The sequence below is a fragment of the Taudactylus pleione genome, unplaced genomic scaffold, assembly GCF_031769625.1.
Source record: "Taudactylus pleione unplaced genomic scaffold, aTauple2 ptg001452l, whole genome shotgun sequence".
Lineage (NCBI taxonomy): Eukaryota > Metazoa > Chordata > Amphibia > Anura > Myobatrachidae > Taudactylus > Taudactylus pleione.
Window position 1 is genome coordinate 185,286 of NW_028285850.1, and position 144,179 is coordinate 329,464.

A 144,179-nucleotide genomic window follows, 5' to 3' on the forward strand; every position below is an offset into this window, starting at 1 on the left:
CATTACTTTTGGCCCCTTAAAAAGTGGGAGGCACATATAGAAACCGTTGTAATTCCTACACCGTTCACCTGATTGGATGTAATTACCCTCAAATTAAATCTGAAAGTCTGCAGGTAAATCACATCTTGTTTGTTTCATTTCAAAGCCATTGTGGTGGTGACTAGAGGCCAAAATATGACAATTCTGTCACTGTCCCAATATTTATGGACCTGACTGTGTAATATATATATATAACACAGACACCATTACCTGTAACATATGCTGCATATAAATCTCTTTTCTTCTCCAATACTGTATGCGGAGCCCCCCCCCAGCCATGGTAACCCAACATAATACCCCACACGTCACCCATCATCTTTCTGCCTCACCTGGCAAGGCGTCACCTCTACTCAACGAATAGAGGGTGAAAGCAGCAGAACATCTCACCCTGCAAAGCGCCTCAATTACACGCAGCAGAGCATCTCACCCTGATGGGCACCACAGTTCCACGCAGCAGAGCACCTCACCCTGATAACCTAAGCGCCTCAACTACACGCAGCAGAGTACCTCACCCTGATAACCTAAGCGCCTCAACTACACGCAGCAGAGCACCTCACCCTGATAACCTAAGCGCCTCAACTACACGCAGCAGAGCACCTCACCCTGATAACCTAAGCGCCTCAACTACACGCAGCAGAGCACCTCACCCTGATAACCTAAGAGCCTCAACTACACGCAGCAGAGCATCTCACCCTGTAAGACACCTATGCCATCAGGAAATGGACGCTGCAACGTGGGATGAAGATGGTCACTTTGTACCATGTGAGGGGATGATTGTCTGATCCCTGCCAGGAATATGCCACCACACACTGCGGGACCACTGGACCCCCCACCTCAATGCTACAGGGCTCTGCAGGTTTGTGCCGCAGTCATCTGCTGCTGGAGAACATGGTGATGGATGTGACGGTGTGATGAGGTGTTCTGCATCCCAACTATGGCCTACTGCTCTGTATATACTTAGCTGAGGCATGAGGCACACCTGCATGGGAACTGCTGCTTTCAGGTGTGTCCATTACCTGAACAATACAGCAGCGCCCCCTAGTGGCTCTCCTCATACTTGCACTGAAGACTGACGTTATTCCAGGGCTTCCCCTTTGCTCAATGTGTAAGAGATACTTGGAGAGGAGACCCCCAGTGCCAGGGACGCATCTCCTGTGACCCGCGGGCCTGGCGACAATAACAGGAAGCCTGTGTTTGTGCAGGAGAGTGAGACAGGAAGCAGCTGGGCTTCCTGACTGGGCGTACTGGGATAATAGGTCCGTGGGATCCTACAATAGTATAGTACTTTATTCCAGACTCTGTGACCCCCTCCCACAACAAGTCTGTATTCCAGGTACAGGTAACGGTGTGGTGCACTAGGAAGAGATTCTGCCCCCAATGACACACACATGTATTAGGACGGGCTCAGTGACACGTGTGTTTTATTAGTGTCCGATATAAATGTCCCCTCTGCCCCATATGTGTCCTACGTCCATTACTGTCCCCTCTGCTCCATATGTGTCCTATGTCCATTACCGTCCCCTCTGCTCCATACGTGTCCTACGTCCATTACTGTCCTCTCTGCTCCATATGTGTCCTACGTCCATTACCGTCCCCTCTGCTTCATATGTGTCCTACGTCCATTACAGTCCTCTCTGCTCCATATGTGTCCTACGTCCATTACCGTCCTCTCTGCTCCATATGTGTCCTAGGTCCATTACCGTCCTATCTGCTCCATATGTGTCCTACGTCCATTACCGTCCTCTCTGCCCCATATGTGTCCTACGTCCATTACCGTCCTCTCTGCTCCATATGTGTCCTACGTCCATTACCGTCCTCTCTGCTCAATATGTGTCCTACGTCCATTACCGTCCTCTCTGCTCCATATGTGTCCTACGTCCATTACTGTCCCCTCTGCTCCATATGTGTCCTACGTCCATTACTGTCCCCTCTGCTCCATATGTGTCCCACGTCTATTACCGTCCCCTCTGCTCCATACGTGTCCTACGTCCATTACCGTCCTCTCTGCTCCATACGTGTCCTACGTCCATTACCGTCCTCTCTGCTCCATATGTGTCCTACGTCCATTACCGTCCCCTCTGCTCCATATGTGTCCTACGTCCATTACCGTCCTCTCTGCTCCATACGTGTCCTACGTCCATTACCGTCCTCTCTGCTCCATATGTGTCCTACGTCCATTACCGTCCCCTCTGCTCCATATGTGTCCTACGTCCATTACCGTCCTCTCTGCTCCATACGTGTCCTACGTCCATTACTGTCCCCTCTGCTCCATATGTGTCCTACGTCTATTACTGTCCCCTCTGCTCCATATGTGTCCTACGTCCATTACTGTCCTCTCTGCCCCATATGTGTCCTACGTCCATTACTGTCTCCTCTGCTCCATATGTGTCCTACGTCCATTACCGTCCTCTCTGCTCCATATGTGTCCTACGTCCATTACCGTTCTCTCTGCCCCATATGTGTCCTACGTCCATTACCGTCCTCTCTGCTCCATATGTGTCCTACGTCCATTACCGTCCTCTCTGCTCCATATGTGTCCTACGTCCTTTACTGTCCTCTCTGCCCCATATGTGTCCTACGTCCTTTACTGTCCTCTCTGCCCCATATGTGTCCTACGTCCATTACTGTCCTCTCTGCTTCATATGTGACCTACGTCCATTACCGTCCTCTCTGCTCCATATGTGTCCTACGTCCATTACTGTCCTCTCTGCTCCATATGTGTCCTACGTCTATTACTGTCCTCTCTGCTCCATATGTGTCCTACGTCCATTACTGTCCCCTCTGCTCCATATGTGTCCTACGTCCATTACTGTCCTCTCTGCTCCATATGTGTCCTACGTCCATTACTGCCCTCTCTGCTCCATATGTGTCCTATGTCCATTACTGTCCTCTCTGCCCCATATGTGTCCTACGTCCATTACTGTCCTCTCTGCCCCATATGTGTCCTACGTCCATTACTGTCCTCTCTGCCCCATATGTGTCCTACGTCCATTACTGTCCTCTCTGCCCCATATGTGTCCTACGTCTATTACTGTCCTCTCTGCTCCATATGTGTCCTACGTCCATTACTGTCCCCTCTGCTCCATATGTGTCCTACGTCCATTACTGTCCCCTCTTCCCCATATGTGTCCTACGTCCATTACTGTTCTCTCTGCTCCATATGTGTCCTACGTCCATTACTGTCCCCTCTGCTCCATATGTGTCCTACGTCCATTACCGTCCTCTCTGCTCCATATGTCCTACGTCGATTACCGTCCCCTCTGCTCCATATGTGTCCTACGTCCATTACTGTCCCCTCTGCCCCATATGTGTGCTACGTCCATTACTGTCCCCTCTGCCCCATGTGTGTCCTACGTCCATTACTGTCCTCTCTGCTCCATGTGTGTCCTACGTCCATTACCGTCCCCTCTGCTCCATATGTGTCCTACGTCCATTACTGTCCTCTCTGCTCCATATGTGTCCTACGTCCATTACTGTCCCCTCTGCTCCATATGTGTCCTACGTCCATTACTGTCCCCTCTGCTCCATATGTGTCCCACGTCCATTACTGTCCTCTCTGCTCCATATGTGTCCCACGTCCATTACTGTCCCCTCTGCTCCATATGTGTCCCACGTCCATTACTGTCCTCTCTGCTCCATATGTGTCCTACGTCCATTACTGTCCCATCTGCTCCATATGTGTCCTACGTCCATTACTGTCCCCTCTGCTTCATATGTGTCCTACGTCCATTAACGTCCCCTGTACTGTGTGTGCCACCTCCATTACTGTTCCCTGTTCTCTGTGTGCACCACCTCCATTACAATTCTCTGTACTCTGTGTGCACCACCTCCATTACAATTCCCTGTACTTTGTGTGCACCACCTCCATTACTGTACCCTGTACTCTGTGTGCACCACCTCCATTACTGTACCCTGTACTCTGTGTGCGCCACCTCCATTACTGTACCCTGTACTCTGTGTGCGCCACCTCCATTACTGTACCCTGTACTCTGTGTGCGCCACCTCCATTACTGTACCCTGTACTCTGTGTGCGCCACCTCCATTACTGTACCCTGTACTCTGTGTGCGCCACCTCCATTACTGTTCACTGTACTCTGTGTGCGCCACCTCCATTACTGTACCCTGTACTCTGTGTGCGCCACCTCCATTACTGTTCACTGTACTCTGTGTGCACCACCTCCATTACTGTACCCTGTACTCTGTGTGCAGAGCCGCCACATGTGACTAGTGCTGCTGTGAGGGGAGAGGAGCACCACCTAGACATGGCCTGTACCTGTATGTGTGAGGGGAGAGGAGCACCACCTAGACATGGCCTGTACCTGTATGGCTGCGCAGAGCCGCCACACGTGACTATGGGTAACATAGAGTGTAATCTCCACTGATGTGAATGGCGAAATACTCTCTGTACAGCGCTGCGGAATATGTGTGCGCTATATACATAGCTGGTAATACATACTGTATGCATTAGAAGTCCTGGCAATGTGAGTGTGACATGTAGTGCACACTCGGTGGGACACCCCTATATACCAGCCCCCCGGCAGCCGGAGGACAGGACAATGCAGCAATAACAGGCTGGCAGGAGAGCAGCTCAGACTGAGGGGAAATGAAACACTTTCCCACTGAGCCGCTGCCAAACACTCACTATTCCCACGCAGGAGGAGTCCTCCAACATCAGGACTGAGTATTACAGGAAGTCAACAACCTGTGAGCACAATGTACTGCATGGGAGAGTGTCTGGTGATAACAGCCAGTGACGGCCTGTGTCCTGTTATCCTCACGCACAGTCTTAACCTCCTCCTCACAGTGTCTGGCCTCCAGAGCTGACAATCAACTGGGCATGCAACAGCAGGACGATCACAGACTAACCCCTTCTGTCCTGTCACCACACTAATGGTCACACACCATCCTTCTGTCCTCACACCACAACACCACACTAATGGTCACACACCGTCCTTCTGTCCTCACACCACACTAATGGTCACACACCGTCCTTCTGTCCTGTCACCACACTAATGGTCACACACCGTCCTTCTGTCCTCACACCACACTAATGGTCACACACCGTCCTTCTGTCCTGTCACCACACTAATGGTCACACACCGTCCTTCTGTCCTCACACCACACTAATGGTGACACACCGTCCTTCTGTCCTCACACCACACTAATGGTCACACACCGTCCTTTTGTCCTCACACCACACTAATGGTCACACACCGTCCTTCTGTCCTCACACCACACTAATGGTCACACACCGTCCTTCTGTCCTCACACCACACTAATGGTCACACACCGTCCTTCTGTCCTGTCACCACACTAATGGTCACACACCGTCCTTCTGTCCTGTCACCACACTAATGGTCACACACCGTCCTTCTGTCCTGTCACCACACTAATGGTCACACACCGTCCTTCTGTCCTGTCACCACACTAATGGTCACACACCATCCTGCTGTCCTGTCACCACACTAATGGTCACACACCGTCCTTCTGTCCTCACACCACACTAATGGTCACACACCGCCCTTCTGTCCTCACACCACACTACTGGTCACACGCCGTCCATCTGTCCTCACACCACACTAATGGTCACACGCCGTCCTTCTGTCCTCACACCACACTAATGGTCACACGCCGTCCTTCTGTCCTCACACTAATGGTCACACGCCGTCCTTCTGTCCTCACACCACACTAATGGTCACACACCGTCCTTCTGTCCTGTCACCACACTAATGGTCACACACCGTCCTTCTGTCCTCACACCACACTAACGGTCACACACCGTCCGCCTGTCCTCACGCCCGTGGCCACAGATTGTCCGCCTGTCCTCACGCCCGTGGCCACAGATTGTCCGCCTGTCCTCACGCCCGTGGCCACAGATTGTCCGCCTGTCCACACCCCCGTGGCCACAGATTGTCCGCCTGTCCACACCCCCGTGGCCACAGATTGTCCGCCTGTCCACACCCCCGTGGCCACAGATTGTCCGCCTTTCCTCACCCCCGTGGCCACAGATTGTCCGCCTGTCCTCATCCCTGTGGCCACAGAGTGTCCTCACCCCCGTGGTCACAGATTGTCCGCCTGTCCTCACGTCCGTGGTCACAGATTGTCCTTTTGTCGTGTCACCACTCTAATGGTCACACACCGTCCTTCTGTCCTCACCCCCGTGGCCACATATTGTCCGCCTGTCCTCACCCCTTTGGGCCACAGATTGTCAGTCTGTCCTCACGCCCGTGGCCAGATTGTCCGCCTGTCCTCACGCCCGTGGTCACAGATTGTCCATCTGTCCTGACATTAGTGGTCACAGATTTTCCATCTGTCCTGGCCCCGGTGGTCACTGATTACCCGTGTGTCCTGGCACTGGTCAGTCATGGATAGCCTGTAGCCAGACAGCTCCCGATCACAGGACAGGAACAGTGAATACCCTGTATCTCCTACGAGGTCTGTCTGCCAGGTGCTCTGTGGGTACGAGTCTAGACAGATGTGAGACACAGGACGATGACTCGCTATCATCCTTACCGGCCTGTCACATTACTGCTGACTCCTCCAACACCTGGGAGCTCGCAGGATAGCGGGGAGGGGGAGATAGAACTCTAATTCCACTCTCCTGGTGTACAGGGTCCTGGTATTTGGGGCCGTCAGTGATTAGCGCTGGAGTAGGAGGCAGTGGGGGCGTTGGGTGCGAGCTGAGTCACGTGATCCATTGTCTCCGCTTTTCTACGTGAACGGTGGATATCAGACACCGGAGGTGGGCGCCTCGGTGTACAAGGTATGAGCTTAGTCATTACCATATTTTCACTAGTCCGCTACGTACGGAATCACAGCCATGAATCAGGCCCTCCGAGATCGCCCCAATATGGCTGCCGTGCAGAGCCGGAAATGCCCCCACGCTCCATGGTCATAAATAACACGGGGAAGGGGGGTAGCGTTACCTTAAGCGTCAGCAGGGTTGGTGTAGTGGTTAGCATTACTGCCTCACAACTCTGAGGTCATGAGCTTTAGTCCTAGCCAAATAATTCTCTGTGTAAAGTTTGTATGTTTTCCCCATTCTAAGGTAGTTTCCTCCCACACTTCAATAACATACTGGTATATTAGTTGGATTCTAATAAAATAAATGAACCCTAGTTTGTATGTATGTGTGTACATGTGAGTGACATACGCTGTACAGCGCCGTGGTATATGCGTGCGCTATATAAGTAGCTGTTAATCAGTGAAGTAGATGAAATGGTAAATGGCGCCTCTGAGATGGGGGTCACAGCCAGTGTTATATGAGGAGGGGGCTGCATGGTACTGTATACTGTGAGACAACGCACAATCTATATACAAATGCACGTGTTCCAATAATCCCTCTAAGGGGGCTGGACTGAGCTCCTTATCCCAGCGGATTAACTAGGAAATCCCCCCTATCTCATGGGGTCTGGACTGAGCTCCTTATCCCAGCGGATTAATTAGGAAATCCCCCCTATCTCATGGGGTCTGGACTGAGCTCCTTATCCAGCGGATTAACTAGGAAATCCCCCCTATCTCATGGGGGCTGGACTGAGCTCCTTATCCCAGCGGATTAATTAGGAAATCCCCCCTATCTCATGGGGTCTGGACTGAGCTCCTTATCCCAGCGGATTAATTAGGAAATCCCCCCTATCTCATGGGGGCTGGACTGAGCTCCTTATCCAGCGGATTAACTAGGAAATCCCCCCTATCTCATGGGGGCTGGACTGAGCTCCTTATCCCAGCGGATTAACTAGGAAATCCCCCCTATCTCATGGGGTCTGGACTGAGCTCCTTATCCCAGCGGATTAACTAGGAAATCCCCCCTATCTCATGGGGGCTGGACTGAGCTCCTTATCCCAGCGGATTAACTAGGAAATCCCCCCTATCTCATGGGGGCTGGACTGAGCTCCTTATCCCAGCGGATTAACTAGGAAATCCCCCCTATCTCATGGGGGCTGGACTGAGCTCCTTATCCCAGCGGATTAACTAGGAAATCCCCCCTATCTCATGGGGGCTGGACTGAGCTCCTTATCCCAGCGGATTAATTAGGAAATCCCCCCTATCTCATGGGGTCTGGACTGAGCTCCTTATCCCAGCGGATTAATTAGGAAATCCCCCCTATCTCATGGGGTCTGGACTGAGCTCCTTATCCCAGCGGATTAATTAGGAAATCCCCCCTATCTCATGGGGGCTGGACTGAGCTCCTTATCCCAGCGGATTAATTAGGAAATCCCCCCTATCTCATGGGGGCTGGACTGAGCTCCTTATCCCAGCGGATTAATTAGGAAATCCCCCCTTACTCATGGGGGCTGGACTGAGCTCCTTATCCCAGCGGATTAATTAGGAAATCCCCCCTATCTCATGGGGGCTGGACTGAGCTCCTTATCCAGCGGATTAACTAGGAAATCCCCCCTATCTCATGGGGGCTGGACTGAGCTCCTTATCCCAGCGGATTAACTAGGAAATCCCCCCTATCTCATGGGGGCTGGACTGAGCTCCTTATCCCAGCGGATTAATTAGGAAATCCCCCCTATCTCATGGGGTCTGGACTGAGCTCCTTATCCCAGCGGATTAATTAGGAAATCCCCCCTATCTCATGGGGTCTGGACTGAGCTCCTTATCCAGCGGATTAACTAGGAAATCCCCCCTATCTCATGGGGGCTGGACTGAGCTCCTTATCCCAGCGGATTAACTAGGAAATCCCCCCTATCTCATGGGGGCTGGACTGAGCTCCTTATCCCAGCGGATTAATTAGGAAATCCCCCCTATCTCATGGGGTCTGGACTGAGCTCCTTATCCCAGCGGATTAATTAGGAAATCCCCCCTATCTCATGGGGTCTGGACTGAGCTCCTTATCCAGCGGATTAACTAGGAAATCCCCCCTATCTCATGGGGGCTGGACTGAGCTCCTTATCCCAGCGGATTAACTAGGAAATCCCCCCTATCTCATGGGGGCTGGACTGAGCTCCTTATCCCAGCGGATTAATTAGGAAATCCCCCCTATCTCATGGGGTCTGGACTGAGCTCCTTATCCCAGCGGATTAATTAGGAAATCCCCCCTATCTCATGGGGGCTGGACTGAGCTCCTTATCCCAGCGGATTAATTAGGAAATCCCCCCTATCTCATGGGGTCTGGACTGAGCTCCTTATCCCAGCGGATTAACTAGGAAATCCCCCCTATCTCATGGGGGCTGGACTGAGCTCCTTATCCCAGCGGATTAATTAGGAAATCCCCCCTATCTCATGGGGGCTGGACTGAGCTCCTTATCCCAGCGGATTAATTAGGAAATCCCCCCTATCTCATGGGGGCTGGACTGAGCTCCTTATCCCAGCGGATTAACTAGGAAATCCCCCCTATCTCATGGGGGCTGGACTGAGCTCCTTATCCCAGCGGATTAATTAGGAAATCCCCCCTATCTCATGGGGGCTGGACTGAGCTCCTTATCCCAGCGGATTAACTAGGAAATCCCCCCTATCTCATGGGGGCTGGACTGAGCTCCTTATCCCAGCGGATTAACTAGGAAATCCCCCCTATCTCATGGGGGCTGGACTGAGCTCCTTATCCCAGCGGATTAACTAGGAAATCCCCCCTATCTCATGGGGGCTGGACTGAGCTCCTTATCCCAGCGGATTAATTAGGAAATCCCCCCTATCTCATGGGGGCTGGACTGAGCTCCTTATCCCAGCGGATTAATTAGGAAATCCCCCCTATCTCATGGGGGCTGGACTGAGCTCCTTATCCCAGCGGATTAACTAGGAAATCCCCCCTATCTCATGGGGTCTGGACTGAGCTCCTTATCCCAGCGGATTAATTAGGAAATCCCCCCTATCTCATGGGGGCTGGACTGAGCTCCTTATCCCAGCGGATTAACTAGGAAATCCCCCCTATCTCATGGGGGCTGGACTGAGCTCCTTATCCCAGCGGATTAACTAGGAAATCCCCCCTATCTCATGGGGTCTGGACTGAGCTCCTTATCCCAGCGGATTAATTAGGAAATCCCCCCTATCTCATGGGGGCTGGACTGAGCTCCTTATCCCAGCGGATTAATTAGGAAATCCCCCCTATCTCATGGGGGCTGGACTGAGCTCCTTATCCCAGCGGATTAATTAGGAAATCCCCCCTATCTCATGGGGGCTGGACTGAGCTCCTTATCCCAGCGGATTAACTAGGAAATCCCCCCTATCTCATGGGGTCTGGACTGAGCTCCTTATCCCAGCGGATTAACTAGGAAATCCCCCCTATCTCATGGGGTCTGGACTGAGCTCCTTATCCCAGCGGATTAATTAGGAAATCCCCCCTATCTCATGGGGGCTGGACTGAGCTCCTTATCCCAGCGGATTAATTAGGAAATCCCCCTATCTCATGGGGGCTGGATTACTCCTCAGGAATTCTGCTAATTGCCTAAGGAAAATAAATGTATGTCCCCGAGTAATGGGGAATCGGTGACCCTTGTTAGTCGGGTGAGAGGTTTAGTGATTTCTCACATTCCTTAAAGTCATGTATACAATTAGAGTGTCAGCTCTGTGCGCCTGGGATACCCTAATGAGATCATGTGTTCCCCCCCTATCCCAGAGATGTATAAGCCCCATAGTGATTGTCAGTGTCACATGGAAGCCATTAGTCCTGGAGGTCAGACTTGTACAAACAGGCCAGGAACCATCCTTACTCCAAACCACAATCCCACCCATGAATGGTCTATGGGACTCTTTATACAAGGCTGCCCTCATGTGGTCATACAGGACAATACACTTTAATGCAGGAGAGTTGGTTGGAGAGAGCATGCAGAGGGGCTCTGCACAGTATGGAAGATTAAGGACATAAGCTAGGTACACACTGTGCAATGATTGGGCTGATTCGCCTATAATCAGGTGATCGGGCTGATATATCGCATAGTGGGTATGCACGAGCGTTTCAGCGCACAATGCATCTCAGTGACTATGTGAGGGGTCAGCCCTGGCAGGAGATAGTGTCTACTCTACACCATCACGATATCGTGCAGTCTGCCCATATCGCCTACCATTTCCCTGATTGCCTCATCGTCCTTGTGGTCGTACATATGCAAATTCACCGTGTTATTCGCCATTGTATAGAGTGTAGCACAGGTACCAGGACCGGGATTTAGCCGAAAACTTGTCCTGATTTATCAGTTTGATGAAAACATGGCATAGTGTGTACCCGACTTTATAGGCCACAATCGGCTGTGATACTGACTGATCATCTTCTGATATGTTCATTATATTATCACCTATCAGCTGCCATCACTGATCTTCAGGTGATGTCCATGATAGTGGCCCCTTCCTATCACAGCGGTCCCTGCCCCTCGCAGTCCCTGCTCCCCTGTTCTCCTGTCAGGGATAACGTTAGACTGCAGCACCTAAATATGGGTCCTGACCATAGGACTTCTAACCCTCTGATCCCCTGCATAATATTACTTCATAGGTCAGGATCCTCCACCTGGACAACTGGCTTCCAGCTCCCTACAGGAACCCCTGATCCCTGTCATCACCGCAGCCCCCCAAATCTCCAGCCTGTCCCAGCACCTCCTCCATAGGCTCTGGGAATGGCTTCCCGGTGTCTACAACACTCTGCCGGCTTCTACATCCATTCCTTTACCCCAGTGCAATATGTTCTAGCTTCATAAATACAACACTAGGGCTACTGCAATAGCCAAAGGTATAACACTCCTGGCCTTCATACAGGACCCCATGGTAACAGCTACAGGCTTATCCAATATTATCTCTTGTATGACCTCCAGGAGTCCAGTGGTGTGGCGTGTATGGGAGCAGAAATACACAATGTTCTATGGTCAGCGACACCCGGGTATAACAGAAGCATGTTCTATGGTCGGTGGTACCCGGGTCTAACAGAAGCATGTTCTATGGTCAGTGGTACCCGGGTCTAACAGAAGCATGTTCTATGGTCAGTGGTACCCGGGTCTAACAGAAGCATGTTCTATGGTCAGTGGTACCCGGGTCTAACAGAAGCATGTTCTATGGTCAGCGGTACCCGGGTCTAACAGAAGCATGTTCTATGGTCAGCGGTACCCGGGTCTAACAGAAGCATGTTCTATGGTCAGCGGTACCCGGGTCTAACAGAAGCATGTTCTATGGTCAGCGGTACCCGGGTCTAACAGAAGCATGTTCTATGGTCAGCGGTACCCGGGTCTAACAGAAGCATGTTCTATGGTCAGCGGTACCCGGGTATAACAGAAGAATGTTTTATGGTCAGCGGTACCCGGGTCTAACAGAAGAATGTTTTATGGTCAGCGGTACCCGGGTCTAACAGAAGAATGTTTTATGGTCAGCGGTAACCGGGTCTAACAGAAGCATGTTCTATGGTCAGCGGTACCCGGGTCTAACAGAAGCATGTTCTATGGTCAGCGGTACCCGGGTATAACAGAAGAATGTTTTATGGTCAGCGGTACCCGGGTATAACAGAAGAATGTTTTATGGTCAGCGGTACCCGGGTCTAACAGAAGAATGTTTTATGGTCAGCGGTACCCGGGTCTAACAGAAGAATGTTTTATGGTCAGCGGTAACCGGGTCTAACAGAAGAATGTTTTATGGTCAGCGGTACCCGGGTCTAACAGAAGAATGTTTTATGGTCAGCGGTAACCGGGTCTAACAGAAGAATGTTTTATGGTCAGTGGTAACCGGGTCTAACAGAAGAATGTTTTATGGTCAGTGGTACCCGGGTCTAACAGAAGAATGTTTTATGGTCAGTGGTACCCGGATATAAAAGTATGCCCTATGGTCAGCGGTACCCGGGTCTAACAGAAGCATGTTCTATGGTCAGCGGTACCCGGGTCTAACAGAAGCATGTTCTATGGTCAGTGGTACCCGGGTCTAACAGAAGCATGTTCTATGGACAGCGGTACCCGGGTCTAACAGAAGCATGTTCTATGGTCAGCGGTACCCGGGTCTAACAGAAGCATGTTCTATGGTCAGCGGTACCCGGGTCTAACAGAAGCATGTTCTATGGTCAGCGGTACCCGGGTCTAACAGAAGCATGTTCTACGGTCAGCGGTACCCGGGTCTAACAGAAGCATGTTCTATGGTCAGCGGTACCCGGGTCTAACAGAAGCATGTTCTATGGTCAGCGGTACCCGGGTATAACAGAAGAATGTTTTATGGTCAGCGGTACCCGGGTATAACAGAAGAATGTTTTATGGTCAGCGGTACCCGGGTCTAACAGAAGAATGTTTTATGGTCAGCGGTACCCGGGTCTAACAGAAGAATGTTTTATGGTCAGCGGTAACCGGGTCTAACAGAAGAATGTTTTATGGTCAGCGGTACCCGGGTCTAACAGAAGAATGTTTTATGGTCAGCGGTAACCGGGTCTAACAGAAGAATGTTTTATGGTCAGTGGTAACCGGGTCTAACAGAAGAATGTTTTATGGTCAGTGGTACCCGGGTCTAACAGAAGAATGTTTTATGGTCAGTGGTACCCGGATATAAAAGTATGCCCTATGGTCAGCGGTACCCGGGTCTAACAGAAGCATGTTCTATGGTCAGCGGTACCCGGGTCTAACAGAAGCATGTTCTATGGTCAGTGGTACCCGGGTCTAACAGAAGCATGTTCTATGGACAGTGGTACCCGGGTCTAACAGAAGCATGTTCTATGGTCAGTGGTACCCGGGTCTAACAGAAGCATGTTCTATGGTCAGCGGTACCCGGGTCTAACAGAAGCATGTTCTATGGTCAGCGGTACCCGGGTCTAACAGAAGCATGTTCTATGGTCAGCGGTACCCGGGTCTAACAGAAGCATGTTCTATGGTCAGCGGTACCCGGGTCTAACAGAAGCATGTTCTATGGTCAGCGGTACCCGGGTCTAACAGAAGCATGTTCTATGGTCAGCGGTACCCGGGTCTAACAGAAGCATGTTCTATGGTCAGCGGTACCCGGGTATAACAGAAGAATGTTTTATGGTCAGCGGTACCCGGGTCTAACAGAAGAATGTTTTATGGTCAGCGGTACCCGGGTCTAACAGAAGAATGTTTTATGGTCAGCGGTAACCGGGTCTAACAGAAGCATGTTCTATGGTCAGCGGTACCCGGGTCTAACAGAAGCATGTTCTATGGTCAGCGGTACCCGGGTATAACAGAAGAATGTTTTATGGTCAGCGGTACCCGGGTATAACAGAAGAATGTTTTATGGTCAGCGGTACCCGGGTCTAACAGAAGAATGTTTTATGGTCAGCGGTACCCGGGTCTAACAGAAGAATGTTTTATGGTCAGCGGTAACCGGGTCTAACAGAAGAATGTTTTATGGTCAGCGGTACCCGGGTCTAACAGAAGAATGTTTTATGGTCAGCGGTAACCGGGTCTAACAGAAGAATGTTTTATGGTCAGTGGTAACCGGGTCTAACAGAAGAATGTTTTATGGTCAGTGGTACCCGGGTCTAACAGAAGAATGTTTTATGGTCAGTGGTACCCGGATATAAAAGTATGCCCTATGGTCAGCGGTACCCGGGTCTAACAGAAGCATGTTCTATGGTCAGCGGTACCCGGGTCTAACAGAAGCATGTTCTATGGTCAGTGGTACCCGGGTCTAACAGAAGCATGTTCTATGGACAGCGGTACCCGGGTCTAACAGAAGCATGTTCTATGGTCAGCGGTACCCGGGTCTAACAGAAGCATGTTCTATGGTCAGCGGTACCCGGGTCTAACAGAAGCATGTTCTATGGTCAGCGGTACCCGGGTCTAACAGAAGCATGTTCTACGGTCAGCGGTACCCGGGTCTAACAGAAGCATGTTCTATGGTCAGCGGTACCCGGGTCTAACAGAAGCATGTTCTATGGTCAGCGGTACCCGGGTATAACAGAAGAATGTTTTATGGTCAGCGGTACCCGGGTCTAACAGAAGAATGTTTTATGGTCAGCGGTACCCGGGTCTAACAGAAGAATGTTTTATGGTCAGCGGTAACCGGGTCTAACAGAAGCATGTTCTATGGTCAGCGGTACCCGGGTCTAACAGAAGCATGTTCTATGGTCAGCGGTACCCGGGTCTAACAGAAGAATGTTTTATGGTCAGCGGTACCCGGGTATAACAGAAGAATGTTTTATGGTCAGCGGTACCCGGGTCTAACAGAAGAATGTTTTATGGTCAGCGGTACCCGGGTCTAACAGAAGAATGTTTTATGGTCAGCGGTAACCGGGTCTAACAGAAGCATGTTTTATGGTCAGCGGTAACCGGGTCTAACAGAAGAATGTTTTATGGTCAGCGGTAACCGGGTCTAACAGAAGAATGTTTTATGGTCAGCGGTAACCGGGTCTAACAGAAGAATGTTCTATGGTCAGTGGTAACCGGGTCTAACAGAAGAATGTTTTATGGTCAGTGGTACCCGGGTCTAACAGAAGAATGTTCTATGGTCAGTGGTAACCGGGTCTAACAGAAGAATGTTTTATGGTCAGTGGTAACCGGGTCTAACAGAAGAATGTTTTATGGTCAGTGGTACCCGGATATAAAAGTATGCCCTATGGTCAGCGGTACCCGGGTCTAACAGAAGCATGTTCTATGGTCAGCGGTACCCGGGTCTAACAGAAGCATGTTCTATGGTCAGCGGTACCCGGGTCTAACAGAAGCATGTTCTATGGTCAGCGGTACCCGGGTCTAACAGAAGCAAGTCCTATGGTCAGTGGTACCCGGGTCTAACAGAAGCATGTTCTATGGTCAGTGACACCCAGGGGGTTACAGAAGACTAGAAGGTGGTTTTGTTGACACTAAGAAACACCTCCATACGCTCTCAGCAGGGGCTGCATCAGCCACTCATAGGAGCCCATCGGCAGGTGTGTCTCAGCGAGCTCCGTGGTGCACTATCCTGGTGTTGGGGGCTTCCTTTAGTACCCGATTTTCTAGCTCCAGGATGTTTGATCCTGATGACTTCCTCATAACAGAAGGCCCCATAGGCGAAAGCTGCACTGGAAGTGATGGATGCAAACCTCTGTCAGTAGCTTGTGATGTAGCTGCAGGCTGGTTTATGAAATGGGCACACTGAGAATAGCCTGCTCTCAGTCAGAGATGTAGGCATGACCCTCACATGCCCTCAGCTGGCATACATATAGTGCCTTGTTATGACGCACCAGACTGGTTTTTATTAATGATTCTGCAAAACACCTGACTCAGAATGATGTGCTACAGAGCGGCTCCGCTGGCAGCGATGGGTGAGGCCCCGGGGCACAGCCTAGCCGTCTCATCTGTGTTTGCACAAGGCTGGTTTAGGTTATTGGTGACGGCGAGAAATGGTCTGGTAGCCGGGACAGCCAGTGAGACCCCTCAGATTGGCTCAATAAGTACTTGATGCCGTGAGCTGCCTCATTGGCCTTGGCAGTAAGCGTGGAGGTCCATGCCCTTTATACCCGGTGCTGGATTATAGCCGTATCTCCTATAGAGGGGCTCCGCATTGTGGTCCTGTATGGGATCAGTAGCCTTGGCAGTAAGCGTGGAGGTCTGTGCTGGATTGGCAGTAAGCGTGGAGGTCTGTGTTGGATTATAGCCGTATCTCCTAAAGAGGGGCTCCGCATTGTGGGCCTGTATGGGATCGGTAGCCTTGGCAGTAAGCGTGGAGGTCTGTGCTGGATTATAGCCGTATCTCCTATAGAGGGGCTCCGCATTGTGGGCCTGTATGGGATCAGTAGCCTTGGCAGTAAGCGTGGAGGTCTGTGCTGGATTATAGCCGTATCTCCTATAGAGGGGGCTCCGCATTGTGGGCCTGTATGGGATCAGTAGCCTTGGCAGTAAGCGTGGAGGTCTGTGCTGGATTATAGCCGTATCTCCTATAGAGGGGTCCGCATTGTGGGCCTGTATGGGATCAGTAGCCTTGGCAGTAAGCGTGGAGGTCTGTGCTGGATTATAGCCGTATCTCCTATAGAGGGGTCCGCATTGTGGGCCTGTATGGGATCAGTAGCCTTGGCAGTAAGCGTGGAGGTCTGTGCTGGATTATAGCCGTATCTCCTATAGAGGGGCTCCGCATTGTGGGCCTGTATGGGATCAGTAGCCTTGGCAGTAAGCGTGGAGGTCTGTGCTGGATTATAGCCGTATCTCCTATAGAGGGGGCTCCGCATTGTGGGCCTGTATGGGATCAGTAGCCTTGGCAGTAAGCGTGGAGGTCTGTGCTGGATTATAGCCGTATCTCCTATAGAGGGGCTCCGCATTGTGGGCCTGTATGGGATCAGTAGCCTTGGCAGTAAGCGTGGAGGTCTGTGCTGGATTATAGCCGTATCTCCTATAGAGGGGGCTCCGCATTGTGGGTCTGTATGGGATCAGTAGCCTTGGCAGTAAGCGTGGAGGTCTGTGCTGGATTATAGCCGTATCTCCTATAGAGGGGGCTCTGCATTGTGGGCCTGTATGGGATCAGTAGCCTTGGCAGTAAGCGTGGAGGTCCATGCCCTTTATACCCGGTGCTGGATTATAGCCGTATCTCCTATAGAGGGGGCTCCGCATTGTGGGCCTGTATGGGATCAGTAGTCTTGGCAGTTAGCGTGGAGGTCCATGCCCTTTATACCCGGTGCTGGATTATAGCCGTATCTCCTATAGATGGGCTCCGCATTGTGGGCCTGTATGGGATCAGTAGCCTTGGCAGTAAGCGTGGAGGTCCATGCCCTTTATACCCGGTGCTGGATTATAGCCGTATCTCCTATAGAGGGGGCTCCGCATTGTGGGCCTGTATGGGATCAGTAGTCTTGGCAGTAAGCGTGGAGGTCTGTGCTGGATTATAGCCGTATCTCCTATAGAGGGGGCTCCGCATTGTGGGCCTGTATGGGATCAGTAGCCTTGGCAGTAAGCGTGGAGGTCTGTGCTGGATTATAGCCGTATCTCCTATAGAGGGGCTCCGCATTGTGGGCCTGTATGGGATCAGTAGCCTTGGCAGTAAGCGTGGAGGTCTGTGCTGGATTATAGCCTTATCTCCTATAGAGCGGAATCCGCATTGTGGGCCTGTATGGGATCAGTAGCCTTGGCAGTAAGCGTGGAGGTCTGTGCTGGATTAGAGCCGTATCTCCTATAGAGGGGGCTCCGCATTGTGGGCCTGTATGGGATCAGTAGCCTTGGCAGTAAGCGTGGAGGTCTGTGCTGGATTATAGCCGTATCTTCTATAGAGGGGGCTCCGCATTGTGGGCCTGTATGGGATCAGTAGCCTTGGCAGTAAGCGTGGAGGTCTGTGCTGGATTATAGCCGTATCTCCTATAGAGGGGCTCCGCATTGTGGGCCTGTATGGGATCAGTAGCCTTGGCAGTAAGCGTGGAGGTCTGTGCTGGATTATAGCCGTATCTCCTATAGAGAGGGCTCCGCATTGTGGGCCTGTATGGGATCAGTAGCCTTGGCAGTAAACGTGGAGGTCTGTGCTGGATTATAGCCGTATCTCCTATAGAGGGGCTCCGCATTGTGGGCCTGTATGGGATCAGTAGCCTTGGCAGTAAGCGTGGAGGTCTGTTCTGGATTATAGCCGTATCTCCTATAGAGGGGGCTCCGCATTGTGGGCCTGTATGGGATCAGTAGCCTTGGCAGTAAGCGTGGAGGTCTGTTCTGGATTATAGCCGTATCTCCTATAGAGGGGGCTCCGCATTGTGGGCCTGTATGGGATCAGTAGCCTTGGCAGTAAGCGTGGAGGTCTGTGCTGGATTATAGCCGTATCTCCTATAGAGGGGCTCCGCATTGTGGGCCTGTATGGGATCAGTAGCCTTGGCAGTAAGCGTGGAGGTCTGTGCTGGATTATAACCGTATCTCCTATAGAGGGGGCTCCGCATTGTGGGCCTGTATGGGATCAGTAGCCTTGGCAGTAAGCGTGGAGGTCTGTGCTGGATTATAGCCGTATCTCCTATAGAGGGGCTCCGCATTGTGGGCCTGTATGGGATCAGTAGCCTTGGCAGTAAGCGTGGAGGTCTGTGCTGGATTATAGCCGTATCTCCTATAGAGGGGCTCCGCATTGTGGGCCTGTATGGGATCAGTAGCCTTGGCAGTAAGCGTGGAGGTCTGTGCTGGATTATAGCCGTATCTCCTATAGAGGGGCTCCGCATTGTGGGCCTGTATGGGATCAGTAGCCTTGGCAGTAAGCGTGGAGGTCTGTGCTGGATTATAGCCGTATCTCCTATAGAGGGGCTCCGCATTGTGGGCCTGTATGGGATCAGTAGCCTTGGCAGTAAGCGTGGAGGTCTGTGCTGGATTATAGCCGTATCTCCTATAGAGGGGCTCCGCATTGTGGGTCTGTATGGGATCAGTAGCCTTGGCAGTAAGCGTGGAGGTCTGTGCTGGATTATAGCCGTATCTCCTATAGAGGGGCTCCGCATTGTGGGTCTGTATGGGATCAGTAGCCTTGGCAGTAAGCGTGGAGGTCTGTGCTGGATTATAGCCGTATCTCCTATAGAGGGGGCTCCGCATTGTGGGCCTGTATGGGATCAGTAGCCTTGGCAGTAAGCGTGGAGGTCTGTGCTGGATTATAGCCGTATCTCCTATAGAGGGGCTCCGCATTGTGGGCCTGTATGGGATCAGTAGCCTTGGCAGTAAGCGTGGAGGTCTGTGCTGGATTATAGCCGTATCTAATATAGAGGGGCTCCGCATTGTGGGCCTGTATGGGATCAGTAGCCTTGGCAGTAAGCGTGGAGGTCTGTGCTGGATTATAGCCGTATCCCCTATAGAGGGGGCGCCGCATTGTGGGCCTGTATGGGATCAGTAGCCTTGGCAGTAAGCGTGGAGGTCTGTGCTGGATTATAGCCATATCTCCTATAGAGGGGGCTCCGCATTGTGGGCCTGTATGGAATCAGTAGCCTTGGCAGTAAGCGTGGAGGTCTGTGCTGGATTATTGCCATATCTCCTATAGAGGGGCTCCGCATTGTGGGCCTGTATGGGATCAGTAGCCTTGGCAGTAAGCGTGGAGGTCTGTGCTGGATTATAGCCATATCTCCTATAGCGGGGCTCCGCATTGTGCGCCTGTATGGGATCAGTAGCCTTGGCAGTAAGCGTGGAGGTCTGTGCTGGATTATAGCCGTATCTCCTATAGAGGGGCTCCGCATTGTGGGCCTGTATGGGATCAGTAGCCTTGGCAGTAAGCGTGGAGGTCTGTGCTGGATTATAGCCGTATCTCCTATAGAGGGGGCTCCGCATTGTGTGCCTGTATGGGATCAGTAGCCTTGGCAGTAAGCGTGGAGGTCTGTGCTGGATTGGCAGTAAGCGTGGAGGTCTGTGCTGGATTATAGCCGTATCTCCTATAGAGGGGGCTCCGCATTGTGGGCCTGTATGGGATCAGTAGCCTTGGCAGTAAGCGTGGAGGTCTGTGCTGGATTATAGCCGTATCTCCTATAGAGGGGGCTCCGCATTGTGGGCCTGTATGGGATCGGTAGCCTTGGCAGTAAGCGTGGAGGTCTGTGCTGGATTATAGCCGTATCTCCTATAGAGGGGCTCCGCATTGTGGGCCTGTATGGGATCAGTAGCCTTGGCAGTAAGCGTGGAGGTCTGTGCTGGATTATAGCCGTATCTCATATAGAGGGGCTCCGCATTGTGGGCCTGTATGGGATTAGTAGCCTTGGCAGTAAGCGTGGAGGTCTGTGCTGGATTATAGCCGTATCTCCTATAGAGGGGCTCCGCATTGTGGGCCTGTATGGGATCAGTAGCCTTGGCAGTAAGCGTGGAGGTCTGTGCTGGATTATAGCCGTATCTCCTATAGAGGGGGCTCCGCATTGTGGGCCTGTATGGGATCAGTAGCCTTGGCAGTAAGCGTGGAGGTCTGTGCTGGATTATAGCCGTATCTCCTATAGAGGGGCTCCGCATTGTGGGCCTGTATGGGATCGGTAGCCTTGGCAGTAAGCGTGGAGGTCTGTGCTGGATTATAGCCGTATCTCCTATAGAGGGGCTCCGCATTGTGGGCCTGTATGGGATCAGTAGCCTTGGCAGTAAGCGTGGAGGTCTGTGCTGGATTATAGCCGTATCTCCTATAGAGGGGGCTCCGCATTGTGTGCCTGTATGGGATCAGTAGCCTTGGCAGTAAGCGTGGAGGTCTGTGCTGGATTGGCAGTAAGCGTGGAGGTCTGTGCTGGATTATAGCCGTATCTCCTATAGAGGGGGCTCCGCATTGTGGTCCTGTATGGGATCAGTAGCCTTGGCTGTAAGCGTGGAGGTCTGTGCTGGATTATAGCCGTATCTCCAATAGAGGGGGCTCCGCATTGTGGGCCTGTATGGGATCAGTAGCCTTGGCAGTAAGCGTGGAGGTCTGTGCTGGATTATAGCCGTATCTCCTATAGAGGGGGCTCCGCATTGTGGGCCTGTATGGGTTCGGTAGCCTTGGCAGTAAGCGTGGAGGTCTGTGCTGGATTATAGCCGTATCTCCTATAGAGGGGCTCCACATTGTGGGCCTGTATGGGATCAGTAGCCTTGGCAGTAAGCGTGGAGGTCTGTGCTGGATTATAGCCGTATCTCATATAGAGGGGCTCCGCATTGTGGGCCTGTATGGGATCAGTAGCCTTGGCAGTAAGCGTGGAGGTCTGTGCTGGATTATAGCCGTATCTCCTATAGAGGGGCTCCGCATTGTGGGCCTGTATGGGATCAGTAGCCTTGGCAGTAAGCGTGGAGGTCTGTGCTGGATTATAGCAGTATCTCCTATAGAGGGGGCTCCGCATTGTGAGCCTGTATGGGATCAGTAGCCTTGGCAGTAAGCGTGGAGGTCTGTGCTGGATTATAGCCGTATCTCCTATAGAGGGGCTCCGCATTGTGGGCCTGTATGGGATCGGTAGCCTTGGCAGTAAGCGTGGAGGTCTGTGCTGGATTATAGCCGTATCTCCTATAGAGGGGCTCCGCATTGTGGGCCTGTATGGGATCAGTAGCCTTGGCAGTAAACGTGGAGGTCTGTGCTGGATTATAGCCGTATCTCCTATAGAGGGGGCTCCGCATTGTGTGCCTGTATGGGATCAGTAGCCTTGGCAGTAAGCGTGGAGGTCTGTGCTGGATTGGCAGTAAGCGTGGAGGTCTGTGCTGGATTATAGCCGTATCTCCTATAGAGGGGGCTCCGCATTGTGGGCCTGTATGGGATCAGTAGCCTTGGCTGTAAGCGTGGAGGTCTGTGCTGGATTATAGCCGTATCTCCTATAGAGGGGCTCCGCATTGTGGTCCTGTATGGGATCAGTAGCCTTGGCAGTAAGCGTGGAGGTCTGTGCTGGATTATAGCCGTATCTCCTATAGAGGGGCTCCGCATTGTGGGCCTGTATGGGATCAGTAGCCTTGGCAGTAAGCATGGAGGTCTGTGCTGGATTATAGCCATATCTCCTATAGAGGGGCTCCGCATTGTGGGCCTGTATGGGATCAGTAGTCTTGGCAGTAAGCGTGGAGGTCTGTGCTGGATTATAGCCGTATCTCCTATAGACGGGCTCCGCATTGTGGGCCTGTATGGGATCGGTAGCCTTGGCAGTAAGCGTGGAGGTCTGTGCTGGATTATAGCCGTATCTCCTATAGAGGGGGCTCCGCATTGTGGGCCTGTATGGGATCAGTAGCCTTGGCAGTAAGCGTGGAGGTCTGTGCTGGATTATAGCCGTATCTCCTATAGAGGGGCTCCGCATTGTGGGCCTGTATGGGATCAGTAGCCTTGGCAGTAAGCGTGGAGGTCTGTGCTGGATTATAGCCGTATCTCATATAGAGGGGCTCCGCATTGTGGGCCTGTATGGGATCAGTAGCCTTGGCAGTAAGCGTGGAGGTCTGTGCTGGATTATAGCCGTATCTCCTATAGAGGGGCTCCGCATTGTGGGCCTGTATGGGATCAGTAGCCTTGGCAGTAAGCGTGGAGGTCTGTGCTGGATTATAGCCGTATCTCCTATAGAGGGGGCTCCGCATTGTGGGCCTGTATGGGATCAGTAGCCTTGGCAGTAAGCGTGGAGGTCTGTGCTGGATTATAGCCGTATCTCCTATAGAGGGGCTCCGCATTGTGGGCCTGTATGGGATCGGTAGCCTTGGCAGTAAGCGTGGAGGTCTGTGCTGGATTATAGCCGTATCTCCTATAGAGGGGCTCTGCATTGTGGGCCTGTATGGGATCAGTAGCCTTGGCAGTAAGCGTGGAGGTCTGTGCTGGATTATAGCCGTATCTCCTATAGAGGGGGCTCCGCATTGTGGGCCTGTATGGGATCAGTAGCCTTGGCAGTAAGCGTGGAGGTCTGTGCTGGATTATAGCCATATCTCCTATAGCGGGGCTCCGCATTGTGCGCCTGTATGGGATCAGTAGCCTTGGCAGTAAGCGTGGAGGTCTGTGCTGGATTATAGCCGTATCTCCTATAGAGGGGCTCCGCATTGTGGGCCTGTATGGGATCAGTAGCCTTGGCAGTAAGCGTGGAGGTCTGTGCTGGATTATAGCCGTATCTCCTATAGAGGGGGCTCCGCATTGTGGGCCTGTATGGGATCAGTAGCCTTGGCAGTAAGCGTGGAGGTCTGTGCTGGATTATAGCCGTATCTCCTATAGAGGGGGCTCCGCATTGTGTGCCTGTATGGGATCAGTAGCCTTGGCAGTAAGCGTGGAGGTCTGTGCTGGATTGGCAGTAAGCGTGGAGGTCTGTGCTGGATTATAGCCGTATCTCCTATAGAGGGGGCTCCGCATTGTGGGCCTGTATGGGATCAGTAGCCTTGGCTGTAAGCGTGGAGGTCTGTGCTGGATTATAGCCGTATCTCCAATAGAGGGGGCTGCGCATTGTGGGCCTGTATGGGATCAGTAGCCTTGGCAGTAAGCGTGGAGGTCTGTGCTGGATTATAGCCGTATCTCCTATAGAGGGGCTCCGCATTGTGGGCCTGTATGGGATCAGTAGCCTTGGCAGTAAGCGTGGAGGTCTGTTCTGGATTATAGCCGTATCTCCTATAGAGGGGGCTCCGCATTGTGGGCCTGTATGGGATCAGTAGCCTTGGCAGTAAGCGTGGAGGTCTGTTCTGGATTATAGCCGTATCTCCTATAGAGGGGCTCCGCATTGTGGGCCTGTATGGGATCGGTAGCCTTGGCAGTAAGCGTGGAGGTCTGTGCTGGATTATAGCCGTATCTCCTATAGAGGGGGCTCCGCATTGTGGGCCTGTATGGGATCAGTAGCCTTGGCAGTAAGCGTGGAGGTCTGTGCTGGATTATAGCCGTATCTCCTATAGAGGGGCTCCGCATTGTGGGCCTGTATGGGATCAGTAGCCTTGGCAGTAAGCGTGGAGGTCTGTGCTGGATTATAGCCGTATCTCATATAGAGGGGCTCCGCATTGTGGGCCTGTATGGGATCAGTAGCCTTGGCAGTAAGCGTGGAGGTCTGTGCTGGATTATAGCCGTATCTCCTATAGAGGGGCTCCGCATTGTGGGCCTGTATGGGATCAGTAGCCTTGGCAGTAAGCGTGGAGGTCTGTGCTGGATTATAGCCGTATCTCCTATAGAGGGGGCTCCGCATTGTGGGCCTGTATGGGATCAGTAGCCTTGGCAGTAAGCGTGGAGGTCTGTGCTGGATTATAGCCGTATCTCCTATAGAGGGGCTCCGCATTGTGGGCCTGTATGGGATCGGTAGCCTTGGCAGTAAGCGTGGAGGTCTGTGCTGGATTATAGCCGTATCTCCTATAGAGGGGCTCTGCATTGTGGGCCTGTATGGGATCAGTAGCCTTGGCAGTAAGCGTGGAGGTCTGTGCTGGATTATAGCCGTATCTCCTATAGAGGGGGCTCCGCATTGTGGGCCTGTATGGGATCAGTAGCCTTGGCAGTAAGCGTGGAGGTCTGTGCTGGATTATAGCCATATCTCCTATAGCGGGGCTCCGCATTGTGCGCCTGTATGGGATCAGTAGCCTTGGCAGTAAGCGTGGAGGTCTGTGCTGGATTATAGCCGTATCTCCTATAGAGGGGCTCCGCATTGTGGGCCTGTATGGGATCAGTAGCCTTGGCAGTAAGCGTGGAGGTCTGTGCTGGATTATAGCCGTATCTCCTATAGAGGGGGCTCCGCATTGTGGGCCTGTATGGGATCAGTAGCCTTGGCAGTAAGCGTGGAGGTCTGTGCTGGATTATAGCCGTATCTCCTATAGAGGGGGCTCCGCATTGTGTGCCTGTATGGGATCAGTAGCCTTGGCAGTAAGCGTGGAGGTCTGTGCTGGATTGGCAGTAAGCGTGGAGGTCTGTGCTGGATTATAGCCGTATCTCCTATAGAGGGGGCTCCGCATTGTGGGCCTGTATGGGATCAGTAGCCTTGGCTGTAAGCGTGGAGGTCTGTGCTGGATTATAGCCGTATCTCCAATAGAGGGGGCTGCGCATTGTGGGCCTGTATGGGATCAGTAGCCTTGGCAGTAAGCGTGGAGGTCTGTGCTGGATTATAGCCGTATCTCCTATAGAGGGGCTCCGCATTGTGGGCCTGTATGGGATCAGTAGCCTTGGCAGTAAGCGTGGAGGTCTGTTCTGGATTATAGCCGTATCTCCTATAGAGGGGGCTCCGCATTGTGGGCCTGTATGGGATCAGTAGCCTTGGCAGTAAGCGTGGAGGTCTGTTCTGGATTATAGCCGTATCTCCTATAGAGGGGGCTCCGCATTGTGGGCCTGTATGGGATCAGTAGCCTTGGCAGTAAGCGTGGAGGTCTGTGCTGGATTATAGCCGTATCTCCTATAGAGGGGCTCCGCATTGTGGGCCTGTATGGGATCAGTAGCCTTGGCAGTAAGCGTGGAGGTCTGTGCTGGATTATAACCGTATCTCCTATAGAGGGGGCTCCGCATTGTGGGCCTGTATGGGATCAGTAGCCTTGGCAGTAAGCGTGGAGGTCTGTGCTGGATTATAGCCGTATCTCCTATAGAGGGGCTCCGCATTGTGGGCCTGTATGGGATCAGTAGCCTTGGCAGTAAGCGTGGAGGTCTGTGCTGGATTATAGCCGTATCTCCTATAGAGGGGCTCCGCATTGTGGGCCTGTATGGGATCAGTAGCCTTGGCAGTAAGCGTGGAGGTCTGTGCTGGATTATAGCCGTATCTCCTATAGAGGGGCTCCGCATTGTGGGCCTGTATGGGATCAGTAGCCTTGGCAGTAAGCGTGGAGGTCTGTGCTGGATTATAGCCGTATCTCCTATAGAGGGGCTCCGCATTGTGGGCCTGTATGGGATCAGTAGCCTTGGCAGTAAGCGTGGAGGTCTGTGCTGGATTATAGCCGTATCTCCTATAGAGGGGCTCCGCATTGTGGGTCTGTATGGGATCAGTAGCCTTGGCAGTAAGCGTGGAGGTCTGTGCTGGATTATAGCCGTATCTCCTATAGAGGGGCTCCGCATTGTGGGTCTGTATGGGATCAGTAGCCTTGGCAGTAAGCGTGGAGGTCTGTGCTGGATTATAGCCGTATCTCCTATAGAGGGGGCTCCGCATTGTGGGCCTGTATGGGATCAGTAGCCTTGGCAGTAAGCGTGGAGGTCTGTGCTGGATTATAGCCGTATCTCCTATAGAGGGGCTCCGCATTGTGGGCCTGTATGGGATCAGTAGCCTTGGCAGTAAGCGTGGAGGTCTGTGCTGGATTATAGCCGTATCTAATATAGAGGGGCTCCGCATTGTGGGCCTGTATGGGATCAGTAGCCTTGGCAGTAAGCGTGGAGGTCTGTGCTGGATTATAGCCGTATCCCCTATAGAGGGGGCGCCGCATTGTGGGCCTGTATGGGATCAGTAGCCTTGGCAGTAAGCGTGGAGGTCTGTGCTGGATTATAGCCATATCTCCTATAGAGGGGGCTCCGCATTGTGGGCCTGTATGGGATCAGTAGCCTTGGCAGTAAGCGTGGAGGTCTGTGCTGGATTATTGCCATATCTCCTATAGAGGGGCTCCGCATTGTGGGCCTGTATGGGATCAGTAGCCTTGGCAGTAAGCGTGGAGGTCTGTGCTGGATTATAGCCATATCTCCTATAGCGGGGCTCCGCATTGTGCGCCTGTATGGGATCAGTAGCCTTGGCAGTAAGCGTGGAGGTCTGTGCTGGATTATAGCCGTATCTCCTATAGAGGGGCTCCGCATTGTGGGCCTGTATGGGATCAGTAGCCTTGGCAGTAAGCGTGGAGGTCTGTGCTGGATTATAGCCGTATCTCCTATAGAGGGGGCTCCGCATTGTGTGCCTGTATGGGATCAGTAGCCTTGGCAGTAAGCGTGGAGGTCTGTGCTGGATTGGCAGTAAGCGTGGAGGTCTGTGCTGGATTATAGCCGTATCTCCTATAGAGGGGGCTCCGCATTGTGGGCCTGTATGGGATCAGTAGCCTTGGCAGTAAGCGTGGAGGTCTGTGCTGGATTATAGCCGTATCTCCTATAGAGGGGGCTCCGCATTGTGGGCCTGTATGGGATCGGTAGCCTTGGCAGTAAGCGTGGAGGTCTGTGCTGGATTATAGCCGTATCTCCTATAGAGGGGCTCCGCATTGTGGGCCTGTATGGGATCAGTAGCCTTGGCAGTAAGCGTGGAGGTCTGTGCTGGATTATAGCCGTATCTCATATAGAGGGGCTCCGCATTGTGGGCCTGTATGGGATTAGTAGCCTTGGCAGTAAGCGTGGAGGTCTGTGCTGGATTATAGCCGTATCTCCTATAGAGGGGCTCCGCATTGTGGGCCTGTATGGGATCAGTAGCCTTGGCAGTAAGCGTGGAGGTCTGTGCTGGATTATAGCCGTATCTCCTATAGAGGGGGCTCCGCATTGTGGGCCTGTATGGGATCAGTAGCCTTGGCAGTAAGCGTGGAGGTCTGTGCTGGATTATAGCCGTATCTCCTATAGAGGGGCTCCGCATTGTGGGCCTGTATGGGATCGGTAGCCTTGGCAGTAAGCGTGGAGGTCTGTGCTGGATTATAGCCGTATCTCCTATAGAGGGGCTCCGCATTGTGGGCCTGTATGGGATCAGTAGCCTTGGCAGTAAGCGTGGAGGTCTGTGCTGGATTATAGCCGTATCTCCTATAGAGGGGGCTCCGCATTGTGTGCCTGTATGGGATCAGTAGCCTTGGCAGTAAGCGTGGAGGTCTGTGCTGGATTGGCAGTAAGCGTGGAGGTCTGTGCTGGATTATAGCCGTATCTCCTATAGAGGGGGCTCCGCATTGTGGTCCTGTATGGGATCAGTAGCCTTGGCTGTAAGCGTGGAGGTCTGTGCTGGATTATAGCCGTATCTCCAATAGAGGGGGCTCCGCATTGTGGGCCTGTATGGGATCAGTAGCCTTGGCAGTAAGCGTGGAGGTCTGTGCTGGATTATAGCCGTATCTCCTATAGAGGGGGCTCCGCATTGTGGGCCTGTATGGGTTCGGTAGCCTTGGCAGTAAGCGTGGAGGTCTGTGCTGGATTATAGCCGTATCTCCTATAGAGGGGCTCCACATTGTGGGCCTGTATGGGATCAGTAGCCTTGGCAGTAAGCGTGGAGGTCTGTGCTGGATTATAGCCGTATCTCATATAGAGGGGCTCCGCATTGTGGGCCTGTATGGGATCAGTAGCCTTGGCAGTAAGCGTGGAGGTCTGTGCTGGATTATAGCCGTATCTCCTATAGAGGGGCTCCGCATTGTGGGCCTGTATGGGATCAGTAGCCTTGGCAGTAAGCGTGGAGGTCTGTGCTGGATTATAGCAGTATCTCCTATAGAGGGGGCTCCGCATTGTGAGCCTGTATGGGATCAGTAGCCTTGGCAGTAAGCGTGGAGGTCTGTGCTGGATTATAGCCGTATCTCCTATAGAGGGGCTCCGCATTGTGGGCCTGTATGGGATCGGTAGCCTTGGCAGTAAGCGTGGAGGTCTGTGCTGGATTATAGCCGTATCTCCTATAGAGGGGCTCCGCATTGTGGGCCTGTATGGGATCAGTAGCCTTGGCAGTAAACGTGGAGGTCTGTGCTGGATTATAGCCGTATCTCCTATAGAGGGGGCTCCGCATTGTGTGCCTGTATGGGATCAGTAGCCTTGGCAGTAAGCGTGGAGGTCTGTGCTGGATTGGCAGTAAGCGTGGAGGTCTGTGCTGGATTATAGCCGTATCTCCTATAGAGGGGGCTCCGCATTGTGGGCCTGTATGGGATCAGTAGCCTTGGCTGTAAGCGTGGAGGTCTGTGCTGGATTATAGCCGTATCTCCTATAGAGGGGCTCCGCATTGTGGTCCTGTATGGGATCAGTAGCCTTGGCAGTAAGCGTGGAGGTCTGTGCTGGATTATAGCCGTATCTCCTATAGAGGGGCTCCGCATTGTGGGCCTGTATGGGATCAGTAGCCTTGGCAGTAAGCATGGAGGTCTGTGCTGGATTATAGCCATATCTCCTATAGAGGGGCTCCGCATTGTGGGCCTGTATGGGATCAGTAGTCTTGGCAGTAAGCGTGGAGGTCTGTGCTGGATTATAGCCGTATCTCCTATAGACGGGCTCCGCATTGTGGGCCTGTATGGGATCGGTAGCCTTGGCAGTAAGCGTGGAGGTCTGTGCTGGATTATAGCCGTATCTCCTATAGAGGGGGCTCCGCATTGTGGGCCTGTATGGGATCAGTAGCCTTGGCAGTAAGCGTGGAGGTCTGTGCTGGATTATAGCCGTATCTCCTATAGAGGGGCTCCGCATTGTGGGCCTGTATGGGATCAGTAGCCTTGGCAGTAAGCGTGGAGGTCTGTGCTGGATTATAGCCGTATCTCATATAGAGGGGCTCCGCATTGTGGGCCTGTATGGGATCAGTAGCCTTGGCAGTAAGCGTGGAGGTCTGTGCTGGATTATAGCCGTATCTCCTATAGAGGGGCTCCGCCTTGTGGGCCTGTATGGGATCAGTAGCCTTGGCAGTAAGCGTGGAGGTCTGTGCTGGATTATAGCCGTATCTCCTATAGAGGGGGCTCCGCATTGTGGGCCTGTATGGGATCAGTAGCCTTGGCAGTAAGCGTGGAGGTCTGTGCTGGATTATAGCCGTATCTCCTATAGAGGGGCTCCGCATTGTGGGCCTGTATGGGATCGGTAGCCTTGGCAGTAAGCGTGGAGGTCTGTGCTGGATTATAGCCGTATCTCCTATAGAGGGGCTCTGCATTGTGGGCCTGTATGGGATCAGTAGCCTTGGCAGTAAGCGTGGAGGTCTGTGCTGGATTATAGCCGTATCTCCTATAGAGGGGGCTCCGCATTGTGGGCCTGTATGGGATCAGTAGCCTTGGCAGTAAGCGTGGAGGTCTGTGCTGGATTATAGCCATATCTCCTATAGCGGGGCTCCGCATTGTGCGCCTGTATGGGATCAGTAGCCTTGGCAGTAAGCGTGGAGGTCTGTGCTGGATTATAGCCGTATCTCCTATAGAGGGGCTCCGCATTGTGGGCCTGTATGGGATCAGTAGCCTTGGCAGTAAGCGTGGAGGTCTGTGCTGGATTATAGCCGTATCTCCTATAGAGGGGGCTCCGCATTGTGGGCCTGTATGGGATCAGTAGCCTTGGCAGTAAGCGTGGAGGTCTGTGCTGGATTATAGCCGTATCTCCTATAGAGGGGGCTCCGCATTGTGTGCCTGTATGGGATCAGTAGCCTTGGCAGTAAGCGTGGAGGTCTGTGCTGGATTGGCAGTAAGCGTGGAGGTCTGTGCTGGATCATAGCCGTATCTCCTATAGAGGGGGCTCCGCATTGTGGGCCTGTATGGGATCAGTAGCCTTGGCTGTAAGCGTGGAGGTCTGTGCTGGATTATAGCCGTATCTCCAATAGAGGGGGCTGCGCATTGTGGGCCTGTATGGGATCAGTAGCCTTGGCAGTAAGCGTGGAGGTCTGTGCTGGATTATAGCCGTATCTCCTATAGAGGGGCTCCGCATTGTGGGCCTGTATGGGATCAGTAGCCTTGGCAGTAAGCGTGGAGGTCTGTGCTGGATTATAGCCGTATCTCCTATAGAGGGGGCTCCGCATTGTGGGCCTGTATGGGATCAGTAGCCTTGGCAGTAAGCGTGGAGGTCTGTGCTGGATTATAGCCGTATCTCCTATAGAGGGGGCTCCGCATTGTGGGCCTGTATGGGATCGGTAGCCTTGGCAGTAAGCGTGGAGGTCTGTGCTGGATTATAGCCGTATCTCCTATAGAGGGGCTCCGCATTGTGGGCCTGTATGGGATCAGTAGCCTTGGCAGTAAGCGTGGAGGTCTGTGCTGGATTATAGCCGTATCTCATATAGAGGGGCTCCGCATTGTGGGCCTGTATGGGATCAGTAGCCTTGGCAGTAAGCGTGGAGGTCTGTGCTGGATTATAGCCGTATCTCCTATAGAGGGGCTCCGCATTGTGGGCCTGTATGGGATCAGTAGCCTTGGCAGTAAGCGTGGAGGTCTGTGCTGGATTATAGCCGTATCTCCTATAGAGGGGGCTCCGCATTGTGGGCCTGTATGGGATCAGTAGCCTTGGCAGTAAGCGTGGTGGTCTGTGCTGGATTATAGCCGTATCTCCTATAGAGGGGCTCCGCATTGTGGGCCTGTATGGGATCGGTAGCCTTGGCAGTAAGCGTGGAGGTCTGTGCTGGATTATAGCCGTATCTCCTATAGAGGGGCTCCGCATTGTGGGCCTGTATGGGATCAGTAGCCTTGGCAGTAAGCGTGGAGGTCTGTGCTGGATTATAGCCGTATCTCCTATAGAGGGGGCTCCGCATTGTGTGCCTGTATGGGATCAGTAGCCTTGGCAGTAAGCGTGGAGGTCTGTGCTGGATTGGCAGTAAGCGTGGAGGTCTGTGCTGGATTATAGCCGTATCTCCAATAGAGGGGGCTCCGCATTGTGGGCCTGTATGGGATCAGTAGCCTTGGCAGTAAGCGTGGAGGTCCATGCCCTTTATACCCGGTGCTGGATTATAGCCGTATCTCCTATAGAGGGGGCTCCGCATTGTGGGCCTGTATGGGATCAGTAGTCTTGGCAGTAAGCGTGGAGGTCCATGCCCTTTATACCCGGTGCTGGATTATACCCGTATCTCCTTTAGAGGGGCTCCGCCTTGTGGGCCTGTATGGGATCAGTAGCCTTGGCAGTAAGCGTGGAGGTCTGTGCTGGATTATAGCCGTATCTCCTATAGAGGGGGCTCCGCATTGTGGGCCTGTATGGGATCAGTAGCCTTGGCAGTAAGCGTGGAGGTCTGTGCTGGATTATAGCCGTATCTCCTATAGAGGGGCTCCGCATTGTGGGCCTGTATGGATCAGTAGCCTTGGCCGTAAGCGTGGAGGTCTGTGCTGGATTATAGCCGTATCTCCTATAGAGGGGGCTCCGCATTGTGGGCCTGTATGGGATCAGTAGCCTTGGCAGTAAGCGTGGAGGTCTGTGCTGGATTATAGCCGTATCTCCTATAGAGGGGCTCCGCATTGTGGGCCTGTATGGGATCAGTAGCCTTGGCAGTAAGCGTGGAGGTCTGTGCTGGATTATAGCCGTATCTCCTATAGAGGGGGCTCCGCATTGTGTACCTGTATGGGATCAGTAGCCTTGGCAGTAAACGTGGAGGTCTGTACTGGATTATAGCCAAATCTCCTATAGAGGGGCTCCGCATTGTGGGCCTGTATGGGATCAGTAGCCTTGGCAGTAAGCGTGGAGGTCTGTGCTGGATTATAGCCGTATCTCCTATAGAGGGGCTCCGCATTGTGGGCCTGTATGGGATCAGTAGCCTTGGCAGTAAGCGTGGAGGTCTGTGCTGGATTATAGCTGTATCTCCTATAGAGGGGCTCTGCATTGTGGGCCTGTATGGGATCAGTAGCCTTGGCAGTAAGCATGGAGGTCCATGCCCTTTATATCCAGTGCTGGATTATAGCCGTATCTCCTATAGAAGGGGCTCCGCATTGTGGGCCTGTATGGGATCAGTAGTCTTGGCAGTAAGCGTGGAGGTCCATGCCCTTTATACCCGGTGCTGGATTATAGCCGTATCTCCTATAGAGGGGGCTCCGCATTGTGGGCCTGTATGGGATCAGTAGTCTTGGCAGTAAGCGTGGAGGTCCATGCCCTTTATACCCGGTGCTGGATTATAGCCGTATCTCCTATAGAGGGGCTCCGCATTGTGGTCCTGTATGGGATCAGTAGCCTTGGCAGTAAGCGTGGAGGTCTGTGCTGGATTGGCAGTAAGCGTGGAGGTCTGTGTTGGATTATAGCCGTATCTCCTAAAGAGGGGCTCCGCATTGTGGGCCTGTATGGGATCGGTAGCCTTGGCAGTAAGCGTGGAGGTCTGTGCTGGATTATAGCCGTATCTCCTATAGAGGGGCTCCGCATTGTGGGCCTGTATGGGATCAGTAGCCTTGGCAGTAAGCGTGGAGGTCTGTGCTGGATTATAGCCGTATCTCCTATAGAGGGGGCTCCGCATTGTGGGCCTGTATGGGATCAGTAGCTTTGGCAATAAGCGTGGAGGTCTGTGCTGGATTATAGCCGTATCTCCTATAGAGGGGGCTCCGCATTGTGGGCCTGTGTGGGATCAGTAACTGACGGAGCCCCCTCCCGCTGTGAGAAGTAAATGAGCTATGGGTGTGGACCCCCCCCCCCAGGAGACACAAAAGAAAAACTGCCCCCACGCAAAGCTTTACAAAGAGACGGCACTTTATTTCCAAATGAACGGGGTGGAATGTAGATGGGGGAGGGGGGAATAGGGAACTGGGATCAGCTTCGTTTCTTGCCCTTCCCGACCACCTTCCCGGGGGGCAGAGCGGAGGTGACCGTCTGGTACAGGCCGGAGGAGATCTTGTTGACGTAGTACAGGTCCACCAGGGAGAAGATGAAGCTGAGGGGACAAGGAGTGGAATCAGCGACTGATATAATAACCGTCCCCTCTATCAGCGATAATTACACTCACCATGTGGTGACGCAGACTCTATGTACCAACCCCGAGGCGAAGAGAGCAAGGGACAGGCACAGGAGGACTGCAACACAGAGAGGTCACACGTGAGGCGGAGATCACTGTCCCCAATTATCCAGAGTAACGCGTCTCCCTAACCCCGCCCCCATAATGCACAGTAACGCGTCTCCCTAACCCCGCCCCCCGTAACACACAGTAACACGTCTCCCTAACCCCGCCCCCCGTAACGCACAGTAACACGTCTCCCTAACCCCGCCCCCCGTAACGCACAGTAACACGTCTCCCTAACCCCGCCCCCCATAACGCACAACACGTCTCCCTAACCCCGCCTTCCATCATGCAGCGTAACGCGTCTCCCTAACCCCGCCCCCCATCATGCAGAGTAACGCGTCTCCCTAACCCCGCCCCCATCATGCAGAGTAACGCGGCTCCCTAACCCCACCCCCCATCATGCAGCGGAACGCGTCTCCCTAACCTCGCCCCCATAACAGTCACCTGTCTCCCTAACCCCGCCCCCCATAACGCACAGTAACACGTCTCCCTGCCCCCACCACGCACAGTAACGCGTCTCCCTGTCCCCACGGCGCACAGTAACGCGCCTCCCTGTCCCCATGGCGCACAGTAACGCGCCTCCCTGCCCCCATGGCGCACAGTAACGCGCCTCCCTGCCCCCATGGCGCACAGTAACGCGCCTCCCTGCCCCCATGGCGCACAGTAACGTGCCTCCCTGTCCCCATCGCGCACAGTAACGCGCCTCGGTTATACTCACCCTCTGGGAACACCTTAGCCTGGAAGCCTTTACCAAACACAATGTTCTCCAGGTTGTTCATGGCCTGAGGTCACAGCTAAGGAACATGAATGTGATTGGTGACACACATAACACATGTACTGAGAGGCCACATTGCCAATTGTGTCACCTCCATTCTGTGTATTACTATATGGGATCAGTAGAGGACACGGAATGCTGGTCCTTGTAGTGCCTGCTTGAGGCTCAGGGAACCCCCTGGAGGGTGTAATACATATCAGACAGTATGTTTTATAGATCAGCGGTAGGAGGGCTTACCATATACCTGCATTTATCTTCCAGCTCCTGCTACCTATAACGGACGGACGTCACCCAATATAAAGGATACAGTGACAGAGAATAAGAAGATGCCGGACCCCAGGAGACCCCCCAGGATGGTCAGCCACTCAGAAGAAGCCAGGTGCCTGCTGTACATCTGCATCCCGGCAAAGAGCAGGAGACACACCAGGGAGGAGAGCGCCAGGGAGATCTTAGTGCTGACCGCTGCAGACAGGACACAGTGCCAATCACTGCCAGGGTAACATATATACTACACCTATCTCTATCCAGGTACTTACATGCATTACACTATACACTATCTAGATATATACATACATACCCTATGCGTAATAGTACCCGGATAGATACATACACTATACGTATCAGCGCCCGGGTACATACATACACTATACGTATCAGCGCCCGGGTACATACATACACTATACGTACCAGTGCCTGGGTACATACATACACTATACGTACCAGCGCCCGGGTACATACATACACTATACGTATCAGCGCCCGGGTACATACATACACTATACGTACCAGCGCCCGGGTACATACATACACTATACGTACCAGCGCCCGAGTACATACATACACCATACGTACCAGCGCCCGGGTAAATACACTATACGTACCAGCGCCCGGGTACATACATACACTATACGTACCAGCGCCCGGGTACATACATACACTATACGTACCAGCGCCCGGGTACATACATACACTATACGTACCAGCGCCCGGGTACATACATACACTATACGTACCAGCGCCCGGGTACATACATACACTATACGTATCAGCGCCCGGGTACATACATACACTATACGTATCAGCGCCCGGGTACATACATACACCATACGTACCAGCGCCCGGGTACATACATACACCATACGTACCAGCGCCCGGGTAAATACACTATACGTACCAGCGCCCGGGTACATACATACACTATACGTACCAGTGCCCGGGTACATACATACACTATACGTATCAGTGCCCGGGTACATACATACCTACACTATACGTATCAGTCCCAGGTACATACATACCTACACTATACGTATCAGCGCCCGGGTACATACATACCTACACTATACGTATCAGTCCCGGGTACATACATACCTACACTATACGTATCAGCGCCCGGGTACATACATACCTACACTATACGTATCAGCGCCCGGGTACATACATACACTATACGCACCAGCGCCCGGGTACATACATACACTATACGTATCAGCGCCCGGGTACATACATACACTATACGTATCAGCGCCCGGGTACATACATACCTACACTATACGTACCAGCGCCCGGGTACATACATACCTACACTATACGTACCAGCGCCCGGGTACATACATACCTACACTATACGTACCAGCGCCCGGGTACATACATACCTACACTATACGTACCAGCGCCCGGTTACATACGTACACTATACGTACCAGCGCCCGGGTACATACGTACACTATACGTACCAGCGCCCGGGTACATACGTACACTATACGTACCAGCGCCCGGGTACATACGTACACTATACGTACCAGCGCCCGGGTACATACGTACACTATACGTACCAGCGCCCGGGTACATACGTACACTATACGTACCAGCGCCCGGGTACATACGTACACTATACGTACCAGCGCCCGGGTACATACGTACACTATACGTACCAGCGCCCGGGTACATACGTACACTATACGTACCAGCGCCCGGGTACATACGTACACTATACGTACCAGCGCCCGGGTACATACGTACACTATACGTACCAGCGCCCGGTTACATACGTACACTATACGTACCAGCGCCCGGTTACATACGTACACTATACGTACCAGCGCCCGGGTACATACGTACACTATACGTACCAGCGCCCGGGTACATACGTACACTATACGTACCAGCGCCCGGGTACATACGTACACTATACGTACCAGCGCCCGGGTACATACGTACACTATACGTAGCAGCGCCCGGGTACATACGTACACTATACGTATATATGTAATACTATATAGTGACCATATTTTATATATAAATAAAATAAGTATAGTGACCCTGTGTGTGTGTGTGTGTATATTATACATACTAATAGTGACCATATTGTGTGTGTGTGTGTGTATATATATATATATATATATATATATATAGTATAGAGTGACCCTGTGTGTGTATATGTGATAAATACTATACAGTGACCATATTATATATATATATATATATATAGTATAGAGTGACCCTGTGTGTGTATATGTGATAAATACTATACAGTGACCATATTATATATATATATAGTATAGAGTGACCCTGTGTGTGTATATGTGATAAATACTATACAGTGACCATATTATATATATATATAACGAGATATGGTAAGAACTTACCTTTGTTATCTCTGTTTCTACGAAGTCCATAGGGTCCACAGGGTTGACCTTGGGGTATAGGTTGGGAACCAAATCCGGGCACCACGCAGTTAAAGCTTTTAGCTCCCAGGATGCACTGGGTCCACTCTCCCTATAACCCCACCCCCAAGCCAGAGGCACCTCAGTTTGTAAGTAGCCAAAGGCCGGAGGAGGAGAGAAAAAGAGAGAGAAAACTGGAACACTCAATAACCATACTCACCGAAATGGGAGACGGAAAACCGGTGACCAGCCACACAGCCCATATGAAGCCAGGTGCGTCAGGGCGGGCGCCCTGTGGACCCTATGGACTTCGTAGAAACAGAGATAACAAAGGTAAGTTCTTACCATATCTCTTGTTTTCTACTTCAGGGTCCATAGGGGGTCCACAGGGTTGACCTTGGGGATGTCCCAAAGCAGTTCAACCAAGGGTGGGGACGCTCCTGTGCTGAGAGGAGAATCCGTCGCCAAAAAGGAAGCATCCTGAGAGGCAAAGGAAACCAATGCCTAGAACCTTAAAAAGGTGTGGACAGAAGACCACGTGGCCACCTAGTAAGGTAAAACAGCCGAGGCGCCACAGCGAGCCGCACACATGGCCCGAGAAAAAACAAGCATCAACAACAGGAAGGCCTACCCATGGGTAGGCCCCTGAGGAAGACCTACGAGGCCATCCAGCCAACATTTGGTTATAGGCCGGCCATCCTTTCCTGTGAAAACCAGAAATCTCAGACCACCAATAAGGAGTCCGATTTCCGTAAGGAACCTGAACGGATCACAAAAATCCAAAGAGGCCAGACCACAGTCAATGAGGCCACACCAGCCGAGAGGACTGGGGACAGAATGGCCGTACCATAAGTTCCAGAATAATATGGAACCTGAAAACCACTAAGAAGCAACACAGGGCGAGAGCAACTCCCACCCTGACATGATGCCCTCCAGAAGAGGGAGCCACATGAGAACGCTCCCAATTCAGACACTCTCCTGGTTGATATAAACACCCTGAGAGAAAGAGAGAGCCTAAGCAATAGACCATGTAATGGCTATCACAACCAGCGGTTCCATTGACTGTCCCCGGAGGTAACGAAGAACCACTACTTACTCCCCAGGAGTCCCTAGGGAGGACAAATGGAGGCATAATCAAGAAAACACTCCAAAGGATGAACTGGATACCAGAGTGGAGCAATTCCATATCTTAACCATACTGACAGTGTAGAGATCCGCACTGTCAGGAAGACCAGGCCAAGTGTGAAACCCAAGCCAGCCGGAAGGAATGCCAGAATATCTGGAAATCCTGGACACCGGAGGATTGTATCGACAGGTACAATACCATAAGATTTATGGCTGCCACAGTTTGTGGTAGGTCCCAGCAAAAGCTGATCCATGTGCTCTAATCATTCCAACGATGACAAAGCCAGGGAAGCCGTAAGACCACTGTAAGGACACAGTCAAAGACAAACGACCCAGGTCCAAGGCAAAACCAAAGACCCTGAGACAACAGGTCCGGGCAGTGAAGCATCAGGGATGGAGTATCGATGTAGAGACTCCGAAGATCCAAGTACCCCTGACATCTGGGGCAATCAGGAGCCACCAGCAGGAAAGCATCTCCGTCTCGATTGAAAACACTTCCAAAGACCTTGAGGAAGAAGGGAGACCGGAGAACACAGGTACACAAAGTGGAAGGACCACTTCACCGACAAAGAGTCGCTGAAGGTTGCTTCAGAATCCCCAAAGCTGAACTGTAACACCATAGTGTGATAAAGTCAGAAGGCCATGAGGGTCACCTCAGGGGGGCCCCCCCTGCTCACCAGGAGATGAAACCTCTCTTGGGGAAGAGACTAGTCCCCGGGATGCACGTCGTGACGGCTGAGGACTCCCGCTTCCCAATGGAGAGCTCCTGAAATGAACGCTGCCGAGATGGTCGGGAGGAGACCCTCGGACTATGTCCGAATATGTGACATACCTGTCATTGCCACCCAACGAACAGTGTTGCTAAAAAGGAAGCCACTGTCCTGACCCTGTCGGACTGAACCTTTTCAGGTTCACCGGGAAACAAGAGTTATGCCAGAGTAAGTTAATTGACAGGGTGGAATCGACAGACGTCCAACTGCACTGAAAAGGATTCGATCCAGACACTGTCCATAGCAAAGAAAACCCTGGACGAGATGGCCATAGCCACCCGGACAGGGACCGACTTGCCTCCGGAGAGAGCATCATCGTTTGAACAGTTATCCGACAGAAAAAACTCATTCCATCTGGAGATGAGCCAATTATGGAAAGGCCTGGAATGGAACTGAGCCCATTCCACCATGCATCCCAGAGTGTAAAGACATCTGTCGACTGCGCAGACAACCATGTACTCCTAATGGAAGAGAGGAGATTCCGTCTTACGCCAGAAGAATTCTCAGATTCTGAGAATCCAGCAGGGATCCTAGATGAAGAATACCCAGAGAGGGATGCAGGGAGGACTTTTTCCCCGTTGATTAAACGTCTGCACCCTGAAGAAGCCACAGTCATCCTGACCTGGCCGTAAAGTACCCCGGTGATCCCGCTAAGAGCAGGAGGCCGTCCAGGTACAGGAGCATTGGGATATACTGAACAGAAGAACTGTCAGAAAATCCAAAACGCTGGTAAACCCCTGTGGGGCTGAGGACAGTCCCAACAGGCAGAGCCCGAAAAATTGTAAGTGTTGCTGTGATACAGCAAACCTCAGCCCATGCTGAGGAAAGGTCTCTGTAAGTACCCGTAGGCACGCGTCCTGTATATCCAGTGGTACCATAAAGTCCCCAGGTTCCAAACATCGTATGATGGAGCATAGGGATTTCCTCCTGAGCCCAGGTAGCTTTAGGAACTGGTTCAGGGAATTGAGACAGAGAATAGGCCAAAGAGGACCATTCAGCCACCGCACCAGAAAGAAAGCAGAACAACCAGTCCCTCACTGAGATAGTGGGGATGGCCTAATTAGCTCCGCTTACCGCAACAACTGCATAGCTTTCTGGATCTGTAAGGCCCTTGTAAAGAGGGCGTACCCTCCTACCCACGTAGCCGCGGCAACTTGACACTAATACCGGGCGAACTGAGAAAATCGGTATCTCCCAGTTGTAGGCCTGTCCCGTCAGGCTGAAGAGATATCCGTAGGTTCAGAAGCAGGATCGGCTGGCAGTCCAGGCCTGCTCGGTACTGGATATGTCGGCCCTTGTAGATGCCGACAGTCTACGAAGAAACAGACCTTTAGGCTGACCCAGAGGACAAAAAAGACTTAACAGACTTAGTCTGAGGCCTTGTAGTGGGCATAGCTGAAAGCGGTAAACTTGTCGTTAGTAATACTGCCAATGTTACTACAATCTTGTCAAGGTCAGGACCAAACAATATCAACCCTAAAGATGGTATCTGCACCTCTGCATTCCCAGAGCGCAGCCATAGGGTATTACGGAGGATACAGTCGCAGCCGGAACTCTGAAAGTTAGGAGACTGGTATCCAATATAGGCATTTCCACCTATGACAACAGCATATATTACGTGAGCGACCAAATACATTTGAACCCCCGACGTGTTGGAGGGGAAAAAACGTTACAAATGCATCAACCCAATATGCAATAGTATTAACCAACCATGCTATAGCCATGGTAGGATGGGTAACAACTCCTGAAAGCAAGTATACTGATTTCAGGCAGAGTTACCACCTACGGATCCGAAGAATCCGACCACGCAGGAATGGGAGGCGTAGTAACGTCTGTAATCAGACGAGTAACACGCCCATCCCCCCCAGGAGGGGCTCGTGATGACCCTCAGGGAATTTGGGACAGGAGGCCAAACACTGTTGTAACACCTCCTATCTGGCAACAGCCAGAGTCCCGCTATGCGATCCACCCGCTAGTCAGCAACAGGGAACCCGAAGGCACGCAATACTGAGGGTGTATGATACAGGTGCAGGTCAACATTCACTCTAACCAGAATGGACCTGCTACCAGCCCTAAAGCAGGGATAATAATACCTGAAATAGGCTTCCCCCCGTGTAAGAGGGAAAGAGCCCCGAACAGTACCCAGTTCACGGCAGAGCCAACTGGGAAGTAACCACAGGGCGTCAACCACGCCAATTAGCGTTTCGTAGAAAACGACATCCACCCAGGGTGGCTGTTGTGGTAATCCCTGCAAGGGGAATGACAGACTATTGTGGCACCAGGGGGAATTCATATACTGCGAAAAACCCCTGCAGGGAGCGGTAGTCTGTGTCACAGGGGAAGAGTGCAAGAAGCTGCGAGATACCCTGAGATGAAAAGGGCAGTATGGTGAAGTAACCCCAAGTGAGGTACAACAATGGGGCCCGCCCGGCGATCCGCAATTGAGAGGATCCCGAGAAAACAAACCGCCCAAGGGGGTCGTGAAAGAGGCCGGCACCAGATGACGCCACATACAGAACCCTTTATGAGTCAAATCCTCCGCACTAACACCTGCAGCACATGACTTGCAGGATAGTAAAAATGGGTGCAGTATAACGCTCTATCTCCTGGTCAGACATATCTGACCAATCTTGGCGGAAATATTAAGCAGCGCTATACTGGTCCTGACTGATGCCAAAAATTAGCTGCAGGGACCCATTTTCAGCGTATGCAACACACAGTTCCATCTAAAATATGGCAACGTGCAGCACGCAACAGTATGTGACAAACCACACAAATATTAACAAGTATATAAATGTGAGGTCTCAGAACCACCCTAAGTACAGCTGTATTAGGGCAGATAAGGAAAGGGATAGATATACACTGACAGGTGAGAGAATAAAGTACAGTCAGCACTAGCATAAGTCACATACAATGCAGATATATACATATATACATAAACATGTCATATAATATACTGCACTATTACACTGCATTCAACTGCCCAGATTCAGTGTCTGGGAAGGCTACAGCGCTGTGTACACTGACCTGATGGTGAGGTACGCAGGGGGACTGGACTCACTGCCATCCTGAGAGATTTCTGCTGCACCACAGAGATAAAATGGCCGCTGGAGACCTCAGAAGAAGCGTGGCCCGCGGAGGAAGCAGCTCAGCGACGCCAGACTATGGATACTGAAAGGCGCGCTGAGCTGAGGGGAGGAGCCGCTGTAACAGGGAAGGCTGCCTCCCCTGGCCGGCTATTAACCCCCGGGACGCCGGCTCCCTGCACCGATCGTTAAGTCCCTGGTGGTCTAGTGGACACACGGGGTATGGGGGGCCCGCCGCCACTGCCGGCGCCTCCGGTCTGTCCCCTGAGACCGGAGGCACAGGACTGCATTTGAAATGCGCGGATCACCGCAAGCGGTGATCCGCGACCTTACCTGCTCCCCGTGGATCCGGCAGCAGTCCTGGGCGCCCGCAGAGTCCGGCTAGTACAGACTCTGGGGTCCCGCTGAGATCCCCAGATCTGTACTGGCGTCTCAGCGCCAGCGGGGTGACGGAGCGGCAGCTTAGACGTCCTATGGACAGTCCGACGCTGCCGCTCTGAAGAGTCCAAAGTCCATGGAAAAAACTTTGTCCCTAAAAAAATAAAATAAGCTTAGGGGCTGCTAATCAGCTCCCCCTGCGCTAACGGTGACCCGACTCCGGCCGGGCACCAACTTAAACTGAGGTGCCTCTGGCTTGGGGGTGGGGTTATAGGGAGAGTGGACCCAGTGCATCCTGGGAGCTAAAAGCTTTAACTGCGTGGTGCCCGGATTTGGTTCCCAACCTATACCCCAAGGTCAACCCTGTGGACCCCCTATGGACCCTGAAGTAGAAATATATATATATATAGTATAGAGTGACCCTGTGTGTGTATATGTGATAAATACTATACAGTGACCATATTATATATATATATAGTATAGAGTGACCCTGTGTGTGTATATGTGATAAATACTATACAGTGACCATATTATATATATATATATATAGTATAGAGTGACCCTGTGTGTGTATATGTGATAAATACTATACAGTGACCACATTATATATATATATATATATATATATATATAGTATAGAGTGACCCTGTGTGTGTATATGTGATAAATACTATACAGTGACCATATTATATATATATATATAGTATAGAGTGACCCTGTGTGTGTATATGTGATAAATACTATACAGTGACCATATTATATATATATATATATATATAGTATAGAGTGACCCTGTGTGTGTATATGTGATAAATACTATACAGTGACCATATTATATATATATATATATATATATATATATATATATAGTATAGAGTGACCCTGTGTGTGTATATGTGATAAATACTATACAGTGACCATATTATATATATATATATATATATATAGTATAGAGTGACCCTGTGTGTGTATATGTGATAAATACTATACAGTGACCATATATATATATATATAGTATAGAGTGACCCTGTGTGTGTATATGTGATAAATACTATACAGTGACCATATTATATATATATATATATATATATATATATATATATATATATATAGTATAGAGAGACCCTGTGTGTGTATATGTGATAAATACTATACAGTGACCATATTATATATATATATATATATATAGTATAGAGTGACCCTGTGTGTGTATATGTGATAAATACTATACAGTGACCATATATATATATATATATATATATATATATAGTATAGAGTGACCCTGTGTGTGTATATGTGATAAATACTATACAGTGACCATATTATATATATATATATATATATAGTATAGAGTGACCCTGTGTGTGTGTATATGTGATAAATACTATACAGTGACCATATTATATATATATATATATATATAGTATAGAGTGACCCTGTGTGTGTATATGTGATAAATACTATACAGTGACCATATTATATATATATATATATATATATATATATAGTATAGAGTGACCCTGTGTGTGTATATGTGATAAATACTATACAGTGACCATATTATATATATATATATATATATAGTATAGAGTGACCCTGTGTGTGTGTATATGTGATAAATACTATACAGTGACCATATTATATATATATATATATATATATAGTATAGAGTGACCCTGTGTGTGTATATGTGATAAATACTATACAGTGACCATATTATATATATATATATATAGTATAGAGTGACCCTGTGTGTGTGTATATGTGATAAATACTATACAGTGACCATATTATATATATATATATATATATATATATATATATATATATATATAGTATAGAGTGACCCTGTGTGTGTATATGTGATAAATACTATACAGTGACCATATTATATATATATATATATAGTATAGAGTGACCCTGTGTGTGTATATGTGATAAATACTATACAGTGACCATATTATATATATATATATATAGTATAGAGTGACCCTGTGTGTGTATATGTGATAAATACTATACAGTGACCATATATATATATATATATATATATATATATATATATATATATAGTATAGAGTGACCCTGTGTGTGTATATGTGATAAATACTATACAGTGACCATATTATATATATATATATATATATATATATATATATAGTATAGAGTGACCCTGTGTGTGTATATGTGATAAATACTATACAGTGACCATATTATATATATATATATATATATAGTATAGAGTGACCCTGTGTGTGTATATGTGATAAATACTATACAGTGACCATATTATATATATATATATATAGTATAGAGTGACCCTGTGTGTGTGTATATGTGATAAATACTATACAGTGACCATATTATATATATATATATATATATATATATATATATATATAGTATAGAGTGACCCTGTGTGTGTATATGTGATAAATACTATACAGTGACCATATTATATATATATATATATATATAGTATAGAGTGACCCTGTGTGTGTGTATATGTGATAAATACTATACAGTGACCATATATATATATATATATATATATATATATATATATATATATATATAGTATAGAGTGACCCTGTGTGTGTATATGTGATAAATACTATACAGTGACCATATTATATATATATATAGTATAGAGTGACCCTGTGTGTGTATATGTGATAAATACTATACAGTGACCATATTATATATATATATATATAGTATAGAGTGACCCTGTGTGTGTATATGTGATAAATACTATACAGTGACCATATATATATATATATATATATATATATATATATATATATATATATAGTATAGAGTGACCCTGTGTGTGTATATGTGATAAATACTATACAGTGACCATATTATATATATATATATATATATATATATATATATATATAGTATAGAGTGACCCTGTGTGTGTATATGTGATAAATACTATACAGTGACCATATTATATATATATATATATATATATATATAGTATAGAGTGACCCTGTGTGTGTATATGTGATAAATACTATACAGTGACCATATTATATATATATATATAGTATAGAGTGACCCTGTGTGTGTATATGTGATAAATACTATACAGTGACCATATTATATATATATATATAGTATAGAGTGACCCTGTGTGTGTATATGTGATAAATACTATACAGTGACCATATTATATATATATAGTATAGAGTGACCCTGTGTGTGTATATGTGATAAATACTATACAGTGACCATATTATATATATATATATATATATATATATATATATATAGTATAGAGTGACCCTGTGTGTGTATATGTGATAAATACTATACAGTGACCATATTATATATATATATATATATAGTATAGAGTGACCCTGTGTGTGTATATGTGATAAATACTATACAGTGACCATATTATATATATATATATATAGCATAGAGTGACCCTGTGTGTGTGTATATGTGATAAATACTATACAGTGACCATATTATATATATATATATATATATATATATATATATATATATATATATATATATATAGTATAGAGTGACCCTGTGTGTGTATATGTGATAAATACTATACAGTGACCATATTATATATATATATATATATAGTATAGAGTGACCCTGTGTGTGTGTATATGTGATAAATACTATACAGTGACCATATTATATATATATATATATATATATATATATATATATATATATATATATATATATATATATATAGTATAGAGTGACCCTGTGTGTGTATATGTGATAAGTACTATACAGTGACCACATTATATATATATATATAGTATAGAGTGACCCTGTGTGTGTATATGTGATAAATACTATACAGTGACCATATTATATATATATATAGTATAGAGTGACCCTGTGTGTGTATATGTGATAAATACTATACAGTGACCATATTATATATATATATATAGTATAGAGTGACCCTGTGTGTGTATATGTGATAAATACTATACAGTGACCATATTATATATATATATATATATATATATATATATATAGTATAGAGTGACCCTGTGTGTGTATATGTGATAAATACTATACAGTGACCATATTATATATATATATATATAGTATAGAGTGACCCTGTGTGTGTATATGTGATAAATACTATACAGTGACCATATTATATATATATATATATAGTATAGAGTGACCCTGTGTGTGTATATGTGATAAATACTATACAGTGACCATATTATATATATATATATAGTATAGAGTGACCCTGTGTGTGTATATGTGATAAATACTATACAGTGACCATATTATATATATATATAGTATAGAGTGACCCTGTGTGTGTATATGTGATAAATACTATACAGTGACCATATTATATATATATATATATAGTATAGAGTGACCCTGTGTGTGTATATGTGATAAATACTATACAGTGACCATATTATATATATATATATAGTATAGAGTGACCCTGTGTGTGTATATGTGATAAATACTATACAGTGACCATATTATATATATATATAGTATAGAGTGACCCTGTGTGTGTATATGTGATAAATACTATACAGTGACCATATTATATATACTAGGACACGTCAGCAGTCCCCTCCAGCACCGCCCCTCCCCCCACAGTCACCCCCTGAGCTCCTCTCGCCCCCCGTGTGTTACTGGGAACCCCTGTGTGCCGGTCCCGTCTCTCACCCATCTCTACCGACACCTCCGTGCTGTCCGGTACCGGCTGCTGCTTCCACCTGGCGGGGGGAGGAGTCACCGCTGTACGTAGCCGGCAGAGAGGGAGGAGCGCCCTCTAGCGACGGGAGGAGTCACCGCTGTACGGAGCCGGCAGAGACGCGTCGCGCCCTCTAGCGGGGGGAGGAGTCACCGCTGTACGGAGCCGGCAGAGAGGGAGGAGCGCCCTCTAGCGACGGGAGGAGTCACCGCTGTACGGAGCCGGGAGCAGGCACACGAGTCAGGAGGAGAGCGGCAGTTTTTGGCGGGAGAGGGGCCGTAGTTAGTTACCCAGCGCAGGAGGAGGGAGTTACGGCGCCATCACTCAGCACATGCCCATAGCATACACCAGGGCTGCCCAAACTTATCACGGCGCCATAGAGTCTCAGCATTATTTCCACGGCACCCCTGGGCCAAAAGTTTCACATTGACAAATTCAGCAAAATTTAAGTGAAGTATATTGTGCTTATATGTCACCCCTAGGGTCACTTATGTGCTGGTCACCCCTAGGGTCACTTATGTGCTGGTCACCCCTAGGGTCACTTATGTGCTGGTCACCCCTAGGGTCACTTATGTGCTGGTCACCCCTAGGGTCACTTATGTGCTGGTCACCCCTAGGGTCACTTATGTGCTGGTCACCCCTAGGGTCACTTATGTGCTGGTCACCCCTAGGGTCACTTATGTGCTGGTCACCCCTAGGGTCAGTTACGTGGTGGTCACCCCTAGGGTCACTTATGTGCTGGTCATCCTTAGGGTCAGTTACGTGGTGGTCACCCCTAGGGTCACTTATGTGCTGGTCATCCTTAGGGTCAGTTACGTGGTGGTCACCCCTAGGGTCACTTATGTGCTGGTCACCCCTAGGGTCACTTACGTGCTGGTCACCCCTAGGGTCACTTACGTGCTGGTCACCCCTAGGGTCACTTACGTGCTGGTCACCCCTAGGGTCACTTACGTGCTGGTCACCCTTAGGGTCAGTTACGTGGTGGTCACCCCTAGGGTCACTTATGTGCTGGTCACCCCTAGGGTCACTTATGTGCTGGTCACCCCTAGGGTCACTTATGTGCTGGTCACCCCTAGGGTCACTTATGTGCTGGTCACCCCTAGGGACACTTATGTGCTGGTCACCCCTAGGGTCACTTATGTGCTTATATGTCACCCCTAGGGTCACTTATGTGCTGGTCACCCCTAGGGTCACTTATGTGCCGGTCACCCCTAGGGTCACTTATGTGCCGGTCACCCCTAGGGTCACTTATGTGCCGGTCACCCCTAGGGTCACTTATGTGCCGGTCACCCCTAGGGTCACTTACGTGCCGGTCACCCCTAGGGTCACTTACGTGCCGGTCACCCTTAGGGTCACTTACGTGCCGGTCACCCCTAGGGTCACTTACGTGCTGGTCACCCCTAGGGTCACTTACGTGCTGGTCACCCTTAGGGCCAGTTACGTGGTGGTCACCCCTAGGGCCAGTTACGTGGTGGTCACCCCTAGGGTCACTTACGTGGTGGTCACCCCTAGGGTCACTTGCGTGGTGGTCACCCCTAGGGTCACTTATGTGCTGGTCACCCCTAGGGTCACTTATGTGCTGGTCACCCCTAGGGTCACTTGCGTGGTGGTCACCCCTAGGGTCACTTATGTGCTGGTCACCCCTAGGGTCACTTATGTGCTGGTCACCCCTAGGGTCACTTGCGTGGTGGTCACCCCTAGGGTCACTTATGTGCTGGTCACCCCTAGGGTCACTTATGTGCTGGTCACCCCTAGGGTCACTTATGTGCTGGTCACCCCTAGGGTCACTTATGTGCTGGTCACCCCTAGGGTCACTTATGTGCTGGTCACCCCTAGGGTCACTTATGTGCTGGTCACCCCTAGGGTCACTTATGTGCTGGTCACCCCTAGGGTCACTTATGTGCTGGTCACCCCTAGGGTCACTTATGTGCTGGTCACCCCTAGGGTCACTTACGTGCTGGTCACCCTTAGGGTCACTTAAGTGCTGGTCACCCTTAGGGTCACTTACGTGCTGGTCACCCCTAGGGCCAGTTACGCGGCGGTCACCCCTAGGGCCAGTTACGCGGCGGTCACCCCTAGGGCCAGTTACGCGGCGGTCACCCCTAGGGCCAGTTACGCGGCGGTCACCCCTAGGGTCACTTACGCGGCGGTCACCCCTAGGGTCACTTACGCGGCGGTCACCCCTAGGGTCACTTACGCGCCGGTCACCCCTAGGGTCACTTACGCGCCGGTCACCCCTAGGGTCACTTACGTGCTGGTCACCCTTAGGGTCAGTTATGTGGTGGTCACCCCTAGGGTCACTTACGTGCTGGTCACCCCTAGGGTCACTTACGTGCTGGTCACCCTTAGGGTCACTTAAGTGCTGGTCACCCTTAGGGTCACTTACGTGCTGGTCATCCCTAGGGCCAGTTACGCGGCGGTCACCCCTAGGGCCAGTTACGCGGCGGTCACCCCTAGGGCCAGTTACGCGGCGGTCACCCCTAGGGCCAGTTACGCGGCGGTCACCCCTAGGGTCACTTACGCGGCGGTCACCCCTAGGGTCACTTACGCGGCGGTCACCCCTAGGGTCACTTACGCGGCGGTCACCCCTAGGGTCACTTACGCGCCGGTCACCCCTAGGGTCACTTACGCGCCGGTCACCCCTAGGGTCACTTACGCGCCGGTCACCCCTAGGGTCACTTACGCGCCGGTCACCCCTAGGGTCACTTACGCGCCGGTCACCCCTAGGGTCACTTACGCGCCGGTCACCCCTAGGGTCACTTACGCGCCGGTCACCCCTAGGGTCACTTACGCGCCGGTCACCCCTAGGGTCACTTACGCGCCGGTCACCCCTAGGGTCACTTACGCGCCGGTCACCCCTGGGGCCAGTTACGTGGTGGTCACCCCTGGGGTCACTTACGTGGTGGTCACCCTTAGGGTCAGTTACGTGGTGGTCACCCCTAGGGTCACTTACGTGCTGGTCACCCTTAGGGTCACTTACGTGCTGGTCACCCTTAGGGTCAGTTATGTGGTGGTCACCCCTAGGGTCACTTACGCGCCGGTCACCCCTAGGGTCACTTACGCGCCGGTCACCCCTAGGGTCACTTACGCGCCGGTCACCCCTAGGGTCACTTACGCGCCGGTCACCCCTAGGGTCACTTACGCGCCGGTCACCCCTAGGGTCACTTACGCGCCGGTCACCCCTAGGGTCACTTACGCGCCGGTCACCCCTGGGGTCACTTACGCGCCGGTCACCCCTGGGGTCACTTACGCGCCGGTCACCCCTGGGGTCACTTACGCGCCGGTCACCCCTGGGGCCAGTTACGTGGTGGTCACCCTTAGGGTCAGTTACGTGGTGGTCACCCCTAGGGTCACTTACGTGGTGGTCACCCTTAGGGTCAGTTATGTGGTGGTCACCCTTAGGGTCACTTACGTGCTGGTCACCCTTAGGGTCAGTTATGTGGTGGTCACCCCTAGGGTCACTTACGCGCCGGTCACCCCTAGGGTCACTTACGCGCCGGTCACCCCTAGGGTCACTTACGCGCCGGTCACCCCTAGGGTCACTTACGCGCCGGTCACCCCTAGGGTCACTTACGCGCCGGTCACCCCTAGGGTCACTTACGCGCCGGTCACCCCTAGGGTCACTTACGCGCCGGTCACCCCTAGGGTCACTTACGCGCCGGTCACCCCTAGGGTCACTTACGCGCCGGTCACCCCTGGGGCCAGTTACGTGGTGGTCACCCCTGGGGTCACTTACGTGGTGGTCACCCCTAGGGTCACTTACGTGGTGGTCACCCTTAGGGTCAGTTATGTGGTGGTCACCCCTAGGGTCACTTACGTGGTGGTCACCCTTAGGGTCAGTTATGTGGTGGTCACCCCTAGGGTCACTTACGTGCTGGTCACCCTTAGGGTCACTTACGTGCTGGTCACCCTTAGGGTCAGTTATGTGGTGGTCACCCCTAGGGTCACTTACGTGCTGGTCACCCTTAGGGTCACTTACGTGCTGGTCACCCTTAGGGTCAGTTATGTGGTGGTCACCCCTAGGGTCACTTACGTGGTGGGTGACAGCTGCGCTTCTTTTGGTCCACATTGTATGACTGGCAGCTATTAGCACTGGTTTTACCTATCACACTGACTAAAAATAATTTTATTTGGTACTAGACCACCAACCCGAGGCACCCCTGCCAGTGCCCTGAGCAACCCCAGTTGGGGAACCACTATAACGGTTCAGTATAGGGGGACAGTGCAACGCATTCCTCCCAACGGTGACAGTCCCGTTTTTTTAGGACTGTCCCCCCCACAGGCCGCAGTGTCCCGCGGTGGCGGGGCAGTTGGAAGCATACATCGTTGCTCTGCTTAGCAGAGCAGCGTGTATGCAGAGTGCACAGCGGTGCAATATAGTGGGGACACTAAAATGGTGCAGTATAGGGGGACACTCACAGTGCAGTATAGGGGGACACGGGACAATCAGAGTGCAGTATAGGGGGACACTCACAGTGCAGTATAGGGGGACACTCACAGTGCAGTATATTGGGACACGGGACACTCACAGTGCAGTATAGGGGGACACGGGACACTCACAGTGCAGTATATTGGGACACGGGACTCTCAGTGCAGTATATTGGGACACGGGACACTCACAGTGCAGTATAGGGGGACACGGGACACTCACAGTGCAGTGTATTGGGAAACGGGACACTCAGTGCAGTATAGGGGAACACGGGATACTCACAGTGCAGTATAAGGGGACACGGGACACTCACAGTGCAGTATAGGGGGACACGGGACACCCACAGTGCAGTATATTGGGACACGGGACACTCAGTGCAGTATAGGGGGACACCGGACACTCACAGTGCAGTATAGGGGAACACGGGACACTCACAGTGCAGTATAAGGGGACACGGGACACTCACAGTGCAGTATAGGGGGACACGGGACACCCACAGTGCAGTATATTGGGACACGGGGCAATCACAGTACAGTATATTGGGGACACGGGACACTCACAGTGCAGTATATTGGGACCCGGGACACTCACAGTGCAGTATAGTGGGACACGGGACACTCAGTGCAGTAAAGGGAGACTCTGGACACTCACAGTGCAGTATATTGGGACACGGGACACTCACAGTGTAGTATAGGAGGAAACGGGACACACAATGCAGTATAGGGGGACACGGGACACTCACAGTGCAGTATATTGAGACACGGGACACTCACAGTGCAGTATATTGTGACACGGGACACTCACAGTGCAGTATAGGGGGACACGGGACAATCAGAGTGCAGTATAGGGGGAGGTGGGACACTCACAGTGCAGTATAGGGGGAGCCGGGACACTCACAGTGCAGTATATTGGGACACGGGACACTCACAGTGCAGTATAGGGGGACACGGGACAATCAGAGTGCAGTATAGGGGGACACTCACAGTGCAATATAGGGGGACACTCACAGTGCAGTATATTGGGACACGGGACACTCACAGTGCAGTATAGGGGAACACGGGACACTCACAGTGCAGTATAAGGGGACACGGGACACTCACAGTGCAGTATAGGGGGACACGGGACACCCACAGTGCAGTATATTGGGACACGGGGCAATCACAGTACAGTATATTGGGGACACGGGACACTCACAGTGCAGTATATTGGGACCCGGGACACTCACAGTGCAGTATAGTGGGACACGGGACACTCAGTGCAGTATAGGGGGACCCGGGACACTCACAGTACAGTATATTGGGACCCGGGACACTCACAGTGCAGTATAGGGGGACACGGGACACTCACAGTGCAGTATAGGGGGACACTCACAGTGCAGTATAGGGGGACCCGGGACACTCACACTGCAGTATAGGGGGACACGGGACACAGTGCAGTATAGGGGGACATGGCATCAAAGTGCAGTATAGGGGGACACGGGACACTCACAGTGCAGTTTAGGGGGACATGTCATCAAAGTGCAGTATAGGGGGACACGGGACACTCACAGTGCACTTTAGGGGGACATGGCATCAAAGTGCAGTATAGGGGGACACGGGACACTCACAATGCAGTATAGGGACACACAGTGCAGTATAGAGGGGACACGGGACACTCACAGTGCAGTATAGGGGGACACGGGACACTCACAATGCAGTATAGGGAGATACGGGACACTCACAGTGCAGTATATTGGGACACGGGACACTCACAGTGCAGTGTAGGGGGACACTCACAGTGCAGTATATTGGGACACGGGACACTCAGTGCAGTATAGGGGGACACAGGACACTCACAGTGCAGTATAGGGGGACACTCACAGTGCGGTATAGGGGGACACGGGACACTCACTGCAGTATATTGGGACACGGGACACTCACAGTGCAGTATAAGGGGACACGGGACACTCACAGTGCAGTATAGGGGGACACGGGATACTCACACTGCAGTATAGGGGGACACTCACAGTGCAGTATAGGGGGACACGGGTCACTCACAGTGCAGTATAGGGGGACACGGGACACTCACAGTGCAGTATATTGGGACACGGGACACTCACAGTGCAGTATAGGGGGACACTCACAGTGCAGTATATTGGGATACGGGACACTCACAGTGCAGTATATTGGGACACGGGACACTCACAGTGCAGTATAGGGGGACACTCACAGTGCAGTATAGGGGGACCCGGGATACACACACTGCAGTATAGGGGGACACGGGATACTCACACTGCAGTATAGGGGGACACTCACAGTGCAGTATAGGGGGACACGGGACACTCACAGTGCAGTATAGGGAGACACTCACAGTGCAGTATATTGGGACACGGGACACTCACAGTGCAGTATAGGGGGACACTCACAGTGCAGTATATTGGGACACGGGACACACAGTGCAGTATAGGGGGACCCGGGACACTCACAGTGCAGTATAGGGAGACACGGGACACTCACAGTGTAGTATAGGGGGACCCGGGACACTCACAGTGCAGTATAGGGGGACCCGGGACACTCACAGTGCAGTACAGTGGGACACGGGACACTCACAGTGCAGTACAGGGGGACACGGGACACTCACAGTTCAGTATATTGGGACCCGGGACACTCAGTGCAGTGTATTGGGACACGGGACACTCACAGTGCAGTATAGGGGGACAAGGGACACTCACAGTGCAGTATAGGGGGACAAGGGACACTCACAGTGCAGTATAGGGGGACACGGGACACTCAAAATGCAGTATAGGGGGACACGGAACACACAGTGCAGTATAGAGGGGACACTCACATTGCAGTTTAGGGGGACACGGGACACTCACAGTGTAGTATAGGGGGACACGGGACACTCACACTGCAGTATAGGGAGATACGGGACACTCACAGTGCAGTATATTGGGACACGGGACACTCACAGTGCAGTGTAGGGGTACACTCAGTGCAGTATATTGGGACACGGGACACTCAGTGCAGTATAGGGGGACACAGGACACTCACAGTGCAGTATAGGGGGACACTCACAGTGCGGTATAGGGGGACACGGGACACTCACACTGCAGTATAGGGGGACACGGGACACAGTGCAGTATAGGGGGACATGGCATCAAAGTGCAGTATAGGGGGACACGGGACACTCACAGTGCAGTTTAGGGGGACATGTCATCAAAGTGCAGTATAGGGGGACACGGGACACTCACAGTGCACTTTAGGGGGACATGGCATCAAAGTGCAGTATAGGGGGACACGGGACACTCACAATGCAGTATAGGGACACACGGGACACACAGTGCAGTATAGAGGGGACACGGGACACTCACAGTGCAGTATAGGGGGACACGGGACACTCACAATGCAGTATAGGGAGATACGGGACACTCACAGTGCAGTATATTGGGACACGGGACACTCACAGTGCAGTGTAGGGGGACACTCACAGTGCAGTATATTGGGACACGGGACACTCAGTGCAGTATAGGGGGACACAGGACACTCACAGTGCAGTATAGGGGGACACTCACAGTGCGGTATAGGGGGACACGGGACACTCACTGCAGTATATTGGGACACGGGACACTCACAGTGCAGTATAAGGGGACACGGGACACTCACAGTGCAGTATAGGGGGACACGGGATACTCACACTGCAGTATAGGGGGACACTCACAGTGCAGTATAGGGGGACACGGGTCACTCACAGTGCAGTATAGGGGGACACGGGACACTCACAGTGCAGTATATTGGGACACGGGACACTCACAGTGCAGTATAGGGGGACACTCACAGTGCAGTATATTGGGATACGGGACACTCACAGTGCAGTATATTGGGACACGGGACACTCACAGTGCAGTATAGGGGGACACTCACAGTGCAGTATAGGGGGACCCGGGATACACACACTGCAGTATAGGGGGACACGGGATACTCACACTGCAGTATAGGGGGACACTCACAGTGCAGTATAGGGGGACACGGGACACTCACAGTGCAGTATAGGGAGACACTCACAGTGCAGTATATTGGGACACGGGACACTCACAGTGCAGTATAGGGGGACACTCACAGTGCAGTATATTGGGACACGGGACACAGTGCAGTATAGGGGGACCCGGGACACTCACAGTGCAGTATAGGGAGACACGGGACACTCACAGTGTAGTATAGGGGGACCCGGGACACTCACAGTGCAGTATAGGGGGACCCGGGACACTCACAGTGCAGTACAGGGGGACACGGGACACTCACAGTGCAGTACAGGGGGACACGGGACACTCACAGTTCAGTATATTGGGACCCGGGACACTCAGTGCAGTGTATTGGGACACGGGACACTCACAGTGCAGTATAGGGGGACAAGGGACACTCACAGTGCAGTATAGGGGGACAAGGGACACTCACAGTGCAGTATAGGGGGACACGGGACACTCAAAATGCAGTATAGGGGGACACGGAACACACAGTGCAGTATAGAGGGGACACTCACATTGCAGTTTAGGGGGACACGGGACACTCACAGTGTAGTATAGGGGGACACGGGACACTCACACTGCAGTATAGGGAGATACGGGACACTCACAGTGCAGTATATTGGGACACGGGACACTCACAGTGCAGTGTAGGGGTACACTCAGTGCAGTATATTGGGACACGGGACACTCAGTGCAGTATAGGGGGACACAGGACACTCACAGTGCAGTATAGGGGGACACTCACAGTGCGGTATAGGGGGACACGGGACACTAACAGTGCAGTATAAGGGGACACGGGACACTCACAGTGCAGTATAGGGGGGGACGGGATACTCACAGTGCAGTATAGGGGGACACGGGACACTCACAGTGCAGTATATTGGGACACGGGACACTCACAGTGCAGTATAGGGGGACACTCACAGTGCAGTATATTGGGACACGGGACACTCACAGTGCAGTATAGGGGGACACGGGACACTCACAGTGCAGTATAGGGGGACACGGGGCACTCACAGTGGAGTATATTGGGACACGGGACACACAGTGCAGTATAGGGGGACCCGGGACACTCGCAGTGCAGTATAAGGAGACACTCACAGTGCAGTATATTGGAACACGGGACACTCACAGTGCAGTATAGGGGGACACTCACAGTGCAGTATAGGGGGACCCGGGACACTCACAGTGCAGTATAGGGAGACACGGGACACTCACAGTGCAGTATAGGGGGACCCGGGACACTCACAGTGCAGTATAGGGGGACCCGGGACACTCACAGTGCAGTATAGGGGGACACGGGACACTCACAGTGCAGTACAGGGGGACACGGGACACTCACAGTTCAGTATATTGGGACATGGGACACTCACAGTGCAGTGTATTGGGACCCGGGACACATAGTGCAGTGTTTTGGGACACGGGACACTCACAGTGCAGTATAGGGGGACGCGGGACACTCACAGTGCAGTATAGGGGGACGCGGGACACTCACAGTGCAGTATAGGGGGATGCGGGACACTCACAGTGCAGTATATTGGGACACTAGACACTCAGTGCAGTATAGGGGGACACGGGACACTCACAGTGCAGTATAGGGGGACACTCACAGTGCAGTATATTGGGACACGGGACACTCCACAGTGCAGTATAGGGGGACACGGGTCACTCACAGTGCAGTATAGGGGGACACGGGTCACTCACAGTGCAGTATAGGGGGACACGGGTCACTCACAGTGCAGTATAGGGGGACACGGGACACTCACAGTGCAGTATATTTTGGGACACGGGACACTCACAGTGCAGTATATTGGGACACGGGACACTCACAGTGCAGTATAGGGGGACACGGACACTCACAGTGCAGTATATTGGGACACGGGACACACAGTGCAGTATAGGGGGACACGGGACACTCACAGTGCAGTATAGGGAGACACGGGACACTCACAGTGTAGTATATTGGGACACAGGACACTCACAGTGCAGTATAGGGGGACACGGGACACACAGTGCAGTACAGGGGGACCCGGGACACTCACAGTGCAGTACAGGGAGACCCGGGACACTCACAGTGCAGTACAGGGGGACCCGGGACACTCACAGTGCAGTACAGGGGGACACGGGACACTCACAGTGCAGTATATTGGGACCCGGGACCCTCACAGTGCAGTATAGGGGGACACGGGACACTCACAGTGCAGTATAGGGGGACACGGGACACTCACAGTGCAGTATATTGGGACCCGGGACACTCAGTGCAGTATAGGGGGATACGGGACACACAGTGCAGTATAGGGGGGCCCGGGACACTCACAGTGCAGTATAGGGGGACCCGGGACCCTCACAGTGCAGTATAGGGGGATACGGGACACACAGTGCAGTATAGGGGGGCCCGGGACACTCACAGTGCAGTATAGGGGGACCCGGGACACTCACAGTGCCGTATATTGGGACAAGGGACACTCACAGTGCCGTATAGGGGGACACGGGACACTCTCAGTGCCGTATATTGGGACACGGGACACTCGCAGTGCAGTATAGGGAGACACTCACTGTGCAGTATAGGGGGACCCGGGACACTCGCAGTGCAGTATAGGGGGACCCGGGACACTCGCAGTGCAGTATAGGGGGACCCGGGACACTCACAGTGCAGTATAGGGGGACGCGGGACACTCACAGTGCAGTATAGGGGGATGCGGGACACTCACAGTGCAGTATATTGGGACACTGGACACTCAGTGCAGTATAGGGGGACACGGGACACTCACAGTGCAGTATAGGGGGACACTCACAGTGCAGTATATTGGGACACGGGACACTCCACAGTGCAGTATAGGGGGACACGGGTCACTCACAGTGCAGTATAGGGGGACCCGGGACACTCACTGCAGTATATTGGGACCCAAAACACTCACAGTGCAGTATAGGGGGACACGGGACACTCACAGTGCAGTATAGGGGGACACGGGACACTTACAGTGCAGTATATTGGGACACGGGACACTCACAGTGCACTATAGGGGGACCCGGGACACTCACAGTGCAGTATAGGGGGACACTCAGTACAGTATAGGGGGACACGGGACACTCACAGTGCGGTATAGGGGGACACGGGACACTCACAGTGCAGTATAGGGGTACACTCACAGTGCGGTATAGGGGGACACGGGACACTCACAGTGCAGTATAGGGAGACACTGTGTCACAGTGCAGTATATTGGGACACGGGACACTCAGTGCAGTATAGGGGGACACGGGAACACTCACAGTGCAGTATAGGGGGACCCGGGGCAATCACAGTGCAGTATAGGGGGACACGGGTCACTCACAGTGCAGTATAGGGGGACCTGGGGCAATCACAGTGCAGTATTTTGGGACACGGGACACTCACAGTGCAGTATTGGGGGACCCGGGGCAATCACAGTGCAGTATATTGGGACAAGGGACACTCACAGTGCAGTATAGGGGGACCCGGGGCAATCACAGTGCAGTATATTGGGACACGGGACACTCACAGTGCTGTATAGGGAGACACTGTGTCACGGTGCTGTATAGGGGGACACAGAGTTACATTGCAGTATAGGGTGACATGGCATCACAGTGCAGTATAGGGGGGCATGGGATACTCACTGTGCAGTATAGGGAGACACTGTCTCGGTGCAATTTAGGGAGACACTGTGTCACGGTGCAGTATAGGGAGACACTGTGTCACGGTGCAGTATAGGGAGACACTGTGTCACGGTGCAGTATAGGGAGACACAGTTACATTGCAGTAATGGGAGACACTGTGTCACTGTGCAGTATAGGGGGACACAGAGTTACATTGCAGTAATGGGAGACACTGTGTCACTGTGCAGTATAGGTGGACACAGAGTTACATTGCAGTAATGGGAGACACTGTCACGGTGCAGTGTGGGGAGACACAGAGTTACATTGCAGTAATGGGAGACACTGTGTGACGGTGCAGTATAGGGGGACACAGAGTTACATTGCAGTAATGGGAGACACTGTGTCACGGTGCACTATAGGGGGACACAGAGTTACATTGCAGTAATGGGAGACACTGTGTCACGGTGCAGTATAGGGGGACACAGAGTTACATTGCAGTAATGGGAGACACTGTGTCACGGTGCAGTATAGGGGGACACAGTTACATTGCAGTATAGGGGGACATGGCATCACAGTGCAGTATAGGGGGACCCGGGACACTCACAGTGCAGTATAGGGGGACACTCAGTGCAGTATATTGGGACACGGGACACTCACAGTGCAGTATAGGGGGACACTGTCACAGTGCAGTATATTGGGACACGGGACACTCACTGTGCAGTATAGGGGGACACGGGAACACTCACAGTGCAGTATAGGGGGACCCAGGGCAATCACAGTGCAGTATAGGCAGACACGGGTCACTCACAGTGCAGTATTTTGGGACACGGGACACTCACAGTGCAGTATAGGGGGACACGGGACACTCACAGTGCAGTATAGGGGGACACGGGACACTCACAGTGCGGTATAGGGGGACACGGGACACTCACAGTGCGGTATAGGGGGACCCGGGGCAATCACAGTGCGGTATATTGGGACACGGGACACTCACAGTGCAGTATAGGGGGACCCGGGGCAATCACAGTGCAGTATATTGGGACACGGGACACTCACAGTGCTGTATAGGGGGACACTGTGTCACGGTGCTGTATAGGGAGACACTGTGTCACGGTGCAGTATAGGGGGACACAGAGTTACATTGCAGTATAGGGTGACATGGCATCACAGTGCAGTATAGGGGGGCATGGGATACTCACTGTGCAGTATAGGGAGACACTGTGTCACTGTGCAGTATAGGGAGACACTGTCTCGGTGCAGTTTAGGGAGACACTGTGTCACGGTGCAGTATAGGGAGACACTGTGTCACTGTGCAGTATAGGGAGACACTGTGTCACGGTGCTGTATAGGGAGACACATACTTTGCAGTAATGGGAGACACTGTCACGGTGCAGTATAGGGGGACACAGAGTTACATTGCAGTAATGGGAGACAGTCACGGTGCAGTATAGGGGGACACAGAGTTACATTGCAGTAATGGGAAACACTGTGTCACTGTGCAGTATAGGGGGACACAGAGTTACATTGCAGTAATGGGAGACACTGTGTCACGGTGCAGTATAGGGGGACACAGAGTTACATTGCAGTAATGGGAGACACTGTCACGGTGCAGTGTGGGGAGACACAGAGTTACATTGCAGTAATGGGAGACACTGTCACGGTGCAGTATAGGGAGACACTGTGTCACGGTTCAGTAATGGGAAACACTGTGTCACGGTGCAGTATAGGGGGACACAGAGTTACATTGCAGTAATGGGAGACACTGTCACGGTGCAGTGTGGGGAGACACTGTGTCACGGTGCAGTATAGGGGGACACAGAGTTACATTGCAGTAATGGGAGACACTGTGTCACGGTGCACTATAGGGGGACACAGAGTTACATTGCAGTAATGGTAGACACTGTGTCACGGTGCAGTATAGGGGGACACAGAGTTACATTGCAGTAATGGGAGACACTGTCACGGTGCAGTATAGGGGGACACAGTTACATTGCAGTATAGGGGGACATGGCATCACAGTGCAGTATAAGGGGACCCGGGACACTCACAGTGCAGTATAGGGGGACACTGTGTCACAGTGCAGTATATTGGGACACGGGACACTCACTGTGCAGTATAGGGGGACACGGGAACACTCACAGTGCAGTATAGGGGGACCCAGGGCAATCACAGTGCAGTATAGGCAGACACGGGTCACTCACAGTGCAGTATTTTGGGACACGGGACACTCACAGTGCAGTATAGGGGGACACGGGACACTCACAGTGCAGTATAGGGGGACACGGGACACTCACAGTGCGGTATAGGGGGACACGGGACACTCACAGTGCAGTATAGGGGGACCCGGGGCAATCACAGTGCGGTATATTGGGACACGGGACACTGTGTCACGGTGCAGTAATGGGAGACACTGTGTCACGGTGCAGTATAGGGAGACACAGAGTTACATTGCAGTAATGGGAGACACTGTGTCATGGTGCAGTAATGGGAGACACTGTGTCACGGTGCAGTATAGGGGGACACAGAGTTACATTGCAGTAATGGGAGACACTGTGTCACGGTGCAGTATAGGGGGACACAGAGTTACCTTGCAGTTTAGGGAGACACTGTGTCACGGTGCAGTATAGGGAGACACTGTGTCACGGTGCAGTATAGGGAGACACTGTGTCACTGTGCAGTATAGGGAGACACTGTGTCACGGTGCTGTATAGGGAGACACAGTTACATTGCAGTAATGGGAGACACTGTCACGGTGCAGTATAGGGGAACACAGAGTTACATTGCAGTAATGGGAGACACTGTCACGGTGCAGTATAGGGGGACACAGAGTTACATTGCAGTAATGGGAGACAGTCACGGTGCAATATAGGGGGACACAGAGTTACATTGCAGTAATGGGAAACACTGTGTCACTGTGCAGTATAGGGGGACACAGAGTTACATTGCAGTAATGGGAGACACTGTGTCACGGTGCAGTATAGGGGGACACAGAGTTACATTGCAGTAATGGGAGACACTGTCACGGTGCAGTGTGGGGAGACACAGAGTTACATTGCAGTAATGGGAGACACTTTCACGGTGCAGTATAGGGAGACACTGTGTCACGGTGCAGTATGGGGAGACACTGTGTCATGGTGCAGTATGGGGAGACACTGTGTCACGGTGCAGTATGTTGAGACACTGTGTCACGGTGCAGTATAGGGGGACACAGAGTTACATTGCAGTAATGGGAGACACTGTGTCACGGTGCAGTATGGGGAGACACTGTGTCACGGTGCAGTATAGGGGGACACAGAGTTACATTGCAGTAATGGGAGACACTGTCACGGTGCAGTATAGGGGGACACAGAGTTACATTGCAGTAATGGGAGACACTATCACGGTGCAGTATGGGGAGACTCTGTGTCACGGTGCGGTATAGGGAGACACTGTGTCACAGTGCAGTATAGGGGGACACAGAATTACATTGCAGTATAGTGGGACATGGCATCACAGTGCAGTACAGGGGGACATGGGATACTCACTGTGCAGTATAGAGAGACACTGTGTCACGGTGCAGTATAGGGAGACACTGTCTCGGTGCAGTATAGGGAGACCCTGTGTCACGGTGCAGTATGGGGAGACACTGTGTCACGGTGCAGTATGGGGAGACACTGTGTCACGGTGCAGTATGTTGAGACACTGTGTCACGGTGCAGTATAGGGGGACACAGAGTTACATTGCAGTAATGGGAGACACTGTGTCACGGTGCAGTATGGGGAGACACTGTGTCACGGTGCAGTATAGGGGGACACAGAGTTACATTGCAGTAATGGGAGACACTGTCACGGTGCAGTATAGGGGGACACAGAGTTACATTGCAGTAATGGGAGACACTATCACGGTGCAGTATGGGGAGACTCTGTGTCACGGTGCGGTATAGGGAGACACTGTGTCACAGTGCAGTATAGGGGGACACAGAATTACATTGCAGTATAGGGGGACATGGCATCACAGTGCAGTATAGGGGGACATGGGATACTCACTATGCAGTATAGAGAGACACTGTGTCACGGTGCAGTATAGGGAGACACTGTCTCGGTGCAGTATAGGGAGACACTGTGTCACGGTGCAGTATAGGGAGACACTGTGTCACGGTGCAGTATGGGGGGACACAGAGTTACATTGCAGTAATGGGAGACACTGTGTCACTGTGCAGTATAGGGGGACACAGAGTTACATTGCAGTAATGGGAGACACTGTGTCACGGTGCAGTATAGGGAGACACTGTGTCACGGTGCAGTATAGGGAGACACTGTGTCACGGTGCAGTATGGGGAGACACTGTGTCACGGTGCAGTATAGGGGGACACAGAGTTACATTGCAGTAATGCGAGACACTGTCACGGTGCAGTATGGGGAGACACTGTGTCATGGTGCAGTATAGGGGGACACAGAGTTACATTGCAGTAATGGGAGACACTGTGTCACGGTGCAGTATAGGGGGACACAGTTACATTGCAGTAATGGGAGACACTGTGTCACTGTGCAGTATAGGGGGACACAGAGTTACATTGCAGTAATGGGAGACACTGTGTCACGGTGCAGTATAGGGGGACCAGTTACATTGCAGTAATGGGAGACACTGTCACGGTGCAGTATAGGGGGACACAGAGTTACATTGCAGTAATGGGAGACACTGTGTCACGGTGCAGTAATGGGAGACACTGTGTCACGGTGCAGTATAGGGAGACACAGAGTTACATTGCAGTAATGGGAGACACTGTGTCATGGTGCAGTAATGGGAGACACTGTGTCACGGTGCAGTATAGGGGGACACAGAGTTACATTGCAGTAATGGGAGACACTGTGTCACGGTGCAGTATAGGGGGACACAGAGTTTCATTGCAGTAATGGGAGACACTGTGTCACGGTGCAGTAATGGGAGACACTGTGTCATGGTGCAGTATAGGGGGACACAGAGTTACATTGCAGTAATGGGAGACACTGTGTCACGGTGCAGTAATGGGAGACACAGAGTTACATTGCAGTAATGGGAGACACTGTGTCACGGTGCAGTATAGGGAGACACTGTGTCACGGTGCAGTATAGGGAGACACTGTGTCACGGTGCAGTATAGGGAGACACTGTGTCACGGTGCAGTATAGGGAGACACTGTGTCACGGTGCAGTATAGGGAGACACTGTGTCACGGTGCAGTATAGGGAGACACTGTGTCACTGTGTAGTATAGGGGGACACAGAGTTACATTGCAGTAATGGGAGACACTGTCACGGTGCAGTATAGGGGGACACAGAGTTACATTGCAGTAATGGGAGACACTGTCACGGTGCAGTATAGGGAGACACAGAGTTACATTGCAGTAATGGGAAACACTGTGTAATGGTGCAGTATAGGGGGACACAGAGTTACATTGCAGTAATGGGAGACACTGTGTCACGGTGCAGTATAGGGGGACACAGAGTTATATTGCAGTAATGGGAGACACTGTGTCACGGTGCAGTATAGGGGGACACTGTGTCACGGTGCAGTATAGGGGGACACTGTGTCACGGTGCAGTATAGGGAGACATAGAGTTACATTGCAGTAATGGGAGACACTGTCACGGTGCAGTATAGGGGGACACAGAGTTACATTGCAGTAATGGGAGACAATGTGTCACGGTGCAGTATAGGGAGACACAGAGTTACATTGCAGTAATGGGAGACACTGTGTCACGGTGCAGTATAGGGAGACACTGTGTCACGGTTCAGTATAGGGAGACACTGTGTCACGGTGCAGTATAGGGAGACACTGTGTCACGGTGCAGTATAGGGAGACACAGAGTTACATTGCAGTAATGGGAGACACTGTGTCACGGTGCAGTATAGGGGGACACAGAGTTGCATTGCAGTAATGGGAGACACTGTGTCACGGTGCAGTATAGGGGGACACAGAGTTACCTTGCAGTAATGGGAGACACTGTGTCACGGTGCAGTATAGGGGGACAGAGAGTTACATTGCAGTAATGGGAGACACTGTCACGGTGCAGTATGGGGGGACACAGAGTTACATTGCAGTAATGGGAGACACTGTGTCACTGTGCAGTATAGGGGGACACAGAGTTACATTGCAGTAATGGGAGACACTGTGTCACTGTGCAGTATAGGGGGACACAGAGTTACATTGCAGTAATGGGAGACACTGTGTCACTGTGTAGTATAGGGGGACACAGAGTTACATTGCAGTAATGGGAGACACTGTCACGGTGCAGTATAGGGAGACACAGAGTTACATTGCAGTAATGGGAGACACTGTCACTGTGCAGTATAGGGGGACACAGAGTTACATTGCAGTAATGGGAGACACTGTCACTGTGCAGTATAGGGGGACACAGAGTTACATTGCAGTAATGGGAGACACTGTGTCACGGTGCAGTATAGGGGGACACAGAGTTTCATTGCAGTAATGGGAGACACTGTGTCACGGTGCAGTAATGGGAGACACTGTGTCACGGTGCAGTATAGGGGGACACAGAGTTACATTGCAGTAATGGGAGACACTGTGTCACGGTGCAGTAATGGGAGACACTGTGTCACGGTGCAGTATAGGGAGACACTGTGTCACGGTGCAGTATAGGGAGACACTGTGTCACGGTGTAGTAATGGGAGACACTGTGTCACGGTGTAGTATAGGGGGACACAGAGTTACATTGCAGTAATGGGAGACACTGTCACGGTGCAGTATAGGGGGACACAGAGTTACATTGCAGTAATGGGAGACACTGTCACGGTGCAGTATAGGGAGACACAGAGTTACATTGCAGTAATGGGAAACACTGTGTAATGGTGCAGTATAGGGGGACACAGAGTTACATTGCAGTAATGGGAGACACTGTGTCACGGTGCAGTATAGGGGGACACAGAGTTACATTGCAGTAATGGGAGACACTGTGTCACGGTGCAGTATAGGGGGACACTGTGTCACGGTGCAGTATAGGGGGACACAGAGTTACATTGCAGTAATGGGAGACACTGTGTCACGGTGCAATATAGGGAGACATAGAGTTACATTGCAGTAATGGGAGACACTGAGTCACGCTGCAGTATAGGGGGACACAGAGTTACATTGCAGTAATGGGAGACACTGTGTCACGGTGCAGTATAGGGAGACACAGAGTTACATTGCAGTAATGGGAGACACTGTGTCACGGTGCAGTATAGGGAGACACTGTCACGGTGCAGTATAGGGAGACACTGTGTCACGGTGCAGTATAGGGAGACACAGAGTTACATTGCAGTAATGGGAGACACTGTGTCACGGTGCAGTATAGGGGGACACAGAGTTACATTGCAGTAATGGGAGACACTGTGTCACGGTGCAGTATAGGGGGACAGAGAGTTACATTGCAGTAATGGGAGACACTGTCACGGTGCAGTATGGGGGGACACAGAGTTACATTGCAGTAATGGGAACACTGTGTCACTGTGCAGTATAGGGGGACACAGAGTTACATTGCAGTAATGGGAGACTGTGTCACTGTGCAGTATAGGGGGACACAGAGTTACATTGCAGTAATGGGAGACACTGTGTCACTGTGCAGTATAGGGGGACACAGAGTTACATTGCAGTAATGGGAGACACTGTCACGGTGCAGTATAGGGAGACACAGAGTTATATTGCAGTAATGGGAGACACTGTGTCACTGTGCAGTATAGGGGGACACAGAGTTACATTGCAGTAATGGGAGACACTGTCACTGTGCAGTATAGGGGGACACAGAGTTACATTGCAGTAATGGGAGACACTGTGTCACGGTGCAGTATAGGGGGACACTGTGTCACGGTGCAGTATAGGGGGACACAGAGTTACATTGCAGTAATGGGAGACACTGTGTCACGGTGCAATATAGGGAGACATAGAGTTACATTGCAGTAATGGGAGACACTGAGTCACGCTGCAGTATAGGGGGACACAGAGTTACATTGCAGTAATGGGAGACACTGTGTCACGGTGCAGTATAGGGAGACACAGAGTTACATTGCAGTAATGGGAGACACTGTCACGGTGCAGTATAGGGAGACACTGTGTCACGGTGCAGTATAGGGAGACACTGTGTCACGGTGCAGTATAGGGAGACACAGAGTTACATTGCAGTAATGGGAGACACTGTGTCACGGTGCAGTATAGGGGGACACAGAGTTACATTGCATTAATGGGAGACACTGTGTCACGGTGCAGTATAGGGGGACAGAGAGTTACATTGCAGTAATGGGAGACACTGTCACGGTGCAGTATGGGGGGACACAGAGTTACATTGCAGTAATGGGAACACTGTGTCACTGTGCAGTATAGGGGGACACAGAGTTACATTGCAGTAATGGGAGACACTGTGTCACTGTGCAGTATAGGGGGACACAGAGTTACATTGCAGTAATGGGAGACACTGTGTCACTGTGCAGTATAGGGGGACACAGAGTTACATTGCAGTAATGGGAGACACTGTCACGGTGCAGTATAGGGAGACACAGAGTTATATTGCAGTAATGGGAGACACTGTGTCACTGTGCAGTATAGGGGGACACAGAGTTACATTGCAGTAATGGGAGACACTGTCACTGTGCAGTATAGGGGGACACAGAGTTACATTGCAGTAATGGGAGACACTGTGTCACTGTGCAGTATAGGGAGACACAGAGTTACATTGCAGTAATGGGAGACACTGTGTCACTGTGCAGTATAGGGGGACACAGAGTTACATTGCAGTAATGGGAGACACTGTGTCACGGTGCAGTATAGGGGGACAGAGAGTTACATTGCAGTAATGGGAGACACTGTGTCACTGTGCAGTATAGGGGGACACAGAGTTACATTGCAGTAATGGGAGACACTGTGTCACTGTGCAGTATAGGGAGACACAGAGTTACATTGCAGTAATGGGAGACACTGTGTCACTGTGCAGTATAGGGGGACACAGAGTTACATTGCAGTAATGGGAGACACTGTCACTGTGCAGTATAGGGGGACACAGAGTTACATTGCAGTAATGGGAGACACTGTGTCACGGTGCAGTATAGGGGGACACTGTGTCACGGTGCAGTATAGGGACACAGAGTTACATTGCAGTAATGGGAGACACTGTGTCACGGTGCAGTATAGGGAGACACAGAGTTACATTGCAGTAATGGGAGACACTGTGTCACTGTGCAGTATAAGGGGACACAGAGTTACATTGCAGTAATGGGAGACACTGTGTCACGGTGCAGTATAGGGAGACACAGAGTTACATTGCAGTAATGGGAGACACTGTGTCACGGTGCAGTATAGGGAGACACAGAGTTACATTGCAGTAATGGGAGACACTGTGTCACTGTGCAGTATAAGGGGACACAGAGTTACATTGCAGTAATGGGAGACACTGTGTCACGGTGCAGTATAAGGAGACACAGAGTTACATTGCAGTAATGGGAGACACTGTGTCACTGTGCAGTATAAGGGGACACAGAGTTACATTGCAGTAATGGGAGACACTGTGTCACGGTGCAGTATAGGGAGACACAGAGTTACATTGCAGTAATGGGGGACACTGTGTCACTGTGCAGTTCTGTGTAATTTTTCCATATATTCAAGAAAACAGCAGATACTGAGAATAATATTGGACAGGTGAAGTGAGAATTTTAGACGGTAGGTGACATTGTATTGTGCAGTTTTACACACGTACTATAATTAATTAGAAGTTGTACTGTGCTGTTTACACACACTCTCTCTCTCTCTCTCTCTCTCTCTCTCTCAGGACAAATAGTAATAATTATATTGAGCTGGTGAAGTTGTACTCTACTGTACTCCACACACACACAGAATAAGGACAGATACTGAGAAGTATAGTGAGCATGTGAAGTTGTACTGTACTGTACTCCACACACACAGAATAAGGACAGATACAGGGAATTATAGTGATCAGGTGAAGTTGTACTGTGCTATACTCCACACACACAGAATAAGGACAGATACAGAGAATTATAGTGAGCAGGTGAAGTTGTACTGTGCTATACTCCACACACACAATAAGGACAGATACAGGGAATTATAGTGAGCAGGTGAAGTTGTACTATACTGTATCCTACACACACACACAGAATAAGGACAGATACAGGGAATTATATTGAGCTGGTGAAGTTGTACTGTGCTGTACTCCACACACACAGAATAAGGACTGATACAGGGAATTATAGTGAGAAGGTGAAGTTGTACTGTGCTATACTCCACACACACAGAATAAGGACAGATACAGGGAATTATAGTGATCAGGTGAAGTTGTACTGTACTGTATTCCACACACACAGAATAAGGACAGATACAGGGAATTATAGTGATCAGGTGAAGTTGTACTGTGCTATACTCCACACACACAGAATAAGGACAGATACAGGGAATTATAGTGATCAGGTAAAGTTGTACTGTACTGTACTCCACACACACACAGAATAAGGACAGATACAGGGAATTATAGTGATCAGGTGAAGTTGTACTGTGCTATACTCCACACACACAGAATAAGGACAGATTCAGAGAATTATAGTGAGCAGGTGAAGTTGTACTGTACTCCACACACACACACAGAATAAGGACAGATACAGCGAATTATAGTGATCAGGTGAAGTTGTACTGTACTGTAATCCACACACACAGAATAAGGACAGATACAGGGAATTATAGTGAGCAGGTGAAGTTGTACTGTGCTGTATTCCACACACACAGAATAAGGACAGATTCAGAGAATTATAGTGAGCAGGTGAAGTTGTACTGTACTCCACACACACACACAGAATAAGGACAGATACAGGGAATTATAGTGAGAAGGTGAAGTTGTACTGTGCTGTACTCCAAACACAGAATAAGGACAGATACAAGGAATTATAGTGATCAGGTGAAGTTGTACTGTGCTGTACTCCACACACACACAGAATAAGGACAGATACTGAGAATTATAGTGAGCAGGTGAAGTTGTACTGTACTCCACACACAATAAGGACAGATACAGGGAATTATAGTGAGAAGGTGAAGTTGTACTCTGCTGTACTCCACACACACAGAATAAAGACAGATACAGGGAATTATAGTGAGCAGGTGAAGTTGTACTGTACTGTACTCCACACACACACATAATAAGGACAGATACAGGGAATTATAGTGAGCAGGTGAAGTTGTACTGTACTGTGCTGTACTCCACACACACAGAATAAGGACAGATACAGGGAATTATAGTGAGCAGGTGAAGTTGTACTGTACTGTACTCCACACACACACATAATAAGGACAGATACAGGGAATTATAGTGAGCAGGTGAAGTTGTACTGTACTCCACACACAATAAGGACAGATACAGGGAATTATAGTGAGAAGGTGAAGTTGTACCGTACTGTATCCTACACACAGAATAAGGACATATACAGAGAATTATAGTGAGCAGGTGAAGTTGTACTGTGCTGTATTCCACACACACACAATAAGGACAGATACATTGAATTATAGTGAGCAGGTGAAGTTGTACTGTGCTGTATTCCACACACACAGAATAAGGACAGATACAGGGAATTATAGTGAGCAGGTGAAGTTGTACTGTACTGTACTCCACACACACACATAATAAGGACAGATACAGGGAATTATAGTGAGCAGGTGAAGTTGTACTGTACTGTGCTGTACTCCACACACACAGAATAAAGACAGATACAGGGAATTATAGTGAGCAGGTGAAGTTGTACTGTACTGTACTCCACACACACACATAATAAGGACAGATACAGGGAATTATAGTGAGCAGGTGAAGTTGTACTGTACTGTGCTGTACTCCACACACACAGAATAAGGACAGATACAGGGAATTATAGTGAGCAGGTGAAGTTGTACTGTACTGTACTCCACACACACACATAATAAGGACAGATACAGGGAATTATAGTGAGCAGGTGAAGTTGTACTGTACTGTGCTGTACTCCACACACACACAGAATAAGGACAGATACAGGGAATTATAGTGAGCAGGTGAAGTTGTACCGTACTGTATCCTACACACAGAATAAGGACATATACAGAGAATTATAGTGAGCAGGTGAAGTTGTACTGTGCTGTATTCCACACACACACAATAAGGACAGATACATTGAATTATAGTGAGCAGGTGAAGTTGTACTGTGCTGTATTCCACACACACAGAATAAGGACAGATACAGGGAATTATAGTGAGCAGGTGAAGTTGTACTGTGCTGTACTCCACACACACAGAATAAGGACAGATACAGGGAATTATAGTGAGCAGGTGAAGTTGTACCGTACTGTACTCCACACACACAGAATAAGGACAGATACAGGGAATTATAGTGAGAAGGTGAAGTTGTACTGTACTGTACTCCACACACACAGAATAATGACAGATACAGGGAATTATAGTGAGAAGGTGAAGTTGTACCGTACTGTATTCCACACACACAGAATAATGACAGATACAGGGAATTATAGTGAGAAGGTGAAGTTGTACTGTGCTGTACTCCACACACACAGAATAATGACAGATACAGGGAATTATAGTGAGAAGGTGAAGTTGTACCGTACTGTATCCTACACACAGAATAATGACAGATACAGGGAATTATAGTGAGAAGGTGAAGTTGTACCGTACTGTATTCCACACACACAGAATAATGACAGATACAGGGAATTATAGTGAGAAGGTGAAGTTGTACTGTGCTGTACTCCACACACACAGAATAAAGACAGATACTGAGAATTATAGTGAGCAGGTGAAGTTGTACTGTACTCCACACACAATAAGGACAGATACAGGGAATCATAGTGAGCAGGTGAAGTTGTACTGTACTGTACTCCACACACACAGAATAAGGACAGATACAGGGAATTATAGTGAGCAGGTGAAGTTGTACTGTGCTATACTCCACACACACAGAATAATGACAGAAACAGGGAATTATAGTGAGAAGGTGAAGTTGTACTCTGCTGTACTACACACACACAGAATAAGGACAGATACAGGGAATTATAGTGAGAAGGTGAAGTTGTACTGTACTGTACTCCACACACACACATAATAAGGACAGATACAGGGAATTATAGTGAGCATGTGAAGTTGTACTGTACTGTACTCCACACACACAGAATAAGGACAGATACAGGGAATTATAGTGAGCAGGTGAAGTTGTACCGTACTGTATCCTACACACAGAATAATGACAGATACATTGAATTATAGTGAGAAGGTGAAGTTGTACTGTGCTGTACTCCACACACACAGAATAAGGACAGATACTGAGAATTATAGTGAGCAGGTGAAGTTGTACTGTACTCCACACACAATAAGGACAGATACAGGGAATTATAGTGAGCAGGTGAAGTTGTACTGTGCTGTACTACACACACACAGAATAAGGACAGATACAGGGAATTATAGTGAGCAGGTGAAGTTGTACTGTACTGTACTCCACACACACACATAATAAGGACAGATACAGGGAATTATAGTGAGCATGTGAAGTTGTACTGTACTGTACTCCCCACACACAGAATAAGGACAGATACAGGGAATTATAGTGAGCAGGTGAAGTTGTACCGTACTGTACTCCACACACACACAATAAGGACAGATACATTGAATTATAGTGAGCAGGTGAAGTTGTACTGTGCTGTATTCCACACACACAGAATAAGGACAGATACAGGGAATTATAGTGAGCAGGTGAAGTTGTACTGTGCTGTACTCCACACACACAGAATAAGGACAGATACAGGGAATTATAGTGAGCAGGTGAAGTTGTACTGTACTGTATCCTACACACACAGAATAAGGACAGATACAGGGAATTATAGTGAGCAGGTGAAGTTGTACTGTGCTATACTCCACACACACACAATAAGGACAGATACAGGGAATTATAGTGAGCAGGTGAAGTTGTACCGTACTGTATTCCACACACACAGAATAGGGACAGATACAGAGAATTATAGTGAGCAGGTGAAGTTGTACTGTGCTGTACTCCACACACACACATAATAAGGACAGATACAGGGAATTATAGTGAGCAGGTGAAGTTGTACTGTACTGTATCCTACACACAGAATAAGGACAGATACAGGGAATTATAGTGAGAAGGTGAAGTTGTACCGTACTGTATTCCACACACACAGAATAATGACAGATACAGGGAATTATAGTGAGAAGGTGAAGTTGTACTGTGCTGTATTCCACACACACAGAATAATGACAGATACAGGGAATTATAGTGAGAAGGTGAAGTTGTACCGTACTGTACTCCACACACACAGAATAAGGACAGATACAGCGAATTATAGTGAGCAGGTGAAGTTGTACCGTACTGTATTCCACACACACAGAATAAGGACAGATACTGAGAATTATAGTGAGCAGGTGAAGTTGTACTGTACTCCACACACAATAAGGACAGATACAGGGAATTATAGTGAGAAGGTGAAGTTGTACTCTGCTGTACTACACACACACAGAATAAAGACAGATACAGGGAATTATAGTGAGCAGGTGAAGTTGTACTGTACTGTACTCCACACACACACATAATAAGGACAGATACAGGGAATTATAGTGAGCAGGTGAAGTTGTACCGTACTGTATCCTACACACAGAATAAGGACATATACAGGGAATTATAGTGAGAAGGTGAAGTTGTACTGTACTGTATTCCACACACACAGAATAATGACAGAAACAGGGAATTATAGTGAGCATGTGAAGTTGTACTGTACTGTACTCCACACACACAGAATAAAGACAGATACAGGGAATTATAGTGAGCAGGTGAAGTTGTACTGTGCTGTACTCCACACACACAGAATAAGGACAGATACAGGGAATTATAGTGATCAGGGGAAGTTGTACTGTACTGTACTCCACACACACAGAATAAAGACAGATACAGGGAATTATAGTGAGCAGGTGAAGTTGTACTGTGCTGTACTCCACACACACAGAATAAGGACAGATACAGGGAATTATAGTGATCAGGGGAAGTTGTACTGTGCTGTACTCCACACACACACAGAATAAGGACAGATACAGGGAATTATAGTGATCAGGGGAAGTTGTACTGTGCTGTACTCCACACACACACAGAATAAGGACAGATACAGGGAATTATAGTGATCAGGGGAAGTTGTACTGTGCTGTACTCCACACACACAGAATAAGGACATATACAGGGAATTATAGTGATCAGGGGAAGTTGTACTCTACTGTACTCCACACACACACAGAATAAGGACATATACAGGGAATTATAGTGATCAGGGGAAGTTGTACTGTGCTGTACTCCACACACACACACACACACACACACACACACACACACACACACACACACACACACACACACACACACACACACACACACACACACACACACACACACACACACACACACACACACACACACACACACACACAGATTAAGGACAGATACAGGGAATTATAGTGATCAGGGGAAGTTGTACTCTACTGTACTCCACACACACACATAATAAGGACAGATACAGGGAATTATAGTGATCAGGGGAAGTTGTACTGTGCTGTACTCCACACACACAGAATAAGGACTGATACAGGGAATTATAGTGATCAGGGGACGTTGTACTGTGCTGTACTCCACACACACACACACAGAATAAGGACTGATACAGGGAATTATAGTGATCAGGGGAAGTTGTACTGTGCTGTACTCCACACAGACAGAATAGGGACAGATACAGGGAATTATAGTGATCAGGGGAAGTTGTACTATACTGTACTCCACATACACACACAGAATAAGGACAGATACAGGGCATTATAGTGATCAGGGGAAGTTGTACTGTGCTGTACTCCACACACACACAGAATAAGGACAGATACAGGGAATTATAGTGAGAAGGTGAAGTTGTACTGTGCTGTACTCCACACACACAGAATAAGGACAGATTCAGGGAATTATAGTGAAAAGGTGAAGTTGTACTGTGCTGTACTCCACACACACACACACACACACACACACACACACACTAAGGACAGATGACACACACACACTATAAGGACAGATACAGGGAATTACAATGAGCAGGTGAATTTGTACTATGTAACTTTCTACACATAAAGGATAATAGCAGACACGGGTGGGACCAGTTGAATTGGCTGCGATGTGGCATCAGAACGGCATGGGAACGCTGGTAATGGTGGCACATCACAGGCCCATAGTGGGGCATTGTTGCTGTGCTATAATTATCCGAGATGGGTGCAGCTGGCGCACATGGCGGATAACTGGATTGCCCCTGAGTGCACAGAGCAGGAGCAGTGATACTGTGCACAGGCCGCTATATAAGGGAGACTAGAGGTGTCATTTCTAGGGATGCAGAGCGATTCCTGGAAAGGAGGGAGATTTGCAGGTTATGATGCTCGGAGCACCCCCCATCCTAGAAGCCCACCCCCTGCTACTGCTCATGCTCACAGCCCCCCTCCCCTCCCTCAGCATCCTCCGGGTCTCCGACAGCATCTCTCCTCTAGGGCTGGGGACAATCCAGGACCACCATGGCCGAAGGTGACGACTTACAGGCATTCACGTCTATCATGGATGCTCTGGTCAGGATCAGTGTAAGTGCTACATACATGTGACGTCCTGTGTAACGTGTTACTGTGTGTGTGTGACGTGTGGATGCATAGACGTATAGGTGTTTGTATGCTGGTGGGGGAGGGTATCCCAACCTGCAGCACATCCTGGGGTTACCATGGTAACTGCATCCTCCACATCCCAGGGACAGGATGAGCTGCAGCCAGAGACCCTCCCTCTCCCTGTAATCCTGGGAGGACATGGCAGCCAGGAACGGGGGCAAGGTGAATGCAGACCTGGGGGAGGGGGCGCAGGGATCCGTCTCCGGGTGATGGCTGCATGGCGGGGCCGTCACATATACTATATATTTATATATACACATTGTTTATTTGAAGAGGGCTCCGACTACAGTACACCCTCTGTTTGGACTAGTGCCGAGTATTTGCATATATATATATATATATATACACACTTATCTATAACACATGGGGAGGAGAGAATGTATTTATAGTATAATACTGCACATGAGAGAGATTTTATATACACATAATACAAGCAGGAGGAATAACAGACATGTAACATGCATGCAGGAGGGAGAATATGATAGACATGACATAGATACATGTACAGACACATAATACAAGCAGGAGGAATAACAGACATGTAACATGCATGCAGGAGGGAGAATATGATAGACATGACATAGATACATGTACAGACACATAATACAAGCAGGAGGAATAACAGACATGTAACATGCATGCAGGAGGGAGAATATGATAGACATGACATAGATACATGTACAGACACATAATACAAGCAGGAGGAATAACATACATGTAACATGCATGCAGGAGGGAGAATATGATAGACATGACATAGATACATGTACAGACACATAATACAAGCAGGAGGAATAACATACATGTAACATGCATGCAGGAGGGAGAATATGATAGACATGACATAGATACATGTACAGACACATAATACAAGCAGGAGGAATAACATACATGTAACATGCATGCAGGAGGGAGAATATGATAGACATGACATAGATACATGTACAGACACATAATACAAGCAGGAGGAATAACATACATGTAACATGCATGCAGGAGGGAGAATATGATAGACATAACATAGATACATGTACAGACACATAATACAAGCAGGGGGAATAACAGACATGTAACATGCATGCAGGAGGGAGAATATGATAGACATGACATAGATACATGTACAGACACATAATACAAGCAGGAGGAATAACATACATGTAACATGCATGCAGGAGGGAGAATATGATAGACATGACATAGATACATGTACAGACACATAATACAAGCAGGAGGAATAACAGACATGTAACATGCATGCAGGAGGGAGAATATGATAGACATGACATAGATAGATGTACAGACACATAATACAAGCAGGAGGAATAACAGACATGTAACATGCATGCAGGTGGGAGAATATGATAGACATGACATAGATACATGTACAGACACATAATACAAGCAGGAGGAATAACAGACATGTAACATGCATGCAGGAGGGAGAATATGATAGACATGACATAGATACATGTACAGACACATAATACAAGCAGGAGGAATAACAGACATGTAACATGCATGCAGGAGGGAGAATATGATAGACATGACATAGATACATGTACAGACACATAATACAAGCAGGAGGAATAACAGACATGTAACATGCATGCAGGAGGGAGAATATGATAGACATGACATAGATACATGTACAGACACATAATACAAGCAGGAGGAATAACAGACATGTAACATGCATGCAGGAGGGAGAATATGATAGACATGACATAGATACATGTACAGACACATAATACAAGCAGGAGGAATAACATACATGTAACATGCATGCAGGAGGGAGAATATGATAGACATGACATAGATAGATTTACAGACACATAATACAAGCAGGAGGAATAACAGACATGTAACATGCATGCAGGAGGGAGAATATGATAGACATGACATAGATAGATGTACAGACACATAATACAAGCAGGAGGAATAACAGACATGTAACATGCATGCAGGAGGGAGAATACGATAGACATAACATAGATACATGTACATACACATAATACAAGCAGGAGGAATAACAGACATGTAACATGCATGCAGGAGGGAGAATACGATAGACATAACATAGATACATGTACAGACACATAATACAAGCAGGAGGAATAACAGACATGTAACATGCATGCAGGAGGGAGAATATGATAGACATGACATAGATGTACAGACACATAATACAAGCAGGAGGAATAACAGACATGTAACATGCATGCAGGAGGGAGAATATGATAGACATGACATAGATAGATGTACAGACACATAATACAAGCTGGAGGAATAACAGACATGTAACATGCATGCAGGAGGGAGAATATGATAGACATGACATAGATACATGTACAGACATAATACAAGCAGGAGGAATAACAGACATGTAACATGCATGGAGGAGGGAGAATATCATAGACATGATATAGATGTACAGACACATAATATAAGCAGGGGGAATAACAGACATGTAACATGCATGCAGGAGGGAGAATATGATAGACATGACATAGATACATGTACAGACACATAATACAAGCAGGAGGAATAACAGACATGTAACATGCATGCAGGAGGGAGAATATGATAGACATGACATAGGTAGATGTACAGACATAATACAAGCAGGAGTAATAACAGACATGTAACATGCATGCAGGAGGGAGAATATGATAGACATGACATAGATACATGTACAGACACATAATACAAGCAGGAGGAATAACAGACATGTAACATGCATGCAGGAGGGAGAATATGATAGACATGACATAGATAGATGTACAGACACATAATACAAGCAGGAGGAATAACATACATGTAACATGCATGCAGGATGGAGAATATGATAGACATGACATAGATACATGTACAGACACATAATACAAGCAGGAGGAATAACAGACATGTAACATGCATGCAGGAGGGAGAATATGATAGACATGACATAGATACATGTACAGACACATAATACAAGCAGGAGGAATAACAGACATGTAACATGCATACAGGAGGGAGAATATGATAGACATGACATAGATAGATGTACAGACACATAATACAAGCAGGAGGAATAACATACATGTAACATGCATGCAGGAGGGAGAATATGATAGACATTACATAGATACATGTACAGACATAATAGAAGCAGGAGGAATAACAGACATGTAACATGCATGCAGTAGTGAGAATATGATAGACTTTACATAGATACATGTACAGACATAATACAAGCAGGAGGAATAACAGACATGTAACATGCATGCAGGAGGGAGAATATGATAGACATGACATAGATACATGTACAGACACATAATACAAGCAGGAGGAATAACAGACATGTAACATGCATGCAGGAGGGAGAATATGATAGACATGACATAGATACATGTACAGACACATAATACAAGCAGGAGGAATAACATACATGTAACATGCATGCAGGAGGGAGAATATGATAGACATGACATAGATACATGTACAGACACATAATACAAGCAGGAGGAATAACAGACATGTAACATGCATGCAGGAGGGAGAATATGATAGACATGACACAGATACATGTACAGACACATAATATAAGCAGGAGGAATAACAGACATGTAACATGCATGCAGGAGGGAGAATATGATAGACATGACATAGATACATGTACAGACACATAATATAAGCAGGAGGAATAACAGACATGTAACATGCATGCAGGAGGGAGAATATGATAGACATGACATAGATACATGTACAGACACATAATACAAGCAGGAGGAATAACAGACATGTAACATGCATGCAGGAGGGAGAATATGATAGACATGACATAGATACATGTACAGACACCTAATACAAGCAGGAGGAATAACAGACATGTAACATGCATGCAGGAGGGAGAACATGATAGACATGACATAGATAGATGTACAGAAACATAATACAAGCAGGAGGAATAGCATACATGTAACATGCATGCAGGAGGGAGAATATGCATGCATCATAAACACTGAAAAAGAAAAGATGTGTAACATACACGTAGTGTGAGGCAGCACACACAAGGCATATAACACACTCAAAGGAGGGAGATCATACATGTAACATACTTATCTGTTCTACCTCCTTTGTATGTTACATGTCATTTTCTTCCACCTGTGTATATTTTCCATGACTGTTTACCCCCCCCCCTGTAGGTATGTTACATGTCTTTGCTCTATCATGTGTGTATATTTTGAATTGCTGCCCCCCTCCCCACATGTGTATGTTATATGTCTCCTTTCCCTTCTGTGTGTGTTTCATGTGTTCTTCTTCCTGAGTGTGTTACATGTATGTTCTGCCTATTGTGTGTATATTATGTATTTTCTCCCTGGAGTGAAGAAGAAACATACACACACAGAAGAGGGAGAACAGACATGTACCATACACACAAGAAGAAGTACATGTCTGTTCTCCCTCCTGTGTGTTACATGTAATATACATACCTAAGGAAGAACAAACATTTAACATATACACAGGAGGGTGCCTTAACATGTAACCTATATACCACAGGGAGAACAGACATGTAACTTACACAGGAGTGAGAAGAGCCATGTAACACACACAATCACAGGGAGTAGAACATGTGAAACATACGCAAAGAGGAAGAACAACCGCATAACACACATAGAAAAAGACGTGTAACATAAATGTATGAGAGGGATGTGCAGTTAGGTATCAGATGCATAGAACGCACTACTGTACAACAGAGTTAGTGCTGGTGTATGTTGTACAACAGAGTGCTGGGAGTATGCTGTACAACAGAGTTAGTGCTGGGAGTATGCTGTACAACAGAGATAGTGCTGGGAGTATGCTGTACAACAGAGTTAGTGCTAGGAGTATGCTGTACAACAGAGTTAGTGCTGGGAGTATGCTGTACAACAGAGTTAGTGCTGGGAGGATACTGTACAACAGAGTTAGTGCTAGGAGGATACTGTACAACAGAGTTAGTGCTAGGAGTATACTGTACAACAGAGTTAGTGCTGGGAGTATGCTGTACAACAGAGATAGTGCTGGGAGTATGCTGTACCACAGAGATAGTGCTGGGAGTATACTGTACAACAGAGTTAGTGCTAGGAGGATACTGTACAACAGAGTTAGTGCTAGGAGTATACTGTACAACAGAGTTAGTGCTGGGAGTATGCTGTACAACAGAGATAGTGCTGGGAGTATGCTGTACCACAGAGATAGTGCTGGGAGTATACTGTACAACAGAGTTAGTGCTGGGACTATGCTGTACAACAGAGTTAGTGCTAGGAGTATGCTGTACAACAGAGTTAGTGCTGGGAGGATACTGTACAACAGAGTTAGTGCTAGGAGGATACTGTACAACAGAGTTAGTGCTAGGAGTATACTGTACAACAGAGTTAGTGCTGGGAGTATACTGTACAACATTGTTAGTTCTGGCAGTATGCTGTACAACAGAGTTAGTGCTGGGAGTATGCTGTACAACAGAGTTAGTTCTGGAAGTATGCTGTACAACAGAGTTAGTGCTAGGAGTATGCTGTACAACAGAGAGAATGCTGGGAGTATGTTGTACAACAGAGTTAGTGCTAGGAGTATGCTGTACAACAGAGTTAGTGCTGGGAGTATACTGTACAACAGAGTTAGTGCCGCGAGTATACTGTACAACAGAGTTAGGACTGGGAGTATGCTGTACAACAGAGTTAGGGCTAGGAGTATGCTGTACAACAGAGTTAGTGCTGGAAGTATGCTGTACAACAGAGTTAGTGCTAGGAGTATGCTGTACAACAGAGTTAGTGCTAGGAGTATACTGTACAACAGAATTAGTGCTGGGAGTATACTGTACAACAGAGTTAGTGCTGGGAGTATGCTGTACAACAGAGTGCTGGGAGTATGCTGTACAACAGAGTGCTGGGAGTATGCTGTACAACAGAGTTAGTGCTGGGAGTATGCTGTACAACAGAGTTAGTGCTAGGAGGATACTGTACAACAGAGTTAGTGCTGGGAGGATACTGTACAACAGAGTTAGTGCTGGGAGGATACTGTACAACAGAGTTTGTGCTGGGAGTATACTGTACAACAGAATTAGTGCTGGGAGTATGCTGTACAACAGAGTTAGTGCTAGGAGTATACTGTACAACAGAGTTAGTGCTGGGAGTATGCTGTACAACAGAGTTAGTGCTAGGAGTATGCTGTACAACAGAGTTAGTGCTAGGAGTATGCTGTACAACAGAATTAGTGCTGGGAGTATACTGTACAACAGAGTTAGTGCTGGGAGTATACTGTACAACAGAGTTAGTGCTAGGAGTATGCTGTACAACAGAGAGAATGCTGGGAGTATACTGTTCAACAGAGTTAGTGCTAGGAGTATACTGTACAACAGAGTTAGTGCTGGGAGTATACTGTACAACAGAGTTAGTGCTAGGAGTATACTGTACAACAGAGTTAGTGCTGGGAGTATGCTGTACAACAGAGAATGCTGGGAGTATACTGTTCAACAGAGTTAGTGCTAGGAGTATACTGTACAACAGAGATAGTGCTAGGGGTATGCTGTACAACAGAGATAGTGCTAGGGGTATGCTGTACAACAGAGATAGTGCTAGGAGTATGCTGTACAACAGAGATAGTGCTGGGAGTATGCTGTACACAGAGATAGTGCTGGGAGTATGCTGTACAACAGAGATAGTGCTGGGAGTATGCTGTACACAGAGATAGTGCTGGGAGTATGCTGTACACAGAGATAGTGCTGGGAGTATGCTGTACACAGAGATAGTGCTGGGAGTATGCTGTACACAGAGATAGTTCTAGGAGTATGCTGTACCACAGAGATAGTGCTGGGAGTATGCTGTACACAGAGATAGTGCTGGGAGTATGCTGTACAACAGAGATAGTGCTAGGAGTATGCTGTACAACAGAGATAGTGCTGGGAGTATGCTGTACACAGAGATAGTGCTGGGAGTATGCTGTACCACAGAGATAGTGCTGGGAGTATGCTGTACAACAGAGATAGTGCTGGAAGTATGCTGTTCAACAGAGATAGTGCTGGAAGTATGCTATACAACAGAGATAGTGCTAGGAGTATGCTATACAACAGAGTTAGTGCTAGGAGTATGCTGTACAACAGAGATAGTGCTAGGAATATGCTGTACAACAGAGTTAGTGCTAGGAGTATGCTGTACAACAGAGTTAGTGCTAGGAGTATGCTGTACAACAGAGTTAGTGCTAGGAGTATGCTGTACAACAGAGTTAGTGCTAGGAGTATGCTGTACAACAGAGTTAGTGCTAGGAGTATGCTGTACAACAGAGTTAGTGCTAGGAGTATGCTGTACAACAGAGATAGTGCTAGGAGTATGCTGTACAACAGAGTTAGTGCTAGGAGTTTGCTGAGAGTATACTTATAACAGAGTTAGTTCTGAGAGTATACTTATAACAGAGTTAGTTCTGAGAGTATAGAGTGTGTGAGACAGAGATAGTGCTTGGAGTATAGAGTGTGTGAGACAGAGACAGCTGTTAGGATACAGGGCAGGGGTGTGTGGTATGTGTATATCTGTAATGAGAGAAACTGTAACTGCTGTGGTGCCATTACCCTTAAGGGTCTCATTTGCCCCCAACACAAGGTAGTCTGTGAAATTTTTAACAACAGTACACACACTGTTAGAGAATTAACTAGGAAGAGAAAAATCCAAGAGATCAAAGAAATTAAATAATTAAAATATCAGATGCAGGATCCTTAGGAGTCGGGAGCTCAGATGCAGGATCCTTGGGAGTCAGAACCTCAGATGCAGGATTCTTGGGAGTCAGGACCCCAGATGCAGGATCCTTAGGAGTCGGGAGCTCAGATGCAGGATCCTTGGGAGTCAGAACCACAGATGCAGGATCCTTGGGAGTCAGGACCCCAGATGCAGGATCCTTGGGAGTCAGGAGCTCAGATGCAGGATCATTGGGAGTCAGAACCTCAGATGCAGGAGTCGGGACCCCAGATGCAGGTTCCTTAGAAGTCGGGACCCCAGATGCAGGTTCCTTAGAAGTCGGGACCCCAGATGCAGGTTCCTTGGGAGTCGGGACCCCAGATGCAGGTTCCTTGGGAGTCGGGACCCCAGATGCAGGATCCTTGGGAGTCGGGACCTCAGATGCAGGATCCTTGGGAGTCAGAACCTCAGATGCAGGATCCTTGGGAGTCAGAACCTCAGATGCAGGATCCTTGGGAGTCAGGACCCCAGATGCAGGATCATTGGGAGTCAGGACCCCAGATGCAGGATCATTGGGAGTCAGGATCCCAGATGCAGGATCATTGGGAGTCACAACCTCAGATGCAGGATCCTTGGGAGTCAGAACCTCAGATGCAGGAGTCAGGACCCCAGATGCAGGATCATTGGGCGTCGGGACCCCAGATGCAGGATCATTGGGAGTCAGGACCCCAGATGCAGGATCATTGGGAGTCAGGACCCCAGATGCAGGATCATTGGGAGTCACAACCTCAGATGCAGGATCCTTGGGAGTCAGAACCTCAGATGCAGGAGTCAGGACCCCAGATGCAGGATCATTGGGCGTCGGGACCCCAGATGCAGGATCATTGGGCGTCGGGACCCCAGATGCAGGATCATTGGGAGTCAGGACCCCAGATGCAGGATCATTGGGAGTCACAACCTCAGATGCAGGATCCTTGGGAGTCAGATCCTCAGATGCAGGAGTCGGGACCCCAGATGCAGGATCATTGGGCGTCGGGACCCCAGATGCAGGATCATTGGGCGTCGTGACCCCAGATGCAGGATCATTGGGCGTCGGGACTCCAGATGCAGGATCCTTGGGAGTCGGGACCACAGATGCAGGATCCTTGGGAGTCAGGACCACAGATGCAGGATCCTTGGGAGTCAGGACCACAGATGCAGGATCCTTGGGAGTCAGCAGCTCAGATGCAGGATCATTGGGAGTCAGGACCCCAGATGCAGAATCCTTGGGAGTCAGAACCTCAGATGTAGGAGTCGGGACCCCAGATGCAGGATCCTTAGGAGTCGGGACCCCAGATGCAGGATCCTTGGGAGTCGGGACCCCAGATGCAGGATCCTTGGGAGTCGGGACCCCAGATGCAGGATCCTTGGGAGTCGGGACCCCAGATGCAGGATCCTTGGGAGTCGGGACCCCAGATGCAGGATCCTTGGGAGTCGGGATCCCAGATGCAGGATCCTTGGGAGTCGGGACCCCAGATGCAGGATCCTTGGGAGTCAGGACCTCAGATGCAGGATCCTTTGGAGTCGGGACCTCAGATGCAGGATCCTTGGGAGTCAGGACCTCAGGTGCAGGATCCTCGGAAGTCAGGACCTCAGATGCAGGATCGTTGGGAGTCAGGACCTCAGATGCAGGATCATTGGGAGTCAGAACCTCAGATGCAGGGTCCTTGGGAGTCAGGAGCTCAGCTGCAGGATCCTTAGGGGTCAGGAGGAATAACAGACATGTAACATGCATGCTGGAGGGAGAATATTATAGACATGACATAGATACATGTACAGACATATAATACAAGCAGGAGGAATAACAGACATGTAACATGCATGCAGGAGGGAGAATATCATAGACATGACATAGATACATGTACAGACACATAATACAAGCAGGAGGAATAACAGACATGTAACATGCATGCAGGAGGGAGAATATGATAGACATGACATAGATACATGTACAGACACATAATACAAGCAGGAGGAATAACAGACATGTAACATGCATGCAGGAGGGAGAATATGATAGACATGACATAGATACATGTACAGAAACATAATACAAGCAGGAGGAATAACATACATGTAACATGCATGAAGGAGGGAGAATATGATAGACATGACATAGATACATGTACATACACATAATATAAGCAGGAGGAATAACAGACATGTAACATGCATGCAGGAGGGAGAATATGATAGACATGACATAGATACATGTACAGACACATAATACAAGCAGGAGGAATAACAGACATGTAACATGCATGCAGGAGGGAGAATATGATAGACATGACATAGATAGATGTACAGACACATAATACAAGCAGGAGGAATAACAGACATGTAACATGCATGCAGGAGGGAGAATATGATAGACATGACATAGATACATGTACAGACACATAATACAAGCAGGAGGAATAACAGACATGTAACATGCATGCAGGAGGGAGAATATGATAGACATGACATAGATACATGTACAGACATAATACAAGCAGGAGGAATAACAGACATGTAACATGCATGCAGGAGGGAGAATATGATAGACATAACATAGATAGATGTACAGAAACATAATACAAGCAGGAGGAATAACATACATGTAACATGCATGCAGGAGGGAGAATATGATAGACATGACATAGATAGATGTATAGAAACATAATACAAGCAGGAGGAATAACATACATGTAACATGCATGCAGGAGGGAGAATATGATAGACATGACATAGATACATGTACAGACACATAATACAAGCAGGAGGAATAACAGACATGTAACATGCATGCAGGAGGGAGAATATGATAGACATGACATAGATACATGTACAGACACATAATACAAGCAGGAGGAATAACAGACATGTAACATGCATGCAGGAGGGAGAATATGATAGACATGACATAGATAGATGTACAGACACATAATATAAGCAGGAGGAATAACAGAATGCTGGGAGTATGTTGTACAACAGAGTTAGTGCTAGGAGTATGCTGTACAACAGAGTTAGTGCTGGGAGTATACTGTACAACAGAGTTAGTGCCGGGAGTATACTGTACAACAGAGTTAGTGCTAGGAGTATGCTGTACAACAGAGTTAGGGCTAGGAGTATGCTGTACAACAGAGTTAGTGCTGGAAGTATGCTGTACAACAGAGTTAGTGCTAGGAGTATGCTGTACAACAGAGTTAGTGCTAGGAGTATGCTGTACCACAGAGTTAGTGCTGGAAGTATGCTGTACAACAGAGTTAGTGCTAGGAGTATGCTGTACAACAGAATTAGTGCTGGGAGTATACTGTACAACAGAGTTAGTGCTGGGAGTATGTTGTACAACAGAGTGCTGGGAGTATGCTGTACAACAGAGTGCTGGGAGTTTGCTGTACAACAGAGTTAGTGCTGGGAGTATGCTGTACAACAGAGTTAGTGCTAGGAGGATACTGTACAACAGAGTTAGTGCTGAGAGGATACTGTACAACAGAGTTAGTGCTGGGAGGATACTGTACAACAGAGTTTGTGCTGGGAGTATACTGTACAACAGAATTAGTGCTGGGAGTATGCTGTACAACAGAGTTAGTGCTGGGAGTATGCTGTACAACAGAGTTAGTGCTGGGAGTATGCTGTACAACAGAGTTAGTGCTGGGAGTATGCTGTACAACAGAGTTAGTTCTGGAAGTATGCTGTACAACAGAGTTAGTGCTGGAAGTATGCTTTACAACAGAGTTAGTGCTAGGAGTATGCTGTACAACAGAGTTAGTGCTAGGAGTATACTGTACAACAGAATTAGTGCTGGGAGTATACTGTACAACAGAGTTAGTGCTGGGAGGATACTGTACAACAGAGTTAGTGCTGGGAGAATACTAGACAACAGAATTAGTGCTGGGAGTATGCTGTACAACAGAGTTAGTGCTGGGAGTATACTGTACAACAGAGTTAGTGCTGGGAGTATACTGTACAACAGAGTTAGTGCTGGGAGTATACTGTACAACAGAGTTAGTGCTGGGAGTATGCTGTACAACAGAGTTAGTGCTAGGAGGATACTGTACAACAGAGTTAGTGCTGGGAGGATACTGTACAACAGACCTAGTGCTGGGAGGATACTGTACAACAGAGTTTGTGCTGGGAGTATACTGTACAACAGAATTAGTGCTGGGAGTATGCTGTACAACAGAGTTAGTGCTGGGAGTATGCTGTACAACAGAGTTAGTGCTGGGAGTATACTGTACAACAGAGTTAGTTCTAGCAGTATGCTGTACAACAGAGTTAGTGCTGGGAGTATGCTGTACAACAGAGTTAGTGCTAGGAGTATGCTGTACAACAGAGAGAATGCTGGGAGTATACTGTTCAACAGAGTTAGTGCTAGGAGTATACTGTAGAACAGAGTTAGTGCTGGGAGTATACTGTTCAACAGAGTTAGTGCTAGGAGTATACTGTACAACAGAGATAGTGCTTGGAGTATGCTGTACAACAGAGTTAGTGCTAGGAGTATGCTGAGCGTATACTTATAACAGAGTTAGTTCTGAGAGTATACTTATAACAGAGTTAGTTCTGAGAGTATAGAGTGTGTGAGACAGAGATAGTGCTGGGAGTATAGAGTGTGTGAGACAGAGACAGCTGTTAGGATACAGGGCAGGGGTGTGTGGTATGTGTATATCTGTAATGAGAGAAACTGTAACTGCTGTGGTGCCATTACCCTTAAGGGTCTCATTTGCCCCCAACACAAGGTAGTCTGTGAAATTTTTAACAACAGTACACACACTGTTAGAGAATTAACTAGGAAGAGAAAAATCCAAGAGATTAAAGAAATTAAATAATTAAAATATCAGATGCAGGATCCTTAGGAGTCGGGAGCTCAGATGCAGGATCCTTGGGAGTCAGAACCTCAGATGCAGGATCCTTGGGAGTCAGGACCCCAGATGCAGGATCCTTAGGAGTCGGGAGCTCAGATGCAGGATCCTTGGGAGTCAGAACCACAGATGCAGGATCCTTGGGAGTCAGGACCCCAGATGCAGGATCCTTGGGAGTCAGGAGCTCAGATGCAGGATCATTGGGAGTCAGAACCTCAGATGCAGGAGTCGGGACCCCAGATGCAGGTTCCTTAGAAGTCGGGACCCCAGATGCAGGTTCCTTGGGAGTCGGGACCCCAGATGCAGGATCCTTGGGAGTCGGGACCTCAGATGCAGGATCCTTGGGAGTCAGAACCTCAGATGCAGGATCCTTGGGAGTCAGATCAGATGCAGGATCCTTGGGAGTCAGGACCCCAGATGCAGGATCCTTGGGAGTCAGGACCCCAGATGCAGGATCATTGGGAGTCAGGACCCCAGATGCAGGATCATTGGGAGTCAGGATCCCAGATGCAGGATCATTGGGAGTCAGGACCCCAGATGCAGGATCATTGGGAGTCACAACCTCAGATGCAGGATCCTTGGGAGTCAGAACCTCAGATGCAGGATCATTGGGAGTCAGGACCCCAGATGCAGAATCCTTGGGAGTCAGAACCTCAGATGTAGGAGTCGGGACCCCAGATGCAGGATCCTTAGGAGTCGGGACCCCAGATGCAGGATCCTTGGGAGTCGGGATCCCAGATGCAGGATCCTTGGGAGTCAGGACCTCAGATGCAGGATCCTTTGGAGTCGGGACCTCAGATGCAGGATCCTTGGGAGTCAGGACCTCAGGTGCAGGATCCTCGGAAGTCAGGACCTCAGATGCAGGATCGTTGGGAGTCAGGACCTCAGATGCAGGATCCTTGGGAGTCAGAACCTCAGATGCAGGGTCCTTGGGAGTCAGGAGCTCAGCTGCAGGATCCTTAGGGGTCAGGACCTCAGATGCAGGATCCTTGGGAGTCAGGACCTCAGATGCAGGATCCTTGGGAGTCAGGAGCTCAGCTGCAGGATCCTTGGGGGTCAGGACCGCAGATGCAGGATCCTTGGGAGTCAGGAGCTAAGCTGCAGGATCCTTGGGAGTCAGGAGCTAAGCTGCAGGATCCTTGGAAGTCAGGAGGTCAGAACCAGGATCCTTGGAAGTCAGAACCTCAGATGCAGGATCCTTGGGAGTCAGGACCTCAGATGCAGGATTCTTGGGAGTCAGGACCTCAGATGCAGGATCCTTGGGAGTCATGAGCTCAGATGCAGGAACCTTGGGAGTCAGGAGCTCAGCTGCAGGATCCTTGGGAGTCAGGACCTCAGATGCAGGATCCTTGGGAGTCAGGAGCTCAGCTGTAGGATCTTTGGGAGTCAGGACCGCAGATGCAGGATCCTTGGGAGTCAGGAGCTCAGCTGCAGGATCCTTGGGAGTCAGGAGCTCAGCTTCAGGATCCTTGGTAGTCAGGACCCCAGATGCAGGATCCTTGGGATTCAGGAGCTCAGATGCAGGATCCTTGGGAGTCGGGACCCCAGATGCAGGATCCTTGGGAGTCGGGACCCCAGATGCAGGATCCTTGGGAGTCAGGAGCTCAGCTGCAGGATCCTTGGAAGTCAGGAGCTCAGATGCAGGATCCTTGGAAGTCAGAACCTCAGATGCAGGATCCTTGGGAGTCAGGACCTCAGCTGCAGGATCCTTGGGAGTCAGGAGCTCAGCTGCAGGATCCTTGGGAGTCAGGAGGTCAGAACTAGGATCCTTGGGAGTCAGGACCGCAGATGCAGGATCCTTGGGAGTCAGGACCGCAGATGCAGGATCCTTGGGAGTCAGGAGCTCAGCTGCAGGATCCTTGGAAGTCAGGAGCTCAGATGCAGGATCCTTGGGAGTCGGGACCCCAGATGCAGGATCCTTGGGAGTCGGGACCCCAGATGCAGGATCCTTGGGAGTCAGGACCTCAGATTCCGGATCCTTGGGAGTCAGGACCTCAGATTCTGGATCCTGAGCTTGACCATCAGAAACAGTAATAAAAACAATAAATTTGGGCCCCACAATGAGTTCTGTAGCACAACGAGCAGCAGGACAATGTCAAATGGGACCACAACCTGTGGATGCCCCACTGGTGGACACCAAATACTCTCTTAGATCCCACGCCTTAGGTGACTCAGCGCACAATGGCTCCATTCCCATCCCACTTAGGGCCCTGTCTCCGGCCATGGACCCGGCACATGTTCTATTGCCTATGTCAGCGATTCAACACCTCTCGGAGCGAGTGGAGATGCAGCAGGCCAAGCAAGTCCTCAGTATTCACTTTCTTTAAAGTCTTTCTACCCGCATGATCCTGTTCTTGCTCCTGCATCGCCTGTACCACCTTCCGTTACCTTGCACATTCCCCCTTCATCTCCTTATAATGGGATCCTTGGGCATGCTGGGTTGTCCTCACCCTATGGTGCCATACACTTCTCTTTCTTCATTTAAGATTCTGCTGTTACAGATGACCTACACATGGGAGCTAACACTCTAATCTGCTCCCCGACTGTCAAGTGTGGAATCAAACTGCTGTACCAACCGCCGCAGTTGAGAGAAGAAGCCAGGAAATCTCTGCCAGCCGATAGAGATCCTGGCTTCTTCCCTCCCCCCCCCCCCCCTCCAACGGCGGCGACTCGCCTCCGTTTCGGGACACAGAGGCCATCGCCGCCCCCTCCCGCACATGAATGGCAGCAGACTGTCAATCACTGCCAGTCTGCTTCCAGTCTCCGTGCGGGATCGCAGACCCGTTCTGCACATGTACAGGTCAGGCACCTGCGCAGATTCCTGATCATCGGGAATCTGCGTTCAGCAGTGCGCTAGATGAATAAGGCCATTCCTTCCAAGTTATTCCTAAAATCTCTAAAACCATTTCTTTTACAGCAGCACTTCTCAACCCCAACCCGTAAGTACCCCTCACAGGTCATGTTTTCAGGATTCCTTCGTGTGGAAGCAGGTGGGATAAGTAGAGGCCCAGAAAAAAAAAGTATAATTCTCCCGTCCTTGATTAAAAAAATATCCCAACGTTATGACCTTTTGGAGATGCTTGAGGATTGGAGCTAAGGAGCACTGATCTATAGTTACTGTAGCTCCTAGCCCACGTCTCGGTCGTAGTCAGGACAAGTAGTTCCTTGATTCTAGCTGCATAATCTGGAATCATCTTTCTGCAGAAAAGTCTTTTCCACTACAGAGAACCAACTATCAATTGGAGATTAAGAAAAAAGGCCTGATTCAGAGTTGGAAATAGAGTGAGATCTCTCTCTCAACTGATCATCTTGGTGACACCATGCTGCATTGCAGGGGGGGCAGATATAACATGTGCAGTGAGATTTAGATTTGGGAGGAGTATTTCCAAACTGACATCTAAATTATAGAGTAATAATAAAGCTGTGCAGTATTTGTGGGCTACATGCAAAAGCAGCTAGTATTTACCCCACATGTAAAAAAATGTATATATTTATTTTACACCCCTTGCATTGCAATATGGTTTCTTCAGGTTCACAGTTGAGAGTGATATCTCACTCTATTCCCAAGTCTGAATCAGGCCCTGTGTTACCGGGTGGCCTGGTAATGCTAGGATACTGACCAAACATCCTGCGTTCCCTCCTTGCCAAGAGGCTCATCCATGTTATCCACTGACTCTGGGTAGAAGATGATGCCTGGAGGTCATGTATAAAGTCTCTGGGGTGGGGGTGGCCCCTTTAGCTTAGGCATAAAGCCCCTGATATAGACCACACTCACATGTACACTACATGCCTCAGGTGAGACAGAACTAACAGCACAGTAGATTCACTGCCCATAGTCCATCTGCAGTCCCCGACACCTTCACAGTCAGTAGAAGCTGAGTAAAGTGGGGGCAGATTAGACATAGATATACAATATTTATGGGGTTCTCACATCTTTCTCTTTACAGACCAGTATGAAGAATATGGAGCGTGAGCTCTTGTGCCCAGTGTGCAAGGAAATGTACAAACAGCCTGTGATTCTGCCGTGTAAGCACAACGTGTGCCAGGTGTGCGCCAGCGAGATCCTGCTGAAGAGGGGGTACGTCTGTGACCCCACCTCTGAGCCGAACTCGCCAGCTTCATCCCCTTCTGCACGGAGCCCCCGCATAGGCAGGAGAGTGGTACCGAAGCAGGACCGGCTTATCAAATCAGGTTAGAGCATAATGGGGCTTATTCTCTATATACCACCTGAGATTTAGGGTGATATGATAAAGACATTGCTGCAATCACCTGCTTAAAATCGGCAACGACCACCAGAAATTGCTAACAAAAAAAACGTTTATGGCCCATGTGAGGTGATTACTGAAAGACTAGATGTTCCCCTATGGCCCATGTGATTACTGAATGACTAGATGTTCCCCTATGGCCCATGTGAGGTGATTACTGAATGACTAGATGTTCCCCTATGGCCCATGTGAGGTGATTACTGAATGACTAGATGTTCCCCTATGGCCCATCTGAGGTGATTATTGAATGACTAGATGTTCCCCTATGGCCCATGTGATTACTGAATTGCTAGATGTTCCCCTATGGCCCTTGTTAGATGATTACTGAATGACTAGATGTTCCCCTATGGCCCATGTGATTACTGAATGACTAGATGTTCCACTATGGCCCATGTGATTACTGAATGACTAGATGTTCCCCTATGGCCCATGTGGTTACTGAATGACTAGATGTTCCGCTATGGCCCATGTGATTACTGAATGACTAGATGTTCCGCTATGGCCCATGTGATTACTGAATGACTAGATGTTCCCCTATGGCCCATGTGATTACTGAATGACTAGATGTTCCCCTATGGCCCATGTGATTACTGAATGACTAGATGTTCCCCTATGGCACATGTGATTACTGAATGACTAGATGTTTCCCTATGGCCCATGTGATTACTGAATGACTAGATGTTCCGCTATGGCCCATGTGATTACTGAATGACTAGATGTTCCCCTATGGCCCATGTGAGGTGATTACTGAATGACTAGATGTTCCCCTATGGCCCATGCGAGGTGATTACTGAATGACTAGATGTTCCCCTATGGCCCATGTGATTAGTGAATGACTAGATGTTCCCCTATGGCCCATGTGATTACTGAATGACTAGATGTTCCCCTATGGCCCATGTGATTACTGAATGACTAGATGTTCCCCTATGGCCCATGTGATTACTGAATGACTAGATGTTCCCCTATGGCCCATGTGATTACTGAGTGACTAGATGTTCCCCTATGGCCCATGTGATTACTGAATGACTAGATGTTCCCCTATGGCCCATGTGATTACTGAATGACTAGATGTTCCCCTATGGCCCATGTGAGGTGATTACTGAATGACTAGATGTTCCGCTATGGCCCATGTGATTACTGAATGACTAGATGTTCCACTATGGCCCATGTGATTACTGAATGACTAGATGTTCCCCTATGGCCCATGTGATTACTGAATGACTAGATGTTCCCCTATGGCCCATGTGATTACTGAATGACTAGATATGATCCATGTGATTACTGAATGACTAGATGTTTCCCTATGGCCCATGTGATTACTGAATGACTAGATGTTCCGCTATGGCCCATGTGATTACTGAATGACTAGATGTTCCCCTATGGCCCATGTGAGGTGATTACTGAATGACTAGATGTTCCGCTATGGCCCATGTGATTACTGAATGACTAGATGTTCCCCTATGGCCCATGTGATTACTAAATGACTAGATGTTCCCCTATGGCCCATGTGATTACTGAATGACTAGATGTTTCCCTATGGCCCATGTGATTAGTGAATGACTAGATGTTCCGCTATGGCCCATGTGGTTACTGAATGACTAGATGTTCTGCTATGGCCCATGTGGTTACTGAATGACTAGATGTTCCCCTATGGCCCATGTGATTACTGAATGACTAGATGTTCCCCTATGGCCCATGTGAGGTGATTACTGAATGACTAGATGTTCCCCTATGGCCCATGTGATTACTGAATGACTAGATGTTCCCCTATGGCACATGTGATTACTGAATGACTAGATGTTTCCCTATGGCCCATGTGATTACTGAATGACTAGATGTTCCGCTATGGCCCATGTGATTACTGAATGACTAGATGTTCCCCTATGGCCCATGTGAGGTGATTACTGAATGACTAGATGTTCCCCTATGGCCCATGCGAGGTGATTACTGAATGACTAGATGTTCCCCTATGGCCCATGTGATTAGTGAATGACTAGATGTTCCCCTATGGCCCATGTGATTACTGAATGACTAGATGTTCCCCTATGGCCCATGTGATTACTGAGTGACTAGATGTTCCCCTATGGCCCATGTGATTACTGAATGACTAGATGTTCCCCTATGGCCCATGTGATTACTGAATGACTAGATGTTCCGCTATGGCCCATGTGATTACTGAATGACTAGATGTTCCCCTATGGCCCATGTGATTACTGAATGACTAGATGTTCCCCTATGGCCCATGTGATTACTGAATGACTAGATGTTCCCCTATGGCCCATGTGATTACTGAATGACTAGATGTTCCCCTATGGCCCATGTGATTACTGAATGACTAGATGTTCCCCTATGGCCCATGTGATTACTGAATGACTAGATGTTCCCCTATGGCCCATGTGAGGTGATTACTGAATGACTAGATGTTCCGCTATGGCCCATGTGATTACTGAATGACTAGATGTTCCACTATGGCCCATGTGATTACTGAATGACTAGATGTTCCCCTATGGCCCATGTGATTACTGAATGACTAGATGTTCCCCTATGGCCCATGTGATTACTGAATGACTAGATATGATCCATGTGATTACTGAATGACTAGATGTTCCCCTATGGCCCATGTGATTACTGAATGACTAGATGTTCCCCTATGGCCCATGTGATTACTGAATGACTAGATGTTTCCCTATGGCCCATGTGATTACTGAATGACTAGATGTTCCGCTATGGCCCATGTGGTTACTGAATGACTAGATGTTCCCCTATGGCCCATGTGATTACTGAATGACTAGATGTTCCCCTATTGCCCATGTGAGGTGATTACTGAATGACTAGATGTTCCCCTATGGCCCATGTGATTACTGAATGACTAGATGTTCCCCTATGGCCCATGTGATTACTGAATGACTAGATATGATCCATGTGATTACTGAATGACTAGATGTTTCCCTATGGCCCATGTGATTACTGAATGACTAGATGTTCCGCTATGGCCCATGTGATTACTGAATGACTAGATGTTCCCCTATGGCCCATGTGAGGTGATTACTGAATGACTAGATGTTCCCCTATGGCCCATGTGGTTACTGAATGACTAGATGTTCCACTATGGCCCATGTGATTACTGAATGACTAGATGTTCCCCTATGGCCCATGTGATTACTTAATGACTAGATGTTCCCCTATGGCCCATGTGATTACTGAATGACTAGATGTTCCCCTATGGCCCATGTGATTACTGAATGACTAGATGTTCCCCTATGGCCCATGCGAGGTGTGTTGCCTCTGATGGTCCAGGGCACATTGTCTGATACTGCAGACGGAGCATTGGGCTAATCACATCACTGGGAAACTTTGGCGGCAGACATCCTTGGTACATGATTCAATGTGAGCATCATGTGATGGTCAGATACGGTCTCTGATGATGTAATCAGCTGGGAGGGGGGGGCAGAGACCAGACTGTTATACCAACGTTTGGTGCTATCAGCCCATGTATACCGTATGCGTTTCCTGCTTAGCGGCTGATTCAGTGGTGAACGTAACGCTGCCGTTTCCGAAGTGGGGCGATTATTGTGTAGCGCGTTTGTCATGTGACCCAATGGATTGCTGACGGAGGTCACAGGGAGGATTTGGACACAGAGTGATTGACAGTCAGTGAATGTTTGCGGGAGGTAACGGGGGAGAATGACAAGTTAAATGCAGGAGTGTCGCTACCGTTTCGAGGGCGCATCTCAACCTGCGACTGCGTCATGCATACTGTTACAATGGCGCCTGACTTCCGATGGACATTCTGACCAAGTGCAAGGATGCTCAGGGGATCCATGGTGCCACCAATGGGCCTGATTCAGATATTACTGCTAATGCAATCATTACTTCAATCCCGTACGCAGCCGCTGTGCGACAGTATGCTAATGGGGTCATCGCAACTGTGTACACTTACGCAGCCGCCATCGCAGATCATTCCCTAATCGGCCATCTGAGTAACCCTTTGTTCGTGTAGAAAGGCCTCGTTCGTACAGAATCGCAGATGCAGGCTACGACCAAAATGGCTGCAACACGCTGGCGACTTTGCCGCCATTATCTGTAACCGCCACAAACGGTCCCTGAATGTCACTCACTTTGCAAAGTATTCCTCCCTGTGAGCGGCGCGATGCACATGCAGCCGGGCGATATTTGCTCATCATTGGCATTGCGTACATATCTGAATATGCGACAATGTGCAACCGATGGTGCGTCCCCAGATAAATCTGCAGCATTTGCATACTTTTGCAGAACCTCTGCGTACAGAATCGCAGCCGCAGCAGGATTTGCGCGCACCTCTGAATCAGACTGAGTGCTATAATTATCCTCAGGCCATTCACACATTCACCACTAGATGGCAGCACAACACCACAAATTTAACTGAGGGGGAGGGGAGAGGAGCACATCTTCAGTGTCCTGTATAGTATATTGTAGGCAGAGACCCAACATGGCAGATAACTCAGCTTTCCAGGCAGTCTGCAATCCACATAATAGATCCGAAACCCGTGGGCTGGTGACACCTGGTACAGACTGTACATTTGCCCTGCGCAAGGAGTTCTGCGCGTCCGTAATGTGACGTGGTCTCTCAGAATCCCTGAACGGATTACTCCAGGGGTGTGCCTAGTAGTATCCCCAGTGATGCTGGGCTGCCCCCGGAGACCTGTGACTGATGTGGGGGCACACACCATTATAGATGTGCCTAGTATCCCCGGTGATGCTGGGCTGCCCCCGGAGACCTGTGACTGATGTGGGGGCACGCACCATTATAGATGTGCCTAGTATCCCCGGTGATGCTGGGCTACCCCCGGAGACCTGTGACTGATGTGGGGGCACGCACCATTATAGATGTGCCTAGTATCCCCGGTGATGCTGTGCTGCACCCGGAGACCTGTGACTGATGTGGTGGCACGCACCATTATAGATGTGCCTAGTATCCCCGGTGATGCTGGGCTGCCCCCGGAGACCTGTGACTGATGTGGGGGCACGCACCATTATAGATGTGCCTAGTAACCCCGGTGATCCTGGGCTGCCCCCGGAGACCTGTGACTGATGTGGGGGCACACACCATTATAGATGTGCCTAGTATCCCCAGTGATCCTGGGCTGCCCCCGGAGACCTGTGACTGATGTGGGGGCACACACCATTATAGATGTGCCTAGTAGTATTCCCGGTGATGCTGGGCTACCCCCGGAGACCTGTGACTGATGTGGGGGCACGCACCATTATAGATGTGCCTAGTATCCCCGGTGATGCTGGGTTGCCCCCGGAGACCTGTGACTGATGTGGGGGCACGCACCATTATAGAAGTGCCTAGTATCCCCGGTGATGCTGGGCTGCCCCCGGAGACCTGTGACTGATGTGGGGGCACGCACCATTATAGAAGTGCCTAGTATCCCCGGTGATGCTGGGCTGCCCCCGGAGACCTGTGACTGATGTAAGGGCACGCACCATTATAGATGTGCCTAGTATCCCCGGTGATGCTTGGCTGCCCCCGGAGACCTGTGACTGATGTGGGGTCACGCACCATTATAGATGTGCCTAGTATCCCCAGTGATGCTGGGCTGCCCCCGGAGACCTGTAACTGATGTGGGGGCACGCACCATTATAGATGTGCCTAGTATCCCCAGTGATCCTGGGCTGCCCCCGGAGACCTGTGACTGATGTGGGGGCATGCACCATTATAGATGTGCCTAGTATCCCCGGTGATGCTGGGCTGCCCCCGGAGACCTGTGACTGATGTGGGGGCACGCACCATTATAGATGTGCCTAGTATCCCCAGTGATGCTCGGCTGCCCCCGGAGACCTGTGACTGATGTGGGGGCACGCACCATTATAGATGTTCCTAGTATCCCCAGTGATGCTGGGCTGCCCCCGGCGACCTGTGACTGATGTGGGGGCACACACCATTATAGATGTGCCTAGTATCCCCGGCGATGCTGGGCTGCCCCCGGAGACCTGTGACTGATGTGGGGACACGCACCATTATAGATGTGCCTAGTATCCCCAGTGATGCTGGGCTGCCCCCGGCGACCTGTGACTGATGTGGGGGCACACACCATTATAGATGTGCCTAGTATCCCCGGTGATGCTGGGCCGCCCCCGGAGACCTGTAACTGATGTGGGGGCACGCACCATTTTAGATGTGCCTATTAGTATTCCTGGTGATGCTGGGCTACCCCCGGAGACCTGTGACTGATGTGGGGGCACGCACCATTATAGATGTGACTAGTATCCCCGGTGATGCTGGGCTGCCCCCGGAGACGTGTGACTGATGTGGGGGCACGCACCATTATAGATGTGCCTAGTATCCCCGGCGATGCTGGGCTGCCCCCGGAGACCTGTGACTGATGTGGGGACACGCACCATTATAGATGTGCCTAGTATCCCCAGTGATGCTGGGCTGCCCCCGGCGACCTGTGACTGATGTGGGGGCACACACCATTATAGATGTGCCTAGTATCCCCGGTGATGCTGGGCCGCCCCAGGAGACCTGTAACTGATGTGGGGGCACGCACCATTTTAGATGTGCCTATTAGTATTCCTGGTGATGCTGGGCTACCCCCGGAGACCTGTGACTGATGTGGGGGCACGCACCATTTTAGATGTGCCTATTAGTATTCCTGGTGATGCTGGGCTACCCCCGGAGACCTGTGACTGATGTGGGGGCACACACCATTATAGATGTGCCTAGTATCCCCGGTGATGCTGGGCCGCCCCCGGAGACCTGTAACTGATGTGGGGGCACGCACCATTTTAGATGTGCCTATTAGTATTCCTGGTGATGCTGGGCTACCCCCGGAGACCTGTGACTGATGTGGGGGCACGCACCATTATAGATGTGCCTAGTATCCCCGGCGATGCTGGGCTGCACCCGTAGACCTGTGATTGATGTGGGGGCACGCACCATTATAGATGTGCCTAGTATCCCCGGTGATGCTGGGCTGCCCCCGGAGACCTGTGACTGATGTGGAGACACGCCCCATTATAGATGTGCCTAGTATCCTCAGTGATGCTGGGCTGCCCCCGGAGACCTGTGACTGATGTGGGGGCACACACCATTATAGATGTGCCTAGTATCCCCGGTGATGCTGGGCTGCCCCTGGAGACCTGTGACTGATGTGGTGGCACGCACCATTATAGATGTGCCTAGTATCCCCGGTGATGCTGGGCTGCCCCCGGAGACCTGTGACTGATGTGGTGGCACGCACCATTATAGATGTGCCTAGTATCCCCGGTGATGCTGGGCTGCCCCCGGAGACCTGTGACTGATGTGGGGGCACAAACCATTATAGATGTGCCTAGTATCCCCGGTGATGCTGGGCTGCCCCCGGAGACCTGTGACTGATGTGGGGGCACGCACCATTATAGATGTGCCTAGTATCCCCGGTGATGCTGGGCTGCCCCCGGAGACCTGTGACTGATGTGGGGGCACGCACCATTATAGATGTGCCTAGTATCCCCGATGATGCTGGGCTGCCCCCGGAGACCTGTGACTGATGTGGGGGCGCGCACCATTATAGATATGCCTGGTATCCCCGGTGATGCTGGGCTGCCCCCGGAGACCTGTGACTGATGTGGGGGAGCGCACCATTATAGATGTGCCTAGTATCCCCAGTGATGCTGGCCTGCCCCCGGAGACCTGTGACTGATGTGGGGGCACGCACCATTATAGATGTGCCTAGTATCCCCAGTGATGCTGGGCTGCCCCCGGAGACCTGTGACTGATGTGGGGGCACGCACCATTATAGATGTGCCTAGTATCCCCGGTGATGCTGGGCTACCCCCGGAGACCTGTGACTGATGTGGGGGCACGCACCATTATAGATGTGCCTAGTATCCCCGGTGATGCTGGGCTGCCCCCGGAGACCTGTGACTGATGTGGTGGCACGCACCATTATAGATGTGCCTAGTATCCCCAGTGATGCTGGGCTGCCCCCGGAGACCTGTGACTGATGTGGGGGCACGCACCATTATAGATGTGCCTAGTATCCCAAGTGATGCTGGGCTGCCCCCGGAGACCTGTGACTGATGTGGGGGCACGCACCATTATAGATGTGCCTAGTATCCCCAGTGATCCTGGGCTGCCCCCGGAGACCTGTGACTGATGTGGGGGCACGCACCATTATAGATGTGCCTAGTATCCCCGGTGGTGCTGGGCTGCCCCCTGAGCCCTGTGACTGATTTGGGGGCACGCACCATTATAGATGTGCCTAGTATCCCCAGTGATGCTGGGCTGCCCCCGGAGACCTGTGACTGATGTGGGGGCACGCACCATTATAGATGTGCCTAGTAGTATCCCCAGTGATGCTGGGCTGCCCCCGGAGACCTGTGACTGATGTGGGGGCACGCACCATTATAGATGTGCCTAGTATCCCCGGTGATGCTGGGCTGCCCCCGGAGACCTGTGACTGATGTGGGGGCACGCACCATTATAGATGTGCCTAGTATCCCCCATGATGCTGGGTTGCCCCCGGAGACCTGTGACTGATGTGGGGGCACGCACCATTATAGATGTGCCTAGTATCCCCGGTGAAGCTGGGTTGCCCCCGGAGACCTGTGACTGATGTGGGGGCATGCACCATTATAGATGTACCTAGTATCCCCGGTGATGCTGGGCTGCCCCCGGAGACCTGTGACTGATGTGGGGGCACGCACCATTATAGATGTGCCTAGTATCCCCGGTGATGCTGGGCTGCCCCCGGAGACCTGTGACTGATGTGCGGGCACGCACCATTATAGATTTGCCTAGTATCCCCGGTGATGCAGGGCTGCCCCCGGAGACCTGTGACTGATGTGGGGGCACGCACCATTATAGATGTGCCTAGTATCCCCGGTGATGCTGTGCTGCACCCGGAGACCTGTGACTGATGTGGGGGCACGCACCATTATAGATGTGCCTGGTATCCCCAGTGATGCTGGGCTGCACCCGGAGACCTGTGACTGATGTGGGGGCACGCACCATTATAGATGTGCCTAGTATCCCCAGTGATGCTGGGCTGCCCCCGGAGACCTGTGACTGATGTGGGGGCACACACCATTATAGATGTGCCTAGTATCCCCAGTGATGCTGGGCTGCCCTCGGAGACCTGTGACTGATGTGGGGGCACGCACCATTATAGATGTGCCTAGTAGTATCCCCGGTGATCCTGGGCTGCCCCCGGAGACCTGTGACTGATGTGGGGGCACGCACCATTATAGATGTGCCTAGTAGTATCCCCGGTGATCCTGGGCTGCCCCCGGAGACCTGTGACTGATGTGGGGGTATGCACCATTATAGATGTGCCTAGTATCCCCGGTGATGCTGGGCTACCCCCGGAGACCTGTGACTGATGTGGAGGCACGCACCATTATAGATGTGCCTAGTATCCCCGGTGATGCTGGGCTGCCCCCGGAGACCTGTGACTGATGTGGGGGCACGCACCATTATAGATGTGCCTAGTATCCCCGGTGATGCTGGGCTGCCCCCGGAGACCTGTGACTGATGTGGGGGCACGCACCATTATATATGTGCCTAGTATCCCCGGTGATGCTGGGCTGCCCCCGGAGACCTGTGACTGATGTGGGGGCACGCACCATTATAGATGTGCCTGGTATCCTCAGTGATGCTGGGCTGCCCCCGGAGACCTGTGACTGATGTGGGGGCACGCACCATTATAGATGTGCCTAGTATTCCCGGTGATGCTGGGCTGCCCCCGGAGACCTGTGACTGATGTGGGGGCACGCACCATTATAGATGTGCCTAGTATCCCCAGTGATGCTGGGCTGCCCCCGGAGACCTGTGACTGATGTGGGGTCACGCACCATTATAGATGTGCCTAGTATCCCCGGTGATGCTGGGCTGCCCCCGGAGACCTGTGAGTGATGTGGGGGCACGCACCATTATAGATGTGCCTAGTATCCCCAGTGATGCTGGGCTGCCCCCGGAGACCTGTGACTGATGTGGGGGCACGCACCATTATAGATGTGCCTAGTATCCCCGGTGATGCTATGCTGCCCCCGGAGACCTGTGACTGATGTGGGGGCACGCACCATTTTAGATGTGCCTAGTAGTATCCCCAGTGATGCTGGGCTGCCCCCGGAGACCTGTGACTGATGTGGGGGCACGCACCATTATAGATGTGCCTAGTATCCCCGGTGATGCTGGGTTGCCCCCGGAGACCTGTGACTGATGTGGGGGCACGCACCATTATAGATGTGCCTAGTATCCCCGGTGATGCTATGCTGCCCCCGGAGACCTGTGACTGATGTGGGGGCACGCACCATTTTAGATGTGCCTAGTAGTATCCCCAGTGATGCTGGGCTGCCCCCGGAGACCTGTGACTGATGTGGGGGCACGCACCATTATAGATGTGCCTAGTATCCCCGGTGATGCTGGGTTGCCCCCGGAGACCTGTGACTGATGTGGGGGCACGCACCATTTTAGATGTGCCTAGTAGTATCCCCAGTGATGCTGGGCTGCCCCCGGAGACCTGTGACTGATGTGGGGGCACGCACCATTATAGATGTGCCTAGTATCCCCGGTGATGCTGGGCTGCCCCCGGAGACCTGTGACTGATGTGGGGTCACGCACCATTATAGATGTGCCTAGTATCCCCGGTGATGCTGGGCTGCCCCCGGAGACCTGTGAGTGATGTGGGGGCACGCACCATTATAGATGTGCCTAGTATCCCCAGTGATGCTGGGCTGCCCCCGGAGACCTGTGACTGATGTGGGGGCACGCACCATTATAGATGTGCCTAGTATCCCCGGTGATGCTATGCTGCCCCCGGAGACCTGTGACTGATGTGGGGGCACGCACCATTTTAGATGTGCCTAGTAGTATCCCCAGTGATGCTGGGCTGCCCCCGGAGACCTGTGACTGATGTGGGGGCACGCACCATTATAGATGTGCCTAGTATCCCCGGTGATGCTGGGTTGCCCCCGGAGACCTGTGACTGATGTGGGGGCACGCACCATTATAGATGTGCCTAGTATCCCCGGTGATGCCATGCTGCCCCCGGAGATCTGTGACTGATGTGGGGGCACGCACCATTTTAGATGTGCCTAGTAGTATCCCCAGTGATGCTGGGCTGCCCCCGGAGACCTGTGACTGATGTGGGGGCACGCACCATTATAGATGTGCCTAGTATCCCCGGTGATGCTGGGTTGCCCCCGGAGACCTGTGACTGATGTGGGGGCACGCACCATTTTAGATGTGCCTAGTAGTATCCCCAGTGATGCTGGGCTGCCCCCGGAGACCTGTGACTGATGTGGGGGCACGCACCATTATAGATGTGCCTAGTATCCCCGGTGATGCTGGGTTGCCCCCGGAGACCTGTGACTGATGTGGGGGCACACATCATTATAGATGTGCCTAGTATCCCCGGTGAAGCTGGGTTGCCCCCGGAGACCTGTGACTGATGTGGGGGCATGCACCCTTATAGATGTGCCTAGTATCCCCGGTGATGCTGGGCTGCCTTGGAGACCTGTGACTGATGTGGGGGCACGCACCATTATAGATGTGCCTAGTATCCCCGGTGATGCTGGGCTGCCCCCGGAGACCTGTGACTGATGTGGGGGCACGCACCATTATAGATGTGCCTAGTAGTATCCCCGGTGATGCTGGGCTGCCCTCGGAGACCTGTGACTGATGTGGGGGCACGCACCATTATAGATGTGCCTAGTAGTATCCCCGGTGATCCTGGGCTGCCCCCTGAGACCTGTGACTGATTTGGGGGCATGCACCATTATAGATGTGCCTAGTATCCCCGGTGATGCTGGGCTGCCCCTGGAGACCTGTGACTGATGTGAGGGCACGCACCATTATAGATGTGCCTAGTAGTATCCCCGGTGATCCTGGGCTGCCCCCGGCGACCTGTGAATGATGTGGGGGCACGCACCATTATATATGTGCCTAGTAGTATCCCCGGTGATCCTGGGCTGCCCCCAGAGACCTTTGACTGATGTGGGGGCACGCACCATTATAGATGTGCCTAGTTTCCCCAGTGATGCTGGGCTGCCCCCAGAGACCTGTGACTGATGTGGGGGCACGCACCATTATAGATGTGCCTAGTATCCCCGGTGATGCTGGGCTGCCCCCGGAGACCTGTGACTGATGTGGGGGCACGCACCATTATAGATGTGCCTAGTAGTATCCCCGGTGATGCTGGGCTGCCCCCGGAGACCTGTGCCTGATGTGGGGGCACGCACCATTATAGATGTGCCTAGTATCCCCGGTGATGCTGGGCTGCCCCCGGAGACCTGTGACTGATGTGGGGGCACGCACCATTATTGATGTGCCTAGTAGTATCCCCAGTGATGCTGGGCTGCCCCCGGGGAACTGTGACTGATATGGGGGCACGCACCATTATAGATGTGCCTAGTATCCCCGGTGATGCTGGGCTGCCCCTGGAGACCTGTGACTGATGTGGGGGCACGCACCATTATAGATGTGCCTAGTATCCCCGGTGATGCTGGGCTGCCCCCGGAGACCTGTGACTGATGTGGGGGCACGCACCATTATAGATGTGCCTAGTTTCCCCGGTGATGCTGCGCTGCCCTCGGAGACCTGTGACTGATGTGGGGGCACGCACCATTATAGATGTGCCTAGTAGTATCCCCGGTGATCCTGGGCTGCCCCCGGAAACCTGTGACTGATGTGGGGGCACGCACCATTATAGATGTGCCTAGTAGTATCCCCGGTGATTCTGGGCTGCCCCCGGAGACCTGTGACTGATGTGGGGGCACGCACCATTATAGATGTGCCTAGTATCCCCGGTGATGCTGGGCTGCCCCCGGAGACCTGTGACTGATGTGGGGGCACGCACCATTATAGATGTGCCTAGTATCCCCGGTGATGCTGGGCTGCCCCCGGAGACCTGTGACTGATGTGGGGGCACGCACCATTATAGATGTGCCTAGTATCCCCGGTGATGCTGGGCTGCCCCCGGAGACCTGTGACTGATGTGGGGGCACGCGCCATTATAGATGTGCCTAGTATCCCCGGTGATGCTGGGCTGCCCCCGGAGACCTGTGACTGATGTGGGGGCACGCACCATTATAGATGTGCCTGGTATCCTCAGTGATGCTGGGCTGCCCTCGGAGACCTGTAACTGATGTGGGGGCACGCACCATTATAGATGTGCCTAGTATTCCCGGTGATGCTGGGCTGCTTCGGAGACCTGTGACTGATGTGGGGTCACGCACCATTATAGATGTGCCTAGTATCCCCGGTGATGCAGGGCTACCCCCGGAGACCTGTGACTGATGTGGGGGCACGCACCATTATAGATGTGCCTAGTATTCCCAGTGATGCTGGGCTGCCCCCGGAGACCTGTGACTGATGTGGGGGCACGCACCATTATTGATGTGCCTAGTAGTATCCCCAGTGATGCTGGGCTGCCCCCGGGGACCTGTGACTGATATGGGGGCACGCACCTTTATAGATGTGCCTAGTATCCCCAGTGATGCTGGGCTGCCCCCGGAGACCTGTGACTGATGTGGGGGCACTCACCATTATAGATGTGCCTAGTATCCCCGGTGATGCTATGCTGCCCCCGGAGACCTGTGACTGATGTTGGGGCACGCACCATTTTAGATGTGCCTAGTTGTATCCCCAGCGATGCTGGGCTGCCCCTGGAGACCTGTGACTGATGTGGGGGCACACACCATTATAGATGTGCCTAATATCCCCGGTGAAGCTGGTTTGCCCCCGGAGACCTGTGACTGATGTGGGGGCATGCACCATTATAGATGTGCCTAGTCTCCCCGGTGATGCTGGGCTGCCCTCGGAGACCTGTGACTGATGTGGGGGCACGCACCTTTATAGATGTGCCTAGTATCCCCGGTGATGCTGGGCTGCCCCCGGATACCTGTGACTGATGTGGGGGCATGCACCATTATAGATGTGCCTAGTATCCCCGGTGATGCTGTGCTGCACCCGGAGACCTGTGACTGATGTGGGGGCACGCACCATTATAGATGTGCCTAGTATCCCCGGTGATGCTATGCTGCCCCCGGAGACCTGTGACTGATGTGGGGGCACGCACCATTTTAGATGTGCCTAGTAGTATCCCCAGTGATGCTGGGCTGCCCCCGGAGACCTGTGACTGATGTGGGGGCACGCACCATTATAGATGTGCCTAGTATCCCCGGTGATGCTGGGTTGCCCCCGGAGACCTGTGACTGATGTGGGGGCAGACACCATTATAGATGTGCCTAGTATCCCCGGTGAAGCTGGGTTTCCCCCGGAGACCTGTGACTGATGTGGGGGCATGCACCATTATAGATGTGCCTAGTATCCCCGGTGATGCTGGTCTGCCCTCGGAGACCTGTGACTGATGTGGGGGCACGCACCTTTATAGATGTGCCTAGTATCCCCGGTGATGCTGGGCTGCCCCCGGAGACCTGTGACTGATGTGGGGGCATGCACCATTATAGATGTGCCTAGTATCCCCGGTGATGCTGTGCTGCCCCCGGAGACCTGTGACTGATGAGGGGGCACGCACCATTTTAGATGGGCCTAGTATCCCCGGTGATGCTGGGCTACCCTCGGAGACCTGTGACTGATGTGGGGGCATGCACCATTATAGATGTGCCTAGTATCCCCGGTGATGCTGTGCTGCACCCGGAGACCTGTGACTGATGAGGGGGCACGCACCATTTTAGATGTGCCTGGTATCCTCAGTGATGCTGGGCTGCCCTCGGAGACCTGTGACTGATGTGGGGGCACGCACCATTATAGATGTGCCTAGTATTCCCGGTGATGCTGGGCTGCCCCCGGAGACCTGTGACTGATGTGGGGGCACGCACCATTATAGATGTGCCTAGTATCCCCAGTGATGCTGGGCTGCCCCCGGAGACCTGTGACTGATGTGGGGTCACGCACCATTATAGATGTGCCTAGTATCCCCGGTGATGGTGGGCTGCCCCCGGAGACCTGTGACTGATGTGGGGGCACAAACCATTATAGATGTGCCTAGTATCCCCGGTGATGCTGGGCTGCCCCCGGAGACCTGTGACTGATGTGGGGGCACGCACCATTATAGATGTGCCTAGTATCCCCGGTGATGCTGGGCTGCCCCCGGAGACCTGTGACTGATGTGGGGGCACGCACCATTATAGATGTGCCTAGTATCCCCGATGATGCTGGGCTGCCCCCGGAGACCTGTGACTGATGTGGGGGCGCGCACCATTATAGATGTGCCTGGTATCCCCGGTGATGCTGGGCTGCCCCCGGAGACCTGTGACTGATGTGGGGGAGCGCACCATTATAGATGTGCCTAGTATCCCCAGTGATGCTGGCCTGCCCCCGGAGACCTGTGACTGATGTGGGGGCGTGCACCATTATAGATGTGCCTAGTATCCCCAGTGATGCTGGGCTGCCCCCGGAGACCTGTGACTGATGTGGGGGCACGCACCATTATAGATGTGCCTAGTATCCCCGGTGATGCTGGGCTACCCCCGGAGACCTGTGACTGATGTGGGGGCACGCACCATTATAGATGTGCCTAGTATCCCCGGTGATGCTGGGCTGCCCCCGGAGACCTGTGACTGATGTGGTGGCACGCACCATTATAGATGTGCCTAGTATCCCCAGTGATGCTGGGCTGCCCCCGGAGACCTGTGACTGATGTGGGGGCACGCACCATTATAGATGTGCCTAGTATCCCAAGTGATGCTGGGCTGCCCCCGGAGACCTGTGACTGATGTGGGGGCACGCACCATTATAGATGTGCCTAGTATCCCCAGTGATCCTGGGCTGCCCCCGGAGACCTGTGACTGATGTGGGGGCACGCACCATTATAGATGTGCCTAGTATCCCCGGTGGTGCTGGGCTGCCCTCGGAGACCTGTGACTGATGTGGGGGCACGCACCTTTATAGATGTGCCTAGTATCCCCGGTGATGCTGGGCTGCCCCCGGAGACCTGTGACTGATGTGGGGGCATGCACCATTATAGATGTGCCTAGTATCCCCGGTGATGCTGTGCTGCACCCGGAGACCTGTGACTGATGTGGGGGCACGCACCATTTTAGATGTGCCTGGTATCCTCAGTGATGCTGGGCTGCCCTCGGAGACCTGTGACTGATGTGGGGGCACGCACCATTATAGATGTGCCTAGTATTCCCGGTGATGCTGGGCTGCCCCCGGAGACCTGTGACTGATGTGGGGGCACGCACCATTATAGATGTGCCTAGTATCCCCAGTGATGCTGGGCTGCCCCCGGAGACCTGTGACTGATGTGGGGTCACGCACCATTATAGATGTGCCTAGTATCCCCGGTGATGCTGGGCTACCCCCGGAGACCTGTGACTGATGTGGGGGCACGCACCATTATAGATGTGCCTAGTATCCCCAGTGATGCTGGGCTGCCCCCGGAGACCTGTGACTGATGTGGGGGCACGCACCATTATAGATGTGCCTAGTATCCCCAGTGATCCTGGGCTGCCCCTGGAGACCTGTGACTGATGTGGGGGCACGCACCATTATAGATGTGCCTAGTATTCCCGGTGATGCTGGGCTGCCCCCGGAGACCTGTGACTGATGTGGGGGCACGCACCATTATAGATGTGCCTAGTAGTATCCCCGGTGATGCTGGGCTGCCCCCGGAGACCTGTGACTGATGTGGGGGCACGCACCATTATAGATGTGCCTAGTATCCCCAGTGATGCTGGGCTGCCCCCGGAGACCTGTGACTGATGTGGGGGCACACACCATTATAGATGTGCCTAGTATCCCCAGTGATGCTGGGCTGCCCTCGGAGACCTGTGACTGATGTGGGGGCACGCACCATTATAGATGTGCCTAGTAGTATCCCCGGTGATCCTGGGCTGCCCCCGGAGACCTGTGACTGATGTGGGGGCACGCACCATTATAGATGTGCCTAGTAGTATCCCCGGTGATCCTGGGCTGCCCCCGGAGACCTGTGACTGATGTGGGGGTATGCACCATTATAGATGTGCCTAGTATCCCCGGTGATGCTGGGCTACCCCCGGAGACCTGTGACTGATGTGGAGGCACGCACCATTATAGATGTGCCTAGTATCCCCGGTGATGCTGGGCTGCCCCCGGAGACCTGTGACTGATGTGGGGGCACGCACCATTATAGATGTGCCTAGTATCCCCGGTGATGCTGGGCTGCCCCCGGAGACCTGTGACTGATGTGGGGGCACGCACCATTATATATGTGCCTAGTATCCCCGGTGATGCTGGGCTGCCCCCGGAGACCTGTGACTGATGTGGGGGCACGCACCATTATAGATGTGCCTGGTATCCTCAGTGATGCTGGGCTGCCCCCGGAGACCTGTGACTGATGTGGGGGCACGCACCATTATAGATGTGCCTAGTATTCCCGGTGATGCTGGGCTGCCCCCGGAGACCTGTGACTGATGTGGGGGCACGCACCATTATAGATGTGCCTAGTATCCCCAGTGATGCTGGGCTGCCCCCGGAGACCTGTGACTGATGTGGGGTCACGCACCATTATAGATGTGCCTAGTATCCCCGGTGATGCTGGGCTGCCCCCGGAGACCTGTGAGTGATGTGGGGGCACGCACCATTATAGATGTGCCTAGTATCCCCAGTGATGCTGGGCTGCCCCCGGAGACCTGTGACTGATGTGGGGGCACGCACCATTATAGATGTGCCTAGTATCCCCGGTGATGCTATGCTGCCCCCGGAGACCTGTGACTGATGTGGGGGCACGCACCATTTTAGATGTGCCTAGTAGTATCCCCAGTGATGCTGGGCTGCCCCCGGAGACCTGTGACTGATGTGGGGGCACGCACCATTATAGATGTGCCTAGTATCCCCGGTGATGCTGGGTTGCCCCCGGAGACCTGTGACTGATGTGGGGGCACGCACCATTTTAGATGTGCCTAGTAGTATCCCCAGTGATGCTGGGCTGCCCCCGGAGACCTGTGACTGATGTGGGGGCACGCACCATTATAGATGTGCCTAGTATCCCCGGTGATGCTGGGCTGCCCCCGGAGACCTGTGACTGATGTGGGGTCACGCACCATTATAGATGTGCCTAGTATCCCCGGTGATGCTGGGCTGCCCCCGGAGACCTGTGAGTGATGTGGGGGCACGCACCATTATAGATGTGCCTAGTATCCCCAGTGATGCTGGGCTGCCCCCGGAGACCTGTGACTGATGTGGGGGCACGCACCATTATAGATGTGCCTAGTATCCCCGGTGATGCTATGCTGCCCCCGGAGACCTGTGACTGATGTGGGGGCACGCACCATTTTAGATGTGCCTAGTAGTATCCCCAGTGATGCTGGGCTGCCCCCGGAGACCTGTGACTGATGTGGGGGCACGCACCATTATAGATGTGCCTAGTATCCCCGGTGATGCTGGGTTGCCCCCGGAGACCTGTGACTGATGTGGGGGCACGCACCATTATAGATGTGCCTAGTATCCCCGGTGATGCTATGCTGCCCCCGGAGACCTGTGACTGATGTGGGGGCACGCACCATTTTAGATGTGCCTAGTAGTATCCCCAGTGATGCTGGGCTGCCCCCGGAGACCTGTGACTGATGTGGGGGCACGCACCATTATAGATGTGCCTAGTATCCCCGGTGATGCTGGGTTGCCCCCGGAGACCTGTGACTGATGTGGGGGCACGCACCATTTTAGATGTGCCTAGTGGTATCCCCAGTGATGCTGGGCTGCCCCCGGAGACCTGTGACTGATGTGGGGGCACGCACCATTATAGATGTGCCTAGTATCCCCGGTGATGCTGGGTTGCCCCCGGAGACCTGTGACTGATGTGGGGGCACACATCATTATAGATGTGCCTAGTATCCCCGGTGAAGCTGGGTTGCCCCCGGAGACCTGTGACTGATGTGGGGGCATGCACCCTTATAGATGTGCCTAGTATCCCCGGTGATGCTGGGCTGCCTTGGAGACCTGTGACTGATGTGGGGGCACGCACCATTATAGATGTGCCTAGTATCCCCGGTGATGCTGGGCTGCCCCCGGAGACCTGTGACTGATGTGGGGGCACGCACCATTATAGATGTGCCTAGTAGTATCCCCGGTGATGCTGGGCTGCCCTCGGAGACCTGTGACTGATGTGGGGGCACGCACCATTATAGATGTGCCTAGTAGTATCCCCGGTGATCCTGGGCTGCCCCCTGAGACCTGTGACTGATTTGGGGGCATGCACCATTATAGATGTGCCTAGTATCCCCGGTGATGCTGGGCTGCCCCTGGAGACCTGTGACTGATGTGAGGGCACGCACCATTATAGATGTGCCTAGTAGTATCCCCGGTGATCCTGGGCTGCCCCCGGAGACCTGTGAATGATGTGGGGGCACGCACCATTATATATGTGCCTAGTAGTATCCCCGGTGATCCTGGGCTGCCCCCAGAGACCTTTGACTGATGTGGGGGCACGCACCATTATAGATGTGCCTAGTTTCCCCAGTGATGCTGGGCTGCCCCCAGAGACCTGTGACTGATGTGGGGGCACGCACCATTATAGATGTGCCTAGTATCCCCGGTGATGCTGGGCTGCCCCCGGAGACCTGTGACTGATGTGGGGGCACGCACCATTATAGATGTGCCTAGTAGTATCCCCGGTGATGCTGGGCTGCCCCCGGAGACCTGTGCCTGATGTGGGGGCACGCACCATTATAGATGTGCCTAGTATCCCCGGTGATGCTGGGCTGCCCCCGGAGACCTGTGACTGATGTGGGGGCACGCACCATTATTGATGTGCCTAGTAGTATCCCCAGTGATGCTGGGCTGCCCCCGGGGAACTGTGACTGATATGGGGGCACGCACCATTATAGATGTGCCTAGTATCCCCGGTGATGCTGGGCTGCCCCTGGAGACCTGTGACTGATGTGGGGGCACGCACCATTATAGATGTGCCTAGTATCCCCGGTGATGCTGGGCTGCCCCCGGAGACCTGTGACTGATGTGGGGGCACGCACCATTATAGATGTGCCTAGTTTCCCCGGTGATGCTGCGCTGCCCTCGGAGACCTGTGACTGATGTGGGGGCACGCACCATTATAGATGTGCCTAGTAGTATCCCCGGTGATCCTGGGCTGCCCCCGGAAACCTGTGACTGATGTGGGGGCACGCACCATTATAGATGTGCCTAGTAGTATCCCCGGTGATTCTGGGCTGCCCCCGGAGACCTGTGACTGATGTGGGGGCACGCACCATTATAGATGTGCCTAGTATCCCCGGTGATGCTGGGCTGCCCCCGGAGACCTGTGACTGATGTGGGGGCACGCACCATTATAGATGTGCCTAGTATCCCCGGTGATGCTGGGCTGCCCCCGGAGACCTGTGACTGATGTGGGGGCACGCACCATTATAGATGTGCCTAGTATCCCCGGTGATGCTGGGCTGCCCCCGGAGACCTGTGACTGATGTGGGGGCACGCGCCATTATAGATGTGCCTAGTATCCCCGGTGATGCTGGGCTGCCCCCGGAGACCTGTGACTGATGTGGGGGCACGCACCATTATAGATGTGCCTGGTATCCTCAGTGATGCTGGGCTGCCCTCGGAGACCTGTAACTGATGTGGGGGCACGCACCATTATAGATGTGCCTAGTATTCCCGGTGATGCTGGGCTGCTTCGGAGACCTGTGACTGATGTGGGGTCACGCACCATTATAGATGTGCCTAGTATCCCCGGTGATGCAGGGCTACCCCCGGAGACCTGTGACTGATGTGGGGGCACGCACCATTATAGATGTGCCTAGTATTCCCAGTGATGCTGGGCTGCCCCCGGAGACCTGTGACTGATGTGGGGGCACGCACCATTATTGATGTGCCTAGTAGTATCCCCAGTGATGCTGGGCTGCCCCCGGGGACCTGTGACTGATATGGGGGCACGCACCTTTATAGATGTGCCTAGTATCCCCAGTGATGCTGGGCTGCCCCCGGAGACCTGTGACTGATGTGGGGGCACTCACCATTATAGATGTGCCTAGTATCCCCGGTGATGCTATGCTGCCCCCGGAGACCTGTGACTGATGTTGGGGCACGCACCATTTTAGATGTGCCTAGTTGTATCCCCAGCGATGCTGGGCTGCCCCTGGAGACCTGTGACTGATGTGGGGGCACACACCATTATAGATGTGCCTAATATCCCCGGTGAAGCTGGTTTGCCCCCGGAGACCTGTGACTGATGTGGGGGCATGCACCATTATAGATGTGCCTAGTCTCCCCGGTGATGCTGGGCTGCCCTCGGAGACCTGTGACTGATGTGGGGGCACGCACCTTTATAGATGTGCCTAGTATCCCCGGTGATGCTGGGCTGCCCCCGGATACCTGTGACTGATGTGGGGGCATGCACCATTATAGATGTGCCTAGTATCCCCGGTGATGCTGTGCTGCACCCGGAGACCTGTGACTGATGTGGGGGCACGCACCATTATAGATGTGCCTAGTATCCCCGGTGATGCTATGCTGCCCCCGGAGACCTGTGACTGATGTGGGGGCACGCACCATTTTAGATGTGCCTAGTAGTATCCCCAGTGATGCTGGGCTGCCCCCGGAGACCTGTGACTGATGTGGGGGCACGCACCATTATAGATGTGCCTAGTATCCCCGGTGATGCTGGGTTGCCCCCGGAGACCTGTGACTGATGTGGGGGCAGACACCATTATAGATGTGCCTAGTATCCCCGGTGAAGCTGGGTTTCCCCCGGAGACCTGTGACTGATGTGGGGGCATGCACCATTATAGATGTGCCTAGTATCCCCGGTGATGCTGGGCTGCCCTCGGAGACCTGTGACTGATGTGGGGGCACGCACCTTTATAGATGTGCCTAGTATCCCCGGTGATGCTGGGCTGCCCCCGGAGACCTGTGACTGATGTGGGGGCATGCACCATTATAGATGTGCCTAGTATCCCCGGTGATGCTGTGCTGCACCCGGAGACCTGTGACTGATGAGGGGGCACGCACCATTTTAGATGTGCCTGGTATCCTCAGTGATGCTGGGCTGCCCTCGGAGACCTGTGACTGATGTGGGGGCACGCACCATTATAGATGTGCCTAGTATTCCCGGTGATGCTGGGCTGCCCCCGGAGACCTGTGACTGATGTGGGGGCACGCACCATTATAGATGTGCCTAGTATCCCCGGTGATGCTGGGCTGCCCCCGGAGACCTGTGACTGATGTGGGGGCATGCACCATTATAGATGTGCCTAGTAGTATCCCCGGTGATTCTGGGCTGCCCCCGGAGACCTGTGACTGATGTGGGGGCACGCACCATTATAGATGTGCCTAGTATCCCCGGTGATGCTGGGCTGCCCCCGGAGACCTGTGACTGATGTGGGGGCACGCACCATTATAGATGTGCCTAGTATCCCCGGTGATGCTGGGCTGCCCCCGGAGACCTGTGACTGATGTGGGGGCACGCACCATTTTAGATGGGCCTAGTATCCCCGGTGATGCTGGGCTACCCTCGGAGACCTGTGACTGATGTGGGGGCATGCACCATTATAGATGTGCCTAGTATCCCCGGTGATGCTGTGCTGCACCCGGAGACCTGTGACTGATGAGGGGGCACGCACCATTTTAGATGTGCCTGGTATCCTCAGTGATGCTGGGCTGCCCTCGGAGACCTGTGACTGATGTGGGGGCACGCACCATTATAGATGTGCCTAGTATTCCCGGTGATGCTGGGCTGCCCCCGGAGACCTGTGACTGATGTGGGGGCACGCACCATTATAGATGTGCCTAGTATCCCCAGTGATGCTGGGCTGCCCCCGGAGACCTGTGACTGATGTGGGGTCACGCACCATTATAGATGTGCCTAGTATCCCCGGTGATGGTGGGCTGCCCCCGGAGACCTGTGACTGATGTGGGGGCACAAACCATTATAGATGTGCCTAGTATCCCCGGTGATGCTGGGCTGCCCCCGGAGACCTGTGACTGATGTGGGGGCACGCACCATTATAGATGTGCCTAGTATCCCCGGTGATGCTGGGCTGCCCCCGGAGACCTGTGACTGATGTGGGGCACGCACCATTATAGATGTGCCTAGTATCCCCGATGATGCTGGGCTGCCCCCGGAGACCTGTGACTGATGTGGGGGCGCGCACCATTATAGATGTGCCTGGTATCCCCGGTGATGCTGGGCTGCCCCCGGAGACCTGTGACTGATGTGGGGGAGCGCACCATTATAGATGTGCCTAGTATCCCCAGTGATGCTGGCCTGCCCCCGGAGACCTGTGACTGATGTGGGGGCGTGCACCATTATAGATGTGCCTAGTATCCCCAGTGATGCTGGGCTGCCCCCGGAGACCTGTGACTGATGTGGGGGCACGCACCATTATAGATGTGCCTAGTATCCCCGGTGATGCTGGGCTACCCCCGGAGACCTGTGACTGATGTGGGGGCACGCACCATTATAGATGTGCCTAGTATCCCCGGTGATGCTGGGCTGCCCCCGGAGACCTGTGACTGATGTGGTGGCACGCACCATTATAGATGTGCCTAGTATCCCCAGTGATGCTGGGCTGCCCCCGGAGACCTGTGACTGATGTGGGGGCACGCACCATTATAGATGTGCCTAGTATCCCAAGTGATGCTGGGCTGCCCCCGGAGACCTGTGACTGATGTGGGGGCACGCACCATTATAGATGTGCCTAGTATCCCCAGTGATCCTGGGCTGCCCCCGGAGACCTGTGACTGATGTGGGGGCACGCACCATTATAGATGTGCCTAGTATCCCCGGTGGTGCTGGGCTGCCCTCGGAGACCTGTGACTGATGTGGGGGCACGCACCTTTATAGATGTGCCTAGTATCCCCGGTGATGCTGGGCTGCCCCCGGAGACCTGTGACTGATGTGGGGGCATGCACCATTATAGATGTGCCTAGTATCCCCGGTGATGCTGTGCTGCACCCGGAGACCTGTGACTGATGTGGGGGCACGCACCATTTTAGATGTGCCTGGTATCCTCAGTGATGCTGGGCTGCCCTCGGAGACCTGTGACTGATGTGGGGGCACGCACCATTATAGATGTGCCTAGTATTCCCGGTGATGCTGGGCTGCCCCCGGAGACCTGTGACTGATGTGGGGGCACGCACCATTATAGATGTGCCTAGTATCCCCAGTGATGCTGGGCTGCCCCCGGAGATCTGTGACTGATGTGGGGTCACGCACCATTATAGATGTGCCTAGTATCCCCGGTGATGCTGGGCTACCCCCGGAGACCTGTGACTGATGTGGGGGCACGCACCATTATAGATGTGCCTAGTATCCCCAGTGATGCTGGGCTGCCCCCGGAGACCTGTGACTGATGTGGGGGCACGCACCATTATAGATGTGCCTAGTATCCCCAGTGATCCTGGGCTGCCCCTGGAGACCTGTGACTGATGTGGGGGCACGCACCATTATAGATGTGCCTAGTATTCCCGGTAATGCTGGGCTGCCCCCGGAGACCTGTGACTGATGTGGGGGCACGCACCATTATAGATGTGCCTAGTAGTATCCCCGGTGATGCTGGGCTGCCCCCGGAGACCTGTGACTGATGTGGGGGCACGCACCATTATAGATGTGCCTAGTATCCCCAGTGATGCTGGGCTGCCCCCGGAGACCTGTGACTGATGTGGGGGCACGCACCATTATAGATGTGCCTAGTATCCCCAGTGATCCTGGGCTGCCCCTGGAGACCTGTGACTGATGTGGGGGCACGCACCATTATAGATGTGCCTAGTATCCCCGGTGATGCTGGGCTGCCCCCGGAGACCTGTGACTGATGTGGGGGCACGCACCATTATTGATGTGCCTAGTAGTATCCCCAGTGATGCTGGGCTGCCCCCGGGGAACTGTGACTGATATGGGGGCACGCACCATTATAGATGTGCCTAGTATCCCCGGTGATGCTGGGCTGCCCCTGGAGACCTGTGACTGATGTGGGGGCACGCACCATTATAGATGTGCCTAGTATCCCCGGTGATGCTGGGCTGCCCCCGGAGACCTGTGACTGATGTGGGGGCACGCACCATTATAGATGTGCCTAGTTTCCCCGGTGATGCTGCGCTGCCCTCGGAGACCTGTGACTGATGTGGGGGCACGCACCATTATAGATGTGCCTAGTAGTATCCCCGGTGATCCTGGGCTGCCCCCGGAAACCTGTGACTGATGTGGGGGCACGCACCATTATAGATGTGCCTAGTAGTATCCCCGGTGATTCTGGGCTGCCCCCGGAGACCTGTGACTGATGTGGGGGCACGCACCATTATAGATGTGCCTAGTATCCCCGGTGATGCTGGGCTGCCCCCGGAGACCTGTGACTGATGTGGGGGCACGCACCATTATAGATGTGCCTAGTATCCCCGGTGATGCTGGGCTGCCCCCGGAGACCTGTGACTGATGTGGGGGCACGCACCATTATAGATGTGCCTAGTATCCCCGGTGATGCTGGGCTGCCCCCGGAGACCTGTGACTGATGTGGGGGCACGCGCCATTATAGATGTGCCTAGTATCCCCGGTGATGCTGGGCTGCCCCCGGAGACCTGTGACTGATGTGGGGGCACGCACCATTATAGATGTGCCTGGTATCCTCAGTGATGCTGGGCTGCCCTCGGAGACCTGTAACTGATGTGGGGGCACGCACCATTATAGATGTGCCTAGTATTCCCGGTGATGCTGGGCTGCTTCGGAGACCTGTGACTGATGTGGGGTCACGCACCATTATAGATGTGCCTAGTATCCCCGGTGATGCAGGGCTACCCCCGGAGACCTGTGACTGATGTGGGGGCACGCACCATTATAGATGTGCCTAGTATTCCCAGTGATGCTGGGCTGCCCCCGGAGACCTGTGACTGATGTGGGGGCACGCACCATTATTGATGTGCCTAGTAGTATCCCCAGTGATGCTGGGCTGCCCCCGGGGACCTGTGACTGATATGGGGGCACGCACCTTTATAGATGTGCCTAGTATCCCCAGTGATGCTGGGCTGCCCCCGGAGACCTGTGACTGATGTGGGGGCACTCACCATTATAGATGTGCCTAGTATCCCCGGTGATGCTATGCTGCCCCCGGAGACCTGTGACTGATGTTGGGGCACGCACCATTTTAGATGTGCCTAGTTGTATCCCCAGCGATGCTGGGCTGCCCCTGGAGACCTGTGACTGATGTGGGGGCACACACCATTATAGATGTGCCTAATATCCCCGGTGAAGCTGGGTTGCCCCCGGAGACCTGTGACTGATGTGGGGGCATGCACCATTATAGATGTGCCTAGTATCCCCGGTGATGCTGGGCTGCCCTCGGAGACCTGTGACTGATGTGGGGGCACGCACCTTTATAGATGTGCCTAGTATCCCCGGTGATGCTGGGCTGCCCCCGGATACCTGTGACTGATGTGGGGGCATGCACCATTATAGATGTGCCTAGTATCCCCGGTGATGCTGTGCTGCACCCGGAGACCTGTGACTGATGTGGGGGCACGCACCATTATAGATGTGCCTAGTATCCCCGGTGATGCTATGCTGCCCCCGGAGACCTGTGACTGATGTGGGGGCACGCACCATTTTAGATGTGCCTAGTAGTATCCCCAGTGATGCTGGGCTGCCCCCGGAGACCTGTGACTGATGTGGGGGCACGCACCATTATAGATGTGCCTAGTATCCCCGGTGATGCTGGGTTGCCCCCGGAGACCTGTGACTGATGAGGGGGCACGCACCATTTTAGATGGGCCTAGTATCCCCGGTGATGCTGGGCTACCCTCGGAGACCTGTGACTGATGTGGGGCCATGCACCATTATAGATGTGCCTAGTATCCCCGGTGATGCTGTGCTGCACCCGGAGACCTGTGACTGATGAGGGGACACGCACCATTTTAGATGTGCCTGGTATCCTCAGTGATGCTGGGCTGCCCTCGGAGACCTGTGACTGATGTGGGGGCACGCACCATTATAGATGTGCCTAGTATTCCCGGTGATGCTGGGCTGCCCCCGGAGACCTGTGACTGATGTGGGGGCACGCACCATTATAGATGTGCCTAGTATCCCCAGTGATGCTGGGCTGCCCCCGGAGACCTGTGACTGATGTGGGGTCACGCACCATTATAGATGTGCCTAGTATCCCCGGTGATGCTGGGCTGCCCCCGGAGACCTGTGACTGATGTGGGGGCACAAACCATTATAGATGTGCCTAGTATCCCCGGTGATGCTGGGCTGCCCCCGGAGACCTGTGACTGATGTGGGGGCACGCACCATTATAGATGTGCCTAGTATCCCCGGTGATGCTGGGCTGCCCCCGGAGACCTGTGACTGATGTGGGGGCACGCACCATTATAGATGTGCCTAGTATCCCCGATGATGCTGGGCTGCCCCCGGAGACCTGTGACTGATGTGGGGGCGCGCACCATTATAGATGTGCCTGGTATCCCCGGTGATGCTGGGCTGCCCCCGGAGACCTGTGACTGATGTGGGGGAGCGCACCATTATAGATGTGCCTAGTATCCCCGGTGATGCTGGGCTGCCCCCGGAGACCTGTGACTGATGTGGGGGCATGCACCATTATAGATGTGCCTAGTATCCCCAGTGATGCTGGCCTGCCCCCGGAGACCTGTGACTGATGTGGGGGCGTGCACCATTATAGATGTGCCTAGTATCCCCAGTGATGCTGGGCTGCCCCCGTAGACCTGTGACTGATGTGGGGGCACGCACCATTATAGATGTGCCTAGTATCCCCGGTGATGCTGGGCTACCCCCGGAGACCTGTGACTGATGTGGGGGCACGCACCATTATAGATGTGCCTAGTATCCCCGGTGATGCTGGGCTGCCCCCGGAGACCTGTGACTGATGTGGTGGCACGCACCATTATAGATGTGCCTAGTATCCCCAGTGATGCTGGGCTGCCCCCGGAGACCTGTGACTGATGTGGGGGCACGCACCATTATAGATGTGCCTAGTATCCCAAGTGATGCTGGGCTGCCCCCGGAGACCTGTGACTGATGTGGGGGCACGCACCATTATAGATGTGCCTTGTATCCCCAGTGATCCTGGGCTGCCCCCGGAGACCTGTGACTGATGTGGGGGCACGCACCATTATAGATGTGCCTAGTATCCCCGGTGGTGCTGGGCTGCCCCCTGAGACCTGTGACTGATTTGGGGGCACGCACCATTATAGATGTGCCTAGTATCCCCAGTGATGCTGGGCTGCCCCCGGAGACCTGTGACTGATGTGGGGGCACGCACCATTATAGATGTGCCTAGTAGTATCCCCAGTGATGCTGGGCTGCCCCCGGAGACCTGTGACTGATGTGGGGGCACGCACCATTATAGATGTGCCTAGTATCCCCCATGATGCTGGGTTGCCCCCGGAGACCTGTGACTGATGTGGGGGCACGCACCATTATAGATGTGCCTAGTATCCCCGGTGAAGCTGGGTTGCCCCCGGAGACCTGTGACTGATGTGGGGGCATGCACCATTATAGATGTACCTAGTATCCCCGGTGATGCTGGGCTGCCCCCGGAGACCTGTGACTGATGTGGGGGCACGCACCATTATAGATGTGCCTAGTATCCCCGGTGATGCTGGGCTGCCCCCGGAGACCTGTGACTGATGTGCGGGCACGCACCATTATAGATTTGCCTAGTATCCCCGGTGATGCAGGGCTGCCCCCGGAGACCTGTGACTGATGTGGGGGCACGCACCATTATAGATGTGCCTAGTATCCCCGGTGATGCTGGGCTGCCCCCGGAGACCTGTGACTGATGTGGGGGCATGCACCATTATAGATGTGCCTAGTATCCCCGGTGATGCTGGGCTGCCCCCGGAGACCTGTGACTGATGTGGGGGCACGCGCCATTATAGATGTGCCTAGTATCCCCGGTGATGCTGGGCTGCCCCCGGAGACCTGTGACTGATGTGGGGGCACGCACCATTATAGATGTGCCTAGTATCCCCGGTGATGCTGGGCTGCACCCGGAGACCTGTGACTGATGTGGGGGCACGCACCATTATAGATGTGCCTCGTATCCCCAGTGATGCTGGGCTGCACCCGGAGACCTGTGACTGATGTGGGGGCACGCACCATTATAGATGTGCCTAGTATCCCCAGTGATGCTGGGCTGCCCCCGGAGACCTGTGACTGATGTGGGGGCACACACCATTATAGATGTGCCTAGTATCCCCAGTGATGCTGGGCTGCCCTCGGAGACCTGTGACTGATGTGGGGGCACGCACCATTATAGATGTGCCTAGTAGTATCCCCGGTGATCCTGGGCTGCCCCCGGAGACCTGTGACTGATGTGGGGGCACGCACATTTATAGATGTGCCTAGTAGTATCCCCGGTGATCCTGGGCTGCCCCCGGAGACCTGTGACTGATGTGGGGGTATGCACCATTATAGATGTGCCTAGTATCCCCGGTGATGCTGGGCTACCCCCGGAGACCTGTGACTGATGTGGAGGCACGCACCATTATAGATGTGCCTAGTATCCCCGGTGATGCTGGGCTGCCCCCGGAGACCTGTGACTGATGTGGGGGCACGCACCATTATAGATGTGCCTAGTATCCCCGGTGATGCTGGGCTGCCCCCGGAGACCTGTGACTGATGTGGGGGCACGCACCATTATATATGTGCCTAGTATCCCCGGTGATGCTGGGCTGCCCCCGGAGACCTGTGACTGATGTGGGGGCACGCACCATTATAGATGTGCCTGGTATCCTCAGTGATGCTGGGCTGCCCCCGGAGACCTGTGACTGATGTGGGGGCACGCACCATTATAGATGTGCCTAGTATTCCCGGTGATGCTGGGCTGCCCCCGGAGACCTGTGACTGATGTGGGGGCACGCACCATTATAGATGTGCCTAGTATCCCCAGTGATGCTGGGCTGCCCCCGGAGACCTGTGACTGATGTGGGGTCACGCACCATTATAGATGTGCCTAGTATCCCCGGTGATGCTGGGCTGCCCCCGGAGACCTGTGAGTGATGTGGGGGCACGCACCATTATAGATGTGCCTAGTATCCCCAGTGATGCTGGGCTGCCCCCGGAGACCTGTGACTGATGTGGGGGCACGCACCATTATAGATGTGCCTAGTATCCCCGGTGATGCTATGCTGCCCCCGGAGACCTGTGACTGATGTGGGGGCACGCACCATTTTAGATGTGCCTAGTAGTATCCCCAGTGATGCTGGGCTGCCCCCGGAGACCTGTGACTGATGTGGGGGCACGCACCATTATAGATGTGCCTAGTATCCCCGGTGATGCTGGGTTGCCCCCGGAGACCTGTGACTGATGTGGGGGCACACACCATTATAGATGTGCCTAGTATTCCCGGTGAAGCTGGGTTGCCCCCGGAGACCTGTGACTGATGTGGGGGCATGCACCATTATAGATGTGCCTAGTATCCCCGGTGATGCTGGGCTGCCCTCGGAGACCTGTGACTGATGTGGGGGCACGCACCTTTATAGATGTGCCTAGTATCCCCGGTGATGCTGGGCTGCCCCCGGAGACCTGTGACTGATGTGGGGGCATGCACCATTATAGATGTGCCTAGTATCCCCGGTGATGCTGTGCTGCACCCGGAGACCTGTGACTGATGTGGGGGCACGCACCATTTTAGATGTGCCTGGTATCCTCAGTGATGCTGGGCTGCCCTCGGAGACCTGTGACTGATGTGGGGGCACGCACCATTATAGATGTGCCTAGTATTCCCGGTGATGCTGGGCTGCCCCCGGAGACCTGTGACTGATGTGGGGGCACGCACCATTATAGATGTGCCTAGTATCCCCAGTGATGCTGGGCTGCCCCCGGAGACCTGTGACTGATGTGGGGTCACGCACCATTATAGATGTGCCTAGTATCCCCGGTGATGCTGGGCTACCCCCGGAGACCTGTGACTGATGTGGGGGCACGCACCATTATAGATGTGCCTAGTATCCCCAGTGATGCTGGGCTGCCCCCGGAGACCTGTGACTGATGTGGGGGCACGCACCATTATAGATGTGCCTAGTATCCCCAGTGATCCTGGGCTGCCCCTGGAGACCTGTGACTGATGTGGGGGCACGCACCATTATAGATGTGCCTAGTATTCCCGGTGATGCTGGGCTGCCCCCGGAGACCTGTGACTGATGTGGGGGCACGCACCATTATAGATGTGCCTAGTAGTATCCCCGGTGATGCTGGGCTGCCCCCGGAGACCTGTGACTGATGTGGGGGCACGCACCATTATAGATGTGCCTAGTATCCCCAGTGATGCTGGGCTGCCCCCGGAGACCTGTGACTGATGTGGGGGCACGCACCATTATAGATGTGCCTAGTATCCCCAGTGATCCTGGGCTGCCCCTGGAGACCTGTGACTGATGTGGGGGCACGCACCATTATAGATGTGCCTAGTATCCCCGGTGATGCTGGGTTGCCCCCGGAGACCTGTGACTGATGTGGGGGCATGCACCATTATAGATGTGCCTAGTATCCCCGGTGATGCTGGGCTGCCCCCGGAGACCTGTGACTGATGTGGGGGCACGCACCATTATAGATGTGCCTAGTATCCCCGGTGATGCTGGGTTGCCCCCGGAGACCTGTGACTGATGTGGGGGCACGCATCATTATAGATGTGCCTAGTATCCCCGGTGAAGCTGGGTTGCCCCCGGAGACCTGTGACTGATGTGGGGGCATGCACCCTTATAGATGTGCCTAGTATCCCCGGTGATGCTGGGCTGCCTTGGAGACCTGTGACTGATGTGAGGGCACGCACCATTATAGATGTGCCTAGTATCCCCGGTGATGCTGGGCTGCCCCCGGAGACCTGTGACTGATGTGGGGGCACGCACCATTATAGATGTGCCTAGTAGTATCCCCGGTGATGCTGGGCTGCCCTCGGAGACCTGTGACTGATGTGGGGGCACGCACCATTATAGATGTGCCTAGTAGTATCCCCGGTGATCCTGGGCTGCCCCCTGAGACCTGTGACTGATTTGGGGGCATGCACCATTATAGATGTGCCTAGTATCCCCGGTGATGCTGGGCTGCCCCTGGAGACCTGTGACTGATGTGAGGGCACGCACCATTATAGATGTGCCTAGTAGTATCCCCGGTGATCCTGGGCTGCCCCCGGAGACCTGTGAATGATGTGGGGGCACGCACCATTATATATGTGCCTAGTAGTATCCCCGGTGATCCTGGGCTGCCCCCAGAGACCTTTGACTGATGTGGGGGCACGCACCATTATAGATGTGCCTAGTTTCCCCAGTGATGCTGGGCTGCCCCCAGAGACCTGTGACTGATGTGGGGGCACGCACCATTATAGATGTGCCTAGTATCCCCGGTGATGCTGGGCTGCCCCCGGAGACCTGTGACTGATGTGGGGGCACGCACCATTATAGATGTGCCTAGTAGTATCCCCGGTGATGCTGGGCTGCCCCCGGAGACCTGTGCCTGATGTGGGGGCACGCACCATTATAGATGTGCCTAGTATCCCCGGTGATGCTGGGCTGCCCCCGGAGACCTGTGACTGATGTGGGGGCACGCACCATTATTGATGTGCCTAGTAGTATCCCCAGTGATGCTGGGCTGCCCCCGGGGACCTGTGACTGATATGGGGGCACGCACCATTATAGATGTGCCTAGTATCCCCGGTGATGCTGGGCTGCCCCCGGAGACCTGTGACTGATGTGGGGGCACGCGCCATTATAGATGTGCCTAGTATCCCCGGTGATGCTGGGCTGCCCCCGGAGACCTGTGACTGATGTGGGGGCACGCACCATTATAGATGTGCCTAGTATCCCCGGTGATGCTGGGCTGCCCCCGGAGACCTGTGACTGATGTGGGGGCACGCACCATTATTGATGTGCCTAGTAGTATCCCCAGTGATGCTGGGCTGCCCTCGGAGACCTGTGACTGATGTGGGGGCACGCACCATTATAGATGTGCCTAGTATCCCCGGTGATGCTGGGCTGCCCCTGGAGACCTGTGACTGATGTGGGGGCACGCACCATTATAAATGTGCCTAGTATCCCCGGTGATGCTGGGCTGCCCCCGGAGACCTGTGACTGATGTGGGGGCACGCACCATTATAGATGTGCCTAGTTTCCCCGGTGATGCTGCGCTGCCCTCGGAGACCTGTGACTGATGTGGGGGCACGCACCATTATAGATGTGCCTAGTAGTATCCCCGGTGATCCTGGGCTGCCCCCGGAAACCTGTGACTGATGTGGGGGCACGCACCATTATAGATGTGCCTAGTAGTATCCCCGGTGATTCTGGGCTGCCCCCGGAGACCTGTGACTGATGTGGGGGCACGCACCATTATAGATGTGCCTAGTATCCCCGGTGATGCTGGGCTGCCCCCGGAGACCTGTGACTGATGTGGGGGCACGCACCATTATAGATGTGCCTAGTATCCCCGGTGATGCTGGGCTGCCCCCGGAGACCTGTGACTGATGTGGGGGCACGCACCATTATAGATGTGCCTAGTATCCCCGGTGATGCTGGGCTGCCCCCGGAGACCTGTGACTGATGTGGGGGCACGCGCCATTATAGATGTGCCTAGTATCCCCGGTGATGCTGGGCTGCCCCCGGAGACCTGTGACTGATGTGGGGGCACGCACCATTATAGATGTGCCTGGTATCCTCAGTGATGCTGGGCTGCCCTCGGAGACCTGTAACTGATGTGGGGGCACGCACCATTATAGATGTGCCTAGTATTCCCGGTGATGCTGGGCTGCTTCGGAGACCTGTGACTGATGTGGGGTCACGCACCATTATAGATGTGCCTAGTATCCCCGGTGATGCAGGGCTACCCCCGGAGACCTGTGACTGATGTGGGGGCACGCACCATTATAGATGTGCCTAGTATTCCCAGTGATGCTGGGCTGCCCCCGGAGACCTGTGACTGATGTGGGGGCACGCACCATTATTGATGTGCCTAGTAGTATCCCCAGTGATGCTGGGCTGCCCCCGGGGACCTGTGACTGATATGGGGGCACGCACCTTTATAGATGTGCCTAGTATCCCCAGTGATGCTGGGCTGCCCCCGGAGACCTGTGACTGATGTGGGGGCACTCACCATTATAGATGTGCCTAGTATCCCCGGTGATGCTATGCTGCCCCCGGAGACCTGTGACTGATGTTGGGGCACGCACCATTTTAGATGTGCCTAGTTGTATCCCCAGCGATGCTGGGCTGCCCCTGGAGACCTGTGACTGATGTGGGGGCACACACCATTATAGATGTGCCTAGTATTTCCGGTGATGCTGGGTTGCCCCCGGAGACCTGTGACTGATGTGGGGGCACACACCATTATAGATGTGCCTAATATCCCCGGTGAAGCTGGGTTGCCCCCGGAGACCTGTGACTGATGTGGGGGCATGCACCATTATAGATGTGCCTAGTATCCCCGGTGATGCTGGGCTGCCCTCGGAGACCTGTGACTGATGTGGGGGCACGCACCTTTATAGATGTGCCTAGTATCCCCGGTGATGCTGGGCTGCCCCCGGATACCTGTGACTGATGTGGGGGCATGCACCATTATAGATGTGCCTAGTATCCCCGGTGATGCTGTGCTGCACCCGGAGACCTGTGACTGATGTGGGGGCACGCACCATTATAGATGTGCCTAGTATCCCCGGTGATGCTATGCTGCCCCCGGAGACCTGTGACTGATGTGGGGGCACGCACCATTTTAGATGTGCCTAGTAGTATCCCCAGTGATGCTGGGCTGCCCCCGGAGACCTGTGACTGATGTGGGGGCACGCACCATTATAGATGTGCCTAGTATCCCCGGTGATGCTGGGTTGCCCCCGGAGACCTGTGACTGATGTGGGGGCAGACACCATTATAGATGTGCCTAGTATCCCCGGTGAAGCTGGGTTTCCCCCGGAGACCTGTGACTGATGTGGGGGCATGCACCATTATAGATGTGCCTAGTATCCCCGGTGATGCTGGGCTGCCCTCGGAGACCTGTGACTGATGTGGGGGCACGCACCTTTATAGATGTGCCTAGTATCCCCGGTGATGCTGGGCTGCCCCCGGAGACCTGTGACTGATGTGGGGGCATGCACCATTATAGATGTGCCTAGTATCCCCGGTGATGCTGTGCTGCCCCCGGAGACCTGTGACTGATGAGGGGGCACGCACCATTTTAGATGGGCCTAGTATCCCCGGTGATGCTGGGCTACCCTCGGAGACCTGTGACTGATGTGGGGGCATGCACCATTATAGATGTGCCTAGTATCCCCGGTGATGCTGTGCTGCACCCGGAGACCTGTGACTGATGTGGGGGCACGCACCATTTTAGATGTGCCTGGTATCCTCAGTGATGCTGGGCTGCCCTCGGAGACCTGTGACTGATGTGGGGGCACGCACCATTATAGATGTGCCTAGTATTCCCGGTGATGCTGGCCTGCCCCCGGAGACCTGTGACTGATGTGGGGGCACGCACCATTATAGATGTGCCTAGTATCCCCAGTGATGCTGGCCTGCCCCCGGAGACCTGTGACTGATGTGGGGTCACGCACCATTATAGATGTGCCTAGTATCCCCGGTGATGCTGCGCTACCCCCGGAGACCTGTGACTGATGTGGGGGCACGCACCATTATAGATGTGCCTAGTATCCCCAGTGATGCTGGGCTGCCCCCGGAGACCTGTGACTGATGTGGGGGCACGCACCATTATAGATGTGCCTAGTATCCCCGGTGATCCTGGGCTGCCCCCGGAGACCTGTGACTGATGTGGGGGCACGCACCATTATAGATGTGCCTAGTATCCCCAGTGATGCTGGGCTGCCCCCGGAGACCTGTGACTGATGTGGGGGCACGCACCATTATAGATGTGCCTAGTATCCCCGGTGATGCTATGCTGCCCCCGGAGACCTGTGACTGATGTGGGGGCACGCACCATTTTAGATGTGCCTAGTAGTATCCCCAGTGATGCTGGGCTACCCCCGGAGACCTGTGACTGATGTGGGGGCACGCACCATTATAGATGTGCCTAGTATCCCCGGTGATGCTGGGTTGCCCCCGGAGACCTGTGACTGATGTGGGGGCACACACCATTATAGATGTGCCTAGTATCCCCGGTGAAGCTGGGTTGCCCCCGGAGACCTGTGACTGATGTGGGGGCACGCACCATTATAGATGTGCCTAGTATCCTCAGTGATGCTGGGCTGCCCCCGGAGACCTGTGACTGATGTGGGGGCACACATCATTATAGATGTGCCTAGTATCCCCGGTGAAGCTGGGTTGCCCCCGGAGACCTGTGACTGATGTGGGGGCATGCACCCTTATAGATGTGCCTAGTATCCCCGGTGATGCTGGGCTGCCTTGGAGACCTGTGACTGATGTGGGGGCACGCACCATTATAGATGTGCCTAGTATCCCCGGTGATGCTGGGCTGCCCCCGGAGACCTGTGACTGATGTGGGGGCATGCACCATTATAGATGTGCCTAGTATCCCCGGTGATGCTGTGCTGCACCCGGAGACCTGTGACTGATGTGGGGGCACGCACCATTATAGATGTGCCTAGTATCCCCGGTGATGCTGGGCTGCCCTCGGAGACCTGTGACTGATGTGGGGGCACGCACCATTATAGATGTGCCTAGTAGTATCCCCGGTGATCCTGGGCTGCCCCCTGAGACCTGTGACTGATTTGGGGGCATGCACCATTTTAGATGTGCCTGGTATCCTCAGTGATGCTGGGCTGCCCTCGGAGACCTGTGACTGATGTGGGGGCACGCACCATTATAGATGTGTCTAGTATTCCCGGTGATGCTGGGCTGCCCCCGGAGACCTGTGACTGATGTGGGGGCACGCACCATTATAGATGTGCCTAGTATCCCCAGTGATGCTGGGCTGCCCCCGGAGACCTGTGACTGATGTGGGGTCACGCACCATTATAGATGTGCCTAGTATCCCCGGTGATGCTGGGCTACCCCCGGAGACCTGTGACTGATGTGGGTGCACGCACCATTATAGATGTGCCTAGTATCCCCAGTGATGCTGGGCTGTCCCCGGAGACCTGTGACTGATGTGGGGGCACGCACCATTATAGATGTGCCTAGTATCCCCAGTGATCCTGGGCTGCCCCTGGAGACCTGTGACTGATGTGGGGGCACGCACCATTATAGATGTGCCTAGTATCCCCGGTGATGCTGGGCTGCCCCCGGAGACCTGTGACTGATGTGGGGGCACGCACCATTATAGATGTGCCTAGTATCCCCAGTGATGCTGGGCTGCCCCCGGAGACCTGTGACTGATGTGGGGGCACGCACCATTATAGATGTGCCTAGTATCCCCAGTGATTCTGGGCTGCCCCCGGAGACCTGTGACTGATGTGGGGGCACGCACCATTATAGATGTGCCTAGAATCCCCAGTGATCCTGGGCTGCCCCTGGAGACCTGTGACTGATGTGGGGGCACGCACCATTATAGATGTGCCTAGAATCCCCGGTGATGCTGGGCTGCCCCCGGAGACCTGTGACTGATGTGGGGGCACGCACCATTATAGATGTGCCTAGTATCCCCAGTGATGCTGGGCTGCCCCCGGAGACCTGTGACTGATGTGGGGGCATGCACCATTATAGATGTGCCTAGTATCCCCGGTGATGCTATGCTGCCCCCGGAGACCTGTGACTGATGTGGGGGCACGCACCATTTTAGATGTGCCTAGTAGTATCCCCAGTGATGCTGGGCTGCCCCCGGAGACCTGTGACTGATGTGGGGGCACGCACCATTATAGATGTGCCTACTATCCCCGGTGATGCTGGGTTGCCCCCGGAGACCTGTGACTGATGTGGGGGCACAAACCATTATAGATGTGCCTAGTATCCCCGGTGAAGCTGGGTTTCCCCCGGAGACCTGTGACTGATGTGGGGGCATGCACCATTATAGATGTGCCTAGTATCCCAGGTGATGCTGGGCTGCCCTCGGAGACCTGTGACTGATGTGGGGGCACGCACCTTTATAGATGTGCCTAGTATCCCCGGTGATGCTGGGCTGCCCCCGGAGACCTGTGACTGATGTGGGGGCATGCACCATTATAGATGTGCCTAGTATCCCCGGTGATGCTGTGCTGCCCCCGGAGACCTGTGACTGATGTGGGGGCACGCACCATTTTAGATGGGCCTAGTATCCCCGGTGATGCTGGGCTACCCTCGGAGACCTGTGACTGATGTGGGGGCATGCACCATTATAGATGTGCCTAGTATCCCCGGTGATGCTGTGCTGCACCCGGAGACCTGTGACTGATGTGGGGGCACGCACCATTTTAGATGTGCCTAGTATCCTCAGTGATGCTGGGCTGCCCTCGGAGACCTGTGACTGATGTGGGGGCACGCACCATTATAGATGTGCCTAGTATTCCCGGTGATGCTGGGCTGCCCCCAGAGACCTGTGACTGATGTGGGGGCACGCACCATTATAGATGTGCCTAGTATCCCCAGTGATGCTGGGCTGCCCCCGGAGACCTGTGACTGATGTGGGGTCATGCACCATTATAGATGTGCCTAGTATCCCCGGTGATGCTGCGCTACCCCCGGAGACCTGTGACTGATGTGGGGGCACGCACCATTATAGATGTGCCTAGTATCCCCGGTGATGCTATGCTGCCCCCGGAGACCTGTGACTGATGTGGGGGCACGCACCATTTTAGATGTGCCTAGTAGTATCCCCAGTGATGCTGGGCTGCCCCCAGAGACCTGTGACTGATGTGGGGGCACGCACCATTATAGATGTGCCTAGTATCCCCGGTGATGCTGGGTTGCCCCCGGAGACCTGTGACTAATGTGGGGGCACACACCATTATAGATGTGCCTAGTATCCCCGGTGAAGCTGGGTTGCCCCCGGAGACCTGTGACTGATGTGGGGGCACGCACCATTATAGATGTGCCTAGTATCCCCGGTGATGCTGGGCTGCCCCCGGAGACCTGTGACTGATGTGGGGGCACGCACCATTATAGATGTGCCTAGTATCCCCGGTGATGCTGGGTTGCCCCCGGAGACCTGTGACTAATGTGGGGGCACACACCATTATAGATGTGCCTAGTATCCCCGGTGAAGCTGGGTTGCCCCCGGAGACCTGTGACTGATGTGGGGGCACGCACCATTATAGATGTGCCTAGTATCCCCGGTGATGCTGGGCTGCCCCCGGAGACCTGTGACTGATGTGGGGGCACGCACCATTATAGATGTGCCTAGTATCCCCGGTGATGCTGGGTTGCCCCCAGAGACCTGTGACTGATGTGGGGGCACACATCATTATAGATGTGCCTAGTATCCCCGGTGAAGCTGGGTTGCCCCCGGAGACCTGTGACTGATGTGGGGGCATGCACCCTTATAGATGTGCCTAGTATCCCCGGTGATGCTGGGCTGCCTTGGAGACCTGTGACTGATGTGGGGGCACGCACCATTATAGATGTGCCTAGTATCCCCGGTGATGCTGGGCTGCCCCCGGAGACCTGTGACTGATGTGGGGTCATGCACCATTATAGATGTGCCTAGTATCCCCGGTGATGCTGTGCTGCACCCGGAGACCTGTGACTGATGTGGGGGCACGCACCATTATAGATGTGCCTAGTATCCCCGGTGATGCTGGGCTGCCCTCGGAGACCTGTGACTGATGTGGGGGCACGCACCATTATAGATGTGCCTAGTAGTATCCCCGGTGATCCTGGGCTGCCCCCTGAGACCTGTGACTGATTTGGGGGCATGCACCATTATAGATGTGCCTAGTATCCCCGGTGATGCTATGCTGCCCCTGGAGACCTGTGACTGATGTTAGGGCAAGCACCATTATAGATGTGCCTAGTAGTATCCCCGGTGATCCTGGGCTGCCCCCGGAGACCTTTGACTGATGTGGGGGCACGCACCATTATAGATGTGCCTAGTTTCCCCAGTGATGCTGGGCTGCCCCCAGAGACCTGTGAATGATGTGGGGGCACGCACCATTATATATGTGCCTAGTAGTATCCCCGGTGATGCTGGGCTGCCCCCGGAGACCTGTGACTGATGTGGGGGCACGCACCATTATAGATGTGCCTAGTATCCCCGGTGATGCTGGGCTGCCCCCGGAGACCTGTGACTGATGTGGGGGCACGCACCATTATAGATGTGCCTAGTAGTATCCCCGGTGATGCTGGGCTGCCCCCGGAGACCTGTGACTGATGTGGGGGCACGCGCCATTATAGATGTGCCTAGTATCCCCGGTGATGCTGGGCTGCCCCCGGAGACCTGTGACTGATGTGGGGGCACGCACCATTATAGATGTGCCTGGTATCCTCAGTGATGCTGGGCTGCCCTCGGAGACCTGTAACTGATGTGGGGGCACGCACCATTATAGATGTGCCTAGTATTCCCGGTGATGCTGGGCTGCTTCGGAGACCTGTGACTGATGTGGGTGTACGCACCATTATAGATGTGCCTAGTATCCCCAGTGATGATGGGCTGTCCCCGGAGACCTGTGACTGATGTGGGGGCACGCACCATTATAGATGTGCCTAGTATCCCCGGTGATCCTGGGCTGCCCCCGGAGACCTTTGACTGATGTGGGGGCACGCACCATTATAGATGTGCCTAGTTTCCCCAGTGATGCTGGGCTGCCCCAAGAGACCTGTGAATGATGTGGGGGCACGCACCATTATATATGTGCCTAGTAGTATCCCCGGTGATGCTGGGCTGCCCCCGGAGACCTGTGACTGATGTGGGGGCACGCACCATTATAGATGTGCCTAGTATCCCCGGTGATGCTGGGCTGCCCCCGGAGACCTGTGACTGATGTGGGGGCACGCACCATTATAGATGTGCCTAGTAGTATCCCCGGTGATGCTGGGCTGCCCCCGGAGACCTGTGACTGATGTGGGGGCACGCGCCATTATAGATGTGCCTAGTATCCCCGGTGATGCTGGGCTGCCCCCGGAGACCTGTGACTGATGTGGGGGCACGCACCATTATAGATGTGCCTGGTATCCTCAGTGATGCTGGGCTGCCCTCGGAGACCTGTAACTGATGTGGGGGCACGCACCATTATAGATGTGCCTAGTATTCCCGGTGATGCTGGGCTGCTTCGGAGACCTGTGACTGATGTGGGGTCACGCACCATTATAGATGTGCCTAGTATCCCCGGTGATGCTGGGCTACCCCCGGAGACCTGTGACTGATGTGGGGGCACGCACCATTATAGATGTGCCTAGTATTCCCAGTGATGCTGGGCTGCCCCCGGAGACCTGTGACTGATGTGGGGGCACGCACCATTATAGATGTGCCTAGTATCCCCGGTGATGCTGGGCTGCCCCCGGAGACCTGTGACTGATGCGGGGGCACGCACCATTATAGATGTGCCTAGTATCCCCAGTGATGCTGGGCTGCCCCCGGAGACCTGTGACTGATGTGGGGTCACGCACCATTATAGATGTGCCTAGTATCCCCGGTGATGCTGGGCTACCCCCGGAGACCTGTGACTGATGTGGGTGCACGCACCATTATAGATGTGACTAGTATCCCCAGTGATGATGGGCTGTCCCCGGAGACCTGTGACTGATGTGGGGGCACGCACCATTATAGATGTGCCTAGTATCCCCAGTGATCCTGGGCTGCCCCTGGAGACCTGTGACTGATGTGGGGGCACGCACCATTATAGATGTGCCTAGTATCCCCGGTGATGCTGGGCTGCCCCCGGAGACCTGTGACTGATGTGGGGGCACGCACCATTATAGATGTGCCTAGTATCCCCAGTGATGCTGGGCTGCCCCCGGAGACCTGTGACTGATGTGGGGGCACGCACCATTATAGATGTGCCTAGTATCCCCGGTGATGCTGGGCTGCCCCCGGAGACCTGTGACTGATGTGGGGGCGCGCACCATTATTGATGTGCCTAGTAGTATCCCCAGTGATGCTGGGCTGCCCCCGGGGACCTGTGACTGATATGGGGGCACGCACCATTATAGATGTGCCTAGTATCCCCAGTGATGCTGGGCTGCCCCCGGAGACCTGTGACTGATGTGGGGGCACTCACCATTATAGATGTGCCTAGTATCCCCGGTGATGCTATGCTGCCCCCGGAGACCTGTGACTGATGTTGGGGCACGCACCATTTTAGATGTGCCTAGTTGTATCCCCAGCGATGCTGGGCTGCCCCCGGAGACCTGTGACTGATGTGGGGGCACGCACCATTATAGATGTGCCTAGTATTTCCGGTGAAGCTGGGTTGCCCCCGGAGACCTGTGACTGATGTGGGGGCACACACCATTATAGATGTGCCTAGTATCCCCGGTGAAGCTGGGTTGCCCCCGGAGACCTGTGACTGATGTGGGGGCACGCACCATTATAGATGTGCCTAGTATCCCCGGTGATGCTGGGCTACCCTCGGAGACCTGTGACTGATGTGGGGGCACGCACCTTTATAGATGTGCCTAGTATCCCCGGTGATGCTGGGCTGCCCCCGGAGACCTGTGACTGATGTGGGGGCACGCACCATTATAGATGTGCCTAGTATCCCCGGTGATGATGTGCTGCACCCGGAGACCTGTGACTGATGTGGGGGTACGCACCATTTTAGATGTGCCTGGTATTCCCGGTGATGCAGGGCTGCCCCCGGAGACCTGTGACTGATGTGGGGGCACGCACCATTATAGATGTGCCTAGTATCCCCAGTGATGCTGGGCTGCCCACGGAGACCTGTGACTGATGTGGGGTCACGCACCATTATAGATGTGCCTAGTATCCCCGGTGATGCTGGGCTACCCCCGGAGACCTGTGACTGATGTGGGGGCACGCACCATTATAGATGTGCCTAGTATCCCCAGTGATCCTGGGCTGCCCCCGGAGACCTGTGACTGATGTGGGGGCACGCACCATTATAGATGTGCCTAGTATCCCCAGTGATCCTGGGCTGCCCCCGGAGACCTGTGACTGATGTGGGGGCACGCACCATTATAGATGTGCCCAGAATCCCCGGTGATGCTGGGCTGCCCCCGGAGACCTGTGACTGATGTGGGGGCACGCACCATTATAGATGTGCCTAGTATCCCCAGTGATGCTGGGCTGCCCCCGGAGACCTGTGACTGATGTGGGGGCACGCACCATTTTAGATGTGCCTAGTAGTATCCCCAGTGATGCTGGGCTGCCCCCGGAGACCTGTGACTGATGTGGGGGCACGCACCATTATAGATGTGCCTAGTATCCCCGGTGATGCTGGGTTGCCCCCGGAGACCTGTGACTGATGTGGGGGCACACACCATTATAGATGTGCCTAGTATCCCCGGTGAAGCTGGCTTGCCCCCGGAGACCTGTGACTGATGTGGGGGCACGCACCATTATAGATGTGCCTAGTATCCCCGGTGATGCTGGGCTGCCCCAGGAGACCTGTGACTGATGTGGGGGCACGCACCATTATAGATGTGCCTAGTATCCCCGGTGATGCTGGGTTGCCCCCGGAGACCTGTGACTGATGTGGGGGCACACATCATTATAGATGTGCCTAGTATCCCCGGTGAAGCTGGGTTGCCCCCGGAGACCTGTGACTGATGTGGGGGCATGCACCCTTATAGATGTGCCTAGTATCCCCGGTGATGCTGGGCTGCCTTGGAGACCTGTGACTGATGTGGGGGCACGCACCATTATAGATGTGCCTAGTATCCCCGGTGATGCTGGGCTGCCCCCGGAGACCTGTGACTGATGTGGGGGCATGCACCATTATAGATGTGCCTAGTATCCCCGGTGATGCTGTGCTGCACCCGGAGACCTGTGACTGATGTGGGGGCACGCACCATTATAGATGTGCCTAGTATCCCCGGTGATGCTGGGCTGCCCTCGGAGACCTGTGACTGATGTGGGGGCACGCACCATTATAGATGTGCCTAGTAGTATCCCCGGTGATCCTGGGCTGCCCCCTGAGACCTGTGACTGATTTGGGGGCATGCACCATTTTAGATGTGCCTGGTATCCTCAGTGATGCTGGGCTGCCCTCGGAGACCTGTGACTGATGTGGGGGCACGCACCATTATAGATGTGCCTAGTATTCCCGGTGATGCTGGGCTGCCCCCGGAGACCTGTGACTGATGTGGGGGCACGCACCATTATAGATGTGCCTAGTATCCCCAGTGATGCTGGGCTGCCCCCGGAGACCTGTGACTGATGTGGGGTCACGCACCATTATAGATGTGCCTAGTATCCCCGGTGATGCTGGGCTACCCCCGGAGACCTGTGACTGATGTGGGTGCACGCACCATTATAGATGTGCCTAGTATCCCCAGTGATGCTGGGCTGTCCCTGGAGACCTGTGACTGATGTGGGGGCACGCACCATTATAGATGTGCCTAGTATCCCCAGTGATCCTGGGCTGCCCCTGGAGACCTGTGACTGATGTGGGGGCACGCACCATTATAGATGTGCCTAGTATCCCCGGTGATGCTGGGCTGCCCCCGGAGACCTGTGACTGATTTTGGGGCACGCACCATTATAGATGTGCCTAGTATCCCCAGTGATGCTGGGCTGCCCCCGGAGACCTGTGACTGATGTGGGGGCACGCACCATTATTGATGTGCCTAGTAGTATCCCCAGTGATGCTGGGCTGCCCCCGGGGACCTGTGACTGATATGGGGGCACGCACCATTACAGATGTGCCTAGTATCCCCAGTGATGCTGGGCTGCCCCCGGAGACCTGTGACTGATGTGGGGGCACTCACCATTATAGATGTGCCTAGTATCCCCGGTGATGCTATGCTGCCCCCGGAGACCTGTGACTGATGTTGGGGCACGCACTATTTTAGATGTGCCTAGTTGTATCCCCAGCGATGCTGGGCTGCCCCCGGAGACCTGTGACTGATGTGGGGGCACGCACCATTATAGATGTGCCTAGTATTTCCGGTGATGCTGGGTTCCCCCGGAGACCTGTGACTGATGTGGGGGCACACACCATTATAGATATGCCTAGTATCCCCGGTAAAGCTGGGTTGCCCCCGGAGACCTGTGACTGATGTGGGGGCATGCACCATTATAGATGTGCCTAGTATCCCCGGTGATGCTGGGCTGCCCTCGGAGACCTGTGACTGATGTGGGGGCACGCACCTTTATAGATCTGCCTAGTTTCCCCGGTGATGCTGGGCTGCCCCCGGAGACCTTTGACTGATGTGGGGGCATGCACCAATATAGATGTGCCTAGTATCCCCGGTGATGCTGTGCTGCACCCGGAGACCTGTGACTGATGTGGGGGCACGCACCATTTTAGATGTGCCTGGTATCCTCAGTGATGCTGGGCTGCCCTCGGAGACCTGTGACTGATGTGGGGGCACGCACCATTATAGATGTGCCTAGTATTCCCGGTGATGCAGGGCTGCCCCCGGAGACCTGTGACTGATGTGGGGGAACGCACCATTATAGATGTGCCTAGTATCCCCAGTGATGCTGGGCTGCCCCCGGAGACCTGTGACTGATGTGGGGTCACGCACCATTATAGATGTGCCTAGTATCCCCGGTGATGCTGGGCTACCCCCGGAGACCTGTGACTGATGTGGGGGCACGCACCATTATAGATGTGCCTAGTATCCCCAGTGATTCTGGGCTGCCCCCGGAGACCTGTGACTTATGTGGGGGCACGCACCATTATAGATGTGCCTAGTATCCCCAGTGATCCTGGGCTGCCCCTGGAGACCTGTGACTGATGTGGGGGCACGCACCATTATAGATGTGCCTAGAATCCCCGGTGATGCTGGGCTGCCCCCGGAGACCTGTGACTGATGTGGGGGCACGCACCATTATAGATGTGCCTAGTATCCCCAGTGATGCTGGGCTGCCCCCGGAGACCTGTGACTGATGTGGGGGCACGCACCATTATAGATGTGCCTAGTATCCCCGGTGATGCTATGCTGCCCCCGGAGACCTGTGACTGATGTGGGGGCACGCACCATTTTAGATGTGCCTAGTAGTATCCCCAGTGATGCTGGGCTGCCCCCGGAGACCTGTGACTGATGTGGGGGCACGCACCATTATAGATGTGCCTAGTATCCCCGGTGATGCTGGGTTGCCCCCGGAGACCTGTGACTGATGTGGGGGCACACACCATTATAGATGTGCCTAGTATCCCCGGTGAAGCTGGGTTTCCCCCGGAGACCTGTGACTGATGTGGGGGCATGCACCATTATAGATGTGCCTAGTATCCCCGGTGATGCTGGGCTGCCCTCGGAGACCTGTGACTGGTGTGGGGGCACGCACCTTTATAGATGTGCCTAGTATCCCCGGTGATGCTGGGCTGCCCCCGGAGACCTGTGACTGATGTGGGGGCATGCACCATTATAGATGTGCCTAGTATCCCCGGTGATGCTGTGCTGCCCCCGGAGACCTGTGACTGATGTGGGGGCACGCACCATTTTAGATGGGCCTAGTATCCCCGGTGATGCTGGGCTACCCTCGGAGACCTGTGACTGATGTGGGGGCATGCACCATTATAGATGTGCCTAGTATCCCCGGTGATGCTGTGCTGCACCCGGAGACCTGTGACTGATGTGGGGGCACGCACCATTTTAGATGTGCCTGGTATCCTCAGTGATGCTGGGCTGCCCTCGGAGACCTGTGACTGATGTGGGGGCACGCACCATTATAGATGTGCCTAGTATTCCCGGTGATGCTGGGCTGCCCCCGGAGACCTGTGACTGATGTGGGGGCACGCACCATTATAGATGTACCTAGAATCCCCAGTGATGCTGGGCTGCCCCCGGAGACCTGTGACTGATGTGGGGTCACGCACCATTATAGATGTGCCTAGTATCCCCGGTGAAGCTGGGTTGCCCCCGGGGACCTGTGACTGATGTGGGGGCACGCACCATTATAGATGTACCTAGAATCCCCAGTGATGCTGGGTTGCCCCCGGAGACCTGTGACTGATGTGGGGTCACGCACCATTATAGATGTGCCTAGTATCCCCGGTGATGCTGCGCTACCCCCGGAGACCTGTGACTGATGTGGGGGCACGCACCATTATAGATGTGCCTAGTATCCCCAGTGATGCTGGGCTGCCCCCGGAGACCTGTGACTGATGTGGGGGCACGCACCATTATAGATGTGCCTAGTATCCCCGGTGATGCTGGGCTGCCCCCGGAGACCTGTGACTGATGTGGGGGCACGCACCATTATAGATGTGCCTAGTATCCCCAGTGATGCTGGGCTGCCCCCGGAGACCTGTGACTGATGTGGGGGCACGCACCATTATAGATGTGCCTTGTATCCCCGGTGATGCTGGGCTGCCCCTGGAGACCTGTGACTGATGTGGGGGCACGCACCATTATAGATGTGCCTACTATCCCCGGTGATGCTGGGCTGCCCCCGGAGACCTGTGACTGATGTGGGGGCACGCACCATTTTAGATGTGCCTAGTAGTATCCCCAGTGATGCTGGGCTGCCCCCGGAGACCTGTGACTGATGTGGGGGCACGCACCATTATAGATGTGCCTAGTATCCCCGGTGATGCTGGGTTGCCCCCGGAGACCTGTGACTGATGTGGGGGCACACACCATTATAGATGTGCCTAGTATCCCCGGTGATGCTGGGTTGCCCCCGGAGACCTGTGACTGATGTGGGGGCACGCACCATTATAGATGTGCCTAGTATCCCCGGTGATGCTGGGCTGCCCCCGGAGACCTGTGACTGATGTGGGGGCACGCACCATTATAGATGTGCCTAGTATCCCCGGTGATGCTGGGTTGCCCCCGGAGACCTGTGACTGATGTGGGGGCACACATCATTATAGATGTCCTAGTATCCCCGGTGAAGCTGGGTTGCCCCCGGAGACCTGTGACTGATGTGGGGGCATGCACCCTTATAGATGTGCCTAGTATCCCCGGTGATGCTGGGCTGCCTTGGAGACCTGTGACTGATGTGGGGGCACGCACCATTATAGATGTGCCTAGTATCCCCGGTGATGCTGGGCTGCCCCCGGAGACCTGTGACTGATGTGGGGGCATGCACCATTATAGATGTGCCTAGTATCCCCGGTGATGCTGTGCTGCACCCGGAGACCTGTGACTGATGTGGGGGCACGCACCATTATAGATGTGCCTAGTATCCCCGGTGATGCTGGGCTGCCCTCGGAGACCTGTGACTGATGTGGGGGCACGCACCATTATAGATGTGCCTAGTAGTATCCCCGGTGATCCTGGGCTGCCCCCTGAGACCTGTGACTGATTTGGGGGCATGCACCATTATAGATGTGCCTAGTATCCCCGGTGATGCTGGGCTGCCCCTGGAGACCTGTGACTGATGTTAGGGCACGCACCATTATAGATGTGCCTAGTAGTATACCCGGTGATCCTGGGCTGCCCCCGGAGACCTGTGACTGATGTGGGGGAACGCACCATTATATATGTGCCTAGTAGTATCCCCGGTGATCCTGGGCTGCCCCCGGAGACCTTTGACTGATGTGGGGGCACGCACCATTATAGATGTGCCTAGTTTCCCCAGTGATGCTGGGCTGCCCCCAGAGACCTGTGACTGATGTGGGGGCACGCACCATTATAGATGTGCCTAGTATCCCCGGTGATGCTGGGCTGCCCCCGGAGACCTGTGACTGATGTGGGGGCACGCACCATTATAGATGTGCCTAGTATCCCCGGTGATGCTGGGCTGCCCCCGGAGACCTGTGACTGATGTGGGGGCACGCACCATTATTGATGTGCCTAGTAGTATCCCCAGTGATGCTGGGCTGCCCCCGGGGACCTGTGACTGATATGGGGGCACGCACCATTATAGATGTGCCTAGTATCCCCGGTGATGCTGGGCTGCCCCTGGAGACCTGTGACTTATGTGGGGGCACGCACCATTATAGATGTGCCTAGTATCCCCGGTGATGCTGGGCTGCCCCCGGAGACCTGTGACTGATGTGGGGGCACGCACCATTATAGATGTGCCTAGTTTCCCCGGTGATGCTGCGCTGCCCTCGGAGACCTGTGACTGATGTGGGGGCACGCACCATTATAGATGTGCCTAGTAGTATCCCCGGTGATCCTGGGCTGCCCCCGGAAACCTGTGACTGATGTGGGGGCACGCACCATTATAGATGTGCCTAGTAGTATTCCCGGTGATCCTGGGCTGCCCCCAGAGACCTGTGACTGATGTGGGGGCACGCACCATTATAGATGTGCCTAGTATCCCCGGTGATGCTGGGCTGCCCCCGGAGACCTGTGACTGATGTGGGGGCACGCACCATTATAGATGTGCCTAGTATCCCCGGTGATGCTGGGCTGCCCCCGGAGACCTGTGACTGATGTGGGGGCACGCACCATTATAGATGTGCCTGGTATCCTCAGTGATGCTGGGCTGCCCTCGGAGACCTGTGACTGATGTGGGGGCACGCACCATTATAGATGTGCCTAGTATTCCCGGTGATGCTGGGCTGCCCCCGGAGACCTGTGACTGATGTGGGGTCACGCACCATTATAGATGTGCCTAGTATCCCCGGTGATGCTGGGCTACCCCCGGAGACCTGTGACTGATGTGGGGGCACGCACCATTATAGATGTGCCTAGTATCCCCAGTGATGCTGGGCTGCCCCCGGAGACCTGTGACTGATGTGGGGGCACGCACCATTATAGATGTGCCTAGTATCCCCAGTGATCCTGGGCTGCCCCCGGAGACCTGTGACTGATGTGGGGGCACGCACCATTATAGATGTGCCTAGTATCCCCGGTGATGCTGGGCCGCCCCCGGAGACCTGTGACTGATGCGGGGGCACGCACCATTATAGATGTGCCTAGTATCCCCAGTGATGCTGGGCTGCCCCCGGGGACCTGTGACTGATATGGGGGCACGCACCATTATAGATGTGCCTAGTATCCCCGGTGATGCTGGGCTGCCCCTGGAGACCTGTGACTTATGTGGGGGCACGCACCATTATAGATGTGCCTAGTATCCCCGGTGATGCTGGGCTGCCCCCGGAGACCTGTGACTGATGTGGGGGCACGCACCATTATAGATGTGCCTAGTTTCCCCGGTGATGCTGCGCTGCCCTCGGAGACCTGTGACTGATGTGGGGGCACGCACCATTATAGATGTGCCTAGTAGTATCCCCGGTGATCCTGGGCTGCCCCCGGAAACCTGTGACTGATGTGGGGGCACGCACCATTATAGATGTGCCTAGTAGTATTCCCGGTGATCCTGGGCTGCCCCCAGAGACCTGTGACTGATGTGGGGGCACGCACCATTATAGATGTGCCTAGTATCCCCGGTGATGCTGGGCTGCCCCCGGAGACCTGTGACTGATGTGGGGGCACGCACCATTATAGATGTGCCTAGTATCCCCGGTGATGCTGGGCTGCCCCCGGAGACCTGTGACTGATGTGGGGGCACGCACCATTATAGATGTGCCTGGTATCCTCAGTGATGCTGGGCTGCCCTCGGAGACCTGTGACTGATGTGGGGGCACGCACCATTATAGATGTGCCTAGTATTCCCGGTGATGCTGGGCTGCCCCCGGAGACCTGTGACTGATGTGGGGTCACGCACCATTATAGATGTGCCTAGTATCCCCGGTGATGCTGGGCTACCCCCGGAGACCTGTGACTGATGTGGGGGCACGCACCATTATAGATGTGCCTAGTATCCCCAGTGATGCTGGGCTGCCCCCGGAGACCTGTGACTGATGTGGGGGCACGCACCATTATAGATGTGCCTAGTATCCCCAGTGATCCTGGGCTGCCCCCGGAGACCTGTGACTGATGTGGGGGCACGCACCATTATAGATGTGCCTAGTATCCCCGGTGATGCTGGGCCGCCCCCGGAGACCTGTGACTGATGCGGGGGCACGCACCATTATAGATGTGCCTAGTATCCCCAGTGATGCTGGGCTGCCCCCGGAGACCTGTGACTGATGTGGGGGCACTCACCATTATAGATGTGCCTAGTATCCCCGGTTATGCTGGGTTGCCCCCGGAGACCTGTGACTGATGTGGGGGCACACACCATTATAGATGTGCCTAGTATCCCCGGTGAAGCTGGGTTGCCCTCGGAGACCTGTGACTGATGTGGGGGCACGCACCTTTATAGATGTGCCTAGTATCCCCAGTGATGCTGGGCTACCCCCGGAGACCTGTGACTGATGTGGGGGCATGCACCATTATAGATGTGCCTAATATCCCCGGTGATGCTGTGCTGCACCCGGAGACCTGTGACTGATGTGGGGGCACGCACCATTTTAGATGTGCCTGGTATCCTCAGTGATGCTGGGCTGCCCTCGGAGACCTGTGACTGATGTGGGGGCACGCACCATTATAGATGTGCCTAGTATTCCCGGTGATGCTGGGCTGCCCCCGGAGACCTGTGACTGATGTGGGGGCACGCACCATTATAGATGTGCCTAGTATCCCCAGTGATGCTGGGCTGCCCCCGGAGACCTGTGACTGATGTGGGGTCACGCA

The 144,179-nt window shown here is 52.4% G+C and overlaps 1 protein-coding gene and 1 long non-coding RNA gene across 2 annotated transcripts; one reads left to right on the forward strand and one right to left on the reverse strand.

Moving 5' to 3' along the window:
* Positions 1–664: 664 nt before the first annotated feature.
* Positions 665–92,766, forward strand: LOC148442570 (uncharacterized). The gene is made up of 3 exons (XR_015875789.1): positions 665–895; positions 34,764–34,998; positions 92,528–92,766. It is a non-coding gene; the product is annotated as an uncharacterized LOC148442570 (long non-coding RNA).
* On the reverse strand, positions 33,403–47,331 carry KRTCAP2 (keratinocyte associated protein 2). Its single transcript, XM_088463794.1, has 5 exons — positions 47,226–47,331; positions 34,810–34,964; positions 34,446–34,509; positions 33,674–33,740; positions 33,403–33,601 (listed from the first exon to the last, which is right to left on the reverse strand). The coding sequence occupies exons 1-5, from the start codon at positions 47,227–47,229 to the stop codon at positions 33,481–33,483; spliced, it is 411 nt and encodes a 136-aa protein (XP_088319920.1). The 5' UTR covers positions 47,230–47,331; the 3' UTR covers positions 33,403–33,480.
* Positions 92,767–144,179: the final 51,413 nt, after the last annotated feature.

What these genes read in the sequence shown, in the direction of transcription:
- KRTCAP2 (XM_088463794.1), bottom strand. An exon ending in GGCTAAGGTGTTCCCAGAGG is followed by an intron (nt 33,741 to 34,445) that starts GTGAGTATAACC and finishes TCTGTGTTGCAG; the next exon opens with TCCTCCTGTGCCTGTCCCTT. An exon ending in AGAGTCTGCGTCACCACATG is followed by an intron (nt 33,602 to 33,673) that starts GTGAGTGTAATT and finishes TTGTCCCCTCAG; the next exon opens with CTTCATCTTCTCCCTGGTGG.